Consider the following 143,814-nt stretch of genomic DNA (forward strand, 5'->3'; position numbering starts at 1 on the left):
GGAGGTGGAGAGGGGAAGTACTGATTGAGTGCTTTAAAGCAGATGATGAGAAGCTTATGTTTGATGACGAGATGCATGAGCAACCACTGGATATTACTGAAGAGTTGGGAGACTTGCATAGACTGATTTTTTTAAATAGAGAGCACTTAACAAATATCATTTTTTAAAAAGAACCAGAATGATCTTTCTGTCTCTTTTAAGATCTTCAGAAAATTGGTGAAACCATATCTTCACTTGTTTGAGTTGGTTTACCATCAGCATGAACTGATCATTCCTAAATTAATTAACTTTTAGTTTTCACCCAGATTTTAAAAAAGCCCAGATTTCGCCTTACCCTATCCAGTCCCTTCCAAAACAACCACGAGATATAATCAATCAATCAATCAATCAATCAATCAAAGGTATTTATAGAGCAGTTACTAAGTGCAGAGCACTGTACTAAAGACAAGAGAATACAACAGAGTTGGTAGACACTTTCCCTACTCACAAGGAGCTTATAGGCTAGAGGGGAATTTACAGTCTAGGTATATTTAAAAAGCACTAAGATTGAGATCTTACCTATTTAAATCCTGTTTTCTCAAGGATGATTAGGAGTAAACAGTTATTTCTTAATATGATCATTTATTACACAGGGAGATTGGAGCTCCTGCCTGATGTCTTTATAAATAGAATCAATTCTTCACCAACTGGGATGATGTTAGGATCGAGTAGATGACCTGTAATTGTCCCTTCCAAGCTATTTAAAGCACTGTCTTTGTACTAAGCACTGGGATAGAGTCCCTGTCCCACACTAGGTCACAAACTAGGAGGGAGAGTAGACTTCTGATCCCCATTTTACAGATGGAAAATGGAAGCACATCACATAGAAAGTCAGGCAGAGCTGGGATTGTAAACCAGGTAGATTGGTAGCTCCTTGGGGGTAAGGTTCCTGTCTACTTACTCCACTGTACTCTCACAAGTGCTCAGTCAGTGCTCTGCACAGAACATGTGCTCGGTAACACTAGAGAAACAGTGTGGCTTAGTGGCAAGAGGAAAGGCTTGGGAGTCAGAGGTCGTGGGTTCTAATCCCGGCTCCGCCACTTGTCTGCTGTGTGACCTTGGGCAAGCCACTTAACTTCTCTGTGCCTCAGTGCCCTCCTGTGTAAAATGGGGATGAAGACTGTGAGCCCCACGTGGGACAACCTGATGACCTTGCATCTGCCCCAGCGCGGAGAACAGTGCTTGGCATATAGTAAGCACTCAACAAATACCAAAATTATCATTATTAAAATTCTTATTAAACTGTGCGGAGCTGCCTCTACCAGCTGTGGACGGGGTTGTTGAGATGAAAGCAGGGTTGGTCCATTTTGATGACTACCAGGCTGATAGACCACTTACAAATCGTTTTTTTGTGGTATTTGTTAAGTGCTTATTATGTGCCACGCCCTGTCCTGGGCCTTTTGGTAGATAGGAGACAATCAGGTTGGACACCATTAAAAACAAAACACTGCTGACTGATTTAACCTAAATCCCCTGATTGACAGGGCTTTAGTTCTTTCCACTAGACCACCTTGCCTTTCTCCTGAAGTCCATCCTGAAAGTAGGGGAATTGCTCTTTCAAGTGTTGCTGCTCCGTTCGACGGTGTTATCAAATAGCACTCAGCACAAGTGCCCATTTTGGCCGTGTTATTTATCAATCCGTGTTTCTGCCTCTCCTGATTAACCAGAAACCAATTTTGGTGCAGTGAGGGCTCACTGTTGCTAGATGGTAGTGTGCTGCTGCCAAATCAGGATGAGATGGAAAACGGGAGAAAAAATTCTCCTTGGCCCAGAATCTGTCCTCGTTCTCTCTCAGTGAGGAACGTTTTCCCCGGGCTCGCCACCTTGAGAAGGTTAAACGTAGTCCACATTTATTATTTAGCTCTCACTTGAGAGTTTTTAATTGCTCTCTAATTTTAAATCGGCCTCTGGAAGGCATGGAACAAAATTGACTTCTCTTTCAGGAGGTCGCATTTCTTTTTGCGGCCTTTATGAATAAAATCACTCTTTGGACAAAAAAACAAGCAACATAAAACAAAAATGGCCGTTTTCCGAGAAACAGCCTGGGGGGGAAGGAATTACACTGCTCCTTCTCTAGTCTGATGGATGGGGAGGGGGAGATATTTAGTCATCGATCAATCAATAGATGGTATTTATTGTGTTCTTACTGTACAAAGATCTACATCCCACAGAAAATCCTAACCATCGGCTTTATGACGCTCAATCACTTTTAGACTGACTGTAAGTTCGTTGTGGGCAAGGAACGTGTCTACCAATTCTCTTATACTGTACTCTCCCAAGCGCTTAATACCGTGCTCTGTACACAGTAAGCGTTCAATAAATACAATTGATCGACTGAATGATCAGTCGATTGAGTACTTAGCCTCACTCATCTCTCACTACAACCCAGCTTGCAGACTTTGCTCCTCTAATGGCAACCTACTAACTGGTATCTCGATCTTGTCTCTCTCCCCGATTTTCATTCAATCGTATTTATTGAGCACTTACTGTGTGCAGAGCACTGTACCAATCGCTTCCTTGTTCGCTTCCACCCTCTGGCCTGGAGTCCCCTTCTCTTCAGTTCCAACAGACCACCATTCTCCCCATCTTCAAAATCTTACTAAAACCTCATCTCCTCCAGGAAGCCTTCCTTGATAAAGCTCTATTCTCCCCAACTTATTCTCCCTTCCTAGTGCATTGCCAATGTATCCCTTAAGCACTTTGGCACACCCCCCACCCCCACAGTGCTAAGAACCCCTTATGCACTTTGGTTCATTCATATTTATTGAGCACTTACTGTGTGCCAAGCACCAGACTAAGTGCTTGGGAGAGTACAATATAAAAACAAACAGACACATTCCTGCCCACAATGACCTCACAGTCTAGAGGGGAAGACAGACATTAATACAAATAGATAGATAATAATAATAATGTTGGTATTTGTTAAGTGCTTGCTATGTGCAGAGCACAGTTCTAAGCGCTGGGGTAGATACAGGGTAATCAGGTTGTCCCACGTGAGGCTCACAGTTAATCCCCATTTTACAGATGAGGTAACTGAGGCACAGAGAAGTGAAGTGACTTGCCCACAGTCACACAGCTGACAAGGGGCCGAGCCGGGATAAGGGAAGACAGGCATTAATATATATAAATAAATAAATTACAGATATATAGATCTGTGCTTTGGGGATGGGAGGGAGGGTGAATGAGGAGCAAGTAAGAATGGAGCAGAAGGCAATGGGAGAAGAGGAAAGGGGAGCTTTGTCAGGGAAGGCTTCTTGGAGGGGCTAAGGGACGGGAGCCAGGAAGACATGGGTTCTAATCCCAGCTCAGCCACTTGGCTGCTGTGTGATCTCGGTCAAGTCACTTCAGTTCTCTGCCTCATGTACCTCATCCGTAAAATTCATTCACTCGTATTTATTGAGTGCTTACTGTGTGCAGAACACTGTACTAAATGCTTGGAATGTACAATTCAGTAACAGACGGAGGCGATCCCTGCCCAACAACGGGCTCACAGTCTAAATAACCGTTCTCCCTTCCGCTTAAATTGTGAACCTTGCCCAGTTTTTAGCACATATTAAGTAGTTATCAAATACCACCATTATCATCGTTATTTTTAATGATAATAATAGGATGGGGATTAAGACTGTGAACCCCATTAGCTTGTATTTGCTGCAGTGTTTAATACAGTACCTGGCACATAGAAGGGGCTTAATAAACACCATTAAAAAAAACCAAAAACTGACTGGCTTTCACTCCCTGCTACCCCTGGTCCTAGCTTTGAATGGAGCATGGGCAGCCTCAGGTGATCTGCTTTCTTTCCCAAGACCAGCTCCATGCTTTGGTTTGCAAAACAACAGGCAAATCAGGTTTGTGCTTGAGAAACACCGCCCCAAATCGAGCAAGGGGTGGTAGATGGCGGAAACTCCAGGAATTGGCCACTCATTTTGCCAAGCAATGTCATCATCTCTAGAGCTACCCTTCACACACTGATGAATGGCAAATTTCTTTTGCACTTAGAGGAGAAAGAAGTTGTACTTTTTCCCCCTTCAAAATACCCCACACGTGAATATACAAGATTTTAAACAGAATTTAGCTGTCAGGCCAGAATCAGACCGGCACGTTTGGTGCAGTTTAAACAGTGGAGAAGGAAAAGAGAAGCAAAACAGTTGTTCTCAGCTGGGTCCAAGAGTTAAAAATGTGCGAAAGAATATTTTACCGCCCACACTTTAACTGAGAGATTTGCCAGTTTTCTTAATTGAAAATATACGTTTTCCTTACCGGCATTCAGCTGTCCCCCAAGCAGCAGTAGTGCTCGCTAATAATAATTATGGTGTTGGTTAAGTGCTTACTGTGTGCCAGGCCTGTTCTAAGCAGTGGGGACAATAAAAGGTAATCAGGTTGAACACAGCCCCTGTCTCACAAGGGGCTCACAGTCTTAATCCCCATTTTACAAGTGAGATACTGAGGCACAGAGAAGTGAAGTGACTTGCTCGAGGTCATATAGCAGACACGTGGGCTGAGCTAGGATTAGAACCCTCGTCCTTTGACTTCCAAGCCCGTACTCTTGTCACTAGGCCGTGCACACAAAAGGTCTGAATCTTCTCCAGCCTCGGGCCCGTGTGTGATGGCCGTCCACAGCGGTATTGGAGCAGACGCTCTTTCTGCTGAACTTGTCCATTAACCAGGGATTTTACTGCTGCCGGGAATGAAGTCTGTTGGCCTAACACAAGATTCCTAACACAAGGAAGAGGGATTGGGCCAGAGAGCCACAGAGGTTGTGGAAACCAACTCTTAACCAACCTTACTCCATCTTGTTTTCGGTCTCCATTTTTATCACGCCTCAACCACACCCTTCCCCTGTCCTCAATTTCAGCCACACTCTGTCCTCAGAAAACTGCACCCACACTTAATTGGATTCCCTTGTCCGTGTGAAGGAGCACCACGCCCACCACAGACTTTAAATAGCTACCTCTCCCACCTTTTGGTGATGAGGCTTAACCTGCTTTTAAGGCAAGAGGCTGTCCCAGGCCTCATCCACACAGCTCTGTATTTAATATTGCCAAAAAAAAAACCCTTTTGGTATGTTGCTGTGACTTGATTTTTTTTGGTCTCGACATCGCGAAAACTTTCGGTTAATTAAGGACCTCATATATTTCTTGGCTGGCTCAGGGCCGAACCAGAAAAGACATTTTATAAAAGACCACGCTTTTTCACAGCAAAATTCCCGCCTCTGTTAATAGAGCAAAAGGGTGGAGCCAAAAAAAAAAATGATAATGTGAAGGCAGAGGGGCCTACTGTGAAGGGCACAGGCCTGAGACCTGAGGGATGCAGGTAGTTCAGTGAGGTCAGTGAATTGAAAAGCTCTGGATTCACATTCACATACAGCCCTGTAGACCGTAAGCGTATTATGGGCAGGGAACATGTTTGCTAATTCTGTTGTATTATACTCTCCCGAGCACTTAATACGTGCTCTGCACACAGTATGAGCTCAATAAATAGGATTGATCGATAGACGCCCTCCCCGCTGTCATCGCCTCACCTCGGCTTCGCTTTGAAAAATGGTAAATTCTATTCTGCTGGAATACGTGGGACAAATGCTATATTACAAACATACAGGTATGGCCATGCTTTTGACTAGCTTTCCACACTTCTGTCCCACTAACCCTCAGGAATCTGAATCGATGTGCTCTTCTAAATAGGAGAGTCAAGCTCAATATCTATTATTGTCTTCAAGCAAAATTTTGGAGCTGGATTAAATGTTTAGTTTGGCTTCTGAATTGGATGAGAAGCTCCAAAACATTCTTTTGGGTCATTTATAACTGAAAGTCTAGACATGGTGTGCTAGGCAAAGGACAGACTTCATAGGTGGGCCCAAGCCACACTAGGACTTGGATATTTAACCGTTGAGCAGTGCAGCAATGAAAACATTTTCTGTTTAGCAAATGTGTTGAGGGAGGCTATCAGGTGACACACTTTGGAAATTTTTGGGGGGGTGGAAGGGACAGAGAGACCGACAGAGACAGAGTGCAGAGAGTCATAGCAGCAAGGAAGAGGGATTGGGCCGGAGAGCCACAGAAAATGATGCAAAATTAACCTACTCGTGGATTTTAGTGGTTCCCCCTCAATATTAAACCTTTCTCCACCTTCACCTGGTCCAGTGATGAAAGTAATGAACTTTACCTACCTACCCAGGCAATCGATCAGTGGCATTTATTGAGCACTTTCTGTGCACCTAGCCCTGAACTAGGCAGTTGGGAGAGTACAATACAGTAAAGTTGGTTGACACCATCCCTAACTCTCAAAGAGCTTACAATCTAGAGCAGGAGACAGAGACTAAAATAGATCACACTGAGGAACCTTACCAATCTAAGCAAAGGGAAAAGGAAAATCGAGAAATGAAAAGCAAAGTGAAGAACAATGGAAAAAAAAATAATTGTACTCTTTACAGTTAGAGCAGAGCAGGGAAGCACCAGGATAATAATAATAATAATAAATATGGCATTTGTTAAGCTCTTAACTATGTGCCAGGCACTGCACTAAGCCCTGGGGTGGATACAAGCAAATTGGGTTGGACACAGTCCCTGTCCCACGGCGGGCTCACAGTCTCAATTCTCATTTTACAGATGAGGTAACTGAGGCACACAAAAGTGAAGTGTGGAAGTCCAAGGTCAAAAGCAGAGAAGTGGCAGAGCTGGGATTAGAACCCACAACCTTCTGACTCCCAGGCCCGTGATTTATGCACTGTACTGTTTATTGAGCACTTACTTTGTGCAGAACACTATACTAAATGCTTGCGAGAGGGCAACACAACATAATTAGTAGACGCATTCCCTGCCCATAATGCATTTATAGTCTAGAGAGGAGACGGTTATTAATATAAAACATTTACAACAGATAATTTAAAGATATGTGCATAAGTGCTGTGGGGTTGGGGGTGGGGTGAATATCAAATGTCCAGAAGCTGCAGATCCAAACAGTGCAGAAGGGAGAGTGAGCCAGGGAAAATGAGAGCTTAATCGGGAAAGGCCTCTTGGAGGAGATGTGACCTTAATAATGCTCTGAAGGTAGGGAGAGTGGTGGCCTGGCATACGTGAAAGGAGAGGGAGTTCCAGGCTAGGGGGAGGAGGTGGGAAAGGACAGTGAGATAGATGAGATCAGGGCACAGTGAGTAAGCTGGCACTAGAGGAGCAGAGCGTGCGGGTTGGGCTGTAATAGGGGATCGGTGACGTAAAGTAGGATGGAGCAAGCTGATTGAGTGCTTTAAAGCTAAAGGTAAGAAGTTTCTGTTTGATACAATTGATTGAGCGCCTAGGGGAAAGAACACATGCTGAGCCTCCCCCCCTTTCCCTCTGCTCCCCTTCCTCTCCCCACACACCCTCTGCTCTTCCCCCTTCCCCTCCCCTCAGCACTGTGCTCGTTTGTATATATTATTTATTACCCTATTTATTTTGTTAATAAGGTATATATCTCCTTGATTCTATTTATCTTGATGATGTTGTCTTGTTTTTGTTTCGTTCTGTTTTGCTTTGCCGTCCGTCTCCCCCGTTTAAACTGCGAGCCCGTCTTTGGGCAGGGATTGTCTCTGTTGCCGAATGGTACGTTCCAAGCACCTAGTACAGTGCTCTGCACATAATAAGCGCTCAGTAAATACTATTGAATGAATGAATGAACCTGCTGTGTGACCTTGGGCATGTCACTTAACTTCTCTGCACCTCAGTTTCCTCATCCGTAAAACGGGGGTTCAATACTGGCTCTCGCTCCTATTTAGACTGTGAGACCCATGTGGAGCCTGATTACCCTGTATCCACCCCAGCGCTTAGTACAGTTCTTGGCATATAGTAAGCCCTTAACAAATACCACAAGAATTATTATTATTATGTGACCTTAGACGAGTGATTTACTTTCTCTGTGCTTCAGTTTCCTCATCTGTAAAGTGGGAATTCAATACCTGCTCTCCCTCCTACTTAGACTGTGAACCTCATGTGGGAAAGGGGAGGGTGTTTGACCTGATTATCTTGAATCAGGATAGGCTTAGCAAAGTGTTTGGCACATTGTGAAGTTCTACTTAAATTGAAGTATGGGTGGATTCCACTTATTAGAGAAGCAGCGTGGCTCAGTGGAAAGAGCACGGGCTTTGGAGTCCGAGGTCATGAGTTCGAATCCCAGATCTGCCACTTGTCAGCTGTGTGACTGTGGGCAAGTCACTTCACTTCTTTGGGCCTCAGTTCCCTCATCTGTAAAATGGGGATTAAGACTGTGAGCCCCACGTGGGACATCCTGATTCCCCTGTGTCTACCCCAGCGCTTAGAACAGTGCTCTGCAAATAGTAAGCGCTTAACAAATACCAACATTATTATTATTATAAGCACACTACCACAATTATTATTCGGTTCATTCATTCAATAGTGTTTACTGAGCGCTTACTATGTGCAGAGCGCTGTACTAAGCGCTTGGAATGTACATACTGTACTAAGCACTTGGGGAAGCACAACAGAAGCAACTAGGAGTTTGCAATCCAACAGGGAGGACCGAAACACAGAATCTTTGCAAATGATGGGAGCCAGCGGAATAACAAGCATCAGAGAAGGATTTGAATGCATATGCAGAATAAAATGTCAAAAGAAATTACAATAGGAAATGAATGTACAATTGAAACTACATAGATGCAAAAATACTGTGGATGAGAATAAATGCCTACGTTCTAGGGGTGGCTGTTGGGTTGGAATGACTTGGAGAATTAAAAGCCGTGTGGCCTGGGAGGACCTGGCTTCTCATGCCATCTCAGCCACTTGCCTGCTGCGTGACGTTGGGCAAGTCACTTAAATTCTCTGCACCTCAGTCTCCTCAACTGTAAAATGGGGATTCGGTAACTGTTCTCCAACCTACTTAGACTGTGTGGCCCTTGCAGGACGGGGACTGTATCCAACCCAATTAACTGCCGTCTATCCTAGGGTTTAGAACAGAGCTTGACACATAGTAAATGCTAAACAAATGCCGTAATTAGAATTATTTGCTATTATTATTACTGCTATTAGGAATTAATCAGAAAAGCCTTACGGGAGAAGGAGGGACTTCAGAATGGCTTTGAAATTGGTGAGAGCCGAAGTCTGGTGGATCTGCGGAGACAGGGATCGCTCCATGCTGGAGGATTTGGAAGGCAAAATCCCAGCAAAGACTACCTCCTTCCCTTCCCCTCCCCACTGACAGTTCTAATCCCAACTCCACCACTTGTCTGCTGTGTGACCTCGGGCAAGTCATTTCACTTCTCTGGGCCTCAGTTACCTCATCTGTAAAATGGGGATTAATTGTGAGCCCCACATGGGACAGGCCCAGTGTCCAATCCTATTTACTTGTATCCACCCCAGCACTCAGTACCGTCTCTGACAGAGTAAACGCTGAACAAATACCACGATTATTACTATTCCGGCTATAATGAGGAAAACCCTCAGTATAACAAGGTACCTCCTGCACCTATCTCTGTTAGCTGCACTTTCAGCCTCACCAGCTTCCAGTCGCCATGGCCAGTCCCGAGCTCCAAACGAGACTATTTTCTCTGGATGATGATTTCTCACTGTCATGCTGTGACCCAGTCAGAAGGAGTACGATATAAAAATGGTATGGAAAGAACGCAATAGAACAAATGAACAATCTAGCAAGTCACCGCACCAGTCGGGAAGTCAAGAATGAGGAAGCTGGGCTTTCCTCTTCCTGGTTTTTATATCTTCAAACTCTGTTACTTTCCTGCGCCTCTAATTTATTTTACTGTCTGTCTCCCCTGTGACCTGTCCACTCTCGCTAATGAGAAGCGGCACGGGCTAGTGGGAAGAGCCCTGGCCTGGAATTCAGAGGACCTGGCAGCCCGACTCCACCGCGTGCTTGCTGTGTGACCTTGGGCAAGCCACTTAACTTTTCTTTGCCTCAGTTTCCTCAATTGCAAAATGGGGAATCAATACCTGATCTCCCTCCTCCTTAGCCTGTGAACCCTAAGTGGGACAGAGACTGTGTCCACCCTGATTAACTTCTACCTTTTCCAGCACTTAGAACAGTGCTTGACACACAGTATGTGCTGAACAAATGCTATAATCACAGTCATCATAATCATATACTCTCTCAAGCACTTAGTATAGTTGCTCTGCATAGAGTAAGAGCTTAGTGAATACCTTCGGTTGACTGATTTAATTAATTGGTCAATGCAGTGCATGAACAATGGGCAGGGAATGTGCCCTTTTATCCTTATACTGTACTCTCCCAAGCACTTAGTTCAGAGTTCTGCACACAGTAAGTGCTTAATAAATATGATTGAATGAAAGAACACATAAAAAAGAGAAATGGCATCCCCTGCCCTCTCTCTAGCCTCTTGTTGCCTGGATCCAATTTGTACACTACTGTCAAGCGAGGCTCTCATTTTCAATGTGCAAAATATTGGGAATTTGAAGGGGTTCAGTAACGGGAGTGCCAACTTGTCAATAGTGCAAATGAGAAAAGAATAAATAATAATGTTTGTATTTGTTAATAATAATAATAATAATGTTGGTATTTGTTAAGCACTTACTATGTGCAGAGCACTGTTCTAAGCGCTGGGTAGATACAGGGTCATCAGGTTGTCCCATGTGAGGCTCACAGTTAATCCCCATTTTACAGATGAGGTCACTGAGGCCCAGAGAAGTGAAGTGACTTGCCCACAGTCACACAGCTGGCAAGTGGCAGAGTCAGGATTAGAACTCGTGACCTCCGACTCCCAAGCCCGGGCTCTTTCCACTGAGCCATGCTGCTTCCCTAAGCCCTTTGTTAAGCGCTTACTACATGCAGAGCACTGTTCTAAGCGCTGGGAGAGATATAGGGTCATCAGGTTGTCCCACGGTGGGCTCACAGTCTTCGTCCCCATTTTACAGATGAGGTCACCGAGGCATAGAGCAGTTAAGTGACTTGTCCACAGTCACCCAGCTGACAAGTGGCAGAGCCGGGATTCGAACGCATGACCTCGATCTCCCCAGCCTGGGCTCTTTCCACGGAGCCACGTTGCTTCTCTAATAAGTGGAATCCACCCATACTTCAATTTAAGTAGAACTTCACATCCTATTTCATATTGGACAGGAGGCATGAGACAGGGAAACTACATTTTCCCTGAAGCTTCTTTTTCTTGGGCTCAGTCTGTGGAGAAACATGGAAGTCATCAGAAAATAAAAGAGGGCAGGGGCTTAATCTGCTTGTTACCCCTCTGCTGCCTGGCCTCGGGACTGGAAGCTCTTTGGAATAGTGACTGGAAGATTAACCAATTGGAGAATCTCACCAGAATTCTTTACCACTCGCTGCTCTTTCCTGGCTGCCTTTCTCTCTTTGACCTCTTACCTGACCAGGCTTGGGTGTGGGGGATCCCAGGAGGTAATATTGGTTTCGATAGCGCTGTCGTTGCAAAACGAGTGAGATAAAAATGCCCTTAGATATCATCATTTCTCCACGTGCCACTTTGGACACCTCTGATACTCGAAGCTCATTTCCAAACTTTTAAAACAGGCCTTTGAGTGTGCTTAAATTTTGTGATGATCCATATTTTTTTCCCCACAGAAGGGATTAGAATGGACAGAGCACTGGCCTGGGAGTCAGAGGGCTTGGATTCTAATCCTGGAGTCAGAGGGCTTGGATTCTAATCCTGGCTGTGCTTGTCTACTGTATTACCTTGGGCAAATCACTCAACCTCTCTGTGCCTCAGTTCCCTCATTTGCAAAATGGGGATTCGATATGTGTTCTTCCTCCTACTTAGACTGTGAGCCCCATATGGGACTGGATTATCTGGTACCCTAGTGCTTAGTACAGTGCTTGGCACATAAGCGCTTAAAAAAGCCACAGTTATTAGTAGTAAGGAAGTTATAATCTCTTTTAAAAGCCAGGTAAAACTGATTCCAGCCTCTGCAACTAGAACCACAAGGCAGGGCAGGTCTCTTTGGATCAAAGGGCAAATTAATTTCTCCAGAGCCCGAGGCCAACTACTATTAATAGTAACCGTTGCATTTGTAAAGTGCTTATATGTCAAGTGCTGGGGTAGATTCAAACTAATCAGGTCAGACACAGCTCCTGTCCCACATGAGACTCACAGTCTAAACAGGAGGGAGAAAAGGGATTCAATCCCCATTTTACAGATGAGGAAACCACGGCCCTTAGAAGTTAGGTGACTTTCATTCATTCAATCGTATTTATTGAGCGCTTACTACTACTACTAATAATGTTGGTATTTGTTAAGCGCTTACTATGTGCAGAGCACCATTCTAAGCGCTGGGGTAGATACAGGGTCATCAGTTTGTCCCACTTGAGGCTCACAGTCTTCATCCCCATTTTGCAGATGAGGTCACTGAGACCTCAATGAGGTTACTGTGGGCAAAGCACTGTACTAAGCGTTTGGGAGAGTACAATATAACAACAGACACATTCCTGCCCACAGCGAGCTCACAGTCTAGAGGGGGAAAGAGCTTAATCTGCCTGCTACCCTTCTGCTGCTTGGTCTCAGACTTGATGGTCACACGGCAGTCAAGGGGTGGAGTCAGGATTAGAACCCAGGTTCTCTGACTCCCAGGCCTGGGTTCTTCCTACTAGGCCACGCTGCTTCTCTAGAGCCTACAGAAGCCCACAGCTATTTGAACAGCTCTCTCACTCTCTTAGCAGCGCTCCATCTCCCCACAGTGTAATCTCTGCCCTATTAGCGGAGGAAACTTAGCTTAGGATTCCCACTGGCACCATTTCAACCGACATCTCCCTTTCCCTCCCCTTCCTCTCTCAGTCGACTACCATTTGGACCGCTGCCCAAGTGGGATTAGGCGCTCCAGGCACCAAGCAGCTGACGGAAGAGAGGGCAGAGGGACTTTGACAAAAAGCAAACACAAACTGAAGGATCAGGAAAAGATGGATTCTTAGGGGAAAGAAGAGTAAGCGAAGGCAAGAAAGAAGTATGCCCTTCTCCGTGTCTCTGGCTTGTGTCTCTTGTGACTGTTAGTTCTGTGAATAATAATGTTGGTATTTGTTAAGTGCTTACTATGTGCAGAGCACTGTTCTAAGGGTATTCAGGGTTATACCCTGTTATAAGGGAATACAGGGTATTCAGATTGTCCCACGTGAGGCTCAAAGTCTTCATCCCCATTTGACAGATGATGTAACTGAGGCACAGAGAAGTTAAGTGACTTGCCCACAGTCACACAGCTGACAAATGGCAGAGCCGGGATTCAAACCCATGACCGCTGACTCCCAAGCCCGTGCTCTTTCCACTGAGCCACGCTGCTTCTCTAATGTGAATGTGTTTCTCCTTTTCCCATTCTCTCTCCCCGTCCAAAGTCGGCCCAGGCCCCTGGCCTGGAAAGAACAGCTTTTCTTCTCTTTAAAGAGAACATAAGTATGGGACTATGATATTTTGAGAGTTCTTGCAAGATTTCAGAGATGACTCATCTTTCATGAGTTTGTTCCAGTTGGTTTGAATGCCAGTCCTTTTCTACTAATTCCAGAAGCTGAGGTATTTCATTTGTGGCAAGGGAAACAATGGTAAAACCCTGTAGTATAACGGGGGAGAGGTAGAAGGATGAATCTGAAATCGTTCGTTTCCTCTTCTCCCGCTCCCTCCTGCGTCACCCTGGCACTTGGATTTGCACCCTTTATTCGTCCCTCCCACAGCCCCACAGCACTTTTCTTCATATGGGCAATATATTTCTTTATATTAGTGGGTCTGTCTCCCCCTCCAGACTGTGTTTCTCGAGGACAGGGAACACCTGTACAATATTGTTATACTCTTCCAAACGCTTGGTACAGTGCTCTTCACACAGTACGTGCTCAATAAATACCATCGACTGACTGATTTTCAGTGATTAGGTAAAGAGTTGGGCATTATGAAGCTAATCCAAGCCACGAATGGCCGTTTTCTTTGCTTTTTTCTGCAACTCATTAGCCTCGTCATTTGGCAGAGTTCCTTGGGCTGAAATCTTAACGAAGGAACAGCCCCCTGCCAACTTAACCCAAGTGTGAAGAATGGCTTGCCCCTTTCCTTCTCATCCCTATCCACCCCGCAGTAGCCCGAGACTATAGCATCTCTCGTAGTTTGTGAGCTCCCTGTGGGACAGGGTCTCCCAGTGCTTAGCATAGTGCTCTGCACACAATAAACACTTATTAACTACTCTTCCTACTCTCACCTCCCTTTCCACCCATCATTGCTGAAGAGAAAGACCTGTTTTATAATAGTGGAAAGGATAGAGAAGCAACGTGGCTCAGTGGCAAGAGCCCGGGCTTGGGAGTCAGAGATCATGGGTTCGAATCCCGGCTCTGCCACTTGTCAGCTGTGTGACTGTGGACAAGTCACTTCACTTCTCTGTGCCTCATCTGTAAAATGGGGATTAACTGTGAGCCTCATGTGGGACAACTTGATTACCCTGTATCTACCTCAGTGCTTAGAACAGTGCTCTGCACATAGTAAGCGCTTAACAAATACCAACATTATTATTATCATTATTATTAAGCGCTTAACAAATACCAACATTATTATTATTATGGTGGTGGCGGGGTGAGAGAAGTATGCCTTTCCATCATTTTAAAGGTAGGGAATGTTGTGACTGCTTTGGACTAAGGATGTCTCTGAATGGAGGGTACAGAGAGTCCAGCAATTATTTCCTCCCGGCAGTAGCGTACTGCTGGAAAAGTTGAATTTAGAAGCCTCCCTGACTGAGCTTTCATTTCCCCTAACAATAATAGTAACAATTATGCCATTTATTAAGCACTTGCTATGTGCCAGACACCGTACTAAGCACCGGAGTGGGTACAAGTAAATCGGGTTGGACACAGTCCCTGTCCATCGTGGGACTCACAGTCTCAGTCCCCATTTCACAGATGAGTTAACTGAGGCCCAGAGAAGCGAAGTGACTTGCCCAAGGTCACACAGCAGACGCATGGTGGAGCCGGGATTAGAACTCATGATCTTCTCACTCCCAGGCCCGTGCTCTATCCACTATGCCATCCTGCTTCCCCTTTTCACCGTCCCTTCTAAGTCACCTGTTTACTTGGGTCTGTACCCATAGCCCTGGGATTTTCACCCCACTCCCGTGGCACTTATAAAAAAATTCCTTTATTTTCATGTCTGTCTCCCCTTCTAGTGTATAAGCTTCTTAAGGGAAGGGATCATGCCTATCTACTGTCTCATATTGTACTGCTGCAAGAGTAGAGACTAATCCCTCCTTTCCTCTTCTCCCACTCCCTTCTCCGTCACCCTGACCTGCTCCCTTCATTCATCCCCCTCCCAGCCCCACGGCACTTATGTACATATTTCTAATTTATTTCTTTCTACTGATGTCCGTCTCCCTCTCTAGACCCTAAGCTCGTTGTGGGCAGGGAATATGTCTTTGGATTGTTTTATTGTACTCTCCCAAGCACTCAGTACAGTGCTCTGCACACAGTAAGCGCTCAATAAATATGATTGAATGAAATACGATTGAATCGAATGAATGCTCTGTATACAGTAAGAGCTGAATAAATACCACTGATAGATTGCTCAGTTACTTCTTTACCAAGGGTAAGCTCTCCCCAACCCTCCTAGGACCAGGTCTGAATCAATATCCACTGTTTTCTCTCCCGCAGTCGGCACAGTACTGGAAATATAGTAAGGGCTTAACAAGAATCAAAAATACAAATGAATACAGTCTGTGACGAGGAGCCCCCTAGAGTGCAAGCTCACTGTGGGCAGGGAACACGTCTACCAGCTCTGTTATCCTGGAACGCAGCACGGCCTAGTAGAAAGACCACGGGAGTCAGAGGATGTGGGTTCTAATCCTGATTCCGCCACGTCTGCCATGCGACTTTAGGAAGTCACTTAATTTCTCTGCGTCTCAGTTGCCTCATCTGTAAAATGTGGATTAAGGATGTGAGCCTCATGTGGTCCGGGGACTGTGTCCAACCTGACTGTCTTCTTATAATTATAATAATGATGGTATTTGTTAAGTGCTTACTATGTGCCAAGCACTGTTCTAAGCGCCGGGATAGATACAAGGTATTCACGTGGGGCTCACTGTCTTAATCCCCATTTTACAGGTGAGGTAATTGAGGCACAGAGAAGTTAAGTGGCTCGCCGAAGGTCACACAGCAGACAAGTGGCGGAGCCGGGATCAGAACCCACGTCCTCTGACTCCCAAGCCCCGGCTCTTTCCACTAAGCCGTGCTGCTCCTCCACTTTTATCTACCCCAGAGCTTAAAACGGTGCTTGGCACACAGTAAGCGCTTAACAAATACTACCACAATTATCATTATCATTCTCCCAAGCACTTCGTACAATGCTTTGCACACAGTAAGCATTCACTAAATACAGTGATGGAGAGGAAACAGGGCAGAAGGCTAATATACACCTAGCTAAAATAAAAAGCCCGTCAGTGGGCAGGGACTGTATCTGTTGCCGAATTGTCCATTCCAAGCGCTTAGTACAGTGCTCTGCACATCGTAAGCGCTCAATAAATACTATCGAATGAATGATTGAATAAAGGGGTTATTGGCTATAATAACTACCTCTTCCACCTTAACTACTTTGTAGATAAAATCCAAATCTATGGGGTTGGAGCTCTCCCAAAATCTCCCTCCCCCGCCCCCGTCATCCACTGATCCTTCTCAACTGCCTCAAGTAATGTTCCCCTCCCTGCTTTTAAAATCAAACCCCTCCACCTGTGGCTCTGATCACAGCCTGGCTCGCTTTATAAAAGCCCTGTGATCCACCCCCCTTCCACCTCTCTTTCTTTGGCGATTGCCATCTTCTACTGATCACTTTTTGAGAGCTTCTTCTCCTTTCTCTTCAAACATAGGAACTTATCTAGAGAAAAGTTTTCTCTAGACTCCATCCCCCACCTACTATTCCATTACTCCCCTATAGACTCCTCAAGTGAATTCTATCCCTCCCCTCCCTCCTTGACTCTATATTCTAGCTTCTGTCTCTTCTCTCCTCAGACCATTCTCTTTAAGGTCACCAATGGGCCTCTTCGTGCCAAATCTAAAGGACACTGTCGGCTTGCATCCTTCTTGAATCTTCACTCTGTTGCTCTAATTAATCCCTTCTCCCAGAGATGCTCTTTAACTCTGTTTGTTTTCTCTGCCTTTCTCTCTCTTCCTGAAACTCTTACCTCTCTGGTTGATCCTTAGAGAAGCAGCGTGGCTCAGTGGAAAGAGTCCGGGCTTGGGAGTCAGAGGTCATGGGTTTGAATCCCGGCTCTGCCGTCTGTCAGCTGTGTGACTGTGGGTGAGTCACTTCACTTCTCTGTGCCTGTTACCTCATCTGTAAAATGGGGATTCACTGTGAGCCTCACGTGGGACAACCTGCTCCCGCTGTATCTACCTCAGCGCTTAGAACAGTGCTCTGCACATAGTAAGCGCTTAACAAATACCAACATTATTTTCAGTCTTTTTCAGTGACTCTTCCTTTGCCACCCACTCCCTAATGGTGGGTGTCCCTCAAAGCTCAGTTCTGGATCCCTTTCTATTTTCAGTCCGTGTTTCCTTCCTTAGAGATCTCGTTGGCTCCCATGGCTTGCCCTGTTACCTCTATGTAACTGACTAGTCGATTAGACTGTAAGCCCGTCGAAGGGCAGGGACTGTCTCTATCTGTTGCTGACTTGTTCATCCCAAGCGCTTAGTACAGTGCTCTGCACATAGTAAGCGCTCAATAAATACTATTGAATGAATGAATGAATGAATGACTACCGTGACCTCTTACTCATATTCTTCCCTCCTGTCTGAAACTTTCTCTCCCTCCTCTTCAAAGCCCTTGTGAAATCACATCTTCTCCAAGAGGCTTTCCCTGATGACACATCTTCCCCCCGTCTATTCCCCTGACTGCCTCTCCAGCTCTTATGCATCACCTTGTAGACTCATTTGTCATCCACTTCTTCCTCCTATAGGGTGTATGAACATACGCTTTATGCTCACTTTTATCTGTAATTGATTTTTAGCCTCTGTCTCCTACTAGATTGTATTTTCCTAGCATGCAGGGCTCATGCCTACTAATACAGCCCTCTGCACACAGCTAAGTGTTCATTAGATCCAATTGATTAACTCAGGTCAGTTTTCTTAATCTCATTTAAGATGAACTACAAACAGAAGTGGGGATTCAACAGCATTTATTTAGTGCTTACTAAGTGTAGAGCACTGTACTAAGCGCTTGGAATGTACAATCGGCAACAGATAGAGACAGTCCCTGCCCACTGACAGACTCACAGTCTAATCGGGGGAGACAGACGGACAAAAGCAAGACAACTCAATCGCAATAAAAAGAATCAAGGGGATGGACACCTCGTTAACCAAATAAAAAGGGTAATAAAAATATATACAAATGAGCACAGTGCTGAGGGGGAGGAGCAGAGGGAAAGGGGGCTTAGCTGAGGGGAAGTGAAGGTGGGGCAGAGAGGGAGCAGAGGGAAAAGGGGAAGTTCAGTCTTGAAATGAAGCTGCCCCACATGCACTGTGGTCAAACTGGAGCAAAACCTCTGACATGTAGCTCTGTCTTAATAATGTTGTTATTTGTTAAGCGCTTACTATGTGCAGAGCACTGTAAGCAGCGTGGCTTAGTGGAAAAGAGCCTGGGCTTCGGAGTCAGAGGTCATGAGTTCGACTCCCGGCTCTGCCACTTGTCAGCTGTGTGACTGTGGGCGAGTCACTTAACTTCTCTGTGCCTCAGTTCCCTCATCTGTCAAATGGGGATTAACTGTGAGCCTCACGTGGGACAACCTGATGACCCTGTATCTCCCCCAGCGCTTAGAACAGTGCTCGGCACATAGTAAGCGCTTAACAAATACCAACATTATTATTCTAAGCGCTGGGGAAGATACAGGGTCATCAGGTTGTCCCACGCGAGACTCGCAGTTAATCCCCATTTTCCAGATGAGGTAACTGAGGCACAGAGAAGTGAAGTGACTCGCCCACGGTCACACAGCTGACGAGTGGCAGAGCCGGGATTCGAACCCATGACCTGTGGCTCCCAAGCCCGGACTCTTTCGACTGAGCCACGCTGCTCTGTCTTATGAAATCCCTGATAAATCTGGCTTCAGTGAAATGTTCCAGGTATCACTTATATGTGACACCATATGGATCTAGAGGTATAAATAGGTCAAACTGCAGCGAGGGTCTCTTGCTTGGAAGTTTTCTGTAGGCAGCACGATTGGAGACAGCCTGACCTTCTGTCTGGCTCTTAAAAGATCTCTGTTTCCCCACCTGCCGTGCCCTTCATCCTCCCCTTCCATAGCAAGATTGCCTCATTTCACACAATAGTTTCCTTAGAATAGGAAGACTGCGGAGCTCAGAATAATAATGATAATGTTGGTGTTTGTTAAGCGCTTACTATGTGCAGAGCACTGTTCTAAGCGCTGGGGTAGATACAGTCATCAGGTCGTCCCACCTGAGGCTCACAGTTAATCCCCATTTTACAGATGAGGTAACTGAGGCACAGAGAAGTGACTTGCCCACGGTCACACAGCTGACGAGTGGCAGAGCCCGGAGTCGAACCCATGACCTCTGACTCCAAAGCCCAGGCTCTTTCCACTGAGCCACGCGGCTTCCCCTAATAATGATAATGTTGGTGTTTGTTAAGCGCTTACTATGTGCAGAGCACTGTTCTAAGCGCTGGGGTAGATACAGGGGAATCAGGTCATCCCACGTGAGGCTTACAGTCTTCTTCCCAATTTGACAGATGAGGGAACTGAGGCCCAGAGAAGTGAAGTGACTTGCCCACAGTCACACAGCTAAGTGGCAGAGCTGGGATTCGAACCCATGACCTCTCACTCCCAAGCCCGGGTTCTTTCCACCGAGCCACGCTGCTTAGAGCTTACTATGTGCCAAGCACTGAGTATACGATAGATAATGGGGTAAAATCATCGGTACAAATTGTAAAATGCAAATATAGGAGAAAAAAATGGAGAAGTAGCATGGCCTAGTGGATACAGCATGGGCCCGGGAGTCAGAAAGACTTGGGAGTAACCTTGGGCAAATCCCTTAGGGAACGAGCATGAAGCAGCCTGACTCAGTGGAAAGAGCCCGGGCTTGGGAGCCAGAGGTCATGGGTTTGAATCCCGGCTCTGCCACTCGTCAGCTGTGTGACCTTGGGCAAGTCACTTCACTTCTCTCTGCCTCAGTGACCTCATCTGTAAAATGGGGATTAACTGTAAGCCTCACCTGGGACAATTTGATGAGCCTCTCTCTACCCCAGCGCTTAGAACAGTGCTCTGCACAGAGTAAGCGCTTAACAAATAATCTTTTTATTATTCTCTGGGCCTCAGTTCCCCCATCTGTCAAATGGGGATGAAGGCTGTGGGCCTCACGGGGGACAACCTGATGACCCTGCATCTCCCCCAGCGCTTAGAACAGTGCTCTGCACAGAGTTAGCGCTTAACAAATAACATTTTTATTATTCTATGGGCCTCAGTTTCCCCATCTGTCAAATGGGGATGTAGACTGTGAGCCTCACGGGGGACAACCTGATGAGCCTGCCTCTCCCCCAGCGCTTAGAACAGTGCTCTGCACAGAGTAAGCGCTTAACAAATAACCTTATTATTATTCTCTGGGCCTCAGTTTCCCCATCTGTCAAATGGGGATGAAGACTGTGGGCCTCACGGGGGACAACCTGATGACCCTGCATCTCCCCCAGCGCTTAGAACAGTGCTCTGCACAGAGTAAGCGCTTAACAAATACCAACATCATTATTATGACAAGTGGAAAAAGGCCAGAGCCAGTCCTAGGAGGTGTTGGGCCTCCATCTCCCAGAGTGCTTCGCGGCGTTGGGACTCCATCTCCCAGAATGCTTGGCGCCGTTGGGCCTCTATCTCCCAGAATGCTTGGCGCCGTTGGGCCTCTATCTCCCAGAATGCTTGGCGCCGTTGGGCCTCTATCTCCCAGAATGCTTCGCGCCGTTGGGGCTCCATCTCCCAGAGTGCTTAGCGGCGTGGGGCCTGCTTGGCCTGCCTGGGGCCTTTAGGTGCGCGGGTGGTGGGAAGGGTGGAATCCACGTCCATCCTCCCGGGGAGGACACGGCCGGCGCGGCCCGATGGCGTCGGCGGGAGCCGGGGGCCCAGGGGGTTCGGGGGGGGAGGATTTGGGGGGCGGTGGGAGAGGGGCTGGGGGAGGAGGGGAGACGCAATGTCCCGCCCCCGGGGGGGGGGGGACGACCAGCCTGTGGTCAACGAGAACGTCTCTCGCGTGATTTCATCCTCCTCCTCCTCATCATCATAATTAAAAATATCCCTAGGTGGATTTCTTTCCCCCCACCCAGCGTGCAGCCCATGCAGGAGAGTGTCCCCCCCCGCCAAGGATGGTGGTGTCTCTTAACAGTTGCCAAGCCCTTCCCCTGTGCTAAGCGCTGGGGTCGATCCAAGTTGGACGTTGGCAACAGGCTCCATCCCAAACTGGGAGGCGTCCAACGTGTGCACGCCTGCGGCGACCGAGCTGTTGCACACCTGGTGCAGACCAGGCACGCCTGACTACCTCTCTGAGCAAAGGAAGGCCCTGGGAAAATACTGTGGGTGTCGGTCACCCCCGTTCTGAAAACCTGGAAAAATCCTTTTGGTGCTGGCAGAGCCCTGGGGGGGGGGGGGGACCGACCCGAGGCCCTGAGGATCAAAAGGACCCCAAGGAAGACCACCTGAGCAAGCGGTGGCCCCAGGACCGGCCCAACTCAAAGTCCCCGTTGACCTGGTGGGCAGAGATTTCCCCCCACCCCTCGAGGAAGAAGCCACCCCACCGTAGAAAGGTAAGAACATCACGGGGACCTCGTCGAGGTTTGGTTTCCAGGCTGCTCGAGTGGCTGCATTCAGGGATTCCTTCATGCAGTCGTGTTGAGTGAGCGCTTACTATGTGCAGAGCGCTGTACTCAGCGCTGGGAATGGACAGTTGGGGCAGTGATGCCTAGAACGGGGCGGGGGGAAACCTCAAAAATCAGGAAGGAGGATAATAATGTTGGTCTTTTGAGGCCTAGAACAGGTGGGGGGCAGAGGGGGGGAAAAAAACCTCAAAAATCAGGAAGGATAATAATGATATTGGTATTGAAGTGCCTACTATGTGCAGAGCACTGTACTCAGCGCTGGGAATGGACAGTTGGGGCAGTGATGCCGAGAACGGGTGGGGTCAGGGGGGAAAACCTCAAAAATCAGGAAGGATAATAATAATGTTGGTATTGAAGTGCCTGCTATGTGCAGAGCACTGTACTCAGCGCTGGGAATGGACAGTTGGGGCAGTGATGCCTAGAACGGGGGCGGGGGGGCGGTCAGAGGAGGAAACCTCAAAAATCAGGAAGGAGAATAATAATGTTGGTATCGAAGTGCCTACTATGTGCAGAGCACTGTACTCAGCGCTGGGAATGGACAGTTCCGCAGTGATGCCTAGAACGGGTGGGGTCAGGGGGGAAAACCTCAAAAATCAGGAAGGATAATAATGATATTGAAGTGCCTACTATGTGCAGAGCACTGTACTCAGCGCTGGGAATGGACAGTTTGGCAGTGATGCCTAGAACGGGGAGGTCGGGGGGAAAACCTCAAAAATCAGGAAGGATAATAATGTTGGTATTTGATGCCTAGAACAGGTGGGGTCAGAGGGGAAAACCCTCAAAAATCAGGAAGGGTAATAATGATATTGGTATTTAAGAGCCTACTATGTGCAGAGCACTGTACTCAGCACTGGGAATGGACAGTTTGGCAGTGATGCCTAGAGCAGGTGGGGGTCAAAGGGGAAAACCCTCAAAAATCAGGAAGGATAATAATGATATTGGTATTGAAGTGCCTACTGTGTGCAGAGCACTGTACTCAGCGCTGGGAATGGACAGTTTGGCAGTGATGCCTAGAGCAGGTGGGGGTCAGAGGGGAAAAACCTCAAAAATCAGGAAGGATAATAATAATAATGTTGGTGTTTGTTAAGCACTTATGTGCAGAGCGCTGTACTCAGCGCTGGAAATGGACAATTCAGGCAGTGATGCCTAGAACAGGTGGGTTCAGAAGGAAGAAAACTCAAAAATAAGGAAGGAGAATAATAATGTTGGTGTTTGTTAAGTGCTTGCAATGTGCAGAGCACTGTACTCAGCGCTGGGAATGGACAGTTTGGCGGTGATGCCTAGAACAGGTGGGGTCAGAAGGGAAAAAAACTCAAAAATAAGGAAGGATAATAATAATAATATTGGTATTTGTTAGGCGCTTACGATGTGCAGAGCACTGTACTAACCGCTGGGAATGGACAGTTTGGCAGTGATGCCTAGAACAGGTGGGGTCAGAGGGAAAATCTCAAAAATTAGGAAGGATGTGACAATAATAGTAATGATGTTGGGATTTGACACTTGTCAGCTGTGTGCCTGTGGGCAAGTCACTTCACTTCTCAGTGCCTAAGTTCCCTCACCTGTAAAATGGGGATGAAGACTGTGAGCCTCACATGAGACAACCAGATGACCCTGTATCTACCCCAGCGCTTAGAACAGTGCTCGGCACCTAGTAAGCGCTCAACAAATACCAACTTTTATTATTACTATTATTATTATAAGTACATACTCTACGCCAGGCACAGTTCTAAGCACTGGGGTCGATACGAGGTCATCAGCTTGTCCCACGTGGGGCTCGCAGTCTCAGAGAAGCAGCGTGGCTCAGTGGAAAGAGCCAGGCTTGTGAGTCAGAGGTCATGGGTTCGGATCCCAACTCTGCCACTTGTCAGCTGTGTGACTTTGGACAAGTCACTTAACTAGTCTGTGCCTCAGTTTACCTCAACTGTAAAATGGGGATTAAGACTGTGAGCCCTGCGTGGGACAATCTGATGACCCTGTAAATCTCCCCCAGTGCTTAGAACAGAAGAAGAGAAGAGAACAGAAGAGAAGCAGCGTGGCTCAGTGGAAAGAGCCCGGGCTTCGGAGTCAGAGGTCATGAGTTCGACTCCCGGCTCTGCCGCTTGTCAGCTGTGTGACTGTGGGCGTGTCACTTAATTTCTCTGTGCCTCAGTTCCCTCATCTGTAAAATGGGGATTAAAAGTGTGTGAGCCCCACGTGGGACAACCTGATTACCCTGCATATCCCCCAGCGCTTAGAACAGTGCTCGGCACCTAGTAAGCGCTCAACAAATACCAATGTTGTTATTATTATTAGAACAGTGCTCTGCACATAGTAAGCACTTAACAAATACCAACATTATTATTATTATTAATTCCCATTTTACAGATGTGGTAACCGAGGTACAGAGAAGTGAAGTGGCTTGGCCAAGGTCACACAGCAGACAAGTGGCGGAGCTGGGATTAGAACCCACGACCTCTGACTCTCAAGCCTGGGCTCTTTCCACTGAGCCACACTGCTTCTCTGTGGTCTTCCAGATGTGTGTCTGATTCCCCATCTATGTTGTAAACTCCTTGAGGGCAGGGATTATGTGTACTGATTGTGTTGTAACCTCCCAAGCACCTAATACAATATTCTGAACCCAGGAAGCACTCAATAAATAAGATTGGCTCCACTGACTTCCTGGGCACGTGGAAGGGGTTTGGGGCTGCAGGAATGGACCAGTGTAACCTTGTCTTGATGATAAACAGTTCTCTAAAGAAAGTCATTTAGCATTTATTCCAGGGATCCTAATAATGATTATGGCATTTGCTCATTAAATTGTATTTATTGAGCGCTTACTGTGTGCAGAGCACTGTACTAAGCACTTGGAAAGTACAGTGTGGCAACAGATAGAGACAATCCCTACCCAACAACGGGCTCACAGTCTGGACAACAAAACAAGTAGGCATCAATAGCATCAAAATGGATAAATGGAATTATAGATACATACACATTAATAAAATAAATGGAATGATAAATATGTACATATATACACAGGTGCTGTGGGGTTGGGAGGGGAGTAGAGCAGAGGGAGGGAGTCGGGGTGACGGGGAGGGGAGGAGGAGCAGGGGAAGAGGGGAGCTCAGTCTGGGAAGGCCTCTCAGAGGAGGTGAGCTCTCAGTAGGGCTTTGAAGGGGGGAAGAGAATTAATTTGGCAGAGGTGAGGAGGGAGGGCGTTCCGGGACAGCGGGAGGACGTGGGCCAGGGGTCGACGGCGGGACGGGCGAGACCGAGGGATGGCGAGGAGGCGGGCGGCGGAGGAGCGGAGCGTGCGGGGTGGGCGGTAGAAAGAGAGAAGGGAGGAGAGGTGGGAAGGGGCAAGGTGACGGAGAGCCTCGAAGCCTAGAGTGAGGAGTTTTTGTTTGGAGCGGAGGTCGATAGGCAAGCACTGGAGTTGTTTAAGAAGGGGAGTGACATGCCCAGATCGTTTCTGCAGGAAGATGAGCCGGGCAGCGGAGTGAAGAATAGACCGGAGCGGGGCGAGAGAGGAGGAAGGGAGGTCAGAGAGAAGGCTGACACAGTAGTCTAGCCGGGATACTACGAGAGCCCGTAGCAGTAAGGTAGCCGTTTGGGTGGAGAGGAAAGGGCGGATCTTGGCGATATTGTGAAGGTGACACCGGCAGGCGTCGGTGACGGATTGGATGTGTGGGGTGAATGAGAGAGCGGACTCAAGGATGACACCACGGTTGCGGGCCCGTGAGACGGGAAGGATGGTAGTGCCATCCACAGTGACGGGAAAGTCAGGGAGAGGACAGGGTTTGGGAGGGAAGATGAGGAGCTCAGTCTTGGACGTGTTGAGTTTTAGGTGATGGGCGGACATCCAGGTGGAGACGTCCTGAAGGCAGGAGGAGATACGAGCCTGGAGGGAGGGGGAGAGAGCAGGGGAGGAGATGTGGATTTGGGTGTCATCTGCGTAGAGGTGATAGTTGAAGCCGCACTTGCTGTGTGTCAATCAGTGGTATTTAGTGAGCCCTTACTGTGTGCAGAGCACTGTGTTAAGTGTTTGGCTAGTACATTACAACAGAGGTGGTGGACACACTCTCTGCCCCACAAGCATCGTTCTAAGTGCTGGGGTGGATACAAGTTAATCAGGTCAGATACGGTCCCTGTCCCACATGGAGCTCACAGTGTAAGTAGAAGGGAGAATGGGATGAGTTTTGAATCCCCATTTTGTAGGTGAGAAAACTGAGGTACAGAGGTCAGGTGACTTGTCCAAGCTCACACAGCAGGCATCACTCTAAGCAGAAAACTCCTGCGTGTCTGAGTTACCTAGAATGTCCAAAAGATAAATAGGGAAGAAATAAAACACCTTTTCAGTCCTTTCATAGTTCAGCCAGTGTTTCAATCTCTGTGTAGTTTTCATAATTGGGTAGGACCTATCCTATTTTTTTTAATTTAAAAAATAAAAAGATTAGTTGTATTTACCGCTCTGGAACCTAGGTCCTGCAAGAAAGGGATTGGGTGCTGGGGCAGTGTTATCAGCGGTGATGGTTTCAACTGAAGAGTCACCTGTGGCACTCTGCAAGTAGTATTTTACTCTCCCAAGCACTTAGTACAGTGCTCTGCACAGAGTAAGTGCGCAATAAATCCTATTGATGGATTCATTCATGCAATAGTATTTACTGAGCGCTTACTATGTGCAGAGCACTGTACTGAGCACTTGGAATGTATAATTCGGCAACAGATAGGGACATGAAAGTGGCACAACCGTAGCAGGGATCTGGATAAGCAGCTGGCTAACATACCATAGGTGCTTGTGGGGGGAAAGAGGAAACAGTAATTAATCTGTGGCATATGTTGAGCGCTTACTCTGTGTGTAGAGCACTGTACTGAGTGGTTGGGAGAGTACAATCGAATAATGGTATTTATAGACCATTTACTGTATGCAGAGCACTGTACTAAGCGCTTGGGAGAGTGCAGTACAACAGAGTTGGCAGAAATGATCCCTACCCACAAGAGAAGTGGAAAAAAAAAAAGTGATTACTTCTTTGAAACACTAAACTGAGGAATGTATGATAGTTAAATGCCTGGAAGAGTGAACATTTTTAAAAGGTGGATAATCAAATCCATGAGAAGCAACATGGCCTGGTGGATTGCCCACAAGCCTGTGAGTCAGGAGTGAGAAGAACCTGGGTTCTAATCCTGACTGCCACTTGTCTGCAGTGGGACCTTGAGTAGATCACTTCACTTCTCTGTGCCTCAGTTACCTCATCTGTAAAATGGGGATTTAAACTGTGAGCCCCATGTGGGACAGGGACGGTGTCCACCCTGATTAGTTCGTATCTACCCCGGCGCTCAGTACAGTGCCGGGCACAGAGTAAGCATTGAACAAATGCCATTAAAAAAAATAACCAAAGAAAGTACAGGTAGAAGTTTCCAGGAAGAGAGTAGCTGTACAGAGTCAGTGGAAAGAGCACAGACCTGAAATCAGAAGACCTTGGTTCTCATCCTGGCTCTGCCACTTGCCTGTTCTGTGACCTTGGCTATGTCACTTCCCTAGGCCTTAATTTCCTCATGTGTAAAGTAGGGATTCAGTGACTTTTCTCTTTCCTGCTGAGGCTGTAAACCTCAAGTGGGACAGAGACTGACAGATGTGATTATCTTGTATCTACCTCAGTCCTTAGTACAGTGCTTGGCCCATAGTAATTACTTTACAAATCCCATTATTATTATAGACTAGTGCTCTGCACATAGTAAGCGCTGAACAAATACCAACATTATTATTATTGTTTTTATAATTAGTAAAACAAGAGAGCAGAAAGGTTGTGATAGAAAGAGATAGATAAGAAAACTACGTTGAAGACTACTGGTGCAGCAGCTAAGGGAAAAGCTTTATTTCTGTGGAAGAAATGGCAGGATATTTAATGTCTTCAAATCATCAATAAAGTCCTCTTTATCATTACTGTCATTGATTATGAAGAAAGGCAGTACATACAGTTCTCCTAAAATGTCCCAGTTTCTCTCTCTCTTGCTGTATTGTACTTTCCCAAGAGCTCAGCACAGTGCTCTGCACACAGTAAGCACTCAATAAATACCATTGAATGAATGAATGAGTCACGTTCTTGTGGAAGAGCTTTAAGGAAAACTCGTGTCCGGTTTCTCACCTATTCGAATGCCAAGTACACCAGTGGTTCCTTCCGTAACACCGCAGACCGAGGACAGAGAGGCTTGCGGTGTCAGGATGTTGCCGGATTGTGTACTCGCCAAACTGCATTTTGACAGAACAGTGCGTGTGTGTGTGCGCAGATTTATGCCTACGTGCTACTGATCCACTCAGCTTCGATTCCTGAGTTTCTGCTCTGAATCGATTTATGAAGTGATTGTGGGGGTAGACAGGTGGACTTGGGGCAATAGAAATGTTCAAGTGGCATCTTAAGTAACTTGGCATCTTCAAGTCTAAGAGAGCTAAATAGTGATTTAAAGAAACTGAGAATAATAATACTGTTGACGTTTGTTAAGCGCTTCCTATGTGCAGAACACTGTTCTAAGCACTGGAGTATTCATTCATTCATTCAATAGTATTTATTGAGCGCTTACTATGTGCAGAGCACTGTACTAAGCGCTTGGGATGAACAAGTCGGCAACAGATAGAGACGGTCCCTGCCGTTTGACGGGCTTACGGTCTAATCGGGGGAGACGGACAGACGAGAACGATGGCACTAAACAGCGTCAAGAGGAAGAACATCTCGTAAAAACCGATGGCAACTAAATAGAATCGAGGCGATGTACAATTCATTAACAAAATAAATAGGGTAACGAAAATATATACAGTTGAGCGGACGAGTACGGTGCTGTGGGGATGGGAAGGGAGAGGTGGAGGAGCAGAGGGAAAAGGGGAAAATGAGGCTTTAGCTGCGGAGAGGTGAAGGGGGGGTGGCAGAGGGAGTAGAGGGGGAAGAGGAGCTCAGTCTGGGAACGCCTCTTGGAGGAGGTGATTTTTAAGTAAGGTTTTGAAGAGGGAAAGAGAATCAGTTTGGCGGAGGTGAGGAGGGAGGGCGTTCCGGGACCGCGGGAGGACGTGACCCGGGGGTCGACGGCGGGATGGGCGAGACCGGGGGACGGCGAGGAGGTGGGCGGCGGAGGAGCGGAGCGTGCGGGGTGGGCGGTAGAAAGAGAGAAGGGAGGAGAGGTAGGAAGGGGCAAGGTGATGGAGAGCCTTGAAGCCTAGAGTGAGGAGTTTTTGTTTGGAGCGGAGGTCGATAGGCAACCACTGGAGTTGTTTAAGAAGGGGAGTGACATGCCCAGATCGTTTCTGCAGGAAGATGAGCCAGGATGAGTAGATACAGGGTCATCAGGTTGTCCCACGTGAGGCTCACAACTAATCCCCATTTTACAGGTGAGGTAACAGGCACAGAGAAGTGAAGTGACTTGCCCACAGCTGACAAGTGGCAGAGCCGGGATTCGCACCCATGACCTCTGACTCCCAAGCCCAGGCTCTTTCCACTGAGCCACGCTGCTTCTCTAAGAAATATGACCTCACGGTTCATAATCTGTTATTCTGCAGTTATATGGTGAATATTTTTTAATTATATGCCATTTTGCCAGATTTTGTGTTCTTCTCATTTTGGCTAGAACATTGGTAGGGAATTTGGGAAAGTTCAATTCAGCGACTTGAGCCTTGTTAGTTACGGCCTGTTGTGGTTTCAGAACGAACAGTTTGTGCATTTATGTGGTGTTGGAACAGACTGGTACTACAGGGTGAGTTTTCTTTAAGGCAGGGTTTTGCAAGAATACAACTCCCACGTTGAGAATTTGGTCTATAAAAATAATGGTTTGTCGGGCTGCGGCTGGGTGGGGGCTTATAGTCCCTGGACACCTATATTAAGATTGAGCTTGCCTATAAACTACCTGTATGTAGAAAACAGTATTTATTGAGTACTTAGTGTGTGCAGGGAACGGCACTAAATACTGGGGGAAGTATATTAAGATGTAGTAGACGTGATTCTGGCCAAATGGAAGAACGAGGCAATTACCTTGACGGATCAGAATTAGAATGAAAAAAAAAGTGTCGTTGCTAATGGAGATCTGGTCATTTGGGGTCAGGCTCGATAAGGGTTGTTCTTTAATCTTCGAAAGGAAGCTGTTTGTGCCGTGCTGCGGAGTCCGGGCCTGTTGATGACTGTTGAAAATAGAAATGGGAATCCTGGGGCCACTGAAGTGGCGTGTGTGGAGGTGTGAAAAGGTCGAGTAAGAGTTGTCTTGTAGAAAAAAAAAAACGTAGTGAACGGAGCTGGCCTCGGGCAGTTCAGACAGACATCGGGGAAGGGACTGGGAGAATTGCTTTCAGGGGCGTGGGAGGTGGCGATGCCAGGGCACTTTGTAGACTGGAAATGCCCAATGTGGCCCGCCCTGGTTTTGATTAGCCCACACCCGTGCAGAATCCTGGGCTGTGGCATTTGAAGCAGATTTGGGTAAGTTAAATCGGAAGAGTTGCCAAGTGAATCCACGACGGGCTGAGCTCCGTCCAAGAGGCCCAGCTGCACGTGCCCAGTGCTCTTCTGAGTTGTGGGCCTTAGGTGCCCCCTCCCCAGGGGCAGAGGGGGCAGTCGGCACGCCCAGACTCGCTCATTACAGGTCTCTGACCAGATCTGAGGGTTTCCAGTCAGGAACGAGAAGACCCAAAATGGTGGCTCTCTAGCCCGTTAGCTCTTTGAAGCCTGTCATCTCCTCCTTGTTCCCTACTTCCTGAACCCGGGTCCCCTTTTCACTCCTTCAAAATGGATGTGATCCCAGCCTCATTTCTGGACCACTGGGTCCCTCACCCCTGATCCACGGATGCCTCCTCTCTCTCCTCCTCCCCTCCCACCCCCAAGCCCCCAAATCCAATCCCAAATGCCTGGCAGAGGAGGGCAGCCAACCAGCCGGCCCAAATCAACTGGGTTTGACTCTGTGCCAGCTTGGGACGTGGAAGTTTCTGCCTATTAGGAAAAAAAAAAACACAGAAAGGAAAAACTCTGAGAACCCTAGTCCTCAGTAATAATTATCCGTGGCCCACTTCCAAAGAGACAATTAGGGTGTACCTCCGTCTCTCAGGTGTTTACCTGTAATCAGGAGCCTCCCTTTGCAGCTGGACCGGAGTGGTTGCGTAGAAACAATAGAAAGGAAGCCGGGAGGGCCGGTCCACAGTTCCAGTCGCGGCCGAGCAGGAAACGAATTGTAAGGGGACGGCCTTGACTTCGTTCTTTGGAAAAATAATCATTAGGCCCATAAAGGTCCTGTTTGGCTTGGAAAACCGGCCAAGGCCACATCTTCCCATCCCCCCCTCCGACAATAAGCCGGGGGGAGAAGCGAACGTCGCTGCTTGGTGCAGTGTTGAAGCAACAGCCCGGTGAGCCTGGCAAAGAAAGGCTGGGACGGCGGGTACCGGCCGAGAGACGCTGCGTCCTAGCCAGTGACCGTCCAGCACGAAAAAATAGGTGTGTGGGAGGGTAGCGGGAGGAAAAAAATCAAATCCCCTGTGGCCTTAAGGTTGATGGAAGAAGACTAGGAGAACCCACTCTGCCAAGAAGGAAAGTAGTAAAAGTTTTGCCCCTTCCCTTCCTTGGAATTCAAAGGGTTCGGTTGAGGTCCGATTACTCTGTCTCCCAGGGATTTCCTGAGTGGATCGGAGTCCGGCCCGGGAGGGCCAGGAGGGCGTGGAGGGGTAGAGGGGGCATCGGCGGCGGCGGTGTGTCTCTAGCCCGTTTTGCACTCATCCTAGCCTGGCTAAATCCACTTTTGGCCAAGTGGGACGCCACGATTCCTAACGGTGCCCAGTGGCTTTCCCTATGTCGCCTAAAACATTTAGCAGATTTCGGTTTAAGATCCCAAACGGAAAAGCCTGTAGGATCTGCTCGGACTCAAAGGGATAGACGGGATGAATTTCCATGAGAAAAAAAATAAATCACTTTTAAATGTAGTTTTCGCAGTTAAGAGGTGTGCGGGCACCCTGCGGTAACTGTCTGCTCGGATCCACTCGCTCATTCCAACTGTTTTGATTTGATTGGGTCCAGGCACATTTATTCAGTCATATTTATCGAGCGCTTACGGTGTGCAGAGCACTGTACAAAGCGCTTGGGAAAGTACAAAACGATAATAAACAGTGACATTCCCTGCCCACAGCGAGCACATCCAGGGTGGATGGAGGTATGTCCCACCCTGTCCCTTTCTAAAGCCGCTCCATTAGGGTTGAGGTGCCTCTGTGGGATTGCCCTGCCCAGGCATAAACATCCGTGGTTTGGGGGTTTCTAAACTTTTACCATTCCGTCCCTGGTTGGTTTATCCTTTGGTCCTAATGATCACATAAAACGACGACCCATGCTGAACACCCAGTCCGATTTGTAATTTTTTCGATGTGGAGGACTGCCGGGAACTGGGACAGCTGGTGGCTTTTTTTTAAAACAAGGTACCGACCCCATCCCCAGGCTTATGTGCATATCATCGTCATCGATGATATTTCCTGAGTGCATACTGTGTGTAGAGCACTATACCGAGTGTGTGGGAGAGCGCAGTACAACAGAGTCGGCAGACGTGTTCCCTGCCCACGTTGAACTTTCATTCATTCAGTCGAATTTATTGAGCGCTTACGGTGGGCAGAGCACTGTACTAAGCGCTTGGAAAGTACAGTTCGGCAGCAGAGACGGTCCCTACCCAACGGGCTCACAGTCTAGGAGGGAGGAGAAAGACAACAAAACAAAGCAAGTGGACGAGCCTCCGTAGCGTCAGTGTGAATAAATAGAATTATAGATATGTACACATCATTGATAAAATAAATAGAATAATAAATATGTACAGATAGATATACACAAGTGCGGTGGGGTTGGGGTAGAGCAGAGGGATGGGGAGTAGGGGCGATGGGGAGGAGGAGGAGAGGAAAAGGGAGGGCTCAGTGTAGAAGACCCGCTGCTTTTTTCCTTCCCCTTTTTCCCTCCCCCCAAATTCCTGTCCCCTATTTAGGGGAGGAAATGGCTGCCAAATCCATTTGCTGCAATTTCCAGCGACCACCCCCTCCCTTCACTGCTTCTAGGTTCAGAGTGCAAGGGTAGAGGAACGAAACCTTCAGTAGCGGGAGACTTGTGGGAGGGTCCTCTAGACCAAGCTCGCTGTGGTCTGGGATTGTCTCTCTTTATTGCTGTATTACTTTCCCAAGCGCTTAGTACAGTGCTCTGCCCACAGTCAGCGCTCAGTAAATGCGACTGAATAAATCTTCCAAAGGAAAAAGGAGGTGAGGCGGTAGAAAAAGTGCCCTCATCATTTCCAGCCTGCCCATGGGAGTAAAATTGGAGATTATGTAATACAGAACTGGAACAGAGGTGAATGGATTGAGGAGACTATTTCCTCATTTTCAAATTTGTAAAAAAACTCCAGCCAGGACTGGGCTTACATGGCCGACCAGCCTATTCACATGTCAGTGCTGATCCTCGAGCTGTTGAAACCATTGCAGATCACCCCATTTTAAGGTGAAGCAGTACACGCTGGGAAAAAGAGATCGCACCCCAGCCCGTTTTGCAATCTCATGTTCTCCACCCGAGACTTTGCCTTCGGCGAAACCGTTTACTAGATGCTTTCTGCCAGTCAATCGGTCATTTATTGAGCGCTTTCTTGGTGCAGAGCACCGTACTAAGTGCTTAGGAGAGTACACTATAACAGAATTGGTAGACATTTTCCCTATCCACAGAGAACTTAGAGTCTAGAGGGGGAGACTAGTAGGAATAAATTGTGACTATAGTCAATAAATTAAGCATTTATTTAGTATTATCAAAGCATTGTCTTATCACCGATGGTCTCGTCTCCAAACCTCCTCTTTTCTGCTCCCAGAGTCCCTAATGCCTTCCTTGAATTTGCATGGCATCTGACTGTTTTCCACCCCTAGACTCCCAGCGCCCAAGTACAAGGAAGAGGCACTGAGAAGCTGTGTGGCCACCAGCCCTGAAAATCAACTGGAAATAAAGTCAGAGAAGGTGCATTACTTCTCTCAGTTTCAAATGTATTTTCGTGTCTGACTCCCTCTCCGCATTAAACTGCTTGAGCAAGGGCAGGGCTCGTGTCTAGTAATACTGTTGTATTTTCCCAAGTGCTCAGTACAATGCTCTGCACAGAATAAGTGCTCCGTAAATACAATGCGTTGACCGACCGCTTCCCAGTCTACATCCAGACTGCTTCTGGAGAGGCCGTTGTAGTGAGAGAACGTGTCATATTGTTGTGCCGAACTCTCCCAAGCACTTAGTAGAGTGCCCTGCACACAGTAAACAATAAATGTGATTTATTGATTAGTAGCGTGAACTCTGCAGCACCTTGCCAGTCATTAGTATTTAGTGAGTATCCGCTGTGGGCAGAAGAGTGTAGTAAGCACTTGGGAGTGTTTATTAGAGGTAAGGGGACAGGCACACGTTTATTGACCGTTAGGAGAAAAATGAATGGAAAGGCAGGTGAATAAATGAGTGCTTAAAGAATGTCGAATCAACATGTCCGAGAATGCTGTACGTGGTGTGGGTTCAGAAGGGCTGAATTGGTGACTGGGAGTGCTATACCTGGGGAGAAGAAAATTAATCCATCAGTCAATGAATGGTATTTGCTGAGCATTTACACTGCTCCGAACGCTTGAGCGAGTACAGTACAACGGAGTTGGGAAATATGTTTCCTGCCCATAGTGATAAATAACAAGAGGCATTGTGTCGTAGGAGAAAGAGCCCAGGCCTGCGAGTCAGAGGTCCTGGGTTCTAATATCTCCCCCGCCCTTGTATGCTGTATAATCTAGGGCAACTCACTTAATTTCTCTGTGCCTCATCTGTAAAATGGGGATTAAGACCCTGAGCCCCACATGGGACATGGACTGTGACTAACCTGAATAGCTTGCACCTACCCCAGCGCTTAGCGCAGTGCCTGACACACAGAAAGCACGTAACAAGTGCCATAAAAAAATTATGGCTCTAAACGTAAGGGCTCTGGGCCTGAGGGCGAGGCGAATACCAAATACCTAAAGGGTATAGCTCCAAGGGCATAGGTCACAGAGGAGGGAGAGGTAGTTGGGAAAAAGAAGGCTTATTGGGGAAGGCCTCTTGAAGGAGTTGTGACCTATTAAGGCTTAATCAGAAAATGCCTCGTGGTCTCTAAACTCACTGTGGTCAGGAAACGTGTTTTCCAACTCTTGTTTTACTGTACTATCCCAAGTGCTCAGTACAGTGCTCCGTACACAGCACACACCCGGTAAATACCACTGATAGATTAATTGGAGTGAGATTGTAAGAGGACTTTGGCGACGGAGAGAGGGGTGGTCAGGTCGAATCGAAACATAGAAGGGCATGAACAAGGGGCAGGTGGCAGGACAAGTGTGTGTGAGTGAAGGGCAGCGAGGAGGTCTGCCTGGGTAGAGCACAGGCTGGGAAATAGATGAGGGCGGACAAGTAGAGGAATAATGATGGAGAGCCTAGAAGTCAGGGGTCAAGCATCTGTGCGTGATACAGAGGGAAGTAGGTGACGGAGGTTTCTGCAGGTGGGAAAGGTGAGAGGAGAAAGACATTTTAGAAAGATGATCCGAGCTGCAGACCGGAGTATAGACCGAAGCAGAAAGAGGCTAGAAGCGGGGAGAACAATGAGGAGGCTGATAGAGTAGAGTCAAGAGATGACAGCTTGAATCAGGGTGGTGGTCATTTGGACGAAGAGGAAGAGGATCTGAGAAATACTGTGGAGAAAGAACCCCCAGGATTTTGTGGCAAGCTGAAGGTGAGGGTTAAAAAGTAATGAGAAGTCAAAGATGACAACAAGTTTGCAGGTTCTGGGACAGGGAGTGAGTGTGAAGTGAGAGAAGGGACCCAGAACAGACGTGAGGAGCAACGTGGCCTAGTGGATAGAGGGTGGGCCCGGGAGTCAGAAGGACCTGGGTTCTAATCCCAGGTCTGCCACGTGCCCGTTGTGTGACCTCGGTCCAGTCACTTCACTTCTCTGGGTCCCAGTTACCTCATCTGGAAAATGGGGATTAGGACTGTGAGCCCCACGTGGTGTTTCCAACCTGACTGGCTTGTACAGTGTTTAGCACAGTGCCTGGTAAGCATAAGTCCTTAGCATATACCATCAAAAAGAGAGACTGACAGGGGATAAAGGGTGGAAGAAGAATCAGCCAGTGAGACTGGGAAGGAGTGGTCAGAGAAGTAGGAAGAGAACTGGGTGTCGGGAGAAACAGTGATGAAGTGACATTTCCAGGAGTAGGGAAGTGGTCAGCGTCATCGAAGGTGGCCAGGAGGTGGAGGAGGATTTGCGGAGAGTAGAGTCCATTAAATTTAGCAAGGAAGAGGGGGGTCATTGGTGACCTTGAAGAGTGCGGGCTCAGTGGAATAAAGGCAGTAGAGCTGTGTCTGATCTCGCTGCATTGCATTTATCGCAGTGCTCAGTACAGTTCTTGGCGTGGAGTAAGTGCTTAACTACCACAATTATTAAGAAACACGAGTGGGTTGTGCACTCTGTTCAAGGGGTCTGGATAAGAATAGGAGCAGGAAGATGGGACAAAAGCTAGCGAGAGCAGTGGGATTCAGGGAAGGCTTTTTTTAGTATAGAGTCAAATAATCACTGGCATTTATTGAGTGCTTACTTTACTAAGAGTTTGGGTGAGTACAGTCCAAGAGAGTTGGTAGAAACGGTCTCTGTCGACAGTGATTTTACAGTCTAGAAGGGGAGACAGAGATTAATATCGTTAAGGGCAGGGAACGTGTCTGCCGACTCTTTTGTGTCGTACTCTCCCAAGCGCGTAATACGGTGCTCTGCACTTAGCGCTCAGAGCGTTTGAGGAGGGAGTTAAGTGTCTGGAATAACTGGCCGGGGGCAATCAACCTTGGGGTCAATAAGGACGGAGAAATAATATTGCCCTCTAGAAGAGAGGGCAGAGTTAAAGCAAGCAAGGATGTCCTGGAAGTGGATAAGGTCGGCTTGATATCTGGATTTCCCCCAGCAGCGTTCTGCGCCGCATGAGGAGGAAACGGACTGTGGCGGTGATCCGGGGCTGGGGGTTAGCGGTACGAGATGGAGGAACAAATGGTTTGATGCGTGGTAATTCAAAACAGTCAAGCCCTTCTCCTTGACTGTTCCGAGGGTGAGCGTAAAATAAGGGCATTTATTCCTGTCCTTGCGAAATCTGTTGGAAATTGAAGTCCCATCATCCATCACTGGTTCAGGAGTGCTTTTTTCACGGGAGGATGACCGTCTGCGTGGCTGACGCTTTTTTCCTCTCGGGGTCTTTTCAGAAATGGCAGCTGCACTTTTGAAGACTTCACCACTCTCAGCAAAGAGTAGACTGCTCCAGCAATCCGGTTTATCGCTCTACAGCTCGGCCCACGGTTTCCATGAAGAATCGGTGAAAAAGAAACTCCTAAAGTTGACCGGTGGATCAGTCGACCTTTGCAAAGACGAGAATGGCATTGGAATTCTCACTCTCAACAACCCAAGTAAAATGAACGCCTTCTCAGGTAACCGGTCGGGTGAGGGAGGGGGACTTTTTTTTCTGGAGCATTTGCTAAGGCCAGGTCAAAAGACCATAGCATTTTTGGATCAGCACCTCAAATTCATCCACTGAGCCTCACAACGAATAAATATAACAATAGCATCATGTTAATTTTTTCTCCCCGGGTAGTTTGCAAACTTTCCAGAGGCAACACCGGCGTACTGCCACGTACCCTGCGAGCAAGTAACAGATTAATACGATGCAGCCTGTGGATGCTCAACAGATCCTGTTGAATGGCTGTTTCCCAATCCGTCTTAGTTAGCAATAGGAAGATCATTCAGTAGGCGCTCAATAAATATCATTGATCGATTCAGAACAAGAATTTTTAAGAGAAAACTGCACTGAGTGGTCCGCAGTCCTTTTTTGAGTCCCTTCTGGGTGCACAGCACTCCTGCCTACTTAGACTGTGGGACAGGAACTTTCTCCAAACTGATGATCTCGTTTCTTCCCCAGCACCCAACACAGTGCTTGGCACGTAGCAAGCACTTAAAAAATATCACTGTCATTATTATTATTCTTCCTCGGGTACTCAGAGGAGTTGAAAAGTGGAGCAAACTCCTTTCTTGAAGGAGTTTGAGTCTGTCTTGATTCTTAGAGAAGCAGCGTGGCTCAGTGGAAAGAGCACGGGCTTGGGAGTCAGAGGTCATGGGTTCGAATTCCAGCTCTGCCACTTGTCAGCTGTGTGACTGGGCAAGTCACTTAGCTTCTCTGTGCCTCAGTGACCTCATCTATAAAATGAGGATGACGTCTGTGAGCCTCATGTGGGACAACCTGATTACCGTGTATCTACCCTAGTGCTTAGAACAGTGCTCTGCACATAGTGAGCGCTTAACAGATACCAACATTATTTCCCCGATTAGACTGTAAGCCCGTCAGTGGGCAGGGATCGTCTCTGTCTGATGCCGAATTGTACATTCCAAGTGCTTAGTACAGTGCTCCGCACATAGTAAGCGCTCAATAAATACGATTGAATGAATGACGTCTCAGTAGCCAAATTCCAGCCTCTTTTTGCTGACTTCCAAAGGGAATTGAGACTCCAGCCCCTTAGGACCAGTTGGAAGTTCCTAAGGATCACCGAAGATCCCCAAACTAAGCTTTGGAAGATAGCCTCAATTTTTTACTTTTCGTTGGCAGGAGCAATGATGGTACAACTTCTGGAGAAGGTGATTGAATTAGAAAGTTGGACAGATGGGAAAGGCCTTATCATCCACGGGGCTAAAAACACGTTCTGCTCAGGATCTGATCTAAACGCCGTGAGAGCGCTGGGAACGCCGGAGGTGAGTTGAAGAGCTTTTGACCTTGAAGAGACTGTCCTGTGTAAGGAGAGAATTAGAGTTGCCTTAGCACACGCGGTCGGGTGGGGCGTGTGACACGGGTGTGGCCATGAAAAAAGGAGCAGTGGGGGTTTCTTGACGTCCGAGAGCCTTGGAGTCTTCCTCCTGGACTAAAGGGAAAAGGAGGCCGGCTGGTGGTTTGCTCTGATGTGCATCCCCTCTCCTAGTTATTTAGACTGTGAGCCCGTCGTTGGACAGGGATTGTCTCTATCTGTTGCTGAATTGTACATTCCAAGCGCTTAGGACATTGCTCTGCACTCAATAAATACAATCGAATGAATGAATAGTCCTGGACCGTGGACTGGTTCTGGCCATCCTCTAAAACTAAGTCCGCTGAGAGTAAGGGCTGGAGGAAGAGAGTGATCCTGCAGCATTCCTGATTGAAGTAATACTGGACCAGATACAGGACTGAATGTGACTGTTTGTTATTTTGTACTCTCCCAGGCGCTTAGTACAGTGTTCTGCACACAGTAAGCGCTCAGTAGATATGGTTTACTGCCATTTCCTCAGCTTTAAATCAGTCAATTGTATTTATTGAGCACTTAATATGGGCAGAGCTCTGTACTAAGCCTTTGAAGCTCTCTTAGCTTCTTTTTCCAAAGTTCTCATTCATTCATTCGATCGTATTTATTGAGCTCTTACCGTGTGCAGAGCACTGTACTAAGCGCTTAGAATGTACAATTCGGCAACAGAGACAATCCCTGCCCAACAGCGGGCTCACAGTCTAGAAGGGGGGAGACAGAAAACAAAACAAGTAGGCATCGATACCATCAAAACAGATAAACAGAATCATAGAAGTATACACATCATTAGTAAAATAGGGTAATATTAATATATACAAATGTACAAGTGCTGTGGGGAGGGGAAGGGGGTAGAGCAGAGGAAGGGAGTGGGGATAGTGGGGAGGGGAGGAGAGGCAGAGGGAAAGGGAGGGCTCAGTCTGGGAAGGCTCCTGGAGGAGGTGAGCTCTCAATAGGGCTTTGAAGAGGGGAAGAGAGTCAGTTTGGCGGAGGTGAGGAAGGAGGGCATTCCAGGTCAGAGGTAGGACGTGGGCCAGGGGTCGACGGAGGGACAGGAGAGAAGGAGGCACCGTGAGGCGGTTAGTGGCAGAGGAGCAGAATGTACAGGGTGGGCTTTTGAAGGAGAGAAGACAGGTGAGGTAGGAGGGGACAAGATTGATGGAGAGCTTTAAAGCCAAGAGTGAGGAGTTTTTGCTTCATGCGAAGGTTGATAGGCAACCACTGGAGGTTTCTGAGGAGGGGAGTGACATGCCCAGAGTGTTTCTGTAGATAACCCGGGCAGCGGAGTGAAGTATAGACTGTAGCGTTCATTTACCGTTCTTCAAATCACCATGGTGTGACCATCAAAATGCCTCAAGTGGTGCATTTTTTGGTACTGTGATTTGTCCATGCCTTCCCCCCACCCCCTCAACCTTAAAGGGACCAGGATGAAAAGCAGAGTTGGGGACCATCTCCTGGCCACAGACAGAGGGCGAGGGCCAGGCTATATACCTTGTTCTTATTTTGGTGACTCCTTAATGGGGAGCGGCATTCAATCGCTCGTATTTATTGAACACTTACCATATGCAGAGCACTCTCCCGAGCTCTTGGGAGAGTATAAGACAACGTTGGTAGACATTTGCCCTGATGGGACAGTTTGGATTCTCCAAGAGCCCCAAAAGTGTTTTGAGGGATCTGATTCTGGACTTGATTCCTCTGGAGATACCCCTCAGAAACCTGTTGGAAAATTTAGGGGCAAGGGCAGATTGAAAGCATCTCCTCTCACATGTAGTGCTGGGGGTTCAGGAAGGGGGTGGTCTCAGACTTGGACGTAGGGTTCCCTTGATCCTTCTGCTGGCGTTCTTTAATTCAGGATTGTAGGAAGGGTTGTCAAGTTAAATAATTTGGGATAGTTGAGTGACCTCGGTGGACTCCGGCCACTTGCTTGACAGACTCCGTGTTGAAAGTCTAGTTTAGGGCATAATAATGCTCACGAAATGGGTTCTTTGCCTGGTCTCTCTGGTAGTATGTCAGCGCGACGGTATTAGACTTAAGTTCATTTGGCTTCCGATGTTATTTGTATATCCATTCAAAAAGTTTTAAGGTGAAAAATCCCCTTGATTTTTCAAATGAAAAAATAGTAAATCGGGGCCCTGTAAGGATCACTAACAGCTTGAACCAACTGACATCATAAACTAATCTGGGACCACCAAAATTCACATAGCTCAAACAATTTTCTAGGTAAGTAGAAGAAAACCTGGCAAATGCTGGTAAGGGAGAACGGTGAGCTCCTCGTGGGCAAGGAACACCATCTGGAACCTGAGCCCTCATATATCTGGACAGTTAGTGGTTGCACAGCCAATACTGTGGATTCTGAATCACAAGGACAAATTCTGTTGTTCTAGCCACAGTTCCTTTGGAATTTAGTTTTGTGTATTCCATAGTTGTCCTTTGTATCCCTTATGCTGTTTTAGTATTTCACTGTATCCAGTGTGCCTATCTCCAGTCCTCCCCCGACCTATTTTCGTGGATTGTCAGCCCCTCGAGGGACAGGCAGGATCTGTGTCTAATTCCCACCGGTATGCTCTTCCCCAGCATTTGGGATGCGCTCTGCAGCCAGCAAGCATTTGAGAAATGCTATTACTTCCAACTATTGTCTTTCCCACGCACCTTAGTAAAGTGCTCGACAGTTGATCAATAAGGGGTGGTTATTGAGTGTTTACTGGGTGCAGAGCACTGTACTAAGCGCACACAATAAGCACCCAGTAATACCATGGTGCCCTTGATCTTCCTTCTCCATCCTTTCTTGCACCACCTCCTCTACCTGCCTGTAGCACCCCACTGAAAAATGAAAAATCACAATCAGTCAATCAAGCAGTCGCATTTATTGAGCACTTACTATGTGCAGAGCACCGCATTAAGCGCTTGAAAGAGTTCAGTACAACAGAATGAGCAGACACGTCCCCTGCCCATAATGAGCTCGCAGTCTAGAGGGGAAGACAGACAATATAAATAATTTATAATTGGAATTTATAATAGGTAGTTTAAAGATATGTCCATAAGTGCTTTGGGGTTGGAGGCAGGATGAATGCCAAATGTGGTAGAATTATACCCGGATGTGAGAATGGAGCAAGGTTAGAAGCAGGACGGGTGCGGAAGGTCCCAGGTGATGTTTCAGTTACCCTGATGTCGTGTAATTGTCCATGCCGAGGGTATAGGCGTAGGTCTGTGGAAATGGTAGCTAATTTAAAATTAGGCCTCTGACTTCTAAGACTCACAGATGTTTACAAGTTGCAGCTGCAAGTTTAAATCAGGCTGTTCCGTCCCCTCGCTGCGATGTTCTGAGACGATTAACACGCTCTTGAGCTATAAATAGTCTTCCTGTGAATGGGGGTTTTCTTGCCCCCAGCAAACACTTTGCTCTTTGTAGTCGTGGAGACGAATCTGCGTATTTGGTAAAGTTGCAGTTGGTTGCCTTCTCCGAGCTGGATCTGTTTGCTGAGCTGTGATGGATTCAATAGTGGGAATTAAACTTGGAATTCTGATAAAATGCAATCACGTCTTAACCGTTATTTTTCACCTTTTTTATAAGGAGATCTTCAATTGCCGAGGCACGAAGTAGGGTTTTTCTGGGTCTGTATTTTCCTTCCTTCCCTTTTGATTACAGAGGCTAGCTCCAAGTGATTTCTGTTTGGTTTATGAGTGTGTCAGCTTGGGTTAAACTCGTTCCAAGAGGAAATACGTGGATGGCTTGGTCTAAGGCCTCATGGCAGAATGCTTGACCCTCTCTCTTCCTGAGCAACAAAATGGGCATTGACCAGTGAAGATCAGCCCGCATACAAGAACTGGTCCCAGAATTGGTTGGGGGCGAGTAAGCAGCATGGTGTAGTGGGTAGAACATGGGCCTAGGACTCAGAAGGTCATGAGTTATAATTCCAACTCTGCTACTTGTCCACTGTATGGCCTTGGGCAAGTCACTTCACTCCCCTGTGCCTCAGTTACCTCATTTGGAAAACGGGGAGACCGTGAGCCTCATATGGGACAGGGAGTTTGTCCAACCCAATTTACTTGTATCCACTCCAGCACTTAGTACAGTGCCTGACACGTAGTAAGCATTTAACAAATACCACAGTTATTATTGTTGTTGTTACTACTGTTAAGCAGTGGATGTTGGCATGTTCAGTGGGGTAGATTTTTATTTTTTTTTTTTTTGGATACGGAACCCCAAACTTCCCTTTCCTTTAACCATCGATCAATTTTTATTGCTGTGCGCGGAGCACTGTTCTGAATGCTTGGGAGAGTACAATATAACAGAGTTGGACTTTAACTTTTTCCTTGAGGTATTTTTTGGCTCGATCACTTTCGAGGAAGTTGCGGAGCAGGAAGGAAAACTCACAGTTAGAGAAGAAACTCAGAAAAAGGAAGGCAAACCGGCCGAGACAGTTTCTCCATCTCTCAGAACCTCCAATCCCCAATCTGGGCATCTTCAGCTATGGTTTCCCTCTGCCTCAAAATAGCAAGGGAAAAATTTATTCATTCACTCGTATTTATTGAGCGCTTACTGTGTGCAGAGCACCATACTAAGCACTTGAGAAAGTACAGTAGAAGAGTAAACAGTGACATTCCCTGCCCACAACGAGCTGACAGTCTGGAAAAATCATAGGTTTCCTCCAAATTGGGAGAAAGCCAAGGATTAAAAGCAAGGTGTGATGCTTTGTTGAGCTGACCAGACAACTCCCATTTCGTGGGTTTGGGGGCCATAATTTGGACCCCACCCAGTGCCCGAAAGATGGCTAGTGGGACCCTCAAAAACTAATCAGTGGAAGCCAAGGCAGTGCTGACCATTGAGCGCTTACTGTGTGCAGAGCCATGTACTGAGTGCTTGGGAGAGTACGGTATTATAATAATAAATAATAATGATGAAAAAGAATAAACAAATATAACTGTGGTTGGAAGGGGTAGTTAGGGGGAGGGGATGATAATAATAATAATGTTGGTATTTGTTAATCGCTTACTATGTGCAGAGCACTTTTCTAAACGCCGGGGTAGATACGGGGTAATCAGGTTGTCCCACGTGAGGCTCACAGTTAATCCCCATTTTATAGATGAGGTAACTGAGGCCCAGAGAAGTGAAGTGACTCGCCCACAGTCACACAGCTGACAAGTGGCAGAGCTGGGATTCGAACCCACGACCTCTGACTCCCAAGCCTGGGCTCTTTCCACTGAGCCACGCTGCTTAATAACTATAAGTAGTATCTGTTAAGCGCTTACTATGTGCCGAGCAGTGTTCTAAGCGCTGGAGTAGATACAAGGTAATCAGATTGTCCCACATGGGGCTCACGGTCTCAATCCCCATTTTACAGATGATTTAACTGAGGCACAGAGAAGTTAAGTGGCTTGGCCAAGGTCACACAGCAGACGGGTGGCAGAGCCAGGATCAGAACCCACGTCCTCCGACTCCCAAGCCCGGGCTCTTCCTCCTGAGCCACGCTGCGTGTTCAGCGCAGGTCAGAAGGCAGCAGGACGTGGTTGATGTAGCCTTCCCTGCTTTGTCGCCGACTCCTGCCCCCTCTGCCCTGCCCGTCTCCCCCCGCCAGAATTATCTGCTGCCAGGGGGCCGTATGCCAGGCTGGCACGGCAGAGTCCCTGGGGAACGAGCAGCCGCAGCGGGGGTGGCCAGGTCCGCCGCGAGAAAAGCTTGGCTGCCGTTTTTCAACTTCTCCACTCGCTTCGGCCCCGCGCCCGGGACCTCTCCTCGGTGAATGTTTCTGGGAGAGCAGCCTTGTTCCCGTTGTCCCTGCCCCTGGCTTCTTTTGTCTCCCGGACCTCCTGTCCTTCTCTCTCTTTCTAGTTCTCTTCCTCCCGGTGGTTGTCCGTCTCTGTCTTCTCGCCGTCTTTCTGTCCGTCTCTCCCTGCCCTTTTCCCTCCTCCTCTCCTTCGTCCCGTCGGCCCTGCCGCCGGCCCACGGTAAGCTCCGGAGCGAAGGACCACTCTAGGCTTTGCATTCAAACCGTTAGCGTGGACTAGTCAGTGAAGGCATTTTTAATTCGGTCGAGAGGAGAAGCAGAATGATCAGCGGAGTATTAAAACCGACGCAGAGCTGGAATTCCCCCGATGGGCTACCTGAACTGCTATATAGGGTGCTCATGGAATACCATTCCGTAATGGTAGCCTAAAATTAGAAATTCTCTTCTCTCCACGTAGATCGCGTCAGTCGGTCTGTAATAAGTGTGTATATAAACAGTGTGCCTGGCCCGTTGTGATCAGGTGTTGTCTTCCTTTGTTGCTGAATTGTATTTTCCAAGCGCTTAGTAGAGTAATAATAATGTTGGTATTTGTTAAGCACTTACAATGTGCAGAGCACTGTTCTGAGCGCTGGGGGGGGATTTACAGGGTGATCAGGTTGTCCCACGTGAGGCTCACAGTCTTAATCCCCATTTTACAGATGAGGTAACTGAGGCACAGAGAAGTGAAGTGACTTGCCCACAGTTGCACAGCTGACGGGAAGCAGAGCCTGAATTCGAACCCATGACCTCTGACTCCCAAGCCCTGGCTCTTTCCACTGAGCCATGCTACAATACTCTGCACACAGTAAGCGCTCAATAAATACAATTGAATGAATGAATGATAGAGCAGGGACTTGGGAGTCAGAAGGACCTGAGTTCTAGTCCCGGCTCCACCACTTGTCTGTGGTGAGCAGGGGCCTGGGAGTCAGAAGGACCTGGGTTCTAATCCCAGCTCCACCACTTCTCTGTCTTGTGACCTTGGGCATGACACTTCACTTCTGAGCCTCGGTTACCTGATCTGTAAAATGGGGATTGAGACTGGGAGCCCCCTGTGGGATGCGGACTGTGTCCAACCTGATTATCTTGTAGCTACCCCAGTGCTTAGTACAGTGCCTGGCACATAGTAAGCACTTAACAGATACCATTTAAGAAACAAAACAAAAGCCCAGCAGTACTGTTTTATTTGAGGTATAAGAAATTCTGGGACGGTAAATTTAAGAGGTGGACCACGGCTGAATTTACACCAGGTGAAGCTTTCCTTATTTTATAAATCCGCAGCACGGATTGATATCCCGAATCCACCCCAGGATCACCCGCAGAAGAGTGTGATGTCTTTGTGTTAAATTATGTCAATGAATTTTCAGCAGAATATTGATCTGCTGTTTTCCTGATTACATATTATTCTTTTGAGAATTTTAGAGCCGATGGGTCTTTAACAGGCAACGAAATTACTCCAGGAAAATGTACAGTTCATTATTTGGGCACCGGTAACCGACAGAGGAAGAGACATTGGGTGGACAGGCCGGCTCTGTCAAATCTGGCAAGTTCTCCCTGGTTAAATCCAGAAAGCAAGATACAGTTGCATGGTTATTTTTTTATGTTCGTTTGTAGGATGGAGTCGAGACATGCATGTTCATGCAGAACATCTTAACCAGATTTATGAGGTAAGTGTGCCTATTTTTTCACGCGTGATTCGCCAGTGCCCATCCACCAGTCAATCCGTGTTACCTATTGAGTACTCACTGTGTGCAGAGCACTTTATTAAGTGCCTGGGAGAGTACAATACAATGAAGATGATAGACGGGATCCCTGCCTACAAGTTGCCTACAGTCTTCAGGGCCAGACAGATGTTAAAATCAATTATAGACCAGGGAAATAGGGGAATATAAAGATATGTGGATAAGTGATACCGGTATCGAAGTATTTGGGGGGTACGCAGCCGAGCGCAGAGGCGACACGCCGGGCCGCAGGGTTGGGGAAACGAGGGCTGAGAAATACTAGAAACAGTCAAGCCACTTGTTAAACTCTTACAGCGTACAAGGTACTGTACTAAACACTGGAGAGAAATACAAGGATGTGGATGTTTACGCAGACTCACTCTCCCTCAGACAGACACACACGAGTAACACGGACTTGTTCAATAAAAGTGAAAACAGTGACAGTAGCAGTTGATTATTCTCTCCATCTGTTGCCGAATGGTACATTCCAAGCGCTTAGTACGGTGCTGTACACATAGTAAGCGCTCAATAAATACGATCGAATGAATTACTGTTAGGGGAACATAATCCTGCTCCTCACCAATCCAGGTAGGGCTGTCTTTGGTTTAAGTTTACCACCACCGTCCCCCGCTGTCTTAATTTCCAGGGACTGTTTCATTATTATTGTTGTCATAATCGTTACTGTTATTATGCATGATCAAGCGCTTGCTGTGTGGCAGGCACCGTTCTAAGCACTGGGGCAGACACAAGATAATCAGGTTTCACACAGTCCCTTGTCCCAAGTGGGGCACACAGTAGGTAGGGGAACAGGCAGTGAATCCCCATTTTATAGTTGAGGAAGCTGAGGCCTAAAGAAGTGAAGTGACTGGTCCAAGGTCACACACACAGCAGACGAGTGGCGGAGCCGGGATTAGAACCCAGATCGTCCCAGTCCCAGCCCCGTGCTCTTTCTACTAGGCCACACTGCTCCCTCTCACCTCCTGGAGGTCTGGCAGGTGGGAAACAGGTGGAGGGAAGAAGCTTTTCCTCGGCCACGAAGAGTAGGGAGGGCGGGAGCTTCCCCGGCTGTCGCCAGGCTCCCCGCCTGCACCCCCTTGGCCGTCTGACTGTTCCCGAATTGAAAGCTGCCAACTGATTCCAGATATCAGCGGTGACCGTGATGAAGGATTTATCCGTGGAGCGGCTTTGCCATTTTCTTCTTCTTAATTATGGGCAGGAGATTTGAAAATCCTGACCTCCCTCGCAGTCAGGTCGCAAACAATATGGAGTTGAAACTGCTTCCAGGATTTCCTTTTGAGAGGACAAGCAAAGTGAGGTGGTGGAAAGTGAATCTGTTAATCATTCGGTGGGATCTACTGAGCGCTTCCTGTGTGCAGAGCACTGTAGTAAGTGCTTAGGAGAATTAGTGGACATGTTCCCCGTTATGGTGAGAATGCGTGATAAGTGTGATTAGAATGTAAGCTCCTTGTCCTAAGAGTGCAAGCCCTTTGCGGGGTAGGAATGTTTCTTGTGCTCCTGTTGAACTTCTCAAGTGTGTTACATTCCGGAAAATTCCAGTGGTACTACAAGGCTAATGAGTGTTGTGCATTATTTTATTCCTGAAGCCCAACCCAGAGAGGTAGTGTGGCCTAGGGGATCGAGCACGGGCCTGAGAGTCAGAAGAACCTGGGTTCTAATCCCAGCTCCACCACTTGTCAGCAGTGGGACCTCGGGCAAGTCGCTCAACTTTTCTGTGCCTTTTGCCGTATCTGTAAAATGGGGATTAAGACCGTGAGCCCCATATGGGACACGGACTATGTCCAAGCTGATTAGCTTGGATCTACTCCACGTTTTAGTGCGGTACCTGGCACATAGTAAACGCTTGAGCTCATCGTGGGCAGGGAGCACGTCTCTTTTTGTATTGTACTCTCCTAAGCGTGTAGTACAGTACTCTGCACACAGTAAGCACTCAATAAATACGATTGGATCTTATAAAGATTCAGAGAAACAGCGTGGCTTAGTGGGAAAAGCCCGGGCTTGGGAGTCAGAGATCGGGGTTCTGGTTTTGGCTCTGCCACTTGTCAACTATGTGACTTTGGGCAAGTCACTTAACTTCTCTGGCCCTCAGTTATCTCATCTGTAAAATGGGGATTAAGTCCCACGTAGGACAACCTGATTATCTTGTACCTACTCCAGCGCTTAGAACAGTGCTTGGCACAGAGTAGGTGCTTAACCAGTACCAACATCATCATCAAGCCCATAATTTGATGCTTCCTCTTGTTGCTTCTGATCTCTCTGTCCCTTCTGTCCCTCTCTGGCTTCTTCTGTCCCCACCCCCTGCCCCCCTCTCTGTCCCTTCCCTCTTTCCCTCCCCGTCTTCTTCGCTCCCCCCCTTCCTTTCTCCCTCCCTCTCCCCCCTCTTCCCCTCTCTCCTCTCTTCCCCTCTCTCTTCCTCTCTCTCTCCCCTTCCCTCTCCCCCTTTCTTTTCCCCTCCTTCTCCCTTCTTTCCCCCTCCCTCTCCCCCTTCCTTTCCCCTTCTCTCTTCCCCCTCCTCCCCTTCTCTTTCCCCCCCATCTTTTTCTTCTCCCCCTCTCTTTTCCCCTCCCTCTCTCTCCCCTTCCCATCTTTTTCTTCTCTCCCCTCTTTCCTCTTCCTTCTCTCCCCCCATTTTCCTTCTCTCCCCACTCATCCATATCCTCTCACTCCTCCTTCTTTCCCCTGCCTCTTTCCCCTCTCTTCTCCCCATTTCCCTTCTCTCTCCCTGCTCAACCCCATTCCAGTGTATTTTTTCTGATTGCACAATATGTATTCAGTTGGATATTATGTTTTTTTGCCAGTTGTACATTGAAGTTGAATTGTTAGATCGCACTATACCTCAAGGTAGTATCTTGCGCTCTTTTAGGACCTGCGTCCCTTTTAACGACAGGGGCTCCGTGACGTGAGACCTTCTCTTCGAAAATCAGTACTAGCATCTCTCTCTGATATTTTTCTCCAATGTCCAGGTTGCCTTTAATAAGTGTCGCATTAATTCAAGGAAGAGCAATGGGTGGAGGAGCCGAGTTGACCACGGCCTGTGATTTCAGGTAGGATGAAAGTCGCACTGTTACTCGTGCAGTGGAAATGCCGGGTCCGCCCCGAAGCCGCGTGCCCAGATCTCGGATGACCTGCCCACTTCACGTTGCCCTTAAATGCTCTTCTTTTGGCGAGCGTCCTGGATTTGGAAAGCTAACAATTGCTCGGATTATGTCGGAGCCTTTGGAAATGTTCACCCAGACTAAATGATTCAGAGCAAATGCACAGCCATTCCAGTACTGAAGCGAGATGGTGGGAAGGGTAGCTATAGGATGGGATTACCAACATTTCCACCCAGACCAAAAAAAAAAAGATTGAACACCAGTAACCTTAAAGAAATACTGAGTGCAGAGGAAAACCGGACCATATTATGGCAAGCTTCCCCCTAGCCAGAAAGCGTTCGGGCAAAACCCCAGGAACAGCAGTGTCGCGAGGTGGTAGTCCAAGGGGGACTGCTAGCAGAACACTGGATGGCCTGGCACCTCTGAATTGTGTCCTGTGTGAGCCATTGGAAGGAGGGTAACAACACTTGAAGTTGGGCAAATTTTCTCTGCAGCTATCCTGTTCTGCTACAGAGACAATGTAGCTTGTCCCTAGAAATCCAAGTTATCCCGGACTTCTCTCCTCACTCACTATTTTTTTTTTTAATGGTATTCGTTAAGTGCTTACTACGTGCCAGACACTGTTCTAAGCACTGGGGTAGATACTAACCAGGTCGGACAAAGTCCTTGTCCCACCCTGGGACTCGTGATGTTAATCCCCATTTTACAGATGAGGGAACTGAGACAAAGAGAAGTGAAGTGACCTGCCCAAGGCCACACAGCAGACAGATGGCGGAGTCGGATAATGATGATAATGTTGGTATCTGTTAAGCGCTTACTATATGCTGAGTACTCTTCTAAGCGCTGGAGTAGTTACAGGGTAATCAGGTTGTCCCACATGGGGCTCACAGTCTTAATCCCCATTTCACAGATGAGGGAACTGAGGCCCAGAGAAGTTAAGTGACTCGCCCACAGTCTCACAGCTGACAAGTGGCAGAGCCGGGATATGAGAACCCAAGTTATTCTGACTCCTAGACTTGTGCTCTAGCCCCTAGACACCACCGTTTTCTGGGCGAGAGACCGCATATATGACTGGTAGCTTCCGGGAAAGGTTGCCGACACCCACTTGCGGGGAACCGGCTGGCACTCAACTCTCCTAGCAGTCAGGAATGCCGCTCTTCACAGCTAGGAAGGTTGTGGGTAGGACTTGGGAGGGGCCCTCCCTGGCCTGCCTTGCGGGGACCATCCTAATAATAATAATAATAATGTTGGTATTTGTTAAGCGCTTACTATGTGCAGAGCACTGTTCTAAGCGCTGGGGTAGACACAGGGGAATCAGGTTGTCCCACGTGGGGCTCACAGTCTTAATCCCCATTTTACAGATGAGGGAACTGAGGCACAGAGAAGTTAAATGACTCGCCCACAGTCACACAGCCGACAAGTGGCAGAGCTGGGATTCGAACTCATGACCCCTGACTCCAAAGCCCGTGCTCTTTCCACTGAGTCACGCTGCTTCTCAGCCACGCTGCTAAGGTGTCACCTTAAGAGCAAATAGTTGGTATTTGTTAAGGGCTTACTGTGTGCAGAGCAATGTTCTAAGCACTGGGGGAGATACAGGGTAATCAGGTTGTCCCACGTGAGGCTCACAGTCTTCACCCCCATTTTACAGATGAGGGAACTGAGGCCCAGAGAAGTGAAGTGACTTGCCCACAGTCATACAACTGACAAGTGGCGGAGCCGGGATCCGAACCCACGACCTCGGACTCCCAAGCCCGGGCTCTTTCCACTGAGCCACGCTGCTTCTCTAAATAGTCTCCTGCCTAGAATGTAGCACGGCTCCTTCCTCCTAAATTCTCTACGGCAGCATCCCCAAAATGATACTACCGGTCGAACGGTAGTATTTAGAGAGAGCACGTACCGTTGGAAGAGCACCGTACCACCAAGTGCTTGGGAGACCGACGGAGAGGTGGAAGACAATATCTTTGTCCTTAAAGCATTTAGATGCTTCCCCGTGCATCTCAGGATTCAGAGAATCTTTTTAGTGAGGCTTCAAGGTTACTCAAGTGAGGTGAGATGTTGGTTCTTCCCTCACGACATTGCTAAAATCTGCCCTGTCCTCTCATTCACTCATTCAGTTCGTATTGATTGAGCGCTTACTGTGTGCAGAACCCTGTACTAAATGCTTGGGCACAGTGACATTCCCTGCCCACAGTGAGTTCACAGTCTAGGTCACTTCACTTCTCTGGGCCTCAGTTACCTTGTCTGTGAAATGGGGATTGAGACTCTGAGCCCCACGCGGGACAGGGACCGTGTCTAAGCCCATTTGCTCGGATCCACCCCGGCACTTAGTACAGTACCCGGTACATGATAAGCGCTAAACAAATACCATAATAATAGAGTGGGGAAGATAGATATCAATACAAATAAATAAAATCACAGATGTGCCCGTAAGCACTTTGGGGCCGGGAGCGGGGAAGAACAAAAGGATAAATGAAATTATAGATATGTACATAAGCGCTGTGGGGCTGGGAGATGGGGGAAGAGCAAGGGCAGCAAGTCGGGGTGACACAGAAGGGAGTGGGAGATAGGAAAAGCGGGGCTTAGTCTGGGAAGGCCTCTTGGAGGAGATGGGCCTTCAGTAAGGCTTTTTGAAGCAGGGCTACCACACTGATCTAAGCACTTATTACATCTTGCCGTGACGACGACGTCAGCCTCTTCACCGGTCTCTCTGCCTCTTGACTCTGCCTCTTGACTCTCCCCGCTCTAGTCCTTATCTGTGCCTTATTTCACTATGAAATAGTCCCTATTTCGCTAGGGGAAGCAGCGTGGCTCAGTGGAAAGAGCCTGGGCTTCGGAGTCAGAGGTCACGGGTTCGACTCCCGGCTCTGCCACTCGTCAGCTGTGTGACTGTGGGCAAGTCACTTCACTTCTCTGTGCCTCAGTTACCTCATCTGGAAAATGGGGATTAACTGTGAGCCTCACGTGGGACAACCCGATGGCCCTGTATCTACCCCAGCTCTTAGAACAGTGCTCTGCACTATAGTAAGCGCTTAACAAATACCAACATTTTGCCGCCCCTATCATTTTTCTAAAAAGATGTTCACTCCACATCTCCCCACTGCTCAAGAACTAGAAAGTGCTTGTCCATCCACCCCCACAACAAACAGAAATCAAGCGATCGGTGATATTTATTGAGCACTTACGTACCTCTCTCATTTATTTCTATTAATGTCTATCTCTCCCTCTAAAGTGTAAGCTCAATGTGGGCAGAGAACGTGTCTGTTTATTGTTATACTGTACTCTCCCAAGTGCTTAGGACAGGGCTCTGCACACAGTAAGTGCTCAATAAATACAGTTGAGCGGATGAATGAATACTAGGGAAAGTACAGTTCAGCAGAATTTGCAGAAACGTTCCTTGGCCATAATGAGCTTACTGTCTAGAGGCAACTCCCTAACATCAGCTTTAAAGCACTCAATCCGCTCCCTCCCTCCCATCTCGCCTCGTTGATTTCCTACTACATACAACCCAAGCTACACACAGCGCTCCTCTAATAATAATAATAATGTTGGTATTTGTTAAGCGCTTGCTATGTGCAGAGCACTGTTCTAAGCGCTGGGGAAGATACAGGGCAATCAGGTTGTCCCATGTGAGGCTCACAGTTAATCCTCATTTTACAGATGAAATCACTGAGGTACGGAGAAGTGAAGTGACTTGCCTACGGTCACACAGCTGACAAGTGGCAGAGCCGGGATTTGCCCACAGTCACACAGCTGTCGAGTGGCAGAACCGGGATTCGAACCCATGACCTCCGACTCCCAAGCCGGGCTCTTTCCACTGAGCCACGCTGCTTCTCTACCACCCTACTCACTGAGCATCGTCTCATCTATCTTGCTGCTGAACCATTGCCCATGTACACAGTTCCCCTTCATATATGAGAGACCATCATTTTCCCACCTTCAAAGCCTTATTAGATTCACATCTCCGAGACATCATTCATTCATTCATTCAATAGTATTTATTGAGCGCTTACTATGTGCAGAGCACTGTACTAAGCGCTTGGAATGTACAAAACGGTAACAGATAGAGACAGTCCCTGCCCTTTGACGGGCTTACAGTCTAATCGGGGGAGACGGACAGACGAGAACAATGGTAATAGAATCGAAGAACATCTCGTTAAAACAATAGCAAATAGAATCAAGGTGATGTACATCTCATTAACAAAATAAATAGGGTGATGAAGATATATACAGTTGAGCGGACGAGTACGGTGCTGAGGGATGGGATGGGAGAGGGGGAGGAGCAGAGGGGAAGGGGGAAAGAAGAGGGTTTAGCTGCGGAGAGATGAAGGGGGGAATGGAGGGAGCAGAGAGAGAAGGGGAGCTCATTGTGGGAAGGCCTCTTGGAGGAAGTGAGCTTTAAGTAGGGTTTTGAAGAGGGGAAGAGAATCAGTTTGGCGGAGGTGAGGAGGGAGGGCGTTCCGGGACCGCGGGAGGACGTGGCCCGGGGGTCGACGGCGGGGTGGGCGAGACCGAGGGACGGCGAGGAGGTGGGCGGCGGAGGAGCGGAGCGTGCGGGGTGGGCGGTGGAAAGAGAGAAGGGAGGAGAGGTAGGAAGGGGTAAGGTGATGGAAAGCCTTGAAGCCTCCATCCCAGAGTATGCCTTAAATTCCCACATTCCCTCTTCCTTCTGCATAGCCTATGCACTTGGATTTTTGCCCTCTTGATATACTTGATATTCATCCCACCCTCAGCCCCACAGAACATAGGTACAGATCTGTAACTGATCTTAACGTCTTCGTCCCCTGTAGTCTGAAAGCTTGTGGTGGGCAGGGAACGTGCCTGCCACCTCTGTTCTGTTGTATCTCCCCGGTGCTTAGTTCATGCTCTGCACGCAGTAAATGCTCAGTAAATACCACTGATTGATTTGATTGCACTCCATCCAATTACAAAGGGTAATTTAGTTCGAATACTAGAAAAGAATTGCAAACAGTTTTTCTCGGGCAACTCTCAAGTGTCTAAAAACTGAATGGAAACCCCACTGTTAGCATTAGTCTTAGAGCCGGTAGAGACTTTTCTAATGTGGCAGGTACAACGCTAATATTTACACTCTTCTTGTGTGATGAGTTTGATCCCCTGTTCTCCAGATTAGCTGAAGCAGAAAAGCAAAATAATTTGGGTTAAAGTCATAAAAGGAAAAATCTATATCTGCCGGGTTTAGTATCCCCCCACTTATCCCAGATAACCTACCCCATGTAAAAACTGACACCAGTAAAAGAGAGTCAAAAGCAAAGTATGGGATATTTCACAAAAAAATGAAGCGGTACACACTAGGAGTATAAAATGGGCTCCGTGTACTTTTCTGCCACAGATAACCCTATTTGAGAAATTTTTCACTGAGATTCAGAGAACAGAATATGCCACATGAACCCTTAGATTGGTGGGTGCAATTTTAATACTTTCAGACCTCTCCTAATGACACAAGATTTGCTTAATTGAGTAACTGTCATTAGCAGGTGGCTCTCGATTTTTTTTTTTTTTTTGCTTTTCTTATGGAATAAGCGGCATCTGTTTCCCCGAGCTTCTGTCTGAAATCGTGAAGGCCCGAAGAGCAGTGTGTTGGCACCCTTCCCCCTTGCCACCTTCTGTCCAAACGCTCGGGGAAGTGGGATGACCAGCTGGGGCTGATCTTGGATGACTCCCTTGCCTTCAGTAACCCAGGGTGTTCACGCGCCTATCTGACAACGTGCACTGGAACGCCCCTAGGTTCACAGCTAGACCACACACGTCCTCGCCTTTATTTGTCTTATGCCGTCGAGTCGTCTCCGACCCAAAGCGACTCCGCTGACACATCTCTTCCAGAACGCCCCCATCTCCATCCACAGTCATTCCGGTAGTGGATCCATAGAGTTTTCTTGGTCCAGTTATGGAAGTTGGTTTACCACTGTCTCCTTCCGCACAGTAAACCTGAGTCTCCGCCCTCGGCTATCTCCCGTGCTGCTGCCGCTGCCCAGCACGGGGGAGTTTCGACTTGTAGCAGATTCCCTTCCGCTCGCAAGCCACCGTCCAAACGCCTCTGCTCGACTCTCCGTCCCGTAGCCGAGGCTGGCGGAGTACTGGAAACTCTCCAGGTGCGATCCTGAGCGGGGCTACTGGGTTGACTAGTTGCCCAGTCTTGCCCCTGGGCTGCCAGAAAGCTTGGGTACCAGGGCCAGTGTGGGGCAAAGAAATCACATTGGCTACCACTGACCTGAGATGAGATTTGGTGACAGAAGAGATTCAAACGAGGCAAATTTGCATAGTTGGACTTCAGCTTTCCCTTTGCTTGAGAAATCATGGGTCCCTTATATCGTGTGGCTCCTCTTTGTTCTGGTAGGAAAAGCGGAGTTTGATCTCAAACAGAAAGCTTTTGTGCCATCCAGGGCTTAGAACAGCCTGTCTCAACTGTGAATGGTTCCTTCTCTGTGGAACTGCAGCGAGTGATAGCAGGGGAAGTAGGAGACATCACTTGGTTACCGATTCAAACAGGCAGTCGGAAAAAGACAAATAGCAGAGGTTCCCGGAAGGAGAGTCGAGCTGTCCTTCGGTTCAGAGACGGTGCCGCCGAAAATGAGATCGTATTTGTCCTTGGGTGTCGGTGTCATTGAGACAGACTCTCTTGCTCCTGATAATGTGATACACACTGATCTGCTGGAAACGCGTACAGCGACGCTCATAAATGCAGCAGGATATATCACTGCAAAGTCAACCAAGTACGTCGTCACAGACCGCATAGATTATCCAGTAGAAACATACAAGGATGCATTATCCATTGATACATACATGAATATATTATCCACTAGACACCTAGCCTGGGGTTCTTTCCACCAAATCCCATACAGAAGGAAGGCTTGCGTTGTGCTCTATATTCATCAGACTTGTCATTAATAATAATAATAATAATAATAGCGATAGTAACTGTCAAGTGCTTACAATGTGCCGAATACTGTACTGAGTTCTGGGAAACAACATAATCATGTCAGACACGGTCCCCGTCCAACATAAGACTGGCAGTCTAAGTGGAAGAGAATATGATTTAATCCCCATTTTACAGATGTGGCAACTGAGGCCCAGAGAAATTAAGTGACTGGCGCAATGTCACACAGCAGACAAATGGCAGAGCTGGAATTAGAACCCAGGCCCTCTGACTCACGCGCCCCTGCTCTTTCCACTAGACCATGTTGCTAAAATAATGTTTACAGATTTTGTCGGCACCTTTTAAAAAAAAAGCTGTGGAGAAACTGGAGTGGATCCAGAAAAGAGCAGTGGAATCATTGGAAGGGAAGAAAGTCAGCACTATGAAAGAGGATTAAAGGAATTGGGGAATTGGGGGCTAGAGAAGAAAGCGTGAATTAAATAACTCTTCCAGTTTAAGAAGGGTTATCATGTTCTTCTCCAGATCTCTAAATATTCTCCTTCTCTAAGAGGAAATGAGCTGAAAAAGAGTTGGATTAGGTAAAAGAATTATAAGAGCAATTAAACATTGAAACAGGTATTTGTCTTTGTAGATACAGGGATAAAATTTAGGTATCTCAGTTCAGGGACCATGAGCTGTGTGTCAGTTTTTCATTCTGTAAAATAGGGAGATAAAGCTAGACGTCTTGTATCACCCTTCTAGACTATAAACTCGTTACGGGCAGGGAACATGCCTGCTAATTATATTGTATCGTACTCTCCCAAGCACCAAGTACAGTGCTCTGCACACGGTAAGCACTCAGTAAGCACCATTGATCGATTGATTGATTGGTGTCCAGAGGCCATCAGGAGGCCTAGCGGGAGCTGGGGAGGACGTTGTTGTGGGGCTACGCTCCCTAGCACGGTGTTGCAATATCGTGATGAGATGAAGGAGCGTGGGGGGTGGGAGTCAGAGGACCTGGGTTCTAATCCCGGCTCTGCCAGTTGCTTGCTGTGTAACTTTGGGCAAGTCCCCTCACATCTCTGTGCTTCAGTTTCCCTACCTGTCAAATGGCGATTCAATACCTGTCCACCCTCCTACTTAGACTGTGAGTCCCATGTGGGACAGGGACTGTTTCCAACCGGATTAACTTGTATCTTTCCTTCATTCAGTCGTATTTATTGAGCGCTTACTGGGTGCAGAGCGCTGTCCTAAGTTCTCAGGAGAGTCCAATATAACAATATAAAAGACATATTCTCTACCCACAACGAGTTTAGAGTCTAGAGGAAGAGACAGACATTAATATAACTAGAGAAACGACAGATCTGTCCATAAGTGATGGCTACTCCCGGGCGTGGACCTCCACGGTCCCACTCCCTCCCCACCCTGCTCGGTGGTCTTGCCGCTTTCCCCGCAGGAACGTGGGACCGAGACCGAGGGCTTTCCCCGCTCGCAAATTCGGGCTGGAGCCGACACCGTCTCCGTGCTGGGGTTGGGGTTGGGGTTGGGATCCTGGGCAGGGTCCCGCTCGGCACAGGGCCTGGGTTGGTGCCCCATTATCAATCATGTTCGCCTGCCTGTGGTTCACCCTGCATTTCTCTACTGTAATGGGTGAGTTAAAGCATGAGTTGCTTTTCAGTACGGTGAGCTCAAATATACACCAGTGTTTTTAAGAGGGGTTAGATAGAGCTCACCTCCTCCAAGAGGCCTTCCCGGACTGAGCTTCCCCTTTTCCCTCTGCTCCCTCTGCTCTCCTTCTACCCCCCTTCACCTCCCCTCAGCTAAGCCCTCTTCTCCCCCCTTTCCCTCTGCTCCTCCCCCTCTCCCTTCCCCTCCCCTCAGCACTGTGTTCGCTCAACTGTATATATTTTCATTACCCTATTTATTTTATTAATGAGATGTCCATCACCTTGATTCTATCTATTGCTATTGTTTTAATGAGATGTTCATCCCCTTGATTCTCTTTATTGCTATTGTTTTTGTGTGTCTCCCCCGATTAGACCGTAAGCCCCCCAGTGGGCAGGGACTGTATCTGTTGCCGATTTGTACATTCCAAGCGGTTAGTACAGTGCTCTGCACATAGTAAGCGCTCAAATACTTATTGAATGAATGAATCTTCCGATTTCCTTTTCGTTCTCGATGAATAATTCAGTATATCAAGATAATCAGGGCTATGAGAAGCAGCATGGCCTAGTGGATGGAGCAGGGGCCTGGGAGCCAGAAAGACCTAAATTCTAATTCCTGCTCCACCACTTGTCTGCGGTGTGACCTTGGGCAAGTGACTTCACTTCTCTGTGTCTGTTACCTCATCTGCAAAATGGGAATTAAGACTGTGAGTGTGTCCAACCTGATTACTTTGAATCTACCCCAGCACTTAGAACAGTGCCTGGCACATAGTAAGCACGTAAAAAATGCCGCTTGAAAAAAACTCAGGCCTTTATTGGTATTGATTTTCTGTGGTATTTTTTTTTTTTCTATGTTGCTACTGAATTTAGTTCCCCTATCTTGCCAGGTCAATCACCTCAGTTCTGTGTGTTTGCATTTGTCAGAGGTGCTGCAAGCACACCCAAATCAAGCTCATCATCACTTCGTATACAGTCCCATGCACCTGAAGGTGGGCTGGGTGGAGAATGAGTGTCAGGCACTGCATTAATAGCCTGCTCACTTCTCCAGTTCACATGTGTTTTTCCTAAAGGTTTAAACCGTATCAGAGGGGAAGTATTGCATTATAAGGTGCTTTTTTTTTTTTTTGACCTCAGAAGTACCTTGTGCACATTAACTCTTTTGACAAGGCAGAATGTGAAGAGACTAAAGAACTTGACCCCAGGCACCCATCATTTTGTGGTGTGTTGGTCTCGGTTGATCAGACGCTTGGAAGCGAATGGAGCTCTGGGCTGAAAAGCTGCCTGACTCACTTGATTCTGACTAACAATGATAATAATAATAATGATAATAATAATGTTGGTGTTTAAGTGCTTATTATGTGCAGAGCACTGTTCTAAGCGCTGGGAGTGATCGAGGGTAATCAGGTTGTCCCACATGAGGCTCACAGTCTTAATCCCCATTTTACAGATGAGGGAACTGAGGCACAGAGAAGTTAAGTGACATGCCCACAGTCACACAGCTGACAAGTGGCAGATCCGGGAATCGAACCCATGATCTCTGACTCCCAAGCCCGGGCTCTTTCCACTGAGCCACTAGAACACGAAAGCAGGGGCTTTGCTAGGGTTGCTGCAATTGGAATGTTAGGACGTATTCTGGGTATAAAGGATGCTTAAACTGTACTTTCTAAGCGCTTAGTTCAGTACTCTGCACAGAATAGGCGCTCAATAAACACTCAGTAAGAGCTTAATAAATACGATCGAATGAATGAATGGTGGGGTCTTTGGCCATGATTAATTCCTTAACTCAAAAAACAAAAACCTGTAAGAAGTTATACCTCTGTGCAACGGTTTCCCCCCACCCTCCCGAGTGTCTTCTTAATTCGTAGTGATGGTATTTGTTAAGCGCTTACACTGTGCCAGGCACTGTACTAAACAAAGCAAGTTAGACATAGTCCCCGTCTGATGTGGGGCTCACGGACTCAATCCCTATTTTACAGATGAGGTGACTGAGAAGTGAAGTGACTTGCCCAAGGTCACACGACAGACATGTGTCAGAGCCAGGATTAGAACTCATGACCTTCTGACTCCCAGGCCTGTGCTCTGTCCACTGCACCATGCCGCTTCTCATTTCCCGAGAGGTGTAAATTTCATCCGGAAGTATGGAGAGTTACATTTCAGGTTCCAGTATTTCCAGTGCTTTATCAGCTTAGGGTTTACTTCCTCCCGGTTCTTCCTAGGCTATTAAATCACTCAAGAGCAACCCACCAGTTTCCACCTCAGTAAAATCTTTCTTTGCCGATGTTTTTAAATTTGGAGACGACAAGCTTGAGTTCTCAGTACATTTTGAAAGCCATTAACCCAGCTCTTAGTAGGAACCGTAGAGTTGAGGGTTGTCCAGCTCTTTATAGGGCAGGAGCCAACACTTGCTTTTGCATTCGGCTTCCTGGCCGCATTTTAAAGAGATAATGAAATTGTTCCCAAATTCAGAAGCGTCGTAGTAATTTGATACAAACTGAGGTTTAAGCACCCAGTTGGAAGTATTTATCAAAGATATTACTCTTAGACATTGCCGTCTCTTGAAGAAAGAAAGGTTCTGCGTTGTCTCAAAACTTTATTAAACCCCCCCCCCCCCCCCCCCGTTGGGCTTAGCAAGATAGGGCGTGCCAGAAGGCACTCGGATATTTTTGACAGCATCCTCCCAGGCGAAGTATTTTTCAGAAAGTGCCAATTTGTCTCCATCCGTTTATTTCCTTGCCCTAAATGTCCCCTCTCTCTCCCTTGCTGGTATCGTCCTGTCCTAAGTTACCAGAATGCTAACACATGAAGAGGTTTTCCGGTAGAAGCCCCTGGTGCTTTCTCATAGTATTGATAGTCTTTTCATTTCCTCCTCTTACTGAGAGCAGCGTGGCCTAATGGGAAGCGCGTAAGCCTGAGAGTCAGAGGACCTGGATTCCAAACCTAGATGTGCTGCTTCTCGGTTGTGTGACCCTGGGCAAGTCATTTCATTTTTCTGTGCCTCAGTCGCCACACCTCTAAAATGGGGATTCAGTGCCCGCTCCCCCTCGTGCTTTGACTGCGAACCCCATGTGGGACCGGGGCCTGTGTCCGACCTAATTAACCTGTATCTACCGCAGCGCTTAGAGCAGTGTTGTTGGATACGTAGCGAGCACTTAACGAATACCGTAATAATAATACCAATCCTCTTGAACTATGCCATTTTAGCGTAGAGCCAGGGTGGCAGCATTCATTCGAACGACATTGGTTGTGACTCTGCGGAGCTGCTGAGGGTAAGCGTGTGATGTGATACGGTTCAGTCGAGATCCCGGTTAAGGCAGAGAAGGTGAACTCTCGGGAACTGCAGAAAGGGGGTCTGGCGATCAACATTTGACCCCTGGAGCTAGCGATGGAGGGCATTTAGAAGCCATACAGAGGGTATTAGTTCAAGCAGCCAACCCAGTCAGAACCTGAACTTGGGTATAGGTTGGAATTGGATTACGGAGCACCAGATCCTTCATGTTGGGTACCTGCGGGGTAAGGTAAATATAGAATGAGGATTTGGCTTTCCACCTCTGGGATTTTCAAATTTAGGTCCCATTAATTTTCATTGACTACAGAGTACCTTATGTCTCCAGGAACTAATACATTCCCAATGGAGAATATTAAGTTATCTGAATCTTTTTCAACGTTGTCCTCACCAGGCTAATGTAACCCAGTCCTTTCCTAAGAGATGATGACACTGGTCACCATGGTAACTTTGTCTCAGTTTTAGATGTGGCTTCAAACCTGACAGCCTTGCCTATAAACACTCTGTTGAGGCAATCTCACACTCAAGATTATGTGGAGTTTGTGAATCGCTGTTAACTACTGGGTGTGTGTACGTGAGAGAAAATGGAACATCTTTGACTTTGAATCATTTTGCCTTCATTGAAGTGTAATTAATTATGATTGTGGTATTTGTTAAACACTTACTATATGCTGAAGTGCTGGGTTAGATACAGGATAACCGGGTTAACTGTCCCACATGGGGCTCACGGTCTGAATGGGGGGACAAAAGGTGTTGAATTAATAATGTTGGTATTTGTTAAGCGCTTACTAGGTGCAGAGCACTGTTCTAAGCGCTGGGGGAGATACGGGGTCATCAGGTTGTCCCACGTGAGGCTCACAGTTAATCCCCATTTGACAGATGAGGTCACTGAGGCACGGAGAAGTGAAGTGACTTGCCCACAGCCACACAGCTGACAAGTGGCAGAGCTGGGATTCGAACTCATGACCTCTGACTCCCAAGCCCGTGCTCTTTCCACTGTGCCACGTGAATTCCCATTTTGCATCTGAGGAACCTGAGGAATTTTGGGAAGAGACTTTCCCAAGGTTACTCAGTGGGCAAGTGGCAGAGCTAGGATTAGAATTCAGGTCCTCTGACTCCCAGACCCATGCTGTTTCCACTAGACTAACACTGCTCCCATCGCTTATGGAATACAGAATAGCATCTGTAGTGATGCTAAGTGACACTGGTTTTTTTTTTCCCACGGTACTTGTTAAGTGCTTATTATGTGACAGTACCCACATGGGCCCACCATCTTAATCCCCATTTTAGAGATAACCGAAACCCAGAGAAGTGAAGCGACTTGCCCAACATCACACAGCAGACAAGTGGAAGACCCGGGATTAGAACCCAGGTCCTCTGACTCCCGGGCCTGTGCCGTTTTTCTTAGGCCACTGTGCTTCCTGCAGATACATATAATCCATTATTTTTTTTTCTTTTAATGCTTTAAGGAATTCTTTCCAAGTAGTGCTATTAGAACCAGCAGTGGTCTTTCTTCGAACACCAGCAGGTTCTTAGCCTAAGTCCTTTAAGGAAATCTCATTGCATTCTCTCTTTTAAAGGAGTTTGAAAGTTAACTGTTATGTCCTTATAAGTATTGTTTTAGTTCTCCCATTAGCTGTTCCTCCCTACCACTGGAGAGATTCCATATATTGAGGACCAAGTACCACTTGATGGGTGCTGTTTAAAAAAGGTGGGGTGGGTTTAGAATGCCATTTAATAGAGAGGGTAAAAGCAAGTAGGTGTCATCTAAGAAATGCCGTCACTTTTACACGGAATCCAGTTATAGTACTGTCTAGCAATTCAGATAGCATTTATATTACTCTCACATTTCTCTATACATAAAACTGATCAATCAGAAAGAGTTCTTTCATTCATTCATTCATTCATTTATTCAATAGTATCTATTGAGCGCTTACTATGTGCAGAGCTCTTATACGTCCATTTCAAATCTCCTGCTCAGCCCTCCATAAAGGCCTATCCAAAAGAGATCCTTAAACCCGCTTTGAAGTCAGCCCCCGAAGTGGATCAGAAGAGTCACTTTTCACTTGTGCTTTTCCAGACTTCCGTTACTGAGGCGGCTAATCCACCTTCTTGGCTACAGAATGGGTGGGGCGCTAGAAAAGACTATAAGCCTCTCCATCAGATTGTAGCTTCTTCGAGAGTTGGGGCCGGGTCTTTGACCACTACTCTTCTCTCCCAAGCACTTAATACAGCACGCTGTCCAGAGTAAGTGCTCAGCAAAATGCTGTGAACTGATTTAAGAACAAGGGAAAGTGGGGAAGAAAGCTTGCCACTCAGTTCCCTAGCCCCGAAACTTTTGTGAAAGTGGGTTGCCAGGTCGCTAAGTGCTTAGTAGAGTGCTCTGCCCAAAGTAAGCACTCAATAAATACAATTAATTTGAAGACGCTACCAATTGAAGGGACTCCCAAACAGTCAATGGATGCTCACTTTGGTTGATGGTGATTACGGATGAGCCCTTAGCCCTTTAGTGATCTTCACCCTGTTTGAGAACGTCGAAGCTGAGCTATGTTACTGTTTCTACAAAAACAATACCACTTAATTTTGATCTGTAGGATTTTTTTATGTCTTGCAAGCATCTTGTCATTTATCTTGTATCTTCCATGACAGATTACCCTAATTATGTTCTAAAAATGTATCGCCACTGCAGAAAGCCGAACACAAGAAAGCTGTTTGCCTGTAGCTCAAGGGACAGATATCTTCTTTATACCTCTTCAGAGAGTTTAACGTTCCGCACCTCAGAGAATTAATCGGCTGTATTTATTGAGTGTGCTTACTGTGTGTGTGCACTATACTAAGCGCTTGGGAGAGTACTATATAAGATAGTTGGTAGACACATCCCCTGCCCTAAAGGAGTTCACAGTCTAGAGGACAACCATGTTTCGGGGCTCGAAGGACTTGCCGAGCAAAGCTTAGACCAAATTCTCTTTATGATATGCAACGTTAAGTGCTCCGGACCATGGGAGCCACACTAATAAGGCAGAAAGGTGTCTAGTATCATGCCCCAGAAGCCTCATTTAGTATTGCCTTATTGGCTGAAATACCGCAGAACCAGGCTGAGTGTAATGTCGAGTCCACGACTCCTAATTAGATCGGATCGTGCTGAATGATAGTTGACAGTGCGAAGTATTCAAAGAAGAAAATGAGTCTGAGTAAAAAACAAAAAGAAAATTGGATGAAATCCCATCTAAGCATCGAAGCAGATTATCCGTGTGAATTGAAAACTGGCACCTCCAACGGTTTAGCATCCAGTTAAGAGACAATCTGCCCACCCTTCTCTGGCAATACCGAAGAAGCAGAAGGAGAGGCCGGGATGTGAAGGATCTGTGATAACCATCCATTTGGTTCTCGTGTGTATCGTTCCCATCTTTGGAATAGTCACAGTAGCATGAAAATGAAGAAAATGCAAGTTTTGCCGGTTGATGAAAATGTTGTGCGGTTATTATTCTTACCGTGAATTCTAAATGCTTGGCCATTGCAAAGGAACACCGCTCCCTTCAAATCCACCGGAAACTCACCTGCATTTTTTTTGTTTTTAATGGTGTTTAGTAAATGCTTACAAGGTGCCAGACACCGTACTAAATGCTGGGGTAAATATCAGCTAGTCAGGTTGCACAAAGTTTATGTCTCACATGGGGCTCACCACCTTAATCCCTATTGTACAGATAAGGCACAGACAAGTTGAATGACTTGCCCAAGGCCACTCAGGAGACAGATGGCGGATCCGGGATTAGAACCAGGTCATTTTGACTGTTTTCTCCAATTAACTTCCCTCACCTCAGGTCGTGTCAACCCCACGGCTACTTTACCTGATTGACTTGTATCTACCTCAGTGCGTGTTCATACAGTAATCCTTAGCCCCTTTGTATCCATTTATTTACAATACTTTCTTTTTTTTTTTTTTACTTATTTATCTACTCATCTTTTATTGCTCGTTGTTGGCAGGGAATGTGTGTTTATTGTTAGATTGTACTCTCCCAAACACTTAGTAAGCACTCAGTAAATACGATTATTTGCAATTAAGTTATGTCCGCCCGCCTCCCTCATTAGACTGGTGAGCACTGCTCGAGGGCAGGGGCCCAATCTCTCACCGGTATCGTACTCTTCCAAGTTCTCCCGTGTAGTATGCTGTGTACCTGGTCCATTGAAACTTTGGATGATGGTGATCTGAGGGTGTTGCCAGGATATGGTGAGAGGCGTGGATTCCCAGGCAGTTTGGCGGCCTTTGCCCTATCTGTCCATCTACCTTGACCTAACTTCCTCGAAGGGCTGGGCTGGGGCGCGGCAGATGGGCTGCCTCGTGGGGCTTCAGTCAGAGCTACGGCGACTTCGGTAAGAGAGCGGGCGGCGGGCGGGAAGCCGTTCCCCAGGGGAAGGAACTGTGTCCCAAGGAGCTCCCGCTCCCAGGGGAACGGAGCTCAGTCCCGAGCTCGTCTTTTTCTTCTCTTTCTCTTTTTCACAATCAATTATTTAAAGCTAACTTTGTAAACTTTAATTCCGCGGTTGCGACTTTTATTTTCGGCATGTTTTTCCACGTTCTTAACGGTTTCCATAAATAGCATAGCAAGTGTCGGCTAAAAGGCTAGAATTTAACTATGGCATCCGTCACTATAAGCTTGCATTAGAGCGTGGCTTTTCAGGCTGGCATCAGGCCCAAGAAATCTGAGGTACTTGCTCGCTGAAGTGATTTAGAACACTTCCCGTTTGGGATTGCGAGGATCAGAGCTTATGGTTGTTGGTGCTTTTTGTCTGAATTTTTATCTGGATTTAAACTAAAGCATGACTTTTTTCCCCAGTTCCCTTTTTGGGGTGAGCATACATATTTTTTTTAACTCACATCATCCGTGACTCTCACCGGGCCTCGATCTCGCCTGTCTCGCCGCCGACCCATGACCCACATCCTGCCTCTGGCCTGAAATACCCTTCCTCCTCGAATCCACCAGACAATTACCCTCCTCCCCTTCAAAGCCTTATTGAAGACACATCTCCAAGAAGCCTTCCCAAACTAAGCCCCACTTTTCCTCATCTCCCATGCCCTTCTACGTCGCCCTGACTTGCTTCCGTTGTCCACCGCCCCCATCCCAAGTCCCACAGCACTTATGTATTGTTCTGATTTTATTTATTTGCGGTGATGTCCGTCGCTCCCTCGTCTAGAACTGTGAGTTTGTTTTGGGCAGGGATTGTCACTGTTTATCTTTGTATTGTGCTCTCCCAAGCGCTTAGTACGGTGCTCTATACACAGTAAGTGCTTAGTAAATACGATGGAATGAATTAATGACCATAAAGAGGGATTCTGTAAGTGTATTCATCTGGCCCTAAATTCAAATTCTAGAATTCTCCCACTGGTGTTGGTCACTGTCCACAACAGAGGCTGAGACAAAAACAACTCAAAAATGGGATACTTTGGCTATTCACGTTTGGGGTTTGTCTAGAAATGGATTTGATCCCATTGGCATTGACTCCTCCTGCAGGACCTAGAATCTGTAGCGGCTTAAACTTTCCAACCTTTCAGCTTAACAAAAGGACAGTGGGGAGTCTATTTTCTAAAGACTGGCTTATGCTTTTTTTTACGGGAACAATGAAGAATTCATTTCCACATCCCAGCAAAATACGGAATAAATAAACCTTGGCAACCTTGTATTTTCTTAGGTCTTGCTCTTGAGAAATATTCCGAAACATCATCTGCTTTAAATCCCATCATTTGTCATAAGATATTGTGCTCGCCTAACTCTCCCTTATAATCTGTTCCTCCTCTCCAAAAGAAATCTTAAAATTATTATCAGAAAACAAAAGAGGGCTGCTTGACTTTTAGCGTCGTGCTCAGGCAAGCAAGCGGGCTTAAACTTCTTGTTAATTCTCTGGTTTTGTGTGAAGAGGTAGAAGTCCATGTGGCATGAATGATTTTTTTTTTAATGGTGTTTGTTAATCGCTTACTATGTGCCAGGCCCTTTACTGTGCACTGGGGTAGATACAAGCTAATCAATCCATGTCCCGTATGAGGCTCACGGTCAATCCCTATTGTACAGATGAAGTAACTGAGGCACAGAGAAGTGAAGTGACTTGCCTAAGGTCACACAGCAGACAGGTGGTGGAGCTGGGATTAGAACCCAGGTCCTTCTGACTCCCAGACCCAGGCTCTGTCCACTAAGGCCACACTTCTCCTGCGCAGAATTGTCCTATCTAGCTTTGCTTTCCATTTGAAAAGGAGCAGCAGACAAGTGTAACCCCCGGAGTTGCCTCTTGGTCTGTGTGGAGAATGATAAAGAAACAATAATTGCGGTTTTTGTTGCGGTTACTACGTGCCAAGCACCGCACTGAGCGCTGGAGCAGCTACAAGATAATAAGGTTCCGCTTGGGGCTCACAGTCTAAGTAGGAGGGAGAGCAGGAATTGAATCTCCATTTTGCAGTTGAGGGAAATGAGGCACAGAGTAGTTAAGGATTTGGCCAAGGTCACACAGCAGACAGGTGGCAGAGTTGGAATCGGAACCTAGATCCTCCGACTCCCAGGCCCGTGCTCTCTCCGCCAGGCCACGCTGCTTCTCTGTGAAAGCTTCTCTGGGATTTGTGGCAGTGAAGGGAATACTCTCAACCGTGGACATCGTAGGAAAGGAGATTGAAGGAGGGGTAAGGAACGGCATTGGCAGGCACCCACAATACATGGAGAAGTTGAAGTCTTGCCAAATGTTATCTTTTCACACTGGTAGCTGAATAAACTATAATGTGACTTCACAATCAAAATGTTTAGAGCCAAATACTTTAGAAAAAAACACACAATCCATTCAGGAAAGCCAGAGAGATGTGTGGCGTTGGGATTTTGGGTGCTGCCTTTTGGTTACCGCTTTTGAGGGTCGAACTGCACCAGGGCAGGGAGATGCAGTAATCTTTAATGTTGGGATTTGCAAAGAGAGTAGCGAAAAATGTGGCTTATCTATTCTCATCTTGTACCAGTAGCTACTTTAAAAACGCTGGAGAACTCAGCCAGAAGCGAAGAGGTGAAGGGTTTGGAGTGTTCAAGTGGAGAATGTGCTAAGGATTGCGCTACTTTCTAGCGGGCATTTAGACTCTTGGGGGCTGGCTCCAGTAGGATATCTTGATGTGTTCAAATTTGAGAGCCTATTGAGAATCGATGATCGCGGATGGTCACAGAGGCAGTTGATTCTGTGGATCAGTCTCGGTTATTGGGATCAGAGAGCCACACGTAGGGCTCCCCGCAGGGATCGTTCCTTTCCAGGACTTGTAGGTTCAAGATGCTAAGAGAAGCTTCTCTTTTCCAGGGCGGAGGATCACAAGTTTTAATTCTGTATAAAACTAGGCCTAGATATACGACCGTCCTAGTTATTATTACTAATCATACCCCTTAGCATTTATAGAATTCTTTTCCTTGTGCGGCTTGAAGTGCCTTCCCTTGCAGCGACTTGGCAAATCGAAAAGCGTAATGACAGACCAACCTGCAGCCCCAAGCCACTTTTCTTCCCAGCTCAGCATCCAGGCGTCTCTGGACCCACTCCGACTCCTGCTGCTTCTCTCCGGGAGCCCGCCTGTGGGCCTGAGCCCCGGCACCTCCGTGAGACTCCGGAGTCATTAATGGCTGCTCCCTTTATCTCCCTTGCTTACCGTAACCGTTTCCCTTAAGGCAAATCCAATCTGGAAGCCCATCCTCTGGAGTGGAGGAGACCACCGGGCTGGGATTAGACTCGAGACCCTAAGAACGTTGTGGGCGGGGATTGTGTCTGTTACATTGTACTCTCCCGAGCGCTTAGGACAGTGCTTCTCTGCACACAGTCAGTGCTCAGTAAATACCATTGACCGACGGGGGCCATAAGTGTGCCCGAAACCCTTCACCCTCAGATATGGCCGAGTTAAAAGTCAAGCGCCGGACAGACGAACCAACAGGAAGCCAACATGGGAGTTGCCCTAGTGATACCTGTTTGCAGGTGACCACTTTCTTCTTTCAACTGCTCAGTCCACGGAGGGGTAACCTCTGTTGACTTTGAGCCCCCTGAGGGACAGCGACCATGTCTGATTCCCCTCTGCGTATTCTCTCCCACCTTAATACATTACTGTGTACACGGCAAATGCTTAATCGATACTAATTTGTGTCGTCTTCACTCCTAAACTGAGGTCTTCTCTGTTCCCTCAGGCTGACCTACTGGTCAGTCTCCTAACCGAGTTAGTTTTGTATAGTAGTGCTCGGCACATAGTAAGCGCTTACCAAATACTATCATTGTTATTATTAATACAGTGCTGTAGTAGTAGTAGTCTCCTATTGCACCCCATCCCGATGCTACTTAGAAGCCAGTTGGTCTTTTGAAATTACTGAATTGTAGCTTGGCTTGGAATGGGGTGACACTACCATTTGTAATATTTAGTGGTGTTTGTTAAGCGTTTACTACGTGCCACACACTATACTGAGAGCGACGGTAGATATAAGAAAATTCGGTTGGACTTAGTGCCGGTCCCCAAATTCCTCCTCTCCACCTCCCAGTGTTTAGGACCGGGTTGGGCTAAAGGCCACTGACAGCAGTTGAGGAGGCTCTGCGTGAGATTTATGCGAGAGACGGTATTGTCAGACCATTTTAATGAAAGTAAAGAGAGTCCAGAACAACCAAGATCAGAAACTCTGATTCTTCACCCTTCCCTTTTATATGTTTCCATCTAAATCATCTTTCCTGTGAGTAATTTTTGAGAAACAGCATGGCCTTAATGAGTACCGTAAAAAAAAATTCCAATCCAGACTTCCGTTAGATCATCGGAGAAATAAATGTGGTACTCGTTAAGCGCTTACTAAGTGCCGAGCACCGTTCTAAGTGCTGGGGGGTAGATCCAGGTTAATCGGGTTGGACACCGTCCCTGTCCCACGTGGGGCTCACGCTCTTCTCCGCATTTTACAGATGAGGTAACTGAGGCCCAGAGAAGTGAAGTGACTTGCCCAGGGTCACTCAGCAGACGTGTGGCGGAGCAGGGATTAGAACCCAGGTCCTTCTGATCCCCAGGCCCGTGCTAGCAGGCGGAGAGTCTCAACTTGGCGATTTAAAATCCGGGTCCTGACTCTTCCTATCAAAATCCGTCATCTCTGCCAATGTTTCTGTGAGTATAAAAGCCCCCATAGTGAAAGGAAGGAATCAGAGTACCCAGTCACCAATTCAGAGTGCATTACCCAGGGTGGGAGCTCCAGACAGGCTGGCGCCACAGGGTTTAAAGCAGGTAACCCCCTCCATCTCAAGGTGCCTTTGTCGTGCCTTTATTCGTGCCGCCGCCGAGCGGTCGCAAGAATGGAGACGTGTCAGAGTTTACCCTCCCTTGCCCGCCCCCGCCCCGATCCACGCCGGCGCCTTTGCAGAGCAGTGAGTCCCTCTGCTGAAACAGAGAGACGGCAGTGCCCGGCTGCAAGGCAGCATCCATTTTCCCTGGGCGACCGCTGATCCGGCCGTCCCTGCTGCAGGGAGAGAGAGCTGTGAGAGGTGAGGCCGCCACAGTCTAAGGAGACCGAGCTCGCGTGGATTGCCACCTTGAGAGGCTGAGTGTGGGAATTTGGGAGTCAGAGGTGACCCCACCCCTTGGTGGTAATAATAATAATGATTATGGTATTTGTTAAGCGCTTACTACATGCCAGGCACTGTCCTGAGCGCCGGCGAGGTGGATCCAAGCAGATGGGGCTGGACACGGCCCCATGTGGGGCTCACAGTCTTCATCCCCGTTTTAGAGATGACGTACCGAGGCCCAGAGAAGTGAAGTGACTTGCCAAGGTCACGCAGCATTCATTCAGTAGTATTTATTGAGCGCTTACTATGTGCAGGGCACTGTACTGAGCGCTTGGAATGTACAAATCGGTAACAGAGACAGTCCCTGCCCTCTGACGGGCTTACAGCAGCAGACAAGTGGCGGAGCCGGGATTAGAACCCATGACTCCCAAGGCCTGTGCTCTGTCCATTATGCCATGCCGCTTCTCTAGATTGCAGCACCCTCTTAACCGTTACCTCCGTTAGCGCCGGCCTGCCGGCGTCTGGTCTGTGGGATGCACCCCGGTGAGACGTTCCCTCAGCATACCGTACTGGAGAGTGGGCCCACATCCACTCAAGTCAATCAGTGGTATTTATTGAGGGCTTAGTATGCGCAGAACACTGTACCCAGCACTTGGGAGAGAGAAATAGCTCCTTGGGGGCAGGGAACAGGTCCACCAACTCTGTAATGGTTGTCGCTCCCAAGTGCTTAATGAAGTGCTCTGCCACAGTAAGTGCTCTGCCGTGTGATCTTACGCAAGTCACTTAGCTTCTCTGTGCCTGTTACGTCACGTGTAAAATGGGGATTAAAACCGTGAGCCCCATGTGGGACAGGGAATGTGTCCAACGTGATTTGCGTGTAATAATAATAATAATAATAATGTTGGTATTTGTTAAGCACTTACTGTGTGCAGAGCACTGTTCTAAGCTCTGGGGGAGATACAGGGTCATCAGGTTGTCCCACGTGAGGATCACAGTCTTCATCCCCATTTTACAGATGAGGGAACTGAGGCACAGAGAAGTGAAGTGACTTGCCCAAAGTCACACAGCTGGCAAGTGGTGGAGCGGGATTAGAACCCATGACCTCTGACGCCAAAGCCCGTGGTTTTTCCACTGAGTCACGATGCTTGCATCTACCTCAGCGCCTGGCCCGTCGTAAGCGCTTAACAAACACCACAGTTATCATTATTATCAATGCGATCGAGTGCTTACAGTGCAAAAGAGTTGGCAGACACGTTCCCTGCCCCCAGCGAGCTTACAGTCTACAGGAGGAGGCGGACATGACTGTGTCAGGAAGAAGCGATCCAAGCTGATTTCGTGGTCTCGTTTTGTGTGGTGAACAGATCTTGAGGAGGAGGGGCAGCAGCCACTGGGCACCGAAGCATGATCCCATTTCCTGAGCCCCAGGGTGGCGGTGCCAGTTCTGGCACCCAGCCCAGCCTAGCGGCCCGTGTCCCCTCTCTCCTCGGAGCGGGAACTCTGTTCCGTCCGTCCGTGGAAGTGGAACTTGTGTCCGCCCTGTCCGATGGTCTCGCGAACGTCCTGTGGATTAACACACAATTTCTCACTTTCATTCATTCGATGGTATTTATTGAGCGCTTAACGATGTGCAGAGCACTGTACTAAGCGCTCGGAATGTACAAATCGGTAACAGATAGAGACAGTCCCTGCCCTTTGATGGGCTTACAGTCTAATCACTTGGCTACTTTCTGTTGGAAAAGCCCCGTAGAGTTTTGAGTATTGGTTCATTATAATGAGGGATTGTAAGGTAGCTATAAAGGATGCAAGGTAAGTCCTGGGTTTGCCAAGAGTATAACCACAGACACATCAATCAGTCGATCGGTGGTATTTATCGAGCGCTTACGGTGTGCAGACACTATCCTAAGCGCTTAGGAATTCTGGCAACAGAGTTGATAGACGCAGTTCCTGCCCACAAGGAGCTTACGGTCTCCAGTTAGATTGGCCCCTTCATTCGTGTATTCATTCAGTCATATTTATTGAGCGCTTACCGTGTGCCGAGCACTGTACTAAGCGTTCGGGAAGGTACAATTCGGCAACGGAGACAATCCCTACCCAACAGCGTGCGCACAGTCTAGAAGGGGGAGACAGACAACAAAACAAGTAGACGGGCATCAATGCCATCAAAACACCTTCCCAAAATGTATATTTCTCTGGGGAATAAGTGCTGTACTTTTAGAAGCTTTATAATGTTTTATAGAAACTTGTGCTGTGTGATAAGACACTCTTCCTGGAGTGGCCAGTGCATTCTCAGCAAGTGAAAACCCACTGAACAGATCTGGTAAATTGAAAGATCATATTTCACCCCACTACACCCTGTAAGTTTAATTGTAATAATAACGTTGGTATTTGTTAAGCGCTTACTACGTGCAGAACACTGTTCTAAGCGCTGGGGGAGATACAGGGTAATCAGGTCTTCCCACGTGAGGCTCACGGTTAATCCCCATTTCACCGATGAGGTAACTGAGGCACAGAGGAAGTGAAGTGACTCGCCCACAGTCACACAGCTGACGAGTGGCAGAGCCGGGAGTCGAACCCACGACCCCTGGCTCCGAAGCCCAGGCTCTTTCCACTGAGCCGCGCTGCTTCCCTTCTCCAGTCATTTTCTTTCAACCTCTGCAGGTTGCAGAGGGATTGGAAATGGGAGAAAGATTTTTAACATGTCCTTGCTTCTGCAATTCTCTGCTCTGATCTCTGGGTAGCCAATCCCATCTCCCTTTTTCCCCTCCACCCTTTCCAAAAATGGGTAGTCTTTATTTTTTTAATCTTCAGAAAGTCTTTATCCCTTCCTAGCCTTTATGTTTTCAAGTTTTAAAAGTGCTCCCCTCTCAGAAATCCACCTCGATGCTACTGTGTTCCTTTCCATTCAGGATGGGTTCCTTAGGCCTGATCTGTGAAATGTAACCAGGCTGCCGAACAAGTTTTGGGCAGGAGCATTTAGAGGATGAATGTAAAAGTTCACAGTTCCAACACTCAGGATGGTTAGAGGAATTTCACCTCTCTCTGCTGAAGGAGCTATCCTGCAAAATTTGAATGAGGTCCCCTGTTCTGAAATTTGTAGAACACAGGAGATGCTGTTCAAAATCAAAGATCCTTTAGAAGATTTAAACACTGATTCCCATCTCTTCCAGGCAAGAGCTTTTGGAGTAACTCCCAACCCTGCCTTTTGGATGCATTTAAGATTTTTGTTAATCGGTTTGAACTTGTGTAACGATCTTTTCTATTGTATTTTGGTCAGGCATTTTTAGTTGAGACCCTGATTAATGAACTAGCGCAGTGGATAGAGCAGGGGCCTGGGAGGCACGAGGTCGTGGGTTCTAATCCTGGCTCTACCACTCGTCTGCTGGGTGACCTGGGGCAAGCCACTTCACTTCTCTGGCTTGGGTAAGCCACTTCACTTCTCTGGGCCCCAGTCACCTCATCTGTAAAATGGGGATTGAGACCGGGAGCCCATGTGGGACAAGGGATTGTATCCAATCCGATTTGCTTGTATCCACCCCAGCGCTTAGAACAGTGCCTGGCACACAGTAAGCGCTTAACTACCATAATTATTAGTATTATTACAAAGCCCAAAGGTGCAGTGCTTAAATGGACCCTCAGATGTCACACCGTTGTTGGGTAGGGTTTATCTCTGACACCGAATTGTACTTTCCAAGTCCTTAGTACAGTGCTCTGCACACAGTAAGCGCTTAATAAATACGATCGAATGAAATACGATTGAATGAATCTGACAATAGGATGGTTGAAACGTGTATAGAGAAGCAGTGTGGCTTAGCGGAAAGAGCCCGGGCTTGGGATTCAGAGGACAAGGGTTCTAATCCCGGGTCCTCCACTTGTCTGCTGTGTGACCTTGGGCAAGCCACTTAACTTCTCTGTGCCTCAGTTACCTCATCTGGAAAATGGGGATTGAGACTGGGAGCCCCGCGTGGGACAACCTGATTACCCTGTGTCTATTCCAGTGCTTAGAACAGTGCTTGGCACATAGTAAGTGCTTAACAAATGCCATGATAATGATAATAATAATAATAATATAGCCTTTATTCAGTAACAGTAGCTCAGAGGATATTGCTCCCAAGAGTCCTGGTGCTCACCTTAACAGTGCACAGGTTTTGTTCAGTGTCCTTTATCCTCTCACTACAGTCTCCTCCCTGCTTCCTCCTCCTCCTCCTCCTTGAACTAGATGGTACTTCCGTGGGAATGTTACCTTTCTCCAAAATGACATAGCTGGATTCACAACTAGGGACAGGGTGAATTCTCAAGAGGAATTGTTTCACAGAAGGTCACCTGGACATTACCGTTCCCCTCACCGAAGAGAACGTGCTTCTCGTAGGCATTAACAGCTGAGAAGAAACGGAGCTTTCCCAGTGGGATGGGGAATGGGCTTTCGTGAGCATTCTCAGCGGAAAGATTGTGCTTGTTTCAGTGGCCGTGGGAGAGAGGCTGTTGTTCCTTTTGGAGTATTTACTGAGCGATTATTGTGTGCAGAGCTCTCTACTAAGCGCTTGGAGAGAATACACAGAGGGGAATTAGACATCGGAATGGGGGAGGGCTCGGGGGAACTGGACTGCCTGATGTTTAGTGAGCAGAGTCAGAGTCCTAAGAGGGAAAGAGATGATTAAACCTCAAGGTTTTCCTTCTGAACATCCCCCCAGCCAGAAAATGGGGGCTTCCCTTGACATTTCCATCTGCCCTTTAATGCTTAGGGTAGAGGAAGCAAATCGCTCTTTCCCAGTACATCTCGACAGAGATGTACTTCCTAAGATGTGACTATTTCAGCCCAACCTACAGGGTGGCATAAACCTTTGCTCTCTAAAATGCGCAGTAACAGATCCCAGAGGGAGGAGAGGCTGGGCTCGATTTAGCTCTGTTGGCAAAGCAGAGATAAACTCTTCTTCTTTTGTGTTTTGGAGGGTTTTGTCCCGTGGACCAGGATATTTTAAGCACGGGTTGTTGGGGATGACTCTGCCACCCTCTAAATTAGCATGGACTCGTACGCCCAGGACCTGCAGGAAATGACGCAAATAGGAGTCGGGACTGAGTTCCCTTGGGTGACAACCAAACAATCATTGTGTTCCTGCTGAGTCAGAAGGCCTATTCAATCTTGTGGCAGAGAAATAACTTCTAGTCGATTCTATCTGGCCCAGCACTGTGTCCAGCTAAAGTAAAAATACGTCTATGAAACGTCACCGCACGTGGATAGTAAGCCTGGATCGGGTTTATTAGCGCATTTATTCATTCAGTAGTATTTATTGAGCGCTTACTATGTGCAGAGCACTGTACTAAGCGCTTGGAATGTACAATTCGGCAACAGATAGGACAATCCCTGCCCATTGACGGGCTTACAGTCATTTATGTGTGGTAAATTTGTGTGGCAGCCAGACAGAGCATGCTTTCTTCAATAGGCATCGCAACCCTTAGGTATTTCATTCATTCAATAGGATTTATTGAGCGCTTACTATGTGCAGAGCACTGTACTAAGCGCTTGGGATGAACAGGTCGTCAGGTGAGGCTCTCAGAAACTCAAACAATTTTTCACCCCTTTAAGACAGTAAGGAGGAATGGAAGGTATTGCAAGCCCCTGATTGCAGACGTGCTGCCAGGGAGCACATGGGCAAAAAGGGAAGTGAGCAGAGAAGCCCGAGTCCCGCTGGTCTGCTCCTTCTGTTCTCCTTGGCTAAGACGGGCCTTCAGCCAAGCCCGCGAACGGTTCTCCAGTCGAACAGAGGGGTTGTGTGGCAGAGCGGCTCATCCCCAGCGCGTCGTGGGCAGGGAACACGTCTGCCAACTCTGTGGTACCGTCCCCGCCCAGGCACCGCACGTAGTAAGCGCTCAAAAAATACCATTAACGATGACGATGATTTGATAGATTGAAAAACGTTACCCGGGCCACCCAGGTCAGCCTGCCTCCTGGTAGGCTGTAACACGTTTTGGTTTCTTTAACTACGGGCTACTAATGGGAAGCGGCGTGGCTCAGTGGAAAGAGCCCGGGCTTGGGAGTCAGAGGTCATGGGTTCGAATCCCGACTCTGCCACTTGTCAGCCGGGTGACCGTGGGCAAGTCACTTCACTTCTCCGTGCCTCAGTTCCCTCATCTGTAAAATGGGGATTGCGACTGTGAAGCCTCACATGGGACAACCCGATGACCCTGTATCTACCCCGGCGCTTAGAACAGTGCTGTGCACATAGTAAGCACTTAATAAATACCAACATTATTATAATGGTCTAGTTCTCGGCACGGGCTTTCGTTGCGATGATCTGTAGTGAAAGCTAGTGGGATATGTGGTCCGCAGCAGGTATGTAGGTGGAAGAAAGAGTAGGATGAGCTAGAGAAGCAGCGTGGCTCAGTGGAAAGAGCCCGGGCTTGGGAGTCAGAGGTCGTGGGTTCTAATCCCGGCGCCACCACTTATCTCTGTGACTTTGGGCAAGTCACTTAACTTCTCTATGCCTCAGTTACCTCATCTGGAAAATGGGGATTAAAACCGTGAGCCCCACGTGGGACAACCTGATGACCTTGTATCTACCCAGCGCTTAGAACAGTGCGTGGCGCAGAGTAAGCGCTTAACAAATACCAAAATTATTGTTATTAATCAAATCCTTATTAAACTGTGCTGAGCTGCCTCTGCCAGCTGTGGACGGGGTTGTTGAGATGAAAGCAGGGTTGGTCCATTTTGATAACCAGCAGACTGATAAACTGCAATCCACTTTCAAGTCATTTTTTATGGTATTCGTTAAGTGCTTATTATGTGCCACGCCCTGTCCTGAGCCTTCTGATAGATAGGAGACAATCAGGTCAGACACAGTCCACGTCCCACGTGGGGCACACAGTTTTAATCCCTTTATAAAGGTGGGTAACTGAGCCCGTGGACTCGTACACCAAGGACCTGTAGGAAATGACGCAAATAGGAGTCACAACTGAGTTCCCCTGGGTGACAACCAGACAGACATTGTGTTCTTGCTGAGTCAGAAAGCCTAATAAATCTTGTGGCGTAGAAATAAACTTCTAGTTCATTTCTATCTGGCCCAGCATTGTGTCCGACCAAAGTAAAAATCTATGTTTTAATCCCTTTTATAAAGGTGAGGTAACTGGAGCACAGAGAAGTTACGTGAACTAGCCCACGGTCACAAAGCAGACAAGTTATTCTGACTTTTTCCTCTCTTCTTTAAAGGGAGAAGGCAAGAATTGCAATTGAATGGAATAAGGAATTACACAGCAGGAAGTTTATATCTTACCTTAATGTTTACCTCGGTCCTTCAACGTTCCTGGCCTATTTCTAGATTCTACATGCTTGGCTTTTAATGAATTAGATTCAGTGTTTTATTCTGGAAGGAGAATCGACGTTGCCCAGGGGGAATAAAATCCAATATCTGCCTAACAGGGAGAAAGGTTGTTGGGCAAGACTCATGAATTATTAAATTAAAGCTTTTAAGGGGCCAGATAAACGTTTCAAGGTAACTTTTAAATCCCTCTTGCATGTTTAACGTTGCAATATCTTAATCTCGTTGCTGTTAGCGTAGAACACAAACAAAAAAGGAAAGTTAAAAATAGACACTCAAGACAACAGAATCTAGTTAATCGGTTCATTTTCCGTTTCCTGGAAGTACTAGTAGAAATCACTGCCTCTGCTCGAGCGGAAGGAGCACGGGCCTGGGAGTCAGAGGACCTGGGTTCTAGTTCCGACTCTGCCACTTGCTGGTGACTTTGGGCAAGTCATCGAACTTCTCGGGGCCTGTTTCCTCATCTGTAAAATGGGGATTGAATACCCGTTCTCCTTCCTCCCTAGACTGTCAGCCCCGTGTGAGACAGGAACCGTCTGACTGATTATCCTCTATCCACCCCATTGCTTAATACAGTGCTTGGTGCACAGTAAGTGTTTAAATACGCCAACTCGAACCGAACAGGTCCAAAACAGAACTCCACCTCTTTCCCTGTCCTCCCCTTGTCTTTCCCATCACTGTAGACAGCACCGCTACCCTTCCTGTTTCCTAAGTCTGGCATTATCGGCCATTCATCTCATTTAACTCACTTATTCTTTCTGACAATAGATCCTGTCAGTCCTACCTTCCAGACACGACTAAATTTTGCCATTTCCTCTCCATCCAAATTGCTACTACACTGATCCAAGCACTTATCTTATCCCACCTTGGCTACTGCATCAGCCTCGTCGCCGACCTGCCTGCCTCCTGTCTTTCCCCACTCCAGTCCTTACTTGGCTCTGAGGCCCCCGATCATTTGTTGTAAAATCACTCCCCAGCTCCCCACTCAAGAACCTCCGATGGTTGCCCATCCACCTCCGTATCCACCTTCTTACCGTAGGCTCCAAAGTCCTCAGTCAGGTTACCCCCTCCTATCTACCCTGCTGATTTCCCACACCCTGGGAGTGGGAAGTGGGAAGCCCACACGCTTCGCTGCTCTACCACCAACCCGCTCACCGAAACTCGATCTCATCTCCCACCCCTCAATCGTATCCCCCCTCTGGCCCGGGACTCCCTCCCACTTCGTATCTGACACCTCATCCCTCCCCCCACCTTCGAAGCCTTATTAAAATCACATCTCCAAGAGGTCTAAGCCCCAATCTCCCGTTTCCTCTCCCCTCCGCGTCACTTAGGCCCGTGGATCTGTACGCTTTAAGCACTTGCTCTTCACCCCGCCTTCTCCCCCACTGCACTTAGGTAGATCTGTAATTTATTTTGAGGTCTGTCTCCTCAGTCAGTAGTATTTGAGGGCTTACTGCGTACTCACTTGGGAGAGTACAGTACAATAATAATAATAATGTTGGTATTTGTTGAGCGCTTACTATGTGCAGAGCACTGTTCTAAGCGCTGGGGGAGATACAGGGTAATCAGGTTGTCCCACGTGAGGCTCACAGTTAACAGAGTCGGTCGACCCGTCCCCTGCCCGCAACGAGCTTCCGGTCCAGAGGGGGAGATAGACATTAATAGAAATAAATCATGGATGTGTACGTAAATGCTGTGGGGCTGAGGTGAAGAAAGGGAACAGATCCACGTGCAAGTAAGAGGCAGAAGAGGAAATGAGGGCTTAGTCAGGGAAAGACCCTTGGAGATGAACCTTCAGTACAGCTCCGAAGGTGGGAAGAGCGATTGTCGGCTACGAAGAGGGAGGGGTTCCAGGCCAGAGGCGGGACGTGAGCGAGAGGTTGGCGGTGAGATAGAGGAAATCGAGGTACGGGGAACAGATTGGCATTAGAGGAGCGAAGTTTGCAGGTTGGGTTGTAGTCGGAAAGCAGCGAGGGAAGATTGGAGGGGTAAGGGGATTGAGTGCATTAAAGCCAATGGTAAGGAGTTGGTTCGATGAGGAGGCGGAAGGGAGGTTCTCGAGCAGTGGCGAAACATGGACCGAGTGCTTTTATAGAAAAATGAGCGGGGCAGCAGAATGGAGTCTGGACTGGAGTGGGGAGAGACAGGAGGCGGGGAGGTCAGCGAGGAGGCTGCCGCAGTCATTGAGGCGGGATGAGGTCAATGATCGAATTAAAGTAGTAGCAGTTTGGATGGAGAGGAAAGGGCAGATCTTAGCGATGTTGTGAAGATTGAATCGACAGGATTTAGTGATGGATTGAATATGTGGGTTGAATGAGAGAGGGGTCGAGGATAATAGTAATAATTCTGGTACTTGTTAAGCGCTTACTCCCGCCAGGCACCGTACGCAGCGCTGGGATGGGGGCAGGCAAATCAGGTTGGACACGGCCCCTTGTCCCACGTGGAGCTCACACTCTGTCCCCATTTTACAGAGAAGGTAACCGAGGCCCAGAGAAGTGAAGTGACGTGCCAAGGTCACACAGCAGACGAGTGTCGGAGCTGGGATTAGAACCCAAGTTCTCCTGACTCCCCGGTCCCTGCTCTATCCACTACGCCATGCTCTACTAATAATAATAATGTTGGTATTTGTTAAGCGCTTACTATGTGCCGAGCACTGTTTTAAGCACCGGGCTAGATACAGGGTCATCATGTGGTCCCATGTGAGGCTTAGTCTTCATCCCCATTTTACAGATGGGGTAACTGAGGCACAGAGAAGTGAAGTGACTCGCCCACAGGCACACAGCAGACAAGTGGCAGAGTGGGGATTCGAACCCATGACCTCCGACTCCCAAGCCAATCGCCTTTTCCCCTGAGCCACGCGGCTTCTCGTGCCTACTACAGTGCCTCCCTATCTAGACTGAAAAGTCCCTATGAGCAGGGAACGTGTCCACTAACTCTTTTGTATTATACTCTCCCAAGTGCTCAGTACAGTGCTCCGCACACAGGAGGGGCTCAAATACTATTTTCTCATTAATAAATGACACCCAAATCAACGTTCCCAAATTAGTAAAGGTTGTTCGGTCACCATGTTAATTGAATCTCTACTCGGTAGCTTAAACGAAGTTCTCTTTCACAGATTTTTTTATGGCGACCTACATACTGCCACCCTTTCAAGACAAACAGCTTTTTTATCAACAGTGCCTACGTGAAAGGATTAAAGTTATTTAGAAAACACGCACATATGGCTGAGCTCTTCGGCAAGTGTTAGAGTAATCCCCAAAGTAGATGGTGTTTATTAGGCGATTCAACGAGATAAGGACATTGAAAAAAGGAATATTCCAAACCAATTAATGTCAATCAGGTTCTCACTGGTTAATCCGTGATATTCATCGAGCGCTTACTATGCGCAGAGCACTGTACTGAGCGCTCGGGGGAGTCCAATACACCACGCTCGCGGCCCTAACGAGGTCACGCCGACCTTTATTCGAGACAGATCGGTGCTTTCGCATCGGGGATCGCCCCCTTAAAGCACAGAGGCTATTTGAAGGGTTTTTTTGAGCTCTTAGGGTCAAAGCTAGCCACTGCCCTGCTGAAGAGTCGTTTCTGTTTTCCAGGCTTATGACCCCAGAGAGCGAGATCAGGTTTGTCCATAAGGAGATGGGAATAGTCCCGAGCTGGGGAGGAGCCGCCAGACTGGTGGAGATCATCGGCAGCCGACAGTCCCTCAAAGTGTTAAGCGGAGCCCTCAAACTGGATCCCACCCGGGCCCTGAGCCTCGGACTGGTCGAGGAGATCTTACGGTCTTCAGATGAAGCGGATTCTCTGGAAGAAGCACGGAACTGGCTGCACCAGTTCGTCAACGGTCCCCCGGAAGTCATCCGAGCGTTGAAGACCGTGGTTTCGTCGGGGAAGGAACTACAGATGGAAGAAGCGTTACAGACTGAGAGAGATGTGCTGGGGACAGTTTGGGCTGGGCCTGCCAATTTAAAAGCCCTTGAAAAGAAAGGTAAATTTAACAAGTAACCGCTGTATTAGGTAAACCGAGTTGGGCGAGTGAGTTCTCCCGGAACCCACGTACAATGTACGGTGACACACGCTATTCACCCGAGTGGCCTTCGGTACCGACGTTCACGTATAATTGCTTTGCTCTAGGAGGGAGTTCTGGGGGTGGTTTGGCTACTTTATTCTGTAATACGTCCAATACGGTAAACTTGGATTTAGGATAGATATGTACTATCCTGGTAATTGGATTCAGGTTCAGTTCTGTGCCTTTTCCACTTCTTCTTTTACAAAGGAACCCTGTTGTATTCTGCAACTTCTCACAGTCTCTTACTGAAAGATATTGTGTTCAGTTCCTAAATTAAAATGGCTATTGGGGGAAAAAAAAAAGTCACCAGCTGGGTTTTGTTCTCGTCAACAGGCTTGGGGTGGAAAAATACCACCATCAAAATAAGGCTATCACTGCTCCCCCAAAATCCGTCCGCTTTGCTGCTCCTTCCTCTGTTTTCCTGAGGACAACTTAATACTCAAAATAGCTTTTTTCATAATGGTCTTTATTAAGCGTTTACTATGTGCCAGGCAACTGTACTCAGTACCGCGGTAGATAGGAGCTCATCAGACTGGATATGGTCGGTATCCCACACGAGGCCCCCCGGTCTTAATCCCCATTTTACATATGAGGAAACTGACGCACAAGGAAGTTAAAAAATAAATTGCGGTATTTGTTAAGCGCTTGCTATGTGCAGAGCACTGTTCTGAGCGCTGGGGGATACAAGGTGATCAGGTTGTCCCACGTGGGGCTCACAGTTTTGATCCCCATTTGGCAGAGGAGGTAAGCGAAGCACAGAGAAGTTAAGGTCACATAGCAGACAAGTGGCAGAGCCGGGATTGGAACCCAGGTCTGTGCTCTACCCACTGGGCGATGCTGCTTCACGACTGTTCCTTCCTTGACCGTTTCTAAGCGAGGGATTGGCCTCCATTCTGGCTTGCTTCCTCTCCGCACCTCCTTTTCAGTGTCAGTCTCCATCATCCTGCTTCCTCCCACGTTATCTTCCGGTGTGAGAAGCTTTTAGCAATAGTAGTTAAGCACTTACTGTGTGTGCTAAGCACTGGGAATTAAGGATAACACCCTTGAGGAAAGTAAATCTGAACTGGCAACTAAATAATACTGTTAAAAAGGGAAGTGTGCATCGGATTTTTTTCCACTCAGCGATCTCTTCTACGAGACAAGGTAGAGAGAGAATTCGCTAAATTTATTTTAAGGACCTATGCCACGGGCAGTTGTTTTCAGGGCTTAAAATTAAAAAAATATATATATAAAAATGCAGTTACGTTTCTGGCTAATCAAGAAAAAGCACTTTCCTAGACTAATGGTCAACTGACCTGATTTTCATGATCAGATTACATTTAAGGCCAACGCAGACCTTGATGCTTTTCCAACCTCGGCTCTTCCTGCGCATTCCACGTTCTCTGACTTTCACCTTGCAATAAAACCCCACCTCCTTCAAAAGAAAACTCCTTTTCCTAGCGTACCTGCCCCAGGTCTAGAAACGCTGGGTGGTCTTCAATGGGATAACCTTTTCAGTATTAAATCCACATAACAAACTGCGCTTAGTGGGGTTAGACATCCTAGCCTGCCATTCCAGATGACGTCGAGATGCAGCGAAGGATCCACTACTGAAATAGAGTCCTTATTTTCAGAGAGGGATAGAATCAGACGAAGGAAGGCCATTTAGCGGTTAAGGAATACCGTGGAATAACTTAATACAAGCTGAGTCTGATTCGTTGCTACGGACTGTAATTTAGCCGGCAGAGCGAATGTAACCCGTGGGTGTATATATGTGTACACACGTATATATATATATATATTTTTACATATACGTGTGTGTGTGTTTGTGTATATAGATAAAAGGTCAGCCTCAGGCTACTAGGAAGAATAACAGGAGAATTGGGGGCAAGGGATCCCTACAATTCCAGATGCTGGAACGGAACTCTCCCCTTTTGGGCCCAATATTTTATTCCTAATATTATTTCTCCAATTCAGTACCGTAGCAGAAACAACACGCTCTGTCCCATTACGGATTACCGTTTCGTGCCTCGCTTTAACGTGTGTCTCATCTCTCGGTTAACCTACGAAGCAAGGGCCACAGTGTTTATGTTTCAAACAGAGGGCAAACAGGCACTGGGTATTTTTGATAAAATGTAGTATTTATTAAATTATAAATTCTGTAACAAAACAAAAAAAAAGACAAATCAAGAGAAACCTCAAACAAACTCCAGGGACTAGACAGCAAAGCCGGTGGGAACGCCACGAAGAGTGTTACAGGCAAGATTTTTGCAACGGAAGATACGGAAAGCTTTTCTTTTGTACAGACTTCCATCTCGGGAACTCGAAAACAGAATCGAGCCGTTCATCTACTTAGAAACATCTCAAGACTCCAAACTCACGACTACTCTCCGACGGTAACCGCGACATCCTGCCCGTACCGATACCCGACGTCTTAAATGCTCCCCATTTTAATGTTCTTTTCGTACGTCCATCCATGCAGAAAAACGGGACAGGGCAACAGTCAGAAAATGAAGACGGTTAAAGAGACGCACAGAGACTACACGTCGGCCAAAACGATCGAGGATCTCAAAAAAACCCAAAAAAACCAAAAACCCAACCCGAAAACCAGCACTACAGACCGAAGAGAGATTTTCAAGAAAACTGGGTATCGCTAAGCAGCTGTCGACTAGTGACACCCGGGTTCCTTACGCTTAAATAAATTCTCCAACAGAGACGTGTTAGACGATTTAGTTACGGGCCGACTCGGCTCTCCCCGCTTCCTCCCCCGCCCTCCCGCCCCCGAGACACACGGCCAGGGATGAGCGTGACGTCGACGCGGAGGGAGGTTTCCCGATGCCGTCAGCCACGGCGGGGGAGGCGCGGGGAGGGGGGAGAGCGCGTCCTCGAGCCCGAGGCCGGAGGCGTCTCACACTTCGGTCACCGTGCACTGTCCGTCGGGCCTCCTGGCTCGGCCGCCGGCGCCCCCCCCCCCGCCCCCGGCGGCCGGTCGTTCGGCCGCCTGGGTCCCGCTGGGGTTCGCCAGTCTCCGCCGGGCGGAGGGGCGCCGCGCCGGGGCGGCCGCCCCGTCGTCGCCGTCCGACTCGCCGTCTCGGGCGGCCGCGTCCGGAGGCGGGAGCCCGGCGGGGAGCGGCGCCTCGCGGCCTTCCTCGCCCTCGCCCCGCGGGCCCCTTCCGCCCGGGCCGTCCCCGCCGAGCTGCAAGTGGGCGAGAGAGTCCTCCAGGCCGGCGCCCGCGGCGGGCGAGGGGGCGGCGGGGCCGGGCGGCGGCCCGTCGAGGGCCGTCGGCGGGCGGGAGGGAGCGGGAGAGGGAGCCGGGGGCGGCGGGGGCGCCCCGCCTCGGGCCGAGGTACCGTCCGCTCCGTCGGCGGAGCTCTCCCGGGCCGGGCTGACGCCGTTCGGCTCGCAGTCCAGCCGAAGCCCGGCCACCCCTTTCTTCGGTATGTCCACCACGTCCCGTTTGATCTTCCGGCGCCGGCCGTGTTCGTTCCTCCGGTACTGCATCATGTTCTCCAGGTCGGCCACGTAGAGGAAGCCGGCGATCAACATCTCCGTGCTCTTCTTCCCCCTGGAGAAGGCGTCTTCCAGCTCCCGGCTGGTCCGCTCGTCGTACTGCCACCAGCCGTTCCTCCCTTCGTAATACCAGGCGTATTCGCCGTTGCCCCGGCCGGCCGCCTTGAGCTCTTCGGGGGAGAGCAGGGTGGGTCTGTCCAGGAAGTCCTCCGGGATCTCCTGGCGACACAGCGCGCACCGCTTGCCCAGCCACGAGGCGCCCTTCACGCACAGGTAGCAGAAGACGTGCTTACAGGGCAGGCTGACCGGGTGAACGCACGTCTGCAGGCAGATGGCGCATTCGGGGACGGGGAGGGAAGGGGCGGCGTCGGGACGGGACTCGTCGCCCTTCCCGTCCACGGGAAGCATGTTCACCGGGTGATCGACCTCGCCGCGGCCGGCCATCCTGGGGAGAGGAGAAGAGGCTCTTGACCGCGCGGAAGCGACCGGAGGCGGCCGCGTACGCGGCGGCACCCGGGTGGGCCGGCCGGCCGGCGCCCGCGCGGAACGGAGGCGCGGCGGCGACGTCCGCGCGGCTCGACGACGCGCTCGGCCGTCCCCTTTCGGGTACTCCCGCCGATTTCGCCGACCTCGGCCGACGGCTCCGCCGGACCACCCGGGGCGTCGGGCGTGCGGTACCCGGGTGCCTCGCCAGCTCCCCGAGGGCCAGGGCTCCGTCCGCCTTCTCGGTTATACTCCGCGCGCGGTGCGTGCTCGGATATCGCCCGTTAACCGCGCCGCGGCTGGGACTGCTCGTCTCTCGCTTCGGATGTTAGCCGGACGCCTGGATTTCGGGCCGGTTCCAATTGATTTCAGTTCCCCAGATGGAATTCACCCAGTCGCCAAATGACCGCTACCAGGGTGGGGAGTGGGAATCCTGTCTTCTCCGCGTCTGCCCCTCGGTTTCCTCTGCCCCCCGCTCTGCGGCTCTCCGTTTCCAGCTTCCCTATCCCCTCTCTCTTCTCCCCCTCGCGCCCTGCTCTGCTAGGAGAAAAGCAGCAGCGGAGAAGAAGATTATCCGGACGCCGGATTACCGGCTGCTGAACATTCGGGAGTTAACTGTTCCGGTCTCGGGCTCCCCGCTGTTTCCGTGAAGAAGGCTAACGGACAGTAGTTTCAAATTCCAACTGCTAGGGTGATCCGCCCTGGCAGTAACCGAGGGGGCCACGCATTTCACTGACGGCTAAATCTTTAGCATCAGAGGAACGGTAAACTGTTCTAGGCCCTCATATACTGTACAAGCACCGGCGGGCCCCGGAGTTAATAACCGAAGCAGCGTGGCCTGGCGGAAAGAGGACGGGCCTGGAAGTCAGAGGACCTAGGTCGTAATTCCTACTCTGCCACTTCTCTGCCGTCTGACCCTGGGCGGGCCACTTAGCTTCTCTGTGCCTCAGTTCCCTTCTCTGCAAAATGGGGCTTCCGTCCCCGTTCTCCCTCCTACCTACACCGCGAGCCCTCGCGGGATCTAATTATCTTGTATCTGCCCCGGCACGGCCCTTCTCGGGGTCACACCTGGAGCGTTTCCGGCACCCTACCGGTCTCGACTGTGGGAGGGAGAGTCAGGCTGGGGCCTGTCCTTTCCGTTCCTAGCTTGGGGGGTGGCTGGCGAGGGGAAGGCCATCGGCTACACGTCAAAACCCACCCGTGCTGGGCAGCAGCGGCACGGGACAGGGTCCGGGACGGAGACTCGGGTCAACTGCACGGAAGGCGGCGATGGAAAACCGCTTCTGGATTTTTACCAGGGAAACTCCGTGGATCCACTACCGGAACGACCGCGGCTGGAGGGGGGGGTGTTCTAGGAGAGCTGGTGGCCACGGCGTCGCTACGGGTCAGAGACGACTCGAGACGAGACCCCGGCGCTCGGTGCGGGGTTTGGCCGAAACCACAGGCATTACTGATGATCGACGATATTCGGAGTGCTTTAAACTCTTCCGGTTTCTGACAACGGGAAAAGATCAAGCCGCCCCTTTCCCTTGGTTGGCTTCCCTACCTACCCTCCATTTCATACGGTATGGCCAAAAAAATGCACGTAAGTGAAAACATCATACTGAGAACGGTCTTGGGAGGCTAATTTTCCAGACAACTAGTTTTTACAGTTGACTGTGTCATTTTTCAGCTCCGCAGCTAAACTTAAATGGTAACTTGACATTTCGCTTATTCACCACGTTACGCCAACGGAAGAAAGTTAGCCAACAGATTGAGCGTCCCGGGTATTTAAAGCACTGCGCTAAGCAATATAAGGAGCTGAGAAGAGAGGAAATCTGGGGATGCCTTACCTCCACCTAACTCTCCGCCACACAGGGTCAATCGAAATAATTTAGGTGACCTTGAATTTTCTAGGTCAGGGTACGGAGCTAAACTTGAGTCACATTTTCCTACACATTTACGGGAATAAAGGAGCAAATTAAATCGTAAAACACAGCCTTGCAGAAGTAGATACCGGGATTCCCCGACGACCTTCTAAACCGAGGGTAGATTTTTACAACGGGTGTTTAAAAATTCATGCTGAATCAGTATGTTAGTGTTGGATTATTTAACAACTCCTAATTCTGCTGAGTGACAAATGGGCAACATGGAAAGCCGAATTAGAAGATATGGGAGGAAGGAGCAGCTGAAGAACGTTCTTTGAAAGCGACCGAACGAGCAGGGCCCGAAGACCACTCTCAGATGTTTCCTGACTGGCTAATGCAAGTGATATTTCAGCGTATTTCATCAGCAGGGGGTGTGGAGCGTAACCCTGGTAATGCAAAGACGGGGAAGTCATGAAGGGAAGAGAAGACCCAGAGGCTCTGAAGCTCTAAATGTTTTTGGTGGAAAAGAAAAAAAAAAGTCCTTAATCCCACTCACACGAGATGTGTCTCTTGTAGGACGTATAAAGTCTAGTAGTTTGGCAGCTGTGATGCCGTCTTGAAGACAGAAGTGTCTAAAGACTGGATCTCTAGACTGGGAGCTTATTGTGTCTGTTGTTACATCGTACTCTCCCAAGTGCTCAGTACAGTGCTTTGCACACAGTAAGCGCTCAATAAATACAACTGAATGAACGTGCCTGTTACCTCATAATAATTATGGTGTTTAAGTGCTTACTATGTGCCAGGCACTGTACTAAACACCGGGGTGGATACGAGCAAATCAAGTTGGCCCCGTCCCACGCGGGGCTCACCGACTCGATCCCCATTTTACAGATGAGGTAACCGAAGTGAGGTGACTTGCCCAAGGTCACACAGCAGACAAGTGGCCGAGCCGGGATTAGAACTCGTGGCCTTCCGACTCCCAGGCCTGTGCTTTCTCCACTATGCCATGCTGCTTCTCATCTAGGAAATGGGGATTAAGACTGGGAGCTCCATGTAGGGCAGGGATTGTGTCTAATCTGATTAGTCTGTATCTACCCCAGCGCTCAGTACAGTGCCTGGCACCCAGTAATCACTTAAGAATATACCACAGGTATGCCGTGAAAAAAGGAGGTACGGGGGGTCTGGGCTCAAAAATGAAAAAGACAGCCTTTAAACCTAAGACACTTTGGTTCTTGGGAGTTATCAGAACACATCAAATGAGTGATCTGCACTTAAAATAGCCCATGGTTTTCTTCAAGGCACCTGGCTATGAGAGAAATGGAAATGAAGTCAGACCATTAGGAGGTGAACCGTGACAGAATGATCCGACCTGTAGCTGGCTCGATATCAAGAGGTCAGTGACGGTGGGAACAGAGGGAAAAGGGATGACGGCGGGAGAGCCGGTCCGGGGTTTCCGACTGTCCGTTACTTCTATCAGAGCTTTAGATCGTGGAATTTGGAACACGTTCGCTAAATGCGGAGGGGGCGATAATTACCCGTCCCAGGAGGCAGATAATCAACCAATTCATCATATTGATTGAGTGCTTACTGGACGCAGAGCACTCAAATGAACACTTGGGAGAGTACAATTATTATTATAACACAACAGAGTGGGCAGACGTGTTCCCTGCCCACGAGAAACTTACAGTCAGGACGGGAAGAAGACAGACACTAAAATAATGACGGATATGTACGTGGGCGTTGTGGGGCTGAGAGTGGGGTGAACATCAAGCGCTTAAAGGGTAAAGATCCAAGTGAGTAGGAAGTGCAGAAAAGGAAATTAGGGCTCAGTTGGGAAGGTCCCTTAGAGGAGACGTGACTTTAATAGGGTCTTTCGGGTGGGGAGAGTGGTGGTAAAAATAATAATGTTGGTATTTGTAAAGCGCTTACTATGTGCAGAGCACTGTTCTAAGCACTGGGGTGAGGTTGCGCCACGTGAGGCTCACAGTCTTAATCCCCGTGTTACAGATGAGGTAACTGAGGCACGGGTCTGTCAAGTACAGTGGGGGAGGGAGTTCCAGGCCAGGAGGAGGACATGGGCAGGGGTTGGCGGCGAGACGGGTGAGATCGAAATTCACCGAATAGGTTGGCGTAAGAGAAGCCCTATGTATAGCCTTGGGCTGTAGCAGGAAATCAGCAAGGTAGGAAGCAGGGGATGAGTTAATTGAGTGCTTTAAAGCTGATGGTAGAGAGTGTCTATATTTGATGCCGAGTTGGATGGGCGACCACTGGAGTGAACTTTTCTAGAATGATCCAGACAGCCGGGCGATTATGGACTGGAGGGGGGAGAGACAGGAGGCAAGGAGGTCAGTGAAGAGGCCGACGCAGGAGTCGAGACGGGATAAGTCCTTGGATCTGTGAGCTCGCAGTTTGGATGGAGAGAACGAGACTGATTTTGAGTGATGTTGCCAAGGCAGAACCGACGGGATCTGGTGACGGACGGAATGTGTGGGATAAAAGAGTCGAGGAAGATGCCAGGGTTTCGGGCTCGTGAGACGGGGAGGCTGGTGAAGGTCTCTACATACGGGGCAAGTCGGGGACGACAGAGCTTGGGTGGGAAGGCGTGGATTTCCGTTTTGGATAAAGAATCCAAAGTTAAAAAAATCGTTGCGTTGTCCCCGGGTGGCGGAAAACCTACAGGGAACTGGTCACCTCCCACCCTGGGCAACCGATTTGCTGTCCAAGGACAACTGAAAAAACCAGAGAGGCAAGTGCAAAGAAATCCCACGCAAACTCAAAAGCACAAAATGAGGAATGACTTGGGGGGTCACCGCAGATCTTAAATTGAACGACTCTGCGGTCTACTCTATCATTTGGTAAGTCTACTCTAAAAGGGAGAGTGAGCAAGAGTTTCTTAGCACGCATAGATGGGAAGAAACTATTTCACCACCTTCCACACAGGAAGATGTGGGCAGGGCAGACCTCAGGGCGTCAGTGGAGAGATCTGAAGAGGCTGGGATCCACTGGCGGGCCTACAACATGAATTGTTCTTTCCAAGCGCTTAGTACAGTGCTCTGCACACAGTAAGCGCTCAAAAAATACGAATGAATGAATGAACATGACTGAGGGGCTGTGGAAGAAGAGCTGTGTCCAACAATTAAGGGAACTGTGGTTAGAGTGGTGAAAAGGTAGCTGGGGGCATGGAGGGGGGAGGTTGATAACAATAGCAGCATCTGTTAAGCACTTACTAAGTGCCAAGCACCGTACAAAGCGCCGCGACTGATATAAGACAAATCAAGTCCCAGAGTTTAAGTAGGAGGGCGAACAAATACTGTATCTCCATTTTGCAGATGAGAGAACTGAGGCATGGAGAAGTGAAGCGACTTGCTCAGGCTCCCACAGCAGGTGAGTGGCAGAGCTGGGATTAGAACCCAGGTCCTCTAACTCCCAAGGCCTGGGCTCTTTCCATGAGACTGTACTGAACGTGCCTGCTTTTCTCCACTGAGAGTAAAACTACCTGAAATCGAAAGAAATGAAAGGAAACTGATTTGGGGTTAGCGAAGGGGAGAAAGGGGAGAGGATGCTGTGGAATCTCGACCGCAAGAGACTGATCAGAATAGGTCGATTATGGGCTCTGGCCGATCGTGGAGAGAGGAGAGAGGCCAAGACTTAGATGACTTTGTGAAGGTCCGGGGAGAGGCTGCTCAATTCTACACCTACTCCACTGTCTGGTAAGCGGAAGAATTCCATCTAGCCCAAACTTCCCTTTTCGGGAGTGAGCACCAAGTGGTAATCCTTGGGAAAATGCTGAATGCAATTTAAGGGAAGATGGCGGGGGGTGAGGGGGAACAGGAGTAGTATTCACTCCGCGGCAATTAAGCCTTCTTCTGTTAGGCTGCTCATTAGGAAAGACTAGAAATGAAATTCGTTACCATCTTGTAATTACACAAATTAATCATAATTGCAGCTTTGAAAGTTAAGAATGGGATGCTCCGCTTACATTTCCATTACAGATCCAAACGACGCATGTCATGCGAACAAAGCATCCTCTTCGCATGGGCAGAGCTCGGTCGGGCTGTCCCCCCACCGCACCGTTCGCTCCTCGCCTGGATCGCGCAGGGGCTCCCTAGGAGGACCAGCTTCTCGACGACTGCGGGAAACGAAGATCACCATAATTACCGAGCATTCTCGGATTCCAGGTCACTTAGCGAGTATATTGGCAGCGCATTCCGGCGGAGGGCAGGCGAAACAGAGGGGCTCTGGGCAATTCCGTTCTTGCGGCCAAAAACGCTAGCAGGGTTCATACTAACGAAACACGCTGCTCACACACACCACGATGACATCGGACAAAGTAGTCCCCTCCACGGGTCAGTCCATCGATCAAATTAGTGGAGCGCTTAGAGCGTGCAAAGCACTGTACTAAGCGCGCTCTTGGGACGGTAGACTATACTGGAGTTGAAAGGCACATTCCCTGCCCACACCGAGCTTAAAGTCTACAGGGGGAAGGATGGAGAATTCCAAAATTCAGGAAACCTAAAGTATCTGTCCTGGAGCTAAAGCATACCTCTTCACTAGCTCTGGTTTGTCATTCCCTTACCCCGATAGCCTATTTGAATAAAATATTCACAGCTCCAGGTCTAGTCTTCAGCAAAATGGGCACGGTTACAAATCACTTTCATCTCTCACCAGTCATCCAGGTTACCGTCAGCCTATTTTCCTCCCTTCCAATCTGTCCTAATTCTGCTACTCCGACGGTTCCTGGATGGGTTTTTGCAGATTCCTCCTCCTTTCTGATTCAAAATCTGACTGTTCTATTCTCAGCCAGTCTCCACGGGCCTGTCTCACTCAGGACAATTAACAGCCTTGCCCTAGGGAGGGCAGAAGCTCTAATTATACATCGCCGGCATGTTGTTGTTGAATTTGGAAAGTCTAGCCCTTCTGGATTATTTCATTCTTCTCGTAAAATTCTGTACAATTGTTTATTCAGAAAAGAGAAGTCATTTTTTCTAAATCATGAACAGTCACGATTTTCAGGAAATCGTTTCGGAGGTATACCGAGGACTGCCTGTATTCCATTTCTCATTTAGTTCCATCTTGCCCAAGATACTTCCGGGGGTCTTCATACCTTTTCTATCCTATTCGTTGAGCACGTACTATGCGCCAGGCACTGGACTAAGCGTTGCTGGGGTGGAGTGAGAGGATAATCAGGTTGGACACAGTCCACGTCCCACATGGGGCTCAGGCTGAATCCCCATTTTAGAGAGGAGGGAACTGAGGCACAGGGAAGTGAATCTTCTTTGCTCTCTGGCCCACTGCAGTTATGCAAAAATGCTGCTGCTTTTCAATCCCCTAGGAACAGGTTTTAGTAGAAGCCCCCAGAGGACTCCAGGTTTTATAAGGCCGGGAGGCGAAGCCAAAGTTAGAGGGCGTCTAAGCCCTCAATTTTTTCAAGATCTGTCAGCACGTCTGGCCTGGCACATTGAATTAAAGGGAGCCGAGCTTAGGCAGGGGATTTGGCTGTACTCGAAGTAAGACAGTTGCATGGCAGCCGGAGCTGTGAAATCATGACTCACTGGAAAAGGTAAATAAACATGAAATGTTGTCTTTTGTTACTGCTTCCTTCATTTAGGCTCCCCGGACAGCCTGGTCCACAGTGGGAATGGGCAGGACACCCTTCACCCAACCACTTGGGACTGCGGGGGATCCGATCCAGCTCTGCAGGTTCAGCTCCTGCAGGACGGCCCCAATTCCCCCGGGCCCCCATTTAAAATACACCCTGTTCTTCCCGAGCACGTGTTTCCACTACGCTTTCTGGCTAGAGACAGGGAAGGCTCTTCCTGCAACGAGTTCCGAACTGGACAGACCACGAGTGCAATGTCGGAAGAGAAGGCCGGGGAGATGTGCGCGACGCTGGAGAAGGTGCGGCTACTCCAACGCCCATTTTCTTCAAAGCGGGGTCTGTCGAGCACGTGCTCAGAACACTAAGTGTACTCATAAAGTGCGCTGGGCCCGAAACAGGTAGCTGTGAGCCCCGCGTGCTCTCCTTGGACCCCTCCGAAAATACATCCGAATGCCATCAGTCCGCGGGCTGGGCCCGCGGGTTTCCTAATCCCGTTCATCTCCGAGGTTTTCTTCTGGCTTTCCCTCCCCACCTCCTTTGAGAGGTATATTGGACGCTCTCCCAACCTGGTCCCAGGAATCTCTAGAGACCAGTTTAGCCCCCTACTCTGGAACTCCTCGGCTTCCTCTACATCTTGCTGCCTTCTCTTTGGGCATCGATTAACGGGAGAAGTCGAGGGCGGACTAAGAGAACTAGGTAAACAAAAGACGGATATCGCAGCATCTGGCAAGCATCAGCAACACCCTCCATCTGAGCAATTCGTCTAGGGCACAGGGTTCAAAACCCTACAAGAAATCAAGATATCAAATACAAAGATTTCCTTTCTCTACACGTCACCTCCCTCACACCAAACGCTTCCCGTGAGCAGGAACTGCATCTTTCACCTCTTACCTCTGTTCTCCAAGTGCCCATTATAATGTTCTAGATAATGGATGTGCTCAAAAACTGACGCCGCCGACATCACTCACTCTCATCAACGTCCCGGAAGTGGAAGGTGACTTTTAACGGGCGTATCCGATCATCTAAGATCAGTTAAATCTACAGACTTTTTTTTTTAATGTGCGGCTGGCTCCGGCTGTCAAAATGCACACCCCACTGTACCCTGGGTTTGGTGGTCACGTGCAATCTTGCAGTACGACGGCAACCTTTGATCTAAAAATACTATATTGCATCAAGTGGCCTGACGCTGAATTATAATTTTAAAAGCTCAAAACAAAGACCAAAAAAAAAAAAATCATCGCTCTGTTAAAAAGGGAGGAAGAAAAATACATCTGGAAAACACAGAGGCGGATATGAGGCTTCATCTACGTAATTCAATCAAGAGTTTGTGACGACGGGAATAAATCGGCTAACTCTACAAGGCATATAACCTCTACATCATTAATATCACGTGTATTAGCCACCAAGCTGTATCATTCTTCAAGCACAACAGGAGCAATTTTACTCCACTCAAGATGCCCCCTATTCGTGGCAGTAAAGCCACCTCTGCCAAACAACATAAATTCGTGTCATTACTTTCAATTAAAACACCAACAGCCTTGAATTTTCTTCACAAGCTTAAAAAAGGGTGCAGGGTATCACTGCAGGAGGAGTAAAAACAAGTCTTTCTTTCTGGGTGAATTAAAGGTACTGCTAAATCAATTTTAAATCTTTATAAAATGCATCTACTCCTCTTTCAATTACTACAAGGCTTCTCCCACACTTCATTGGGTAAAATTGGCGTTACCATTTTTATTCAATCGTTTGCCCCGGGGATTTTTTTTTTTTTTTTACAACCCATTCGGAAAATGCATCGCATTTAAGAGCTGCAGTGGATGATCTGAAATCCATGGAAACGGTCTCTAGATACCCTACTTAACCAGAGAGACAAAAAGACGGAAGAGACACAGAGAGAGAGAGAGAGAGAGAGAGAGAGAGAGAAGGAGAAGAGGAAAAAAAGACGGAGAGGAGAGATGGAAGGGAGGAAGGGGAAAGGAGGTGCAGTTCAATTCCAAAAGACAATATTTTAGACATTCTGCAGGAAAGAGTTTTTTCTTGACAGGTGGAACCGAGTGACGCCATCAAATGTTTCCATTTGGGGTTTTCACTACGATCCTCAATGAACTCCTTCAAAACTGATGAAAAAGTCATTCTGCGGTGACCCATTTTTATAAGAGACCCTGGGGTTTCCCTGAAATGCATTTCACGGCAAGCGTATCTGTTCAATTTGCTCTGATGTTAAGCAGTTCTTTTACGAGCCACAAGAAAGAGTGCGAACGGCTAGTTCCAGAAATCCCTCAGTTTTATCTTCTCCATTTACGGCCCTAACCTCACCATTTAATATTCTAGGCAAGCTGGGTCATAAAGATTTAGATTTTCAAAATGTTTCCCAGATATTATGGGCACCCTTTGTAATAAGACTCATAATCCACCCTCATTAAATCTCCTCTCAAATGGCTATTTTAGACACGCCAAACGAAATTACCCCATCTACGAATTATTGTTTTATGAAGATGTAGTGCTAGCTGGACCGATGATGCTTATGAGTGAACGCGTAAGGGTCGCGATCGTAATTGGGGATTCACGCACACGTCGAGAAGCGGCATGGCCGTGTGGAAAGAGCGCAGGCCTAGGAGTCAGAAGACCTGGGTCCTAATAGCGGTTCTGCAGAAGGCCTGCTGTGTGACCTCGGGCCAGTCCCTTAACTTTTCTGCGCCTCGGTTTCCTCAACTGGACGATGGGAATTTTACAGCTCTCCCTGTTCTCCCTCTTAGACCGTGAGCCCGACGTGGGACAAGGACTGAGTCTAATCTGCTGTTTAACTCCTATCAGCCCCTTTGCTTAGGACAGTGCTTGACCCATAGGAAGAACTTACGCTTAGGACAGTGCTTGACCCATAGTAAGTACTTTAACAGTAATTATGCATTCTATGACTCTACATTCTTCCATAAAATCTGGTTAAACTGCAGCGTTAGAACAAAATGAAGATTCCTTCAATCTAACATCTTCATACGCTTCAAAATATTCAGAAGTACTTTCCAAAAGAGAATTCGATTCGAAAGGATAGTGGAAAAGAAGAGACTGGTGATGTATAAATCCATTAAAAACCTACCGATTTAACCCACCGATCTACCAGGGTGAGGGATGGGCTATATTCTACATCCTTCTCTTAGCTGACCTGGAAATTTCTAGGAGCCATTTGGTTTTTGTTTTTTTTTTAAGATTCTTCTGTCGAACAAATCGCAAAATCCTGCAGGTACAAATATCTTCTTTTGGCCATAAACTCATTAAATCCCCAATCCTACCACAAACCACAAGTTAGGCTTTTTATGGCTATTTAACAGAATGAAATGCAGTCAATTTAAAAGCTTCCAAAATCTATTTTTAATGGGGTAGTGATCGCTACTAGGTAGTTTTCTCTCTAAAGATGCACTTGACACTTCTTCTTCCCGCAGCTACAGCATGCAGCAATTTAAGCTCACCGCGGGCAGGGAACTTCACTGTTTATTGTTGTACGTACTTTTCCAAGTGTTTACTACAATGCTCTGCACACAGTGAGCGTTCAATAACTACAACTGAATGAATGACAGTTCTTTTTCGGGTGGATGATCATCAAATCACTTAGCAAACCAATGAAGTAAACAGAAGCATCCCTGTTTTGGGATCCCAAGCAGGGGCCTGAAGACAGACGTTATAATCTACATGCACAGTTAACGGTAAATATTATTTGCGCGGTCATTTTCTCAATACAATCTATCGTCAGATCGGTTCGATTTGGGAACCTTATGATACACCTATATTGAAACATCCTTTTTTATCAGGACAAAAATTCCACCTGACAGACATCCTCAACCGTCTTCTGGTTTCAGCGGTCGGCGACAGGCCGCAGCAAAAACTGGGCCACTGATCTACTTTCACACCCAATTTACACGTTCAGACACAAAGTGGAGGGCAGCCCCGGCATCCAAACCGTCCATCACAGAGAGGCAGGCAGACGACTAAGTGTTCCGACACCCTAATTTTGTTTTTCTGTTTCCTAGCGATTTCATTCCCTTTGATTCCTTCCAATTTCCCTTGGATTTCACTCTCCAAGGTATACCGGCACGACTGCCGTGCACTGCTGCCCAGATATATTTTAGACGACGAGGCAGAAAGAAAAAACGGGGCTTAAAACAGATGCTTGACCACAGGACCTCTAAGGAACACAGAAACACACCCGCAAATAATGGAAACAAAATCCGTTCCGGGAGTCTTTGAAAAATACCCGGCAGGCTAGCTCGGTAACCTTAGGCACCGACGGATTTTATATCTAGGTGTCGGTTCCATCTCTCCTCTCTCAAAATTTCAGTTTGGGCCTCGTCTCTGGAATCTTCATCACCCTGGGTGGAGAAAATACTCTTTCGGGGAAGGGGGGTATGCGGCCAAAAGGTAACGCAGAACTACCTCTGCTTGAACCCCGTGGAGGACCTATTGCAGACGCCCCGGTTGGGTCTGGACCGGGAGAGATTCTTCAAAAGCGGCTCCGCTGGAGTTTTAAATACACCAGATTCATTCAGTCGGATTTATTGAGCGCACTGCTGTGGGCAGAGCCCTGTACTAAGCGCTTGAAATGAACCAGATGAAATAGACCACATGAAAGCTTGGAGGGAAGGTGGGTCTGGATGGATTGGGTGGAGGTGGGGAGGAGGATGGGGGAGAAGGATCAGGTTTATTCCCAGACTGGGAGAAGGGAAGTCAGGATGGGGAGGAGGAGAACGGGGGAAAAGGACCAGGTTTATTCCCAGACTTGGAGAAGGATCAGGGGGAGGAGGATGGGAGAAAAGGACCAGGTTTATTCCCAGACTGGGAGAAGATGAAGTCTGGATTGGGGAGGAGGAGAAGGGGGGAAAAGGACCAGGTTTATTCTCAGACCGGGAGAAGGCGAAGCCTGGATTCGGGGGAGGAAGATGGGGGGAAAGGACCACGTACGTTTATTCCTTGACTTGGAGAAGGCGAAGTCTGGATGGGGGTGGGGGGAGAATGGGGAAAAGGACCAGGTTTATTCCCGGACTTGGAGAAGGCGAGGTCTGGATCGGGGGGGAGGAGGATGGGAGAAAAGGACCAGGTTTATTCCCAGACTGGGAGAAGGCAAAGTCTGGATGGGGGGGGAGGAGGATGGGGGAAAAGGACCAGGTTTATTCCCAGACTGGGAGAAGATGAAGTCTGGATCGGGGAGGAGGAGAATGGGGGGAAAAGGACCAGGTTTATTCCTGGATCGGGGGAAGGTCAAGTCTGGGAGGGGGAGATTCGGGGGGATCTTAGTGCAACGCTCCGCACACCGGAAGGGCTCAATAAACGCGATTGATTGATTGATCTGTCAAAAGGGGATGAAGCCCGTGAGCCCCAAGTGGGACAGCCTGATGACCTTCTATCTCCCCCAGCGTTTAGAACAGTGCTCGGCACACAGTAAGCGCTTAAGAAACACCCTCGTCATCACCATCATCATTCTCTGCGCCTCTGTGATCTCATCCGTCAAAAGGGGATGGAGCCCCTGAGCCCCACGTAGGACAGCCTGATGACCTATCTCCCCCAGCGCTTAGAACAGTGCTGGGCACATAGCAAGCGCTTAGCAAACCCCATCATCATCATCATTACTGTCATTATCCTCCGTGACCCCCTGGGTCAAAAGGGGGGATGGAGCCCCACGCGGGACCGCCCGCTGGCCTGGTCCTTCCCCCAGCGCTTAGCACACAGTAAGAGCTCGGCAAACCCCATCATCATCTGTAATTATGCTGCCTTGTTTTTGTCCTTCTGTCTCCCCCGATCAGACTGTGAGCCCGTCACCGGGCAAGGATGGCCTCTATCTGTTGCCCGACTGTCCATTCTCAGCGCTTAGGACAGTGCTCTGCACATAGCAAGCGCTCAATAAATACGATCGAATGAACAGGAAGCGCTCGATACTACGGAATGAATTATTATTACTATTATCCTTATCCTCCGTGACCTCCGGGGTCAAAAGGGGGGGAGGATGGAGCCCCACGCGGGATGGTCCTTGTCCTTCCCCCGACGCTTAGCACATAGAAAGAGCTCACCCAACCCCATTATTATTATTAGCATTATTATTATCCTCCCCAGGGTCAAAAGGTGGGGGGGGGATGGAGCCCCACGTGGGATGGTCCTTGTCCTTCCCCTGGCGCTTAGCACATAGTAAGAGCTCACCCAACCCCATTATTATTATTATTATTATTGTTATTATCCTCCCCGGGGTCAAAAGGGGAGGGATGGAGCCCCACGCGGGATGGTCCTTGTCCTTCCCCCGGCGCTTAGCACATAGTAAGAGCTCACCCAACCCCATTATTATTATTAGCATTATTATTATCCTCCCCAGGGTCAAAAGGTGGGGGGGGGGGATGGAGCCCCACGCGGGATGGTCCTTGTCCTTCCCCCGGCGCTTAGCACATAGTAAGAGCTCACCCAACCCCATTATTATTATTATTATTATTATTGTTATTATCCTCCCCGGGGTCAAAAGGGGAGGGATGGAGCCCCACGCGGGATGGTCCTTATCCTTCCCCCGGCGCTTAGCACATAGTAAGAGCTCACCCAACCCCATTATTATTATTAGCATTATTATTATCCTCCCCAGGGTCAAAAGGTGGGGGGGGGGATGGAGCCCCACGCGGGATGGTCCTTGTCCTTCCCCTGGCGCTTAGCACATAGAAAGAGCTCACCCAACCCCATTATTACTATTATTATTATTATTGTTATTATCCTCCCCGGGGTCAAAAGGGGGGGATGGAGCCCCACGCGGGATGGTCCTTGTCCTTCCCCCAGCGCTTAGCACATAGTAAGAGCTCACCCAACCCCATTATCATTATTATTATTACCATTATCCTCCCCAGGGTCAAAAGGGGGGGGGGGATGGAGCCCCACGCGGGATGGTCCTTGTCCATCCCCCAGCGCTTAGCACATAGAAAGAGCTCACCCAACCCCATATTATTATCATTATCATTATCTTCCCCGGGGTCAAAAGGGGGGGGGGGAAATGGAGTCCCACCCGGGATGGTCCTTATCCTTCCCCCGGCGCTTAGCACATAGTAAGAGCTCACCCAACCCCATTATTATTATTATCATTATTATTATCCTCCCAGGAGTCAAAAGGGGGGGGGGGATGGAGCCCCACGCGGGATGGTCCTTGTCCTTCCCCAGGCGCTTAGCACATAGTAAGAGCTCACCCAACCCCATTATTATTATTAGCATTATTATTATCCTCCCAGGAGTCAAAAGGGGGGGGGGGATGGAGCCCCAGGCGGCCCGGCCCGCGGCCCCCCGCCTCCCTCCGGCCCCTTCACCTTCGGCCCGGGAATCCTCCTCCTCCTCCTCCTCCTCCTCCTCCTCCTCTTCCTCCTCCTCCTCCTCGAAACGCTGCGGACAGGGACCGGCCCGGGGGGGGGGGGGGGGGGGCGGGGGGACGGTGGCAGCGGCGGGCAGGGCGCATGCGCGAAGCGCTCTGCCCGCCTCCCACCCCCCCGGGAAGGCTGCCGGGGGGCGTGGTGCGCATGCGCAAGGGGCTCGGCCCGCTCCGCCCACACCAAGGGGAGTCGGCCTGGCTGGGGCCGGGTGCGCATGCGCAAGGGGCTCTGCCTGCCCCCCCACACACACCCAGGGACTGGGGGGGGGGGGAGCGCGCATGCGCGCGGACTCTGCCCCCTCAACCGAAGGGAAGATAACCTGGGGAGGGTGGGGGGACTGTGCCAGCGGCGGAGAGGGCGCATGCGCGCGGGGCTCTGCACGCCCCCCCCCACCCCGAAGCCTGCCTGGCCGTAGGGGGGTGCGCATGCGCGCGGGGCTCTGCCCGCCACCCCCACACCAAGGGACGTCTGTGGGGGGGGGGAGCGCATGCGCGCGGGCTCTGCCCTTTCAACCGAAGGGAAGATAGCCTATGCGGGAGCGCATGCGCGCGGGCCCCTGTCCACCGCCCCCCCTCACTCCCGCATGCGGGGGGGGGCAGCGCGCATGCGCGCAGAGCTCTGCCCGCCCCTTAAGCGAAGGGCAGACAACCTATGGGGGGGGCGGGGGAAGTGTGTCAGCGGCGGAGGGGGCGCATGCGCTCGGGCCTCTGTCCGCCCCCCCACACCAAGGGAAGTCTGTCGGCGGGGGGAGCGCGCAGGCGCATGGGTTCTGCGCCTATCGGGGGGGCGCGGGGGGACTGTGCCCGAGGCGGAGGGGGCGCATGCGCGCGGGGCTCTGCCCGCTCCCCCCAAGGGAAGTCTGGCTGGCCGTAGGTGGGGGGGTGCGCATGCGCGCGGGCTTTGCCCGCCCCTTAACGAAGGGAAGAAAGCCTATGGGGGGGGGGGCGGGGGGAGTGTGCGAGCGGCGGAGAGGGCGCATGCGCTTGGGGCTCTACTCCCCCTCCTTCCCCGCCGAGGAAGGGGAGCCAGACTGTCGGACGGGTGCGCATGCGCGCGAGGCTCTGCCCACCAGACGAAGGGAAGCGGGGGGGGGGGGGGGGTGCGCATGCGCGCGGGGCTCTGCGACTCGAAGGGAAGCCAGCCTTAGGCGGGAGTGCGCATGCGCGCGGGGCTCTGCCACCCTGATGGAAGCCAGCCTTAGCGGGAGTGCGCATGCGCGCGGGGCTCTGGGCCCCCCCCCATCCCATGAATGGAAGCCAGCCTGGGGGAGGGGGGGTGCGCATGCGCACGGGGCTTTGGCCCCACAGACGGAGAAGGACCTGCCTTTCCCGCGTGGCCTCGTCCTCAGTGGCCGCCATTTCATTCATTCATTCATTCATTCATTCATCCTTCATATTTATTGAGCACTTACTGTGTGCAGAGCACTGTGCTAAGCGCTTACACTATACAGTTCAGCAACAAACAGAGAGAATCCCTGCCCACAAGGGGCTCCCAATCTAGAAGGGGGGAGACAGCAAAACGAGGAAGCAGGCATCACTAGAAATAAAGAGAATTATCGATATAATAATAATAATATTGGTGTTTGTTAAGCGCTTACTATGTGCCGAGCACTGTTCTAAGCGCTGGGGTAGATACAGGGTAAATAAATAAATAAATGGTGGTATTTGTTAAGCGCTTACTATGTGCAGAGCACTGTTCTAAGCGCTGGGGTAGATACAGGGTAAATAAATAAATAAATGGTGGTATTTGTTAAGCGCTTACTATGTGCAGAGCACTGTTCTAAGCACTGGGGTAGTACAAGATCATTAGGGTCTCCCACGTGAGGCTCACAGTCTTCATCCCCGTTTTACAGATGAGGGAACTGAGGCACAGAGAAGTGAAGTGACTTTCCCACAGTCACACAGCTGACAAGCGGTGGAGTCGAGATTAGAACCCACGACCTCTGACTCCCAAGCCCGGGCTCCTTCCACTGAGCCATGCTGCTTCTCATAGACACATCATTCATAAAGTAAATAGAATTATAACAATGAACATAGATATACACAAATGCTCTGGGTGAGGAAGGGGTATTCATTCATTCAATCGTATTTATTGAGCGCTGACTATGTGCAGAGCACTATACTAAGCGCTTGGAATGTACAATTCAGCAACAAATGGAGACAATCCCTGCCCACAACCGGACTCCCAGTCTAGAAGGGGGGAGACAGCAAAATAAGGAAACAGGCATCACTGTAAATAAAATTATAGATATAGACACATTATTAATAAAATAAATAGAATTATAACTACGGACATAGATACACACAAATGTTGTAGTTGGGGAAGGGGGTGTTCATTCATCCATTCAATAGTATTTATTGAGCACTTACTATGTGCAGAGCACCGTACGAAGCATTTGGAATGTACAGTTCAGCAACACATAGAGACAAATCCTGCCCAATAATAATAACAATAATGTTGGTATTTGTTAAGCGCTTACTATGTGCTAAGCACTCTTCGAAGCACTGGGGGAGATACAGGGGAATCAGATTGTCCCACGTGGGGCTCACAGTCTTAATCCCCATTTTACAGTTGAGGGAACTGAGGCACAGAGAAGTTAAGTGACTTGCCCACAGTCACTCAGCTGACAAGTGGCAGAGCTGGGATTCGAACTCATGACCTCTGACTCCAAAGCCCATGCTCTTTCCACTGAGCCACGCTGATAACTCTCCCATGGGTGACCCAGTTGTCATAATTGGCCTGAGGAGACACAAATCCTACTTTTTTGAACAGCATTTTCTTCGTGCCTACCACGTGCCAAGCACTGTACTAAATGCTGGGGTAAATACCAAGGTAAGCCCACGTCCCATATGCGACTCACAGTCTTGATCCGCATTTGACAGATGAGGTAACTGAGGCACAGAGAAGTGAAGTGACTTACCCAAGGCCACACAGCGGACAAGTGGTGGAACTGGGCCGAGAAGCCAAGTCCTTCTACCTCCCAGGCTCATGTTCTGTCCACTTTGGATGAATACGAAGAGAAGAGCAGAGGAGAAACCTGTGTATCGCTTCCTATTTTATGGGCTAGAGTGCTTGAAGATGAACGTGCATAATTAGTGATCTATATTCAAACAGCGGAAACAGTTTGATTCACGTTAAAAGATTGTCTTAAACTGAGTAATCCGCTTTGTTGCCCTAAACCACTGTTTTTGATGATAATATTTTGTGATCATGCAGCGGTTTGGTAGGTTTCCTTACTGTGCGCCGGGCACTGTACTAAGTGCAAATCGGGTTGGACGCAGTCCCTGTCCAACGTGGCGCTCACGGTCCTTATTCCCATTTTATAGGTGAGGTACCTGAGGCCCGGAGAGGTGAAGCGACTCGCTCGAGGTCACGCAGCAGACTAGTGGAGGGGGCAGGATTAGAACCCATGACCTTCTGACTCCCAGGCCCGGGCTGTAGCCACCATCTCCACTCTGCCACTGGTCAGCTGTGTGACTGTGGGCAAGTCACTTCGCTTCTCCGTGCCTCAGTGACCTCATCTGTAAAATGGGGATGAAGACTGGGAGCCCCACGTGGGACAACCTGATTACCCTGTAATAATGTTGGGATTTGTTAAGTGTTTACTATGTGCAGAGCACTGTTCTGAGCTCTGGGGGAGATACAGGGGAATCAGGTTGTCCCACGTGAGGCTCACAGTTAATCCCCATTTGACAGATGAGGTCACTGAGGCACAGAGAAGCGAAGTGACTCGCCCACAGTCACACAGCTGACGGGTGGCAGAGCTGGGATTCGAACTCATGACCTCTGACTCCCAAGCCCGGGATCTTTCCACTGAGCCATATTGCTTCTCTGCAGAATACTGTACTAAGCGCTTGGGAGAGTACATTCTAACAAGAAACGTTCCCCACCCACAAGGAGCTCACCGGGCCAGTGAGATGCTGCAGTACCTCTCCAGAAAGAGAAAAATTCTACTGCCTCGCTCCCTTGACTTTATTCATCCCCCCTCTCAGCCCCACAGCATTTAGTTACATATCTGTCATTTATTTATTTATATTAATATCTGTGTCCCCCCCCCAGACTATTAGCTTGATATGAGCAGGGAATGTGTCTATTAATTGTTATATTGCACTTAGTACAATAGCGCTTTGTACAGTTCAGAGTTCTGTAAGGCCGTCATTGGGCAGCGTTTGTCTCTGTTGCCAAATTGTCCATTCCAAGCGCGTAGTACAGTGCTCTGCACATAGTAAGCACTCAATAAATACTATTGAATGAACAACAATAATAATAATAATAATGTTGGTATTTGTTAAGCGCTTACTATGTGCCGAGCACTGTTCTAAGCGCTGGGGTAGACACAGGGGAATCAGGTTGTCCCACGTGGGGCTCACAGTCTTAATCCCCATTTGACAGATGAGGGAACTGAGGCACGGAGAAGTGAAGTGACTCGCCCACAGTCACACAGCCGACAAGTGGCAGAGCTGGGATTCGAACTCATGAGCCCTGACTCCAAAGCCCGTGCTCTTTCCACTGAGCCACGCTGCTTCTCAACTTAGTAAAGGAGGCACGGAGAAGTTAAGTGACTTGCCCAGAGTCACACAGCCGGCAAGCGGCGGAGCCGGGATTAGAACCCACGACTTTCTGACTCCCAAGCCCGGGCTCTTTCCACTGAGCCACGCTGCCTCATAAATAAATACCAGGTAGGGGAAAGCAATAACCTTTAAATCAATCAGTGGTATTTTTTGAGCACATTCTATGTTCAGATCACTGGAATCTACCTGCTGGAGGTGAGGACTCGAGTGAAAAGGGGATCCAGAAGGTCATGGGTTCTAATCCCGACTCCACCGCTTGTCAGCCGTGTGACTTTGGGCAAGTCACTTAACTTCTCTGTGCCTCAGTTACCTCATCTGTAAAATGGGGTTGAAGACCGTGAGCCCCACGTGGGACAACCTGATTACCTTGTATCTCCCCCAGCGTTTAGAACAGTGCTTGGCACATAGTAAGCGCTTAACAAATACCAACATCATTATTATTCTTATCCAGAAGTGCTTAATCAGTACAGTGCTCTGCACACAGTAGGTGCTCAATAAGTACGATTGAATGAATTAGGCGAGAGGGGCGGCTTGGGTTGAAGTGATGAAAAAGTAATCAAAGAAGGCCTCCTGGAGGAAATGCTCTGCAAACAGTAGTGCTCAATAAATACCACTGAATGAATTAGGTGAGAGGGGTGGCTTGGGACTGGGTGATGAGAAAGTAATCAAAGAACGGCTCCTGGAGGAAATGCTCTGCACACGGTAAGCGCTCAATGAATACCATTGAATGAATTAAGCGAGAGGGGGGCTTGGGACGGGGTGATGACAAAGTAATCAAAGAAGGCCGCCTGAAGGAAATGCTCTGCACACAGTAAGCGTTCAATAAATACCACTGAATGAATTAGGGGAGAAGGGGGCTTGGGACGGGGCGATGAGAGAGTAATAATAGAAGGCCTCCTGGAGGAAATGCTCTGCACACAGTAAGCGCTCAATAAATACCATTGAATGAATTAGGGGACAGGGGAGCTTGGGATGGGGCGATGAGAAAGTAAAGAAGGCCGCCTGAAGGAAATGCTCTGCACACAGTAAGCGCTCAATAAATACCATTGAATGAATTAGGGGAGAAGGGGGCTTGGGACGGGGCGATGAGAGAGTAATAATAGAAGGCCTCCTGGAGGAAATGCTCTGCACACAGTAAGCGCTCAATAAATACCATTGAATGAATTAGGGGACAGGGGAGCTTGGGATGGGGCGATGAGAAAGTAATCAAAGAAGATCTCCTGGAGGAAACGTGATTTGAGGAGAGCACTGAAGGTGGGGGGAGAGTCGTAATCTGCCTAATATGAAAGGGAAGGAAGTTTCAGGCAGAAGGGATGGTGCGCGAAAGAGAGCCATGGCAAAAGAGGGGAACGAGTGAACTGGTGTGTAGGGTCCCTGTGGGCAGGGAATGTGTCTGTTTATTGTTAGATGGCACTCTCCCAAACGCTTAGTACAGTGTTTTGCACACGGTAAGCGGGCAGTAAAAACGATTGGCTGAATGAACGAACGAATGAATGAATGAATGAGAGGGCCGGTGGGGTGCCTTAAAACCCCCACTTTCTGCTTGATGTGGAGAGAGATGGGCAACGATCGTCGATTTTTGAGGAGTGGGGAGAGGTGAAAAATGATGTTTTAGGAAAAGGACCGCGAGCCCGCCGTTGGGCAGGGACGGTCTCTAGCCGTTGCCGAATTGTCCGTTCCAAGCGCTTAGGACGGTGCTCTGCACATAGTAAGCGCTCGATAGATACCATCGAACGAAAAGGATCCGGGCAGCAGAGTGAAAAATGGACTGAAGAAGGGAGAGACCGTGGCTCCTTGGCTGGAGTTGATCAGGGCCATCGGTGGCTCTCAATAAATATCATCGACTGGGGGTGGGGAGGGGGAACGTGCATTTTTCATCAATTAAATGCTAAAAGCAATGAGTGCTTACTGTGTCCGGGGCAAGCTTGGGAAGCTAAAATAAAGTAAAGCAGCGTGGCTCGGTGGGAAGATCACGGGCTTGGGAGTCAGAGGACGTGGGTTCTAAACCCGCTTCCACAGCTCGTCAGCTGTGTGACTTTGGGCAAGTGGCTTCTCTGTACCTCAGCTACCTCGTCTGTCAAATGGGGATGAAGACCGTGAGCCCCACGTGGGCCAACCTGATCACCTTGTATCCCCCCGGCGCTTAGAACGGTGCTTTGCACATAGTAAGCGCTTGGCAAATATCATCACTGTTAAAGCAGACCCGACCCCCGCCCGCAAGCAGCTCACGGCCCAGAGGGGAAGAGAGATGGAAATAAATTACAGATAGGGGAAATGGCAGAGTGTGAGAATATGTATGAGTGCTGTGGGGCTGGGGGGAGGCTGGTGAATATCAAGTGCTTAAATCAATCGATCAGTGGTATTTATTGAACGCTTCCTACGTGCAGAGCACTGTACTGAACGCTTGGGAGAGTACAATACAACTGAATTAACAGACAGGTTCCCTGCCCTTAGGGAGCTTAGAGTGTAGAGAGGGAGACAGACATTAATATAAGCCTCCTTTTCCTCAGCTCCCCATCCCTTCCACGTCACCTCGACTCGCTCCCTTCGCTCTTCCTCCATCTCCCCGCCCCACAGCACCACCGCTTGTCAGCCGTGTGACTTTGGGCAAGTCACTTAACTTCTCTGTGCCTCAGTTCCCTCATCTGTAAAAGGGGGATTAAGACTGTGAGCCCCACGTGGGACGACCTCATCGCCTTGTATACTCCCCAGCGCTGAGAACAGTGCTTTGCACATAGTGAGCGCTTAACAAATGCCAACATTATTATGTCTATATGGAGATATCTATAATTCTATTTTTTTATATCGATGCCTGTTTTCTTGTTTTAATGTCCGTCTCCCCGCTTTCTAGACTGTAAGCCTGTTGTGGGCGGGGATCTTCTCGCTGGCTGAATTGTACTTTCCAAGAGTGCTTAGTACAGCGCGGCTCGGTGGAAAGAGCTCGGGCTTGGGCGTCAGAGGTCGTGGGTTCTAATCCCGGCTCCGCCACCTGTCAGCTGTGTGACTTGGGGCCAGTCACTTAACTTCTCCGTGCCTCACTTCCCTCATCTGTCAAATGGGCATGAAGTCTGTGAGCCCCACGTGGGGCAACCTGATGACAGTGCTTGGCACATAGTAAGCGCTAAACAAATATCAACATTTATTATTATTATTATTACAGAGCTCTGAATCCAGTAAGTGCTCAATAAATGTGATGGAATGAATGAGTGGATAAGTAATGTCTAATATGTAATTAAAGATATGTACAAAGGCGCTGTGGGGCTGGGGCACAGATCAAACGCCCCAAGATCACAGACCCAAGTGCAGAGATTCATTCATTTATTAATTAGTATTTATTGAGCGCTTAACTATGTGCAGAGCACTGTACTAAGCGCTTGGAATGGACAAATCGGCAACAGATAGAGACAGTCCCTGCCCACTGACGGGCTTACGGTCTAATCGGGGGAGACGGACAGACGAGAACAAAGAACAATAGCAGTAAATAGAATCAAGGGGATGTACATCTCATTGAAACAATAGGAATAAATAGAATCAAGGGGATGGACATCTCATTAACAAAATAAATAGGGTACTAAAATATATAGAAATGAGCAGAAGAGCACAGTGCTGAGGGGAGGGGGAAGAGAAGGGGGAGGAGCAGAGGGAAAGGGGGGAAAAGGGGAAGCTCAGTCTGGGAAGGCCTCTTGGAGGAGGTGAGCTCAGAGATGACACCGAGGGGAGAGCGAGCCGGGGGGAAAAGGAGAGCTTAATCTGCGAAAGCCTCTCGGAGGAGCTGTGACCTTAATAATGCTTTGAAGGTGGGGAGAGCGGCGGTCCGGCCTCTATGGGGGGAGAGGGAGCTCTGGGCTAAAGAATACCGATCCCAGTAATAATAATAATAACCTTGGCATTTGTTAAGCGCTTACTATGTGCCGAGCACTGTTCTAAGCGCTGGGGTAGATACAGGGGAATCAGGTTGTCCCACGTGAGGCTCAAAGTCTTCATCCCCATTTTACAGATGAGGTCACTGAGGCACAGAGAAGTGAAGTGTGACTCACCCACAGTCACACAGCTGACGAGTGGCAGAGCCGGCATGCGAACTCATGACCTCTGACTCCCAAGCCTGGGCTCTTTCCACTGAAGCTTCACGAAAGGGAGAGTCAGTAGGGGAGATGAAGGCCTAGGCAGGGAAGGCTTCTTGGAGGAGGTACAATTTTAGGAGGGCCCTGAGGGCGAGGAGAAGGATGGACTGTCGGATGTTGACGGGGAGGGGTCTCCAAGCGAAAGGGAGAAGACGGGCAAGGAGTGGGAGGTGAGGGAGATGATGATGAGGGAGATGGAGGTATGGAGAGTAGGTTGGCGGTAGAGAGATAAAGTGTGCAGGCTGTCTTCTGCTCTTCCCTCCCTCTGCTCTACCCGCCTCTCTGCCCCATGGCACCTAGTAAGCGCTTAACAAGTAGCATCATTATAATCGTGTCCATATTTATTATTCTATTTACTTTATTCATGATGTGTACATATCCATAATTCGCCCCCGATTAGACCGTAAGCCCGTCAAAGGGCAGGGACTGTCTCTATCTGTTACCGATTTGTACATTCCGAGCGCTCAGTACAGTGCTCTGCACATAGTAAGCATTCAGTAAATACTATTGAGTGAATCCGAAATTCTATTTATTTATACCGACGCAATTGATGCCTGTCTACTTGTTTTGCGGCCTGTCTCCCCCCTTCTAATAATGTCATAATGTTGGTATTTGTTGAGCGCTTACTATGTGCCGAGCACTGTTCTAAGCAATGGGGTAGATACAGGGCAATCAGGTTGTCCCAGGGAGGCTCGCAATCTTCATCCCCAATTTACAGATGAGGGAACTGAGACACGGAGAAGTGAAGTGACTTGCCCACAGTCACACCGGCTGACGAGTGGCAGAGCTGGGATTCGAACTCATGACCTCTGACTCCCAAGCCCGGGCTCTGTTCCACTGAGCCACGCTGCTTCAGCCCGTCATTGGCTAGGGATTGTCTCGATCGGTCGTCGATTTGTCCTTTCCAAGCGCTTAGTACAGTGCTCTGCCCAAAGTAAGTGCTCAATAAATATTGAATGAATGAATGACAGTAAACTCTCAATAAATACGGTTGAATGGATTAAATGATAATAACAATAATAATCGTGATGGTGTTTGTTAAGCGCTTACTAGGTGCGAGGCACGGTAGTCAGCGCTGTGGTGGATACAAGCAAAGGTGAAGGTCGGCAAGGTAAAGTCGCAGGGGGAGAGAGCTGATTGAGGGCCGAAAAACTGACGAGACGGAGTTTCTGTCGGAGGCAGAGCTGTCTGGGCAACGATTGGTCGTTCGGCGGGGGAGCGGAGAAACGTGGCCCGAACTCTGTTTTTGGGAAAATAGTAATAATAATGTTGGTATTCGTTAAGCGCTTACTATGTGCAGAGCGCTGTTCTAAGCACTGGGATAGATGCAGCGTCATTAGGTGGTCCCATGTGAGGCTCAAAGTCTTAATCCCCATTTTACGGATGAGGGAACTGAGGCACAGAGAAGCGAAGTGACTTGCCCCCAGTCACACGGCTGACGAGCGCCGGAGCCGGGATTTGAACCCCTGACCTTCGACTCCCAAGCCCGGGCTCTTTCCACTGAGCCACGCTGCTTCCAAGCTGCAGAGTGAGGTAAGGGCTGGAGTGGGGAGAAGCGGGAGGCCGGCAAGGAGGCTGATGGCAGTAGCCAGGGAAGGATGGGATCGGTGTTTGGATCAACACAGCACCAGCTGGGGCAGAGGGAAAAGGGTGGATTCTAGAAAGGTCGTGAAGGTAATAATAATAATAATAATAATAATGATGTTGGTATTTGTTAAGCACTTACGATGTGCAGAGCACTGTTCGAAGCCCTGGGGGAGATCCAGGGCCATCAGGTTGTCCCCCGTGAGGCTCACAGTCTTCATCCCCATTTGACAGATGAGGGAAGTGAGGCCCAGAGAAGTGAAGTGACTCGCCCACAGTCACACAGCTGACGAGTGGCAGAGCCGGGAATCGAACCCATGACCTCTGACTCCCAAGCCCGGGCTCCTTCCACCGAGTTCAGCGACGTCGATGATGATATGTGGATTGAATGAGAGATGGCTCGAAAATGCCAAGCTTACGGGCTGGTGAGACAAGAGGGTTGGGGACCCTGCCTGCGGTGATGGGAAAGTCAGGAGGAGGGCAGGGTTTGGGTGGGAAGACGAGGCGTTCCGTTCCGGACGAGTTAAGTTCCAGGGGGTCCGGAGGACACCTGAGTAGAGACGTCCCGAAGGCGGGAGGAAATCTGAGATTGCGGAGAAGGAGAGAGATCAGGGCTGAAGATGGATCTTTGGGAATCACCCTCGTAGAGAGGCCAAGGGAATGAGATCTCCAAGGGAATGGGTATAGGAGGAGAATTGAAGGGGACCTGGGGCTTGAACCTTGAGGGACCGCCCCCAGAGGTAATAATAATAATAATAATAATGTTGATATTTGTTAAGCGCTTACTATGTGCAGAGCACTGGGGGAGATACAGGGTTGTCCCACGTGAGGCTCAAAGTCTTCACCCCCCTTTTACAGACGAGGTAACTGAGGCACCGAGAAGTGAAGTGACTCGCCCACAGTCACACAGCTGACGAGCGGCAGAGCCGGGATTCGAACCCATGACCTCGGACTGCCAAGCCCGGGCTCTTTCCACTGAGCCACGCTGCTTCTCTGGAGAGGAGGAGGCAGAGGAATTGAGCCCGATAGCACCAAGATCAGCGAGATTCGCCCAGCGGCGTACCAAAAAAGGATGAGACCTGGAAGACCAGCAGTTGCTCTTTCTGCAAAAGCTCTATTGCTCATTGCATTTTCACTTAGAATAATGTCGGTATTTGTTAAGCGCTTACTATGTGCCGAGCACTGTTCGAAGCGCTGGGGGAGATACAGGGTCATCAGGTCGTCCCACGTGAGGCTCACAGTTAATCCCCATTTTACAGATGAGGTCACGGAGGCACAGAGAAGTGAAGTGACTCGCCCGCAGTCACACAGCTGACGAGTGGCAGAGCCGGGAGTCGAACCCATGACCTCTGACTCCGAGGCCCGGGCTCTTTCCACTGAGCCACGCTGCTTCCCCTAATTTATAACATATCCCAATCTCTCGTTATCATTTCCTGGGCATCCTCATAGGTAGAGATTTTTCCTTTTCACTCTACTACAAATCTGTGAAATTAATTCCGCCGCCTCCCCCAGCCAGTGTTCACTGTACATTTTCTACAACTGTGGTTCTTTTCAGTTTACCGAATGGTGGTTGTGGACTACCTTCTCAGTGAATCACCTTACCAGTTTTGTGCCCTCTTGTAAACTTAATTGTTGAGGAATATATTTGACGTGTGTGCTGTGCTCTGCAGAAAACACCTAATAAATGCTATTATTGGCAGTTGCAAATGAACCTTAAAAGTGTAAATCCTAATGGGCACTATTTGGATTTCTTTCCATTTGAAAATTAAATTTGTTTCTCTCCAATCTGTCCCAATGTCTGATCGAATTTGAAAACCTACCAGTAGATACTGGCAAATTCTATAGCACGGGCCTGGGAATCAGAAGGTCGTAGGTTCTCAGGCTGCCTCTCCCACTTGCCTGCTGTGTGACCCTGGGCAAGTCGCTTCGTTTCTCTGAGTCTCAGTAATATCATCTGTAAAATGGGGATTGAGACTGTAAGTCCCACATGGGACGGGGATTATGTCCAACCCAGTTTGCTTGTCTCTATCCCGGTGCTTAGTGCAGTGCCTGGCATACAATAAGCGCTTTAAAACACCATGAGCATTAGAGAAGCAGCAGGGCTTAGTGGAAAGAGCACTGATCCGGGAGTCAGAAGGTCGTGGGTTCTAATCCTGGCTCTCTCACGTGTCTGCTGTGTGACCTTGGGCAAGTCACTTAACTTCCCAGTTGCCTCAGTTACCTCATCTCTAAAATGGAGATCGAGACCGTGAGCTCCAAGTGGGACAAAGACTGAGTCCAACCTGATGTGCTTGTATCTGCCCGAGGGCTTAGTACAGTGCCTGGCACGTAGTAAGTGCTTAACAGATACAGTAATTATTGTCATTATTATTCTGTGAAAGAATTAAAGAATCTTCGCTAGAGCGTAAACATTTTCCAACACTTGACGCCGTAAAACGCGTCATTACTTTCCTCTTGCATGGTAATTAATGATGATATTTGTATCTGTTAAGCTTACTATGCGCCCAGCACTCTTCTAAGCGCTGGGGGGGATACAAGGTGATCAGGTTGTCCCACGTGGGGCTCACAGTTAATCCTCATTTTACAGATGAGGTGACTGAGGCCCAGAGAAGTGAAGTGCCTTGCCCATAGTCACACAGCCGACAAATGGCAGAGACAGGATTAGAACCCATGACCTCTGACTCCCAAGCCCAGGCTCTTGCAACTGAGCCACGCTGCCTACTCTAATTGCCATTTGCAATTTGGTCATTCCTGCCGGACACTCAACACACTCCTTCTTTCTGTTCGCAGAGGACAGGTTCATTCGAACAATAAAAGTGGAGTTAAATTTAGAATTACATCCATGACGGCAGTGAGAACACGCTTTTTCATCTCAGAGGCAACTTTTGAAACTCATCAGCTACCTTACCCAACTAACTCATGGAGAATATTGGCAGTTCTGCTGTTTGCTTTGCTAAGAGAAGCGGCGTGGTTCAGTGGAAAGAGCCCGGGCTTAAGAGTCAGAGGTCATGGGTTTGAATCCTGGCTCCGCCACTTGTCAGCTGTGTGACTTTGAGCAAGTCACTTCACTTCTCGGTGCCTCAGTTACCTCATCTGCAAAATGGGGATTAAGACTGTGAGCCTCATATGGGATAACCTGATGACCCGGTATCTACCCCAGCGCTTAGATAGCACATAGTAAACACTTAACAAATACCAACATTATTATTATTATTATTAATTTCTAAATTCCTCGGGCTCTTTTATACAATTCATTCATTTTAAGTAGTTTATCAGCCATTTCCCCATTTCAGTAACAGTTAAACCTTTCCTATGGATGCAGATCAGAGAACCCCTTTGAAATACAGAGCTGCAGCAGAGGTTGCTAGGCAAGTTTTCCTGCAATTGTTTGCCTCATAATAATCTTTGTCCGGGTTTCCTTTCATTCACAGTATTTAGTCTCCTTTTTCATTGATGCAATAACCCTTTTGCATCCTGATATATTTACTGAAGCTCATTATTTTGGTTTCTATATTTGTCCCTTTTCTTGCCTTGCATTTTATTTCTAGGAATTTTACCAACGTTCTGGTTGTTAGAACACTCATTTAATTGTTTCGAGACTTGACAGGTTATTGGTGGGCCTCTTTAATCGTTCATTCATTCATTCAATAGTACTTATTGAGCGCTTACTATGTGCAGAGCACTGTACTGAGCGCTTGGAATGGACAAATCGGTAACAGATAGAGACAGTCCCTGCCCTTTGACGGGCTTACGGTCTAATCGGGGGAGACAGACAAGAACAATAGCAATAAATAGAATCGTTAAATAGGACAGTTCAGTAGACTCTCTTTTTCTCTATCTGTTTTTTGGTTTTGGTCTTTTACTAATCCATTACCTATTATTCTGTACCTCTTCGTATCTCTCGTTTATTAATTATTCTCTTTCATAAAGATTTGGCTCTGTTTTTTCTGTCTACCTGGAAGAAAAAGGAAACGCAACTTCCCTTCTCTCATCTTTAATTGAGCAATCTGATTGACTGCACCTTTTTCTATACTTTAAAACTTACCTTTTTTCTAAAGTACTATAATGATCGTGCTTACCAATGCAGCCTATAAAAGCGGTGAAGTTCCCTTTTGCTTTTGGATTATTCAAAATTAGTTTAAGCAGGACTCTTGAGTAGCCAAAAGGTGGTGATACACACTCATTTATGGGTAATTTGGCGCTTATCTTCGTAACTAGGGCATTTTAACTCAACGACCGCCTAGATTCGCCAAAGAAGCTGCTTTTTCAAACAGGAGAAGGTATTCACTACACACACATATATTATCATTTGTCCTTCGTGACTCAGTCAATCAATCAGTGGTATTCATTGAGCACTTCTTGTGTGCAGAGCACCGTATTTAGCTCTTGGGAGAGTCCTATAGAACAGAGTTGATGAACACGTTCCCTGCTCGCAACGAGCAGAGGACAGGCGACCTCGCGGAAGGTGAAATTCCCTCATCGACGCATACGCCACCGAAAAGCTCACCGCCGGACCCACTGACCCAGCCGCATCACGTGTGTAAAAAGGACGGTCCTTGTCGGACCTCTCCTCTTGCAGAAGCAGCGTGGCTTAGTGGATGGAGCACAGGCCCGGGGGTCAGAAGGATCTGAGTTCTAATCCCGACTCTACATGTCTGCTGTGTGACCTTGGGCAAGTTTCTTAACTTCTTTCGGTCTCAGTTCCCCCATCTGTAAAAGGAAGATTAAGACTGTGAGCCCTATGTGGGACAGGGACTGTGTCCAACCTGATTGACTTCTATCTCCCCCAGTGCTTGGCACACAGTAAGCGCTTACAAGTACTATAATTATTATTATTAGTGCCGCTGCTGTTTTACCTTGTCTCTTGAGGCTTGGGGTGGATACGAACCAATCAGGCTGGACAGAGTCCATGTTCATTCATTCAATAGTATCTGTTGCGCGCTTACTATGTGCAGAGCACGGTATTAAGCGCTTGGAATGTCCAATTCGGCAACAGATAGAGACAATCCCTGCCCAGTGATGGACTCACAGTCTAAACGGGGGGAGCCAGACAGCAAAGCAAAACAGAACAAAAGGAAACAACATCATCAAGATAAATAGAAACATAGAGATATACGGGTCATTAACAAAATAAATAGGGTAATAGATAATATATACAAATATGCACAGTGCTGAGGAGAAGGGAAGGGGGAAGAGCAGAGGGCGGGAGAGGGGGGAATGGGGAGGGGAGGAGGAGCAGAGGGAAAGGGGGAGCGCAGTCTGGGAAGGCCTCCTGGAGGAGGTGAGCTCTCAGTAGGGCTTTGAAGAGGGGACGAGAGCTAGTTTGGCGGAGGTGAGGAAGGAGGGCATTCCGGGACAGCGGGAGGACGTGGGCGAGGGGTCGACGGTGGGACAGGCGAGAAGGAGGCACCTTGAGGAGGTGAGCGGCAGAGGAGCGGAGTGTGCAGGTTGGGCTGTAGCAGGAGAGAAGGGAGGTGAGCGAAGGTTGATGGGCAACCGCTGGAGGTTTTCGAGGAGGGGAGTGACATGCCCAGACAGTTTCTGCAAGAAGATGATCTGGGCAGCGGAATGAAGTGGGGAGAGACAGGAGGGGGAGATCCGAGTCCCACAAGGGGCTCACAGTCTCAATCCCTATTTTACAGATGAGGTGACTGAGGCTCAGAGAAGTGAAGTGACTTGCCCAAGGTCACAGAGTTGACAAGTGGTAGAGCTGGGATTAGTATCCGGGTTCTCTGACTCCCAGGCCCAGATCGGAGGAGATCAAGGAGAGAATTGGAGGCGAGAAAGTGGAGACGGCGGGTGTAAACAATTCTCTCGAGAAGTTTGGAGATGAAGGGTGGGGAGGGAGATGGGGCAATAACTGGAGGTAACTGTGGGATAAAGAGGGTTGTGTTTGTTTTTTTTAGGATCTCCCAACTACTTCACACAGTGCTCTGCATAAGCAAGCGCTCAAATTCGATTGTAAATTTGATAAGTAGATTTGATTGATGGACTGATGGATTACAATTACCGTATGCCGGTTCTAACGTTAGAAGGACTACCTGGTAAATGCCCTGGAAATCCTCAGCTCACTGCACTGGGACTTTATGAAGAGCTGTGGAAGGAAGAATTACAAATCCACCATCTCCTGTCTGGAACTCCCTGCCCCTTCACATCTGGCAGGCAACTGCTCTCCCCATCTTCAAAGCCCATCTGAAGTCCTGCATCCTGCGGGAGACTTTTCCCTATTCATTTTTCATGTCCCCACCCTATATTCGCCAGTGGCCACTTGGGCGTCTCTGGGCCACCTAAGCAAATTGTCCTTGAACTCTTCCCCGTTCTATACACTTTTGGTAATATCTTTTTAATCTACGGCTTTGTCTTATCTGTAATTGATTTTATTGCCTCTCTCCTTCATCCTAAGATCTTTGAGGGCAGGGACCACCGTCAACAACTTTTAATTGTATTCAAGTGAAGCAGCACAGACCAGGGAGTTTGGAGAATCTGCATTCTGATCCTGGCTCCTCCACTTGTCTGCTGTGGGACCTTGGGCAAGTCACTCAACTTCTCTGTGCCTCAGTTCCCTCATCTGTAAAATGAGGATTAAGACGGCGATAGAGAATGGGCCTGAGAGTCAGAAGGTCGTGGGCTCTAATCCCGCCTCCACCACTTGTCTGCCGTGACTTTGGGCAAGTCATTTCACTTCTCTGTGTCTCAGTTTCCTCGTCTGCCAAATGGGGATTGAGACTGTGAGCCCCAGGTGGGACAGGGACTGTGTCCGACCCGATTTGCTTGTATCCACCCCAGTGCTTAGTACAGTGCCTGGCACATAATAAGCGCTTAACAAATATCATTTCATATTGAGAAGCAGTGTGGCTCAGTGGAAAGAGCAGGGGCTTGGGAGTCAGAGGAAGTGGGTTCTAATCCCGACTCTGCCACTTGTCTGCTGTGTGACCTTGGGCAAGCCACTTCACTTCCCTGTGCCTCAGTTACCTCATCTAGAAAATGGGGATGACTGCGAGCCCCATGTGAGACAACCTGATTACCTTGTTCCTCCCCCAGCGCTTAGAACAGTGCTTGGCACATAGTAAGCGCTTAACAAATGCCATGATCATTCTGGGAAAAGTCAGGTTTCAGTGAAGGCGAGGAGGAGCGGTGACTGGGTGAGGAACAGGTCAAGGATGTAGGGAAGCTTTCCTATCATGGAGCGCGTTTTCCTTAGGCCACATTTGGATGAGGCTCTAGGGTGGGGAGCGGGGAGCAGGAGGAGGGAATGGCATAACGGCATTAGAGAAGCAGCGTGGCTCAGGGGAAAGAGCCCGGGCTTGGGAGTCACAGGTCATGGGTTCGAATCCCGGCTCCGCCGCTTGTCAGCTGTGTGACTTTGGGCAAGTCAGTTCACTTCTCTGGGCCTCAGTAACCTCATCTGTAAATTGGGGATGAAGACTGTGAGCCCCACGTGGGACAAGCTGATCGCCTTGTCTCCCCCCCCCCCCAGTGATTAGAACGGTGCTTTGCACATACTAAGCGCTGAACAAATACCATTATTATTATTATCAGAAGGGATGGGGGGGTCGTTTAGATGGGAGTGAGCTGGCCGAGGCCTGAATAGTGGGAGGGAGGTGAGGAGTGGTGTTAGGGCGGGAGAGCAGGGATGGGACGGGGGAGGAGGGTGGGAATAGTGCAAGGAGTGGGGAGAGGTTGGATGGAGGGAGAAGAGGGGAGGTGCCGGGTAGGAAAGACAAAGAGGGGGTGATTAGAGAGAGGGGACTGAGAGAGGACTGTGGGATAAGGGAAGTTTAAGAGTTATAGGTGAGGTTGTCAACAGCAATAACCGCTTATTTGGGTGGTTCCCTTGATTAATTGCTGAACTGAAAGCGGGTCCTTGAGAGTGAAGAGGTCACTCTCTTTAGGAGAAAAGTTTAGGAAAGTTTAGGAGTAAATAGAGGGCAGGGATGATGTGAAGGCGGACAGCTGTTGATCTGTAAAAAGCCGGCGATTTGTCACCAGTGTGTCAGACAGCCGCATCTGTTCTGTGTTCTCCACTGCGGATTCGGGCCGGGCTGCGGGGAGAGGGAAGACGGAGGGAAGGCCGCTTCTTGGCCGCAGTTCGGAGCGAGATCCGTGTGTTCCGGTGGGCCTGGGCAGTGGTTCCGATGTTCCAAGGACTGGGCCGGCTGAGGCAGCTCTGTAGAGAGAGATCTATGTCCTCCAGCAGCTCTCTCCATCCCGAGCCACGTTAGACGACCTGGATCATATCAAAATGATTGCTTGGTGACCCTCTCATGAATTGCTACACACAGGTTTGAAGAGGGAATAAGTGCAATCGCACGTCACTTTTTGACGCTGTGTCCCAGAAGTTTGTGAAAGAGGCTACTGGGAGTAGAATGGGATATTGGAAAATAAAAGATTCTCGTTGTATGGGCAAAGACCTATTTATCTGAGCATTTCTCAGGCTGCACAACCCAGAGAGGGGTATGACCTAGCTTAGGGAAGGGGAAAAGAGGAACTGCATTGTGTATAGGCAATTATGAAAAGTTTGCGTTGCTCTCTCCCCGTGTAACCCGCTATTCTGAAGCAGTCCATCACCTTGCCACCTCCTACCTCATCTCTCTATTCTCCTACTACAACCCAGCCTGCAGACTTTGCTCCTCTAATGCTAACCTTCTCAATGGACCTCGATCTCGTCCATCTCGCCACCGACCGCTCGCCCACATTCTGCCTCGGGCCTGGAACGCCCTCCCTCCTCCTATCCTCCAATTATTCTCCCTCTCTTCAAAGCCTTAGTGAAGGCACATCTCCTCCCAGAAGCTTTCCCTGACTACGCCCTCTTTTCCTCTTCTCCCACTCCCTTCTGTTTCTCCCTAACGTCCTCTCTTTATTCATCCCCCACCCCCAGCCTCACAGCACTTTTGTACAAATCTGTAATTTATTTACATCAAAGTCTGTCTACCCCTCTAGACTGTTAGGTCACTGTGGGTGGGGAATGTGTCTGTTTATTGTTGTATTTATTGTTCTATTTTACTCTCCCAAATGCGTAGTACAGTGCTCTGCACACAATAAGCATTGAATAAATATGATTGATTGACCGTTTCCCAACCCCCATCCTCACCCTACCCACATTTTCCCGAGTCCACTTCGCGAGGGGTTCCGGGACCTGCATTTCCAGGAACTGAGCCGTTCTTTATTCAAGGCTGGTATAAACCAAACCACCCTAGAGAAATCAGCAAAGGCCTAAAGGAATAATTTTCTTCACATTGCACCATTACCAGGGGGAATGTCACCGTTGCTGAAATGGTCACTGATGGAACTCGAGAATACTAGATGTTCCTGCGGTCATTCATTCTGTCAGTCGTATTTATTGAGCGCTTACTGTGTGCAGAGCACTGTACTAAGTGCTTGGAAAGTACAATTCGGCAACGGACAGAGACAATCCTACCCATCAACGGGCTCAGTCTAGAAGGAGGGAGAAAGACAACAAAACAAAACACGTAGACAGGCATCAATAGCATTAATATAAATAAATAGAATTATAGATATAGACACATCATTAATAAAATGAATAAATATGTACATATATATACACAAGAGCAGTCAATCGGTCATTAAATGGTGCTTAGTGTGCACTTACTGTGTGCAGAGAACGGTACTGATGACTTGGAAGAGTCAAATAAAGTCAATAAAAATGATCCCTGGCCTCAGGGACTTACAAACTAGCAAAAGAGACAGACACTAAAATAGCTGACATAGACGGCGCAGCAGAATGTGAAGCGCTTTACCAACCTGGAAGAGTCAAATGTATGTGATGACGGTTACCTACGTTACCTAAATGCCACTGATGAACTGATGATTAGGTTATGCAATATAATGTAATGAAATCATATGAAACTTGTTACCCGCAGGGTATAGATGAGACCTTCCAATTTCCAGCAGTGCAGTTGTGTTCCCTTCCCCAGGTAATAATATAATAATAATGATGATGATGATGGCATTTGTTAAGTGCTTACTATGCTAAAAGATGGGGGGGGGGGGCATACAAGGTGATCAGATTTTCCCATGTGAGGCTCACAGTCTTAATCCCCATTACACAGATGAGGTAACCGAGGCACCGAGAAGTTAAGTGACTTGCCCAAAGTCACATAGCTGACAGGTGGCGGATCCGGGATTAGAACCCATGACCTCTGACTCTTAAGCCCGTGCTCTTTCCACTGAGCCACCCAAACATTTGAATGCCCTCCCTCCTCATATGAGACAGATAATTGCTCTCCCCCACTTCAAAACATTACTGAAGGCACATCTCCTCCAAGAAGCCTTCCCTGACTAAGCCCTCCTCTCCTCTTCTCCCACTCCCTTCTGCTTTGTTCTTACTTGCTTCTCCATTCATCCTCCCTCCCATCTGCAGAGCACATATATATACATCAAAGGGTGGCTCAGTGGAAAGAGCACCGGCTGGGAAGTCAGAGATCATGGGTTCAAATCCTGACTCCACCACTTGTCAGCTGTGTGACTTTGGGCAAGTGACTTAACTTCTCTGAGCCTCAGTTACCTCATCTGTAAAATGGGCATTAAGAGTGTGAGCCCCACGTGGGACAACCTGATCACCTTGCATAGGGAAGCAGCGTGGCTCAGCGGAAAGAGCCCTGGCTTGGGAGTCAGAGGTCATGGGTTCTAATCCTGACTCCGCCACTTGTCAACTGTGTGGCTGGGGGCAAGTCACTTAACTTCTCTGGGCCTCAGTTCCCTCATCTGTAAAATGGGGATTAAGACTGTGAGCTTCATGTGGGACAATCTGATTACCCTGTATCCACCCCAGCGCTTAGAATGGTGCTCTGCACTTTGTAAGCGCTTAACAAATGCCAACATTATTTTTATCCTTACTGTATCCTCCCCAGTGCTTAGACCAGTGCTTTGCATACAGTAAGCACTTAACAAATGCCAATGTTATTATTATACGCCTGTACATATCTGTGATGTATTTATGTATTTATTCACTTATATTAATGTAATAACATTAATATATTAATGCATTAACAAATGCCAATGTTATTATTATACGCCTGTACATATCTGTGATGTATTTATTTATTTATTCACTTATATTAATGTAGTACCAAAAGAGAGAGGTAAGGTAAGAGGAGGCAAAAGGTGATTGAGTGCTTTAAAGTCGATGGTAAGGAGTTTCTGTTTGATGTGGAGGTGGATGGGCAACCCCTGGAGGTTTTTGAGGAGTGGGGAAACATGGGCTGAATGTTTTTGTAGAAAAATGATCCAGGCAGCAGAGCGAAATCTGGACTGGAGTGGGGAGAGGCTGGGATGCCCGAAAAGAGGCTGATGCAGTAATGACAGTGGTATAGGATAAGTGCTTGGATTAACAGGGGAGCAGTTTGGATGGTGAGGAAAGGGCGGATTTTAGTGATATTGTGAAGTTGAACCGACAGGATTTTGGTGACAGATCGAATAGGTAGGTTGAATGAGAGAGATAAATTGAGGGTAATGCCAAGGTTATGGGCTTGTGAAACAGAAAGGATGGTGCTGCTGCCTGTCTAATAATAATGTTGGTATTTGTTAAGCGCTTACTATGTGCAGAGCACTGTTCTAAGCACTGGGGTAGACACAAGGGAATCAGGTTGTCCCACGTGGGGCTCACAATCTTAATCCCCATTTTACAGATGAGGTAACTGAGGCACAGAGAAGTTAAGTGACTTGCCCAAAGTCACACAACTGACAAGTGGCAGAGCCGGGAATCGAACCCATGATCTCTGACTCCAAAGCCCGTGCTCTTTCCACTGAGCCACGCTGCTTCTCTAATAAGTGGAATCCACCCAGTGTTTTAGCGAAAACTTGTGAACTAACAGGCCTTACAAACCTCAGTTACACAAACATCCCCATATGGCAATTCTGCCCCATTTCACACTTCCACGTTCAAGGTTTTATCCCTACTCTGTCATTTGTCATTTTCCTTTGTTTTAAAGGAGGCTCCTTCTTTGTTAAAGGGCTTATATTCATGAGACAATAGTATTTACTGATCACTGACTCTGTAAAGAGCACTGTACTAACCACTTAGAAGAGCATGGTGGAGTCAGTAGTCCCAGTTTCTCCCTTTAAGGAACTTTCAATCCAGAGGGAGAGACAGATGATTAAATAAATAACGGATGGGAGGAAGTATACTTAGTATAGTGCTCTGTACACGGTAAGCGCTCAATCAATATGACTGAATGAATGGAGTTTATAAAATCTGTGTATACAGGCTATGGAAGTTGTGGTGACAAGTACATAGGTGCCATGGGTGGGCTGAAGTGACAATAGGGGGCAAATAAGGTGGGAAGACGAAAGATTAATCGGGGAAAATCTCCTGGAGAAGTGATTTCAGAAGGGCTCTGAAGAGAAGAGAAACACCTAAATGCCACCCACCCAATCAACCAATCCCTCAGTCGGTATCAAGCATGCTGATATTCAGCATTTACCATCTAATAATAAAGGTGGCATTTGTTAAGCACTTACTATATCCCCTTCTAGACCGTAAACTCATTATGGGCAGGGAACGTGGCTGCGGATTCTATAGCACTCTCCCAAGCTCTTAGTATAGTGCTTTGCACATTAGAAACACTCAATAAATACAATGACTGATTGATTACATCAAGCACTATACTAATCACTGGACTAGACCCAAGCATTTTCAGATGGGGCCACCAGCTCCCTGACACCTCTCCATATCCTCAGGGCTGTTTTGATGACTCTCCCTCTCTAGGTTTTGGATGTTGAGCTGTCTGGGTACGGAGGACCGGGTTTCAGAGTCTTTTCAGAAAAAGAGATGAAGTCTATTATCTATCTGATTCTTTACTGTCATTCATTCATTCAACAGTATTATCCTGTGGTGCCATTACCCTGAACCACACATCCACACTTACTCCCAGGTCTAAACAGCCTGCTTTTAAACTTTACTAAATCTCAAGCATCTAATCTCTGTCATAAAGAGCAAGAACATCTGACAGAAAACTGAAATAAACAGGTTCTTTTCCCTGAAAATGAATCTCAACCCTACTCGGGCTAATGTAATGCCATACAAAGCTATTACTCAAATGTTGGAAGCCATTCCCACCCACTTTTTTTTTTTTAACAGATGCCTACCAGGTGGAGCTCAGGGATTGATGGGACAAATGAAAAACAAGCATCAGGTGCTCCATTACTGCCAAAGGTTACAACAGGAGCACAAATGACCAACCCAGGAAGCTTTAGGAGGGAGGGAAGGGAAGGAGGTTGGTCGGTCTCTTCCAAAATCACCCTTTTTCACCTATTATCAAGCAGCTCTTTAGAGCTCCTCTGTTCCAGACCTTAGAACTTACATGATGGAGGTAAGTGACCCACAATTTCTACATCCTTTAAACAATCATGAATGGCTCTTCTTCCTGAGCAGAGCTACCTATGATATAATTTCTGGATGCGGGATGGGTCTGTTCTTGTGACCCCATTCCACAAAAACTCTGGGTTTTAGGGTGAGCTTGCTTTAGAGGACTCTCAGGGCTTGGTTTTTGGGTGATGTTTGAGCCAGGTGTGAGGAGACTACCTAAAGTGTGGGACCCAATCCTCCTATCACAAAGGGTTGGGACAGCACAAAGGTTTTATGTTTTTAAGCCCTCGCCATGACTCTGCTGGAGGTGAGACTGTATTGGAGGGTTTCTGAGAGAATGTATTGCCTGTGGAAATTTAACAGTGACTCTTTTTTGGTCCAGACCATTCAGGTGAACATTAGCCAGGCACTGATAAATAGAAAGGTTAAGGTATGTCTTAGTGTCAGCAGTCCAGGTACCCGTAGAGTTTTTGCAGTAATGGTGATGATTTGCTTTGAGCCATCCACACTCTTGTTCTGTTTCTCTGTGCCCAGTGACAGCTGGTAGCGACAGTGTGTGCTATCTGTGGTTATGGAAAGCTAAATTAGAATTAAAGGAAGATGGGCATCAGGAGTTGTTTGCCTGACAATGTTTTAACTCGTATTATCATGTGTCTTTCTCATGGGCTGAAAGGACTGCCACTCAAGATGCTGTTAGACTGAGAAAAAATATGAAGTGTCTTTGCACTGACAATCCCCAGTCTACCAACTCTGCTATATTGTATTCTCCCAAGTGTATGTTGAAGTGCTCTGCACACAGTAAGTGCTCAGTAAATATGATCCCTGTTTATTATGTCCTAAAACCTTGTTGGAGGAAAAAAGTCTGAAAATTTTTGATGCTTAAAAAAGAGTGAAGAGCCTTTGTGATGAATATATTTCTCCTAGTTCTATGTTATCATTCCCCTGCCAATCCTTTTGACCTAATTGCTTGAAGTATTTGGTTCTGAATCAATCCCTGTGTAGGCAGGGATTGTCTCTCTCTCTCTCCCGCTGAACTGTACTTTACAAGCGCTTAGTACAGTACTTTGCACACAGTAAGCACTCAGTAAATATGACTGAATTAGTATTGAGCTCTTACTATGTGCAGCACACTGTATTAAGCATTTGGAAGAGCACAATAGGAGTTGCATGTTCCCTCCCCACAAGTATCTTCAGGAGGAGCCTGATGTTAATGTAAATTGCAGGTGTGTGGGGCTGAAGGTGAGGATAGGGTGAATAAAGGGTTCAAATATAAGTGGAACAAGAGGAACTGAAGGCTTATTCAGGGGGAGTCTGCTGGGAAGAGATGTGCTTGAGAGAGGATATGGGAGCGAAGTACAACATTTCACTGACCTGCAATCCCCAAAGACTTCTTGCATCTTTCTTTGATGCTTTTAAGACTGGTTTTGGGGGAAGAGTAGAATATCTGAGTGGCAATTAAGGGGGGAAACCACTTTGCCACTTTTTTATGTCATCCACTTGTCCTAAAGCTAGAGCTCAAGAATTGCCAGGAAGACGCTTGTAGCTGGAGAAGAGCCACTGCTCTCTGAATCTAAAACTGAATCAGCCGTATTTCCTTTTATAGTAGTTTCCGTTAAACCGTAGTATTTCAGGGCGTCTTCAGTTTGAATTAACTTGTATGACTTGTTGACCTCTCTCCAAGACCTTCTTCCATTTAAACTTCCAAATCCCCATCTTTTTTGCTGTGTATTATCTATCACCTCTTAGTGTGGCAAGAATTGGTCATCAACAGTGATACCAAATCCCCAGGACACTGAGACAGGTCTCTCTCTTCGCAGTAAAAAAAAAAAAAAATTTCTCAACCTTTCTAGAGTTCAGACTATAGGAGAAATTTTCTCAGAAAGTGGTGACTCAACTTCATTTTCTGGTGTTCTCCCCAGTCTTTCCTTTCCCTCCCCACCCTCACTCCAAGGACTTGACTAGAATCTGTGCCCCTTCTCCAACCATATCTCACTGTAGAGGATGGAAGCAGCCACAAGTAGGGGAATGACTAGTGGGGTAATACCCTCAGTGGGGAAGAACTAATCTTGACATGTGGACCGGCTCAGCAGGGGTCTCAAAAAAATATCTAGCTATTGTGGGCAGAGAAGACCACAGTGACTAATAGTGGAAAGAACACTGGCCTGGAGGTCTGAAGAACTGTGTTCTAATCCTGAGTCCACCACTTGTTTGCTGTGTGACCTTGGGCGAGCCACTTCATTGCTCTGTATCTCAGTCCCCTAATCCCCAAAATGGGGATTCAATACCCATTCTCCCTCCTAATTAGACTTTGAGCACCATGTGGGACCTAATGAACTTGCACTTGGCATATAATAAGTGCTTAACATACCACCATTAATTTTAGTACTAATATTGGTTAAGCCCTTACTATGTGTCAAGCGCTATGCCAAGGGCTGGGGCAAGTACAAGGTAATCTTGTCAGACAGCCTGCTCATTTATGGTGCTTCAACTTGGCCCTCTGCTGCTGACACTTTGGAAGCAAATGGATTATTTAATAATTAATATTCGTATTTGCTAACTGCTTACTATGTGCCAGGCTCTGTATTAAGCACTGGGGTGGATACAAGCAAATTGGGTTGGTCACAGTCTCTGTTCCATGTGGGGCTCACAGTCTCAATCCCCATGTGGGACAGGGACTGTGTCCAACCTGAATACCCTGCATTTACCACAGCGCTTAGAACAGTGCCTGGCACATAGCTCTTCACAAATACCTTTTTTTTTTAAAAAAAAAAGTCGTTACATTTTTTTCATCTGCTGATTTCCATAGAACTGACTCATTTTGAGGTCTTTGGATTTCTCCTTTTCACACCTCAGCCCCCAAGCTATATGACTACGTCAAGGAAGCAGGTTTTTTCCCACTTCAATGCTATTCCAGGATGGAGGATGGGGTTCAACTATAGTTTGGGTTCACAGACTCACAGTTTAGCCATTTTGGTTCAACGATTGTAATCGTAATCACTGGTTACAGTCACGTAAAGATGATGAGGAAGTAGCTGGATTTTTGAAAAATCCTGATACATTTCCTATGATTTTTCTGCAAGTAGAAAGCCATCTGAAAGGAAGTTATTCGTCTTTTCAGGAAGAACTAGTGGAGGCATTAATCATAATTGTTGTTTCTTTCTAGGTCACTAATTTAAATATAGACATTCTGTATTTAGGATTCCCAACTTTCTTGAGAAATTTTACATCAGGAATCTGCACCAAGTAAACATAATGTCATTTTGAAAACATTTTGCATAATCTGAATGCTTTTTCAGACGGCCTGAATGTATTATGTCTTTTTCACTAGCTAGCAATAAGGGAGTCTTCTCCTATCTTTGTTGGAATACTTTTACTAATACTCTTTGAAAAGGCAAAAACCTTTAGTTGGAGATCCTGCAAACATGTTTTTTTTTTTTCTGTCCAATTAAGTCCTTGAGTGTAAACTGAATGACCCAATTAATAGCTTTTGCATATGATGAGACCAACTATGGATTCCAGCTGGTACCTTGCTAGTCTGCCTGAACTGAAAGGACTTACCCCGAGACCTCTCACATACACTCTCCTACCCTTCTTGGAAGTAGGGGGGTGGTCACTTGTGACCCTTGGAATACTGAATGCACTTTTGCCGAACTGGAAGTAGCAGGTGGGCATTACATTATGCAGATTTAGTAATGCAATGATGTACTGATCCTTTTATGGAAATCCACAGATCTTAGCCCCTCTCAGAATTGCACCTGGAGAGCTTCCAGTCCTCTACCAGTCTTGGCTATGGGAGAGAGAGTCAAGCAGAGGCCTGTCCATTCCAATCCTAGCTTGGCCAGTGGCTAGCGAGCGGAAGGCAATCGGCTACAAGTCAAAATTCACCCTTGCTGGGCAGCAGCGGCAGAGGAGAGAGTCGAGGGTGAAGACTCCAGTTTACTGTGTGGAAGAAGGCAATGACAAACCATTTCTGGATTTTTACCAAGAAAACTCTATGGATCCACTACCAGAACAATTGCAGATGGAGAGTTGGGCGTTCTGGGAGAGATGTGTCTGTGTTTGGGTCAGCGATGACTTGACAGAATAAGACAAGATAAAAACTAGGGTGTGTTGTAGGGGCTCCTGACCCTAACCCTGCATTTCTCTTCCCAAATGCATGTAGAACAGAGCACTGCTTCTGAACTATGAGACTTAGCTAGGTCTGATGCGCAGAGAGGCTGGGCATTAGAAACAAAATTCCCAGAACATAAAAGTGCCTGTGCCATATCTATCCTGCGTAAGGGAGCATGCCAAACTGGACTGTCTGGTTTAAAAATGGACACCCTAGTTGGCACTGGGGTTGGGTAATGTTGGTTGGTATTAAGCACTTACTATGTGCAGAGCACTGTTCTAAGCGCTGGGGGAGACACTGGGGAAATCAGGTTGTCCCACATGGGACTCACAGTCTTAATCCCCATTTAGGGTACTGAGTTAAAGGCTGGCAAAGCCAGAGATATTATGTCAGGTGGTTCCTTCCTGCTAACACCAATTTAGTATGCAGTGCTCTGAACGTAGTAAGTGCTCAATAGATACTATTGAATGAATTTGTTGCGTATAGATTTGACCAACCCAAAATGAATTTTCCATTAATTGCGGTATTGGTTAAGCTCTTATTATGTACCAGGCACTGTTCTAGGCGCTAGGTAGATACAAGGTAATCAGAATTGGACACAGTCCATGGTCCACATAAATCTTAATCCTATTTTACAGCTGAGGGAACAGAGGCACAGAGTTGTTGCCCAAAGTCACACAGCAGAAAATTCCTTTCAAATGTACATATGCAAACACCACTGAAGTTGTTCCGGGAAAAGGATTAAGGCTACCTAGCACTTCATTCTTCTATTCCAAGGAGAAAGTAATTCGGGATGAATCACTGTTTAAAGGAAAGCCCTAGAAAAACTTTTTGGAAATACTTCCTTCCAAAGAGTGAGGACAAGATCTGTCCATACTTGTCTCCTCTTTTCTTGAGAGAAAGTTTTCCACGGTCCAGGCTTGAACTGCAGCATCTCCTTTCTCTCAAGCCAGCACTCACCTTAGTGTATACTATTGCTTATTTCATTAGATTTCAGTATGAGAAGCAATGTTGCCTAGAGGATATTGCACGGGCCTGGGAGTCAGAGGGATCTAGATTCTAATCCAAGCTCCGTCACTTGTCTGCTGTGTTAACTTCCCTGTGCGTCAGTTACCTCATCTGTGAAATAGGGATTTTTAAAATGGTTTTTTAGCCCGTACTATGTGCCAGACACTCTACTAATTGCTGGGGGTAGATTCAAGGTAATGAGATTGGACACAGTCCATGTCCCATGTGGGGCTCATAGTCTGTCCCCATTTTACAGAAGGGTTAACTGAGGGATTGAGAAGGTGACTTCCCTGTGGGAGGTGGATTGGCTCTAACTTGAATAGTTTATATCTACCCCAGTGCTAAGTGCAGTAGTGCCTGGCCCAGAGTAAGAGCTTAACAAATACCATTAAAAAACAAACTGGCTACAGTTGAGGAAACTGGAAGTCTCTTGCCTTGAAGATATTCAGGTTTCACCTCATAATTTTCTTTTTTTCCTCTGATATACCACCATTACTAACATCTTTTTGTGTGTGTGACTGACAGGAGTCATTTACCAGCAGGTTGTGTCGCTGCTCCTTTTCTATTTGTCTAATAAGAGGAAAGTAATAAGGAATCTATCTGCCCTATAGTGAAAGGAAAGAAGATGATCTGAACCAAGTTGAAATAACTAAAACTGGCCAAACTCTGTTCTAGATGAAGAAATCCAATGTCTTTTGGTTATCCGAATTTTCAGTTGAAATCAGTTCCGGTAATCGGTTTTCCTTTGTAAGTAGCTGTTGGGGAAATGCCAGCATTCTGACACTCAAAACTGGGATTCAGAACGTAGGAATGACCAGGCAGAAGAGGAGGGAAAAAGGGGGAACTCTACCTGGATGCAGTTCAGCATTTCAAGACAATGTACTGTTCTCATTCATCCAAAACAACTCATCCACTTCTGGTAAACTATTTCAACCACCCTGACATAATGCTTTATCATAGTTCAAATAGCACTTACTGTCTTAATATATTGAATTTTTTTTTCTTTCATTTTACCAAAGGGGTTTGCCTCATTTGAAACAAATGCAAGAGCAAATCCATCAGCTTGGGAATGGAGACTATTTATCTGCCGAGGGTCTCTCTGTCACAGACTGCAGAGTTGTTGGGGAGCCCAAGGCCGAGGTTATTTTGTTTTTTGTTTGAACTATACTTGTGTAGCTAGATAGAGCTGATCGCCCCTGCCTGAAAGGGAGATCATCGAGAAAGGAATGCCAAATACTGGCATGGAAGGAAGCAGCCCAGTTATCCTTCTGTTGCTGACAAGGACTTAAATGAATCAGTGGTATTTATTGAGCCCTTACTTGATGCAGAGGAGGGGGAGAGAGAGTACAGTACAGTTGGCTGGGAGACATGATCCCTGCTCTCTTTCTAGAGGAAATCCTGCTGAGGAGAGGGAAATGACAATGACTCCAGTAGAGCCAGGATTAGAAGACAAATTCTCTGATTCCTTGGTTCCACAATAGATTGGTGCATTTTTGCCTGTTTCTTTTTCTGCTTAAATGGGGATTCAATACCTGTTCTCCCTCCTACTTTTTCTGTGAGCCCCATTAGGGACAGAGACTATCTCACCTAATTACCTTGTATCTACAAAATGGGCAGGTAGCATGTCCACTAATGCTGTTGTATTCTACTAAGTACTTACCCCTCTTTATTTTGTTAATGGGGTGTACATCCCCTTGATTCTATTTACTGCTATCTATTGTTTTTGTCCGTCTGTCTCCCCCGATTATTCATTCATTCATTCAATAGTATTTATTGAGCGCTTACTATGTGCAGAGCACTGTACTAAGCGCTTGGGATGAACAAGTCGGCAACAGATAGAGACGGTCCCTGCCGTTTGACGGGCTTACGGTCTAATCGGGGGAGATGGACAGACGAGAACAATGGCAATAAATAGAGTCGAGGGGAAGAACATCTAAGCCCATCAGTGGGCAGGGACTGTCTCTATCTTTTGCCAAATTGTACATTCCAAGCACTCAGTACAGTGCTCTGCACATAGTAAGCCCTCAGTAAATACTATTGAATGAATGAATACAGTGCTGTGTACATAGTAAGTGCTCAAATACCATCATTTGTACCCCAGTGCGTAGTACAGCTTGGCATATAGTAAGTGCTTAACAAATTTCACTATCATTAAAATAGTATATCGGGTGCTGTGGGTATCCGGGGTTGATGGGGACTCAATCAAATGCTATTTATTGAGTGCTTACTGTGTGCAGAACACTGCATTGAGTGGTTGGGAGAATACCCTATAATAGAGTTGGAAGACAGTTTTCCTGCCCACGAGGAGCTTGCAGTCTAGAGGGGAAGAATATAAGAGGTGGTTATCCATGCTTGAGGTTTCCCAGGTTTGAGCCCTGTGAACTAGCGACCTCAACCTGGCAGATCAGTTGATGAGTCTGACAGGCAAAGGCCTGGATCTGGATAGGTAGTCCCAAGGGATGGAATGAGAGAAATTCAACATTTTAGGGATATATGTGTATTTGTGTGCCTTTTGGCAGCTGCTATTATTTTTCCTACTGCTGCTTCACTCTGCTTTCATAATGTCTACTTTGGGTAATGTGGGACGAGCGAGGGAGTGGTGGGTGAATATATAGCCCTATGTCTCTTCCTAACCCTGAGTAAAATTGAAGTCCTTGCTCACAGACTCTCAGACTAATGAACATCTAACCTTGACATGATTATAAAATAAGCAGGAGGATTTATTTGTAACAAGAAAAAGTGCCCAAGGACCCATGTATTTAAGTTCTCTTCAGAAAATTACTATCCACAATCAATACCGGTATTAATGTATATGATTACTCGCTCTGAATCTGGTAACAGAAGGAAGAAAACCCTCCCCTGCTCCTGCTGCAGCCTCGCCTCAGGTTTCTCTCCTAGAGCCAGCTTAAATTTCCCTAGTCATTGCAGAGCAATGTGAAGTTACTGCCGTGAGGGCCCAAACTACCAGACCTGCCAGAAGTACAGGCTGGTTACAAATGGAGAGGTTTCAATGGACCTGCCCAACTTCTGCCATTCTTTTCCTTCATCAGCCCTGCCTCATATCCTAGGGTTTTTTTTGTTGTGTTCAATGGCATTTAAGCATTTACTGTATGCCAGGTGCTGAACTAAGCACTGGTGTAGGTACAAATAATTAGGTTGGACACAGTCCCTGTCCCACATGGGGCTCCCAGTCTTCATCCCCATCTTCCAGATGTGGTAAATGAGGCCCAAAGAAGTTGTGACTGACCCAAGGTCGCACAGCAGACAAGCAGTGGAGCTGGGGTTAGAACCCAGACACTCTGACTCGCAGATCCGTGCTCTTTCCATTAGCCCACATGGCTTCTCTAGATCACTTCTCACTCTCTTCTCCTCCATGGAGCTGAGGAGGGGGGAGAGAAAGGACAAGGGCAAAATGAAGAAGGGACTAGATTCTGGATAAATAAGTGATCTTTCTACAAAGCTCTATCACTGTGTAACTTTTTACTTAAAGCTTAGAATTCTACCTTCATCCCTCCACCCACAGCTCTAAACCTCCCTGGTCAGTGGTTGCCCATGCAACTCTGCCTCAAGCAGAAACTTCTCACCATCGGCTTTAAGGCACTTAATCAGCTCTCTTTCCCCCCAACCTGTTCCCCTGCCCCCCTACCTCCCCCAACACTCCTACTACAATTTAACCCACACATTTCACTCTGCTGTTACCAATTTATTCCCCATGCTCCGCTTTCCCCATCTCAGGGTTGCACCTGGACAGTTTTCAGTATTCTATCAGTCTCAACTATGGGAAGGAGAGTCAAGTCTATCCATTTCATTCCTAGCTTGGCCAAGTCAAAACTCACCTGGGCTGGGCAGCAGTGGCATGGGAGAGAGTGGAGGGTGGAGACTCAAGTTGACTGCATGTAAGGATCAACCTTCTCGCTCCATCCTTCCTGTTTGGAACTTCCACCTCCTTCATATCCAACAGACGGCTACTCTCCTCATCTTCAAAGCATTCCTCCAGGAAGCATTCCCTGACTAACCTCTAATCTCTCTCCCTACTATGTCACCTTTGCACTAAATCCTACTCCATAGGCACTTAAGTAGTCACCCCATCCTCATGGCACTTTTGTACATGTCCTTCTACTCGATTGCTTCCCCTTCCTGTAACATATTTTAGCGTCTGTCACCGTGGCTAGATTATAAGGTCCTTGTGAGTAGAGAATAAGTCTACTAAGGTTACTATGATCTTAGTACGGTAAGCACTCACTAAATATCATTGGTCGATCCGCCGCAGAGCAGAAGGGTGCAATAGTAACTTCAGAGGAATTGTCAGCACACTTTCAGAGGAGAATCAAGGAACAACCTTGGGATACGTATGTATTTACACTGCCAGCTCCTTCCCCATCTCTACTCTGCCTCTCTTCGCCATGTAAAGTTTCCAATATCGCTACACGTTTGGCAGTACAGCCTTTCTAAGCTGGTACTTTTATATTTTTCCATATTATGTCTCCTACTGAAAACTCCTTGAAGACAGGCCCCATGTGTATCCTTCACCCTGGGCGCCACTGCTTTGCAATGCATCCATTAGACATTTTAAACTGTTTCCCAAATGAATGTAAAGGATCATAGGGTGACTTGCATTTCCTTATTCCCTTAGATTTTCTAGCTCGCAGAGTTTGGCCAATAAGTTTCCCTAGCTTTTCAAAGGGAAATGGCTTCCCTTGCCCCGGTAGGCAATCTTTTACCAGGAAAGCAGAGTGGCTTAATGGAAAAAGCATGGGACAGTTTTTTCACTTGCCTGCTCCGTGACCTTAGGTGAGTCATTTAAATCCCCTGTGCCTTGGTTTCCTCATCTACCTGATCTCCCTCTTAGGTTATGAGCCCCCTGTGGGACAGAGACTGTGTCCAACCTGATTAACTTGTCTCCACTCCAGTGCTTAGAGCAGTGCTTGACACATAAAAGTGCTTAACAAGTACCCTTACTCTCCTACATCTTTGAATTTTTTTTAGTTTGTATAAAAAGGGAATTGAATTTCCTCATAAGGCAAAGGCTAAAATATTTTAATATTAACAGGGTTTATCTTTTTTTTTAATCTTTTCTCTGCATTCCAAGAGAAAGTAGAGCCTGAGGAAATAACTGAAGAGAAACGTTGACATTTCCATACTCCTAAGTACAGCTCTCCCAAGCTCTATTCCTTTTGCCATGAGTATTTTATTTTAGTGCCCTTCTCTTTTGCTAGGTTGTACACTTTTTTGAGTGCAGATGATGACTAAAAATGCCAATCCGCTTGCCCTCTTAAACATACATAGTACAGAGCTCTTGCTCACAAGTGCTCGATATTGACTTCTCCTTCTTGGCTGTAAAAAAAAAAAAAAAAAAAATGGGTAATGTTGGGGAAGGAGAGACTTAATGAAGAGAGAGTCCTGATGGGCGGGTTCCTGTTTCTAGGGGAACAAACTCCAGGGATATGATTATGTAGAAGCCTCAGAAAATGCAAAAAGGACTTGTTGGCATGGAATGGAAATTGACTAGACATCCTGATGAGATGTAGGTTAACCTGACATCTGCTCTGGTCTTAGCAACCAGACATGCATTGTGGCCTTAGCAACGGGGCTATTTTTACATGGCAAGAGACTAATTGAATGGTCAGGCCAAAGGTATAACATGCCTGTGCATTGGATGGTGTGGGTGAAAAAGACAGTGACCAATATCTCCCTGCTCTCTGGGTTGTACTCATGTGAACCGCAGGGCATAAAATGTGAACCTCTGATGTAGGACAGGGACTCTTAAAGCCAGAATCTAGGTACCAGGGTCTTGAGTCTCTTGGTCTTTGGGTCCTCAAGCAGAGAGGGGCGCTCTGTGAGGTACCCAGAGGATAAAGTCAGCTTTGTTCCTTGGATGGCTTTTGTTTGCTGGCGGGAAGCTCGGAGCTGCTCCCGGCTATTACCAGAATACCTCCGGCATCGTGGGCAGATGGGGGAACAGGTGGAGGGTTCCGGTAGGGTCTTGGCTAATAGATAACCTCCAATTATTCCTTATGATGCGATTAGAAATTGCTGTCCCTGTCCCACTTGGGGCTCCCGTTCTAAGTAGGAGGGGGTAGGCGTCAATCTCTATTTTACGGATGGGGTTACTGAGGCCCTGAGATATTCAATGACACAAGAAGGTCACACAAGACACATGGCAGAGCTGGGATTAGAACTCAGGTCCTCTGACTTCCAGGCCTGTGCTTAAAGTGGAGGGACTAATATCAGTTATTTGAGGCACTACACCACTGATTTCCTGCTTTGGATCTCAGAATTGTGTCAGCGGGAGGGTGGAAAGTGCACTTTATGACTTTGTTTTCTTTCAGGAAGCAACATAGTCATTGAAACATGGGGCTTAATACAAGCACAAAGCACTAATGGTGGGCCGATCCAGCAAATTCTCAAAGCAAATATTTCTATCCTGCATTGTATATGGAATTTATTATTCAAGGAGTTTCAAAGGCAAGCACTTGATAAGATTTATAAAGAAGCTGGATAATATTTGACTTCTGCTGCAAATTATATTCACCGTTTTAAATACAATCCTAAAGGAAACAAAATCACTTGCTTTGGGGCAAGACGCGATTGCTGAAAGGTTCTAGTGAGGGAGCTCTCTTCCCCTCCTCTCACATCGAGTCCAAAGCCAAATTCTGCTGGCTTTTACTGCTTATTTTCCACATTTGTCCCCTTTTTTCCTCTTTCTTTTTTTATGGTATTTTGTAAGCACTTACTATGTCCCAGGCACCATATAGATAGAAAATGATCAGGTTGGACACCATCCCTGCCCCATATGGGGCTCTCGGTCTCAATCCCCATTTTACAGATGAGGTATTCGAGGCCCAGAGAAGTTAAGTGACTTCCCCAAAGTCACACAACAGGCAAGTGGTGGAACCGGAATTAGAACCCAGGCCCTCTGATTCCCAGGCCACTCTTTCCACTAGACCGTTTGGTTCTCATCACTCAAACTGCTATCACCCTGACATAAGTTCTCTTCCACATGATCTTGTCGTGACTAGGCTAATACATTAGCCTCCTGGCTGGTTTCTCAGCCTCTTCCCTCCAGTTTATCCTACATGCTTTTGCACGTATTAATGTCGTCTCCCCCACCTCTAGACTGTAAGCTCGTTGTGGGTAGAGAATGTCTGTTGCTGTACTCTCTCAAGTGCTTAGAACAGTGCTCTGCAAACAGTAAGCACTCAATAAATACCACTGAATGAATGAAAATCATTTGTCTGAAGCATCCCTCAACCTACATCTCTCCCCTCCGCTGGCTTCTTGTGTCTTCTGAAAATCTCACGGTCAACTTTGAGGCCCTCCATCATCTGGTCTCACCTGACCTATCTGCTGCCTTTCATTCATTCAGTTGTATTTATTGAGCACTTACTGTGTACTAAGCGCTTGGGAGAGTATAGTACAAAAGCAGACACATTCCCTGCTCTCAACGAGTTCACAGTCTACAGGGGGAGACAGACAATATAAATTAAAAAAAAGAATGAATTTAGAAGTAATAATTATGGTATTTAAGCTCTTACTATGTGCTGAGCACTGTTCTAAGTGCTGGCATAAATACAGGGTAATCAAATTGTCCCACGTGGGGCTCACATTTTTTAACCCCCACTTTTACAGATGAGGTAACTGAGGCCCAGAGAAGTGAAGTGACTTGCCCAAGGTCACACAGCAGACAAGTGGGAGCTGGGATTAGGACCCACGACCTCTGACTGCCCAGCCCGGCTCTTTCCACTAAGCCACACGGCTTCCCAAATATATGAAATGAATGAAATGAAATGAATGGGGGTCTTTTGCTAGCCCTCTCATTTGCTGTCTTCATTCTTCCCAAGCCGTCCTTCTAACTGTATCTCACTCTTGAATCTCCTGCCTCCGTTCCCTTGCTCATGCCATTTCTCTGACTTGGAATGCCTCCACCCATATCAGACAGACCATAATTCTCTCCACATTCAAATCCCACTTCAAACAATGGTATTATTGACTGCTCACTCTGTGCCGAGCACCACCTCCTCCAAGAGGCCTTCCCAGGCTGAGCATTCCCTTTTCCCTCTGGTCCCTCTCTGCTCCCCGTTCACCTCCCCTCAGCTAAGTCCCCTTTCCCTCTGCTCCTCCCCCTCTCCCTTCCTTTCCTCTTGTACTGTGCTCACTTGTATAGATTTTTATTACCCTATTTATTTTGTTAGAGGTGTACATCCCCTTGATTCGATTTATCGTGATTAAGTTGTCTTGTTTTTGTCCGTCTGTCTCCCCCGATTAGACTGTGAGCCCGTCAATGGGCAGGGATTGTCCCTATCTGTTCCCTAATTGTACATTCCAAGTGCCTAATACAGTACTCTGCACATAGTAAGCGCTCAATAAATATTTTTAAATGAATAACCATAATTGTGGTATTTAAGCGCTTACTGTGTGCCAGGCACTTACATTCCTTTAAGCGTTTGGGAACGTATAAGACAATAGATTTGGTAGACGTATCGTTGGCCCACAGTGTCCTCCAATAAGGTTTCCATGTTTTTAATCTCAGCAGCCTGGACCATTATCAGTCCTTCCAGCCAACTCTAGCACTTATGAATTTACTTAATACCCTCCTTAGCCCTCATGTGTATTTATAGTGTGCTTTATTTTTTGACACCTCTGATTGTAACTCTATTTGTCACGCCCCCTAGGAGTATGAACTCTTTGTGGACAGGGACTGCAGCCTTTTTTTTTTTCTGGATGACTTGACGGCATCAAACAAGATGAGACTCCCCAAGTGTTTAGTACAGAGCACCACAACAAATGGGTTATCAATAACTGAAGCCACTGCGACTCATCCTGCCTCAGCCTCACTGCCCCAAGACTCTGAATTTAGATATCTGGCATTTGAAAATATATATAAAAAAAGTTTCATCCCATTTACAACACGATGATAAGTTTTAGAGTGTGTTCCTCTAAAGTGGAACTATTTTACAAAGAAAGCACTGTGCCCTAGCAGAAAGAGCATAGGCCTGAATTTCAATCCAGCTCTACTAATTACTTAATGTTGGTATTTAAGTGCTTACTATGTGCAGAGCACTGTTCTAAGCGCTGGGGTAGATGCGGGGTCATCAGATGGTCCCATGTGAGGCTCACAGTCTTAATGCCCATTTTACAGATGAGAGAACTGAGGCACAGAGAAGTGAAGTGACTTGCCCACAGTCACCCAGCTGACAAGTGGCAGAGCCTGGATTCGAACCCATGACCTCTGACTCCCAAGCCCGAACTCTTTCTACTGAGCCACTTACTGTGTGACCCTGGACAATTCACTTCTCTGTTATCCGGTTTCCTCACCTCCAAAATGAGGCTTACCTATTCTTTCCCCTCTCAGACTATGAGCCCCATGTGGGGCTGGGACTGTTTCTAGAAGCAGCGCGGCTCAGTGGAAAGAGCCTGGGCTTGGTAGTCAGAGGTCGTGGGTTCTAATCCCAGCTCTGCCGCTTGTCAGCTGTGTGACTTTGGGCAAGTCACTCAACGTCTCTGGACCTCAGTGACCTCATCTGTAAAATGGGGATTAAGACTGAGCCCATGTGGGACAACCTGATCACCTTATATCCCCCCCCCCCCAGCACTTAGAACAGTGCTTCGCACATAGTAAGCATTTAACAATTACCATGATTATTATTGTACCTATCCTAGTGCTTGACACAGAGTATTTGTTAAACACCATTACTATTATTATTAGCCCCCAAATAAAGACCCTACTTCCTCCAATGAGCTGTGGTCTGGGTCAAAAGGCCTAAATGTGGTCTTCTTTCTCAAACCAAGTAACCATTCCTCTTTGGTGTTGGGAGCATGCTTATCTATAAGGCAAGGAAATTGGGCTTGCTATATCTTATTTGTGATACTCTGTGATTAAAAAAAAAAAACCACCAGCAGATGCAGCTTTGGTCTCCCTTTCTCTCCCCCACCACCACCCGCAAGGGGAAATGTCATCCACTCATATTCTCAATTCTTCAAGTAATGAGCAGAGACATCATGACAAATCCTAGATGATGGCTTTGCCAGCACAGTTTTCATACAGGGTTTGAAAAATCTTCCATTTAATACAAACTGTCAGCTTAACTTCCTTGGCTGATCCTTCCAACTATGGACCATTTAAACACACGCAGTGCCCCTCTGTTGTCCATTCAGTTTGTCTAGGTAGGAAGATGGGTCCCTGGGCAAGGAAATCAAGTTACCTGTTCCTGCTGTATCCTTCTCATTTTTCAAGTCACCTCAGCTATAATGTGCAGTTTTATCTTACGTTGAAAAAGTAGGGGAGCATGATTGCCATAACACAATGGGTTTTGTGGTAGAGAAGCATGGCCTAGTGGATAAAGCACGGGCCTGGGAGTCAAAAGGACCTGGGTTTTTATGTCGGTTCCACCACTTGTCTGCTGTGACCTTGGACAAATCACTTAACCTCTCTGTGCCTCAGATACCTCAGCGCAAAATGGGGATTAAGAGTGTGAGCCCCATGTAGGCCATGGACTATGTGCAACCTGATTACTTTTGAATCTTCCCCAGCACTTAGAATAATAATTCTGGTGTTTAAGTGCTTACTATGTGCCAGGCACTGTACTAAATCTGGGCGGGTACAAGCAAATTGGGTTGGACACAGTCCCTGTCCCACGTGGGGCTCACTCTCAATCCCCATTTTACAGATGAGATAACTGAGGCCAGAGAAGTTAAGTGACTTGCCCAGTGTTACACAGTAGATGAATGGCAGTGCCAGGATTAGAACACATGATCTTCTGACTCTCAGGCTTGTGATCTATTCACTGCTCCATACTGTGTCTGGCACATAATAAGCCCTTTAACAAATACTATTTTTTAAAAAAAAGGGTTAGGTATCTGAGAGGAATGCTGTTTCAAGCCTATAAAGGGCTCTTGTTCAAACTCTGCGCTCAGTCCTTCATTGTTTCCATAAAGGGAACTAATTGCCAGGATTTAAAATTTACTGTTTACTAGAAATTGACTGAAAGCAATGTAAACTGGTTCTCCAAGATGCTCTGACAAGTGAATAAGTTTCAGCGAAACAAGTTCACTTAAAGTTTTCACCTTTTAGAAGTTTGAAATAATCTATTAGGCCTTTCCATCAGGACATTCCTCTTGAATTTGTGTGTGAGAAATCATGTACTATTTCAATTTTTTACCCATTTTCCCCCTCAATCTTATCCCACTGATGGATGGTTGACATAGCACAGCTTTTGGCTAACGTGGGGGTCTGCAGGATCACGATGACCATATTATTATAGAAGAAATTTTTGTACCTGGTAGGTTAAGGCAAACTCATTCATTCATTCATTCAATAGTATTTATTGAGCGCTTACTATGTGCAGAGCACTGTACTAAGCGCTTGGGATGAACAAGTCGGCAACAGATAGAGACGGTCCCTGCCGTTTGACGGGCTTACGGTCTAATCGGGGGAGATGGACAGACGAGAACAATGGCGATAAATAGAGTCGAGGGGAAGAACATCTCGTAAAAACCGATGGCAACTAAATAGAATCAAGGCGATGTACAATTCATTAACAAAATAAATAGGGTAACGGAAATATATACAGTCGAGCAAACGAGTACAGTGCTGTGGGGATGGGAAGGGAGAGGTGGAGGAGCAGAGGGAAAAGGGGAAAAAGAGGGTTTAGCTGCGGAGAGGTGAAGGGGGGTGGCAGAGGGAGTAGAGGGAGAAGAGGAGCTCAGTCTGGGAAGGCTTCTCGGAGGAGGTGAGTTTTAAGTAGGGTTTTGAAGAGGGGAAGGGAATCAGTTTGGCGGAGGTGAGGAAGGAGGGCGTTCCGGGACCGCGGGAGGACGTGGCCCGGGGGTCGACGGCGGGACGGGCGAGACCGGGGGACGGCGAGGAGGTGGGCGGCGGAGGAGCGGAGCGTGCGGGGTGGGCGGTAGAAAGAGAGAAGGGAGGAGAGGTAGGAAGGGGCGAGGTGATGGAGAGCCTTGAAGCCTAGAGTGAGGAGTCTTTGTTTGGAGCGGAGGTTGATAGGCAACCACTGCAAACGGTATTCAATGATCCAATCTATCATGTCAGTCATTTTAGAAACATGTCTCATATCAGTATTAGAATAGTGAGAGATGCTGGAAAGATGGGTTGGGGCCAGAATAGTCTATACCAAGTGATCTAGCTTGTGCCAGTGGTTGCTTGTGCCAGTGGAAATGGAGGGAAGCAGATGAGCCATTTTAATTCAGATGGGTCACCCTGGGACTATGCATTGTTATTCCCAGAAAGATCTGACTGAGTTCTCTGAATCATGCTTCTTCCTCAAGCCCCTGCCCAATCAGTGGCATTTACTGAATCCTTACTGGGTGCAGATTGCTTTACTAAACGCTTGGGAGAGTACAGTAGGTAGACATGATCCCTGTTCTCTGGGAGTTTACAATCTAGCCGGGGTGACGTAGTCAATAAATGAGGTAGGGAAGGGAGCCCTTTCTAGCCCCCTCTGGATTTTTGTGTATTGATCAGAGGCTGGGGGTGTGGAGGAAGGAAAGATATGAACTTTGCTCCCTGAGTGGCTGATGTAACGGACTTTGTGACTTGCATGTTCTCCCAGGTCAGGGAAATCCAAACTACAGACCACAGTGTGTTGAAAATCAGCCCCCTAAATATTAAGCTCAGCAGGGAAATTTCCTGGGATCAGCAAAATCTCTCCATAAAGAATGGCATCTGGCTGCTGTTTCTGGGGGCTGAGCTGGACGATTCTGAGGATAATAATAATGTTGGTATTTGCTAAGCACTTACTATGTGCAGAGCACTGTTCTAAGTGCTGGGGTAGATACGGGATAATCAGGTTGTCCCACGTGAGGCTCACAAGTCTTAATCCCCATTTTACAGATGAGGTAACTGGGGCCCAGAGAAGTGAAGTGACTTGCCCACAGTCACAGCTGACAAGTGGCAGAGCTAGATTCGAACCCATGACCTCTGACTCCCAAGCCCATGCTCTTTCCACTGAGCCACGCTGCTTGACTATAATTGTGATATTTAAGTCCTTTCTATGTATCAACCGCTAAAGCAACACGGCCAAGTGGATAGAGAAGCAGCATGGCTCAGTGGAAAGAGCCCGGGCTTAGGAGTCAGAGGTCATGGGTTCTAATCCTGGCTCTGCCACCTGTCAGCTGTGTGACTTTGGGCAAATCACGTCTCGATGCCCCAGTGACCTCATCTGTAAAATGGGGATGAAGACTGTGAGCCTCACGTGGGGCAACCCGATTACCCTGTATCTACCCCAGCGCTTAGAACAGTCCTCGGCACATAGTAAGCGCTTAACCAATACCAACATTATTATTATTATTATTATAGAGCATGGGTCTAGTAGTCAGAGGGACCTGGGTTCTAATCAAGACTCTGCTGCTTGACTGCTGTGACCTTGGGTAAGCACTTCACTTCTCTGTGTCAGTTACCTCATCTGTAAAATGGGGCTTAAGACTGTGAGCCCTATGTGGGACAGACACTGTGTCCCAACTGATCAACTTGTATCTACCCCGGTGCTTAGTACAGTTCCTGGGATATATTCATTCATTCAATCGTATTGAGTGCTTACTATGTGCAGAACAGTGTATAAGTACTTGGGAAGTACAATTCAGCAACAGATAGAGACAATCCCTGCCCACAACGGGCTCTCATTCTAGAAGGGGGTAGACAGACATCCAAACAAGTAAATGGCATCCATAACATCAATGTAAATAAATAGAATTATATATACATATAGTAACGTTGGTATTTAAGCGCTTACTATGTGCAGAGCACTGTTCTAAGTGCTGGAGTAGATACAGGGTCATCTGGTTGTCCCACTTGAGGCTCACAGTCTTAATCCCCATTTTACAGATGAGGTAACTGAGGCACAGAGAAGTGAAGTGACTTGCCCACAGTCACACCGCTGACAAGTGGCAGAGTCAAGATTTGAACCCATGACCGCTGACTCCCAAGCCCGTGCTCTTTCCACTGAGCCACGCTGCTTCTCTCTCTCTCTATGTACATCATTAAAATAGAATTATAAATATGTACATAAATACACACAAGTGCTGTGGGGAGGGGAGTAGAGCCAAGGGAGGGAGTGGGGGTGATGGGGAGGGGGAGCAGAGGAAAAAAGAGGGCTCAGTCTGGGAAGGCCTCTTGGAGGAGGTGAGGTTTTAGTAGGACTTTGAAAGGGGGAAGTGTGCTAGTTTGGCAGATTTGAGGAGGGAAGGCATTCCGGGTCAGAGGTGGGACGTGGGCCGGGGTTCGGCGGCAGGACAGGCGAGAACGAGGCCCAGTGAGAAGGTTGGCACCGGAGGAGCGGAGCGTGGGGGCTGGGATGGAGGAGGAGAGAAGGGAG

General features: G+C 47.8%; 2 protein-coding genes across 7 annotated transcripts; one reads left to right on the forward strand and one right to left on the reverse strand.

The window, feature by feature from the left end:
* The first annotated feature begins 7,187 nt into the window (after nt 1-7,187).
* Nucleotides 7,188-82,278, forward strand: ECHDC1 (ethylmalonyl-CoA decarboxylase 1). Of its 3 annotated transcripts, XM_029058249.2 has the most exons (7): nt 21,171-21,751; nt 33,693-33,780; nt 37,054-37,275; nt 38,445-38,587; nt 46,041-46,093; nt 49,129-49,209; nt 81,504-82,278. In XM_029058249.2, exons 3-7 carry the CDS (start codon nt 37,056-37,058, stop codon nt 81,910-81,912), a joined length of 906 nt encoding a protein of 301 aa, XP_028914082.1. In that variant the 5' UTR covers nt 21,171-21,751; nt 33,693-33,780; nt 37,054-37,055; the 3' UTR covers nt 81,913-82,278. The 3 variants fall into 3 exon arrangements, with proteins under 3 accessions (XP_028914083.1, XP_028914082.1, XP_028914081.1); XM_029058250.2 differs by lacking the exons at nt 21,171-21,751; nt 33,693-33,780 and adding an exon at nt 7,188-7,290; XM_029058248.2 differs by lacking the exon at nt 33,693-33,780 and having other exon boundaries at nt 21,172-21,751.
* Nucleotides 82,279-84,075: 1,797 nt separating this feature from the next.
* RNF146 (ring finger protein 146) lies at nt 84,076-100,749 on the reverse strand. 4 transcript variants are annotated; one of them, XM_039911185.1, is made up of 4 exons: nt 100,706-100,749; nt 91,776-91,925; nt 87,148-87,443; nt 84,076-85,911 (listed from the first exon to the last, which is right to left on the reverse strand). In XM_039911185.1, the coding sequence occupies exon 4, from the start codon at nt 85,908-85,910 to the stop codon at nt 84,864-84,866; it is 1,047 nt and encodes a 348-aa protein (XP_039767119.1). In that variant the 5' UTR covers nt 85,911; nt 87,148-87,443; nt 91,776-91,925; nt 100,706-100,749; the 3' UTR covers nt 84,076-84,863. The 4 variants fall into 4 exon arrangements, with proteins under 4 accessions (XP_039767119.1, XP_028914076.1, XP_028914080.1 ...); XM_029058243.1 differs by lacking the exon at nt 87,148-87,443; XM_029058247.1 differs by lacking the exons at nt 87,148-87,443; nt 91,776-91,925 and having other exon boundaries at nt 100,706-100,735.
* Nucleotides 100,750-143,814: the final 43,065 nt, after the last annotated feature.

This window comes from Ornithorhynchus anatinus, chromosome 2 (genome assembly GCF_004115215.2).
Source record: "Ornithorhynchus anatinus isolate Pmale09 chromosome 2, mOrnAna1.pri.v4, whole genome shotgun sequence".
NCBI lineage: Eukaryota > Metazoa > Chordata > Mammalia > Monotremata > Ornithorhynchidae > Ornithorhynchus > Ornithorhynchus anatinus.

Coding starts and splice junctions, on each gene's coding strand:
- ECHDC1 (XM_029058250.2), top strand. CDS start 37,056: ATGGCAGCTGCACTTTTGAAGACTTCACCACTCTCAGCAAAGAGTAGA. Junction 38,588..46,040: donor GAGCGCTGGGAACGCCGGAG/GTGAGTTGAAGA, acceptor GTTCGTTTGTAG/GATGGAGTCGAGACATGCAT. Junction 46,094..49,128: donor ATCTTAACCAGATTTATGAG/GTAAGTGTGCCT, acceptor TCCAATGTCCAG/GTTGCCTTTAATAAGTGTCG.